The sequence below is a fragment of the Lethenteron reissneri genome, chromosome 15, assembly GCF_015708825.2.
Source record: "Lethenteron reissneri isolate LAM-NWPU_2019-01 chromosome 15, ASM1570882v1, whole genome shotgun sequence".
NCBI classification, from domain to species: domain Eukaryota; kingdom Metazoa; phylum Chordata; class Hyperoartia; order Petromyzontiformes; family Petromyzontidae; genus Lethenteron; species Lethenteron reissneri.
The window spans coordinates 9,725,913-9,857,977 of NC_083793.1; the positions used below are offsets into that span (position 1 = coordinate 9,725,913).

The 132,065-nt window shown below is 46.4% G+C and overlaps 4 protein-coding genes across 6 annotated transcripts; 3 read left to right on the forward strand and 1 right to left on the reverse strand.

Annotated features, from left to right (window-relative positions):
- Positions 1-8,870: 8,870 nt before the first annotated feature.
- On the forward strand, positions 8,871-33,567 carry LOC133342678 (5-aminolevulinate synthase, non-specific, mitochondrial-like). The gene is given in 12 exon segments (XM_061551998.1): positions 8,871-9,205; positions 12,443-12,645; positions 14,103-14,228; positions 15,592-15,756; positions 16,145-16,367; positions 19,051-19,235; positions 21,321-21,500; positions 22,677-22,828; positions 22,830-22,842; positions 25,448-25,716; positions 26,507-26,669; positions 28,003-33,567. Coding segments are annotated over 12 exon segments (1,923 nt in total). The 5' UTR covers positions 8,871-9,131; the 3' UTR covers positions 28,173-33,567.
- Positions 33,561-51,011, reverse strand: LOC133342679 (uncharacterized). 2 transcript variants are annotated; one of them, XM_061552000.1, is made up of 3 exons: positions 50,876-51,011; positions 47,567-47,931; positions 33,561-39,091 (listed from the first exon to the last, which is right to left on the reverse strand). In XM_061552000.1, exons 2-3 carry the CDS (start codon positions 47,925-47,927, stop codon positions 38,544-38,546), a joined length of 909 nt encoding a protein of 302 aa, XP_061407984.1. In that variant the 5' UTR covers positions 47,928-47,931; positions 50,876-51,011; the 3' UTR covers positions 33,561-38,543. The 2 variants fall into 2 exon arrangements, with proteins under 2 accessions (XP_061407984.1, XP_061407983.1); XM_061551999.1 differs by having other exon boundaries at positions 33,561-39,094.
- A 6,064-nt stretch (positions 51,012-57,075) lies between these two features.
- CCNQ (cyclin Q) lies at positions 57,076-63,573 on the forward strand. 2 transcript variants are annotated; one of them, XM_061552002.1, is made up of 5 exons: positions 57,076-57,261; positions 58,969-59,152; positions 60,091-60,223; positions 60,931-61,164; positions 62,258-63,573. In XM_061552002.1, the coding sequence occupies exons 2-5, from the start codon at positions 58,983-58,985 to the stop codon at positions 62,345-62,347; spliced, it is 627 nt and encodes a 208-aa protein (XP_061407986.1). In that variant the 5' UTR covers positions 57,076-57,261; positions 58,969-58,982; the 3' UTR covers positions 62,348-63,573. The 2 variants fall into 2 exon arrangements, with proteins under 2 accessions (XP_061407986.1, XP_061407985.1); XM_061552001.1 differs by having other exon boundaries at positions 57,080-57,399.
- Positions 63,574-66,014: 2,441 nt separating this feature from the next.
- APPL1 (adaptor protein, phosphotyrosine interacting with PH domain and leucine zipper 1) lies at positions 66,015-98,830 on the forward strand. The gene is made up of 22 exons (XM_061552003.1): positions 66,015-66,931; positions 73,200-73,298; positions 74,190-74,249; positions 74,787-74,858; positions 75,538-75,625; positions 75,897-75,938; positions 76,979-77,037; positions 77,555-77,701; positions 79,086-79,168; positions 79,921-80,079; positions 80,919-81,107; positions 84,091-84,133; positions 84,272-84,328; positions 85,819-85,910; positions 86,455-86,712; positions 90,523-90,575; positions 91,324-91,501; positions 92,794-92,830; positions 93,881-94,030; positions 94,799-94,849; positions 95,438-95,527; positions 96,020-98,830. The coding sequence occupies exons 1-22, from the start codon at positions 66,878-66,880 to the stop codon at positions 96,173-96,175; spliced, it is 2,217 nt and encodes a 738-aa protein (XP_061407987.1). The 5' UTR covers positions 66,015-66,877; the 3' UTR covers positions 96,176-98,830.
- Positions 98,831-132,065: the final 33,235 nt, after the last annotated feature.

Below are 132,065 nucleotides of genomic sequence, written 5' to 3' on the forward strand. Positions count from 1 at the left end.
GTGAGTCCTCTTTAAGATTAGTTCCAGATTTTAATGTATTAACGAGGATGTGTATGCATGTATAGATGAGTCCTCTTTAATTGGTTAATTGGGGAGCGGTAGTGTATTGGTTAGCGCCTCTACGCTACGAACCCGGCGAACCCGAGTTCAATTCCCGCTCACGGACACCGACACCAGTGACGAATATTTGATCCGGTCCTGGGCCTCCCCTAGATTTACTCAGCCTGAAATGAGTACCTGGTGCGGTGTGTAGTAAACTAAAAAAAACGCCACTGGGGAGACAAAGGCGGTCGGTCGTGGTGCTGGCCACCCTCACTCCCACTGTGTGCTGTGCCGGCCTCGCTCTCAGCACTTGCCCCCCCCTCCAACAGTCTATTAGAGGCTATACGTGGGACCTTTATCTTTGTAATCACCGTGGTGCAGTCCTCTTTAAGAGCCACGGGGTCCTTTATGCTAATGATGTCTATGACGTCGACGGCGTCTCGCGCACCCACGTCCCGCGCCGCGATTGGTCTCTGAGGCGCGGCGCGTCAAGTAACCGACGACGTCATCCGACGTCACGTGCCCCCTGACGTTATATAAAGCGGGGGGGAGGCAGCGAATCGGACACCTTTAGTTTGTTCGTCCTCAGTGAGGGACAACAAGGAGGCGAGAGCCCTTCACTCGCTGCATTCCTCTTTAAACAACAACAACAACTGCTACTACACCACCACAAACAACATCCCCGTCTCTTGCAAGATTCCACTGACGGGTAAGTAAAGCCCTGCTTTGATAATTACTTTCAGCTGGTGGTGGTGGTGGTGGAGGTGAAATGTAAGTTGACCTCCTTGACCATGCGAGCCCGGGCGGTCGGGCCTATTGATGATGATTCGGTGCTTGCCGGCGTCTAATTCAGTTCACGGGTGAAGCTCGCGAAGGGAGAGGAGATGGTGAGGAAATGGGCCCTCAGGAGAGAGAGCCACCGTTCGAATAGGAATGGGGCTTTTGTAAACTGTGGGCCACCTGAAGGTTGAGAGAGGGCTTTCAAATGTCACTGTCGGATCAAAGTCTGCAAGATGAGATCGATAACTCCCATCGGCGGTGCCTTTTTTTATTACATAAAGAAATTGTATTGGGTTTGACACATTTTGGCTAGACTGTCTGTATACGTGTACTGCATTGTCACATTTAAGACGATTTCATCAAAAGTTGTGCCATCACAAGGCCACCTTTAGCAGGTACGGGAAGTGTATACTATTATTGATAAACGTTTTGGTTAAAGCTGATTAACTAAACTCTGGTAAACGTGAATGGGGGTTGTTTGATGGTGGCTTGTGTAACCTGGGGTCACCTCGTCCTTTGTGAGCTGTGCGTTTCTTTCGATTTGCGCTCCCCTTTTTAAAAAATGTTCGCTATGAGTGGAAACACCCCCTTTTAAAAGGCTTTATTTTTAATCCTACAACGTTGATGTATACGTTTCGTCAATTTATCGTTTAAGGCACACTTTAACCCACTTTTTAACTGTTCAGCATTGAAGGTCATGCTCTTTATTTAGTATAAACATGTGAAGTCAAGAAACATGTACAGTCAGAATATTTATTGGAACTGGAGGAATCCGATGAGCTTTGAAGCGTTTTTTCAAAGATGTCCAGCAAGGGCGGGTCAGAACGTTTAAACAACAACACAAATACACTGGGCTGGTGGTAGGGGTACATTTACCACATTTAACCGCGCTGGTCAATGCAAGGCAATGCTATTGACTGGTGAATTTGTTTTGATTTCTATATTTGCATCACTGCCAACACTGTTGTGTTTCCTGATATATCATCGTTTAACGCATTTTATTAAATTGTGGTTTTAGTTTAACGTTTTTGTTCTATTTTTATACGTGAGAAGCATCTCAGAGAAACTTGTAAAAGTCAACTATGTAAGTGTAATAAAAAAAAATGACCGGTCTCTGGAAACACATATTTGAGGGCAAAACATGCATTCCTTTTTTGTGACTTTACGACCAAAAAACCAAATGTCCTGATGCTAGCGTGACAGCACTTAACGCCCAATAGCCCCAAGGCATTCGCTAGCTGGTCGTTGATGGTCGTCATTTATTCATAGTATGTTAGACTGATCATACAATCATATTTGCACATGTTTAGGTCTGTAACGTGTAAAGTAAAATTGTTAAATGTAAATGTATTTAATGTAAACGGTGAGTATATAAAAAAGGCGTGAGCATAACCACTTCACCACTGCAGTCGACATGCCTTCATCATCCATGGCTTGGCTTGATGGTAATAACCATGACTGTTTTGTGGGCCTCTCTCGTGTTTCGTGCAGTTTTTCGAACAATACGTAACACGCTCAGAGGCTAATGTCCGACAGTGCTGTAGGCCCTTCACAAAGCGACTGTAAAATGACCACCCCAGTCTGGGTCGTCTCACATTGTTAATGGAAACTTAAATGCTTTCTGCTGATATGGTGGCCATATTTAACAATGAACCCAGTGTTCTGCATGCTGCAACTATGTTTTGGATGACTGCGTTAAACTTGATCCTACTTTAAATACCGTCCAGTATTTTTTAAACACTGAATTTTCTAAAACCAACATTACAAGACGTGTTCCCCTTATTGCGAATGATGCAATTTCAATTATTTCTGTCCACACAAGCTATTATAATGCCTGTCCTTGTTTGACCTATCGGTGGGTCTACTTAAGTGCTTCTCAACATTCCAGGCAGTTAGGGCCGCACGTAATGCAAAGGTCATCATGAGTAGTGTTTAAACTGTTCCTGTTGACGCTGGTTGTAAGCAACACGGACAATGTTTATATTTCACCTCATCAGCCATGGTCGGGCCATTCATTACTGGATGAGGGCCTCTCCATGCTATGCAGGCAGTGGGAGTAATTTTACGATACTTAACTACACTGGACAGTGCGTATTTGCTGAAGATTTTTTTTCAGCTCTGCCCGCTGCTGACAGCATAGCACGCAATCGCCTGCAGCACCTATATATTTAAAAAATATTAAGTATTTTTCCATTACATAAATATGCAATTGCGCAACACTGATGGCTGGAAGGTGAACAATCGATGTATCCTTTAAGAGAATTAATCTGGTCACGATTCTTGTGCAGTTGTCTCCTATATTGCACCATATGTGACCTACACCAACTGTTGCAAAACTCGAAAGGCCAGGTGAATAATTGAGCAACGCCTGTAAATCTGTTCAACATTTTTTTCCAGGGAGTGACCAGGCATTTTTGGAACAAAAAAACCTCTAATGTGTGGCTTCATGCTGCTCTGGTGTCTGGATGCCTGCTATTCATTAGTGTTCCTGTGCCGCCACGCTCGCGCCAACTAGCAACCCACACTCTGTCTGCTCATTTGTATCGCTACTGTTGCCCCGATAACATTTCTTCTAGCTTTTCCTGATTGGCCACGGTAAGAATGGCCAAAACAAAAATGTGAATCTTGCGCTGACGATTCTCATTTCTAAGTGGAAGCCAAGAGAGTGCCGTTATAATTAATTAATTACCTTCATATTTTTTTTGGGTTTTACGCGAGACACTGACTGACCTTGTGTAGAAGGGACGTCCAAGACCAGTTCCGATATCAATCTCCACTGATAATAGCTGTGACCGGCAATTGAACTCAAGTGACTCGGCGTGATAAAATATGGTCAAACAACACCCCATGAGCTACTTGACTTGAGGAGTCTTTCATTCTGCGGTTGATCGACAAAGCACTATGAATAAAAGTGGGTGGCTTTCTTTGGATATGTTTAATTTTGTTCATGCAAGCCGCCCAGGTTTTTTCAGCAAATAAAATGTTATTAATTTTTGGGGTGAAAATAATTTATTTTCTATGTTAGTGCTTGGAAAATTTGTATTTTTCCAGTTATTTTTAACAAACTTTAATTTAATACTCTTACTTTGGCCGTATCATCAGCAACCTCTCAAAATTGAGACCTGAATTATATTTTTTTTGATTAAAAAAAACTTTCAACAGGTGTCACCTTTAATAATACCCCCTCCCCCCCATGCACGTACTTTGACCACTGATGCACACAGGTGTTGTGGATTACATTGCTCAACCTCTGTTGACCTCGGGCCAGGGACAAGTCGTTAAAGTAACATCTCTCCGTGCCATACGTTAGAGGGCGCTGCTGCCCATCGTAAATGGGCACCTCCGGGTCCACGGAGCAGGATTCCCGTTCGGGAGGGGAGCCAAGACAAATAGTTCGGCGAGACATATTTGCTCTTTTAAAAGCAGTTGTGTTGCCACTGAATTAGCGGCTGGGTTTTTGCAGTTGATGCAAAATGTTTGCATTTGTTTATTTTTTAAATAGGACCAACGTTTGGTGACACCTGAAGAAAAAAACCCGAAGTGGTATTTCAACATTTATGCTTGCGTTTCCCTGCAGGGCCCTGCGGCACATAATGTCCTGTATCCATGCAAATCATTTTATTTTTGGGTTGCTCGTTTAAATGTAACTGCACTGCCTTGCCGTTGTGATTGTTAGTAGCGGTGCTGTATGCAAATTATTTTTTTCTATTGCATTTCAAAGGAAGCAAGCAGCTATTTGAAACAGGTCCATGCAGCCATTGGGGTAGTTTTAATGAGCTTTTTAACAGCTTACAATTTGGATTGAAAGTGGTTATGCATTTTACAAAATAATGTCAGCTGATAGCGTGCTGCCCATTGTTCGTTTCGTCTCGTGGAGAGCGAACAACTCGAGGTACTCTATACAATATATTACACAATATACTAAGGTGTTGGTTCATTAATGAGAGCGTTTACATGTTAGAGCGGAGCATCCAGAAATAACTGAGGTGTGCTGTATCTTACCGGTGTAGTCCACAAATTGCTGTACTGCCTCCTCCTGATAAGCCAGGGTATGGCACCTTAACCCCCACTGGAAGGGAGTTTCACAACATCTGTGCAATCGACCAACCCTTCCTTGCTTAGGCATGCACCACCACCGCCTGGCTAAGATCTGCCTGCATGTTAATTTGCCTGTCCATATAAAACATGACAGTTCGTATACCTCTTGTAAAGATTACCCAATTTGAAGAAAATTTTCTTCTAAAGTTGTCTCGGCTATTAAGGATTTAATGTAAGGAACCCGGCAACATGTGTCATCAAAAGGATTGCGCAAAACCAGTGCTAAAAGTATTCCGCCCCGTCATTCACACGCGCCTCCCGTCCCCTCCTGATGCACGATGGCATCTCGCGAAAAGTCCACGTCATGTGCCATGTAGCACCACGTTTTTGTTCCTCTTGAAACGGTACGATCATTGTCACTAATTAAATTCCTTTGAGGACAATATAAATGTTGGAAAGCATTCCGGAATCCAGGCATGTGCATGCCTTTTCTTTATTGCACTATTTTCCACACTACAGCCATATACTTCACCTCACTCCCAACAAACTCAATTCTTTCCCAGTGTGGAGCCTGGGCAATGAGCAGCTTTGCCTGCTGAGACTTGCGTGCTTCTGGTGCATGGTATTTGTTTGCATGTGTCCCATGTGGGCCAATTAGAGGAAAATAAGCATGTGCGTTCTGTAGGGTCAGTTGGAGACATTGTGCCCTCGGGTGAAAATGTCATTTTAACCCACATGTTAGCAGTGCCACGTTGCATTAATTTCTGAATTTGTTTAAGAGAGTTCTTCACTGCTCTACAACCTGCTGGTCAGTCCGGGTTTGTGAATGCGTGATGCATAGACGTGGGAGTATCGCAGTAAAACACACTTTTCTGCAAGGTTATCTGCACGCCACCACATAGCACAGCCATCAATGACAACCTGTTGTGCAGAGTGATCACCCCTCGAAGCGCTGTCCAGGTTGAAACCTGCTTACCTTCTGAGACCTGCCATAATCGGGCACGTTCCAGGTGATAAGCATGTGCAGACTTGCATGCTTCTCTGCTTAATAGAACGATTGCCCTATTGATGATGCTGATGCACCTCGTGCATCACATTACACGCGAGAGCTGACAGTGCACTGACGTCAATCGTGCCTCCCATTGTGTGTGATTTTCTTCATCGACAAAAGGTAACCACCATCGTACGTAAGAGGGCAAGTGAGGCTACAATGCGCCAGCACCAGCTGGCATGGGATAGTTTGGCTGTGGCTGACAGGGTAGGGCAGATTCTGTCTTTTTGTGTGCCGGTTTGGCGAGCCGCGCTTATCTCATCCATCTTCCTGCTGCTCGTCTGTTATGTTTTGCATTTTTGACGCCGTTAGAGATTTAACAGAGGTCTGGCTCGCACGCATATATGGCCTTGTTGCGGCTCTGCAAGACAATATTGGGATGCTTTGAGAGTGAAAGGTTTATGAAGTGACTTGGGGATAAACATTTTGTGTAGAGTTGTAACTGAACCGGCCCTAACACTCCTCCCCCTCCATTGCCCCCCCCCCCCCTTTTGGCCTACATGGTGAAGTATGATATATATAACCCCCGCGACTGAAAAAGCATGCGGAGGTATTCACCCAGGCTTAAGCACAGGGTTTTAAAAATAAAAACAATACGTTCTGTATGAATCAAGTGACCCGGTTAGTGTACGAACTAGAGAGGAGCAAAACATGTGATGTCATGCTTACATGGCCATGGTTTTAAGTAAAGATCATGTTACAGGCCATGTAATACGTTTTCATCATGTTAGGGTGTGCAGCAGTTGAGATAAATACATTTGTAGGTCAGAGCCGGTCGGTACTTTGCTGACCAGCATGGTGAATTATGGTCAAATAACCCCCCTACGACACGCATGGCATGGGAAGATCCTCGCCCAGCACTGGATTGACAGCAGGGCTGTACATATACTATTCACATATGATTATGTGATCAGCTGATCCGAAGACAGTGAGCGGGCCAGATACCAGTCTTCACGAATCCACTGTTCAAATTTTAAGATAAATTATTCGATGTCTCCATTACGGACATTGGTACAAATCACCAAGGCAATGTTGTCCGCTTTATCAAGATGGCAACCGTTTAGTGTGTACACTCGCAAATGCAGTTCAGCTTGTCCATGGTTGACCGCTATTGACATCACGCTCTAAACCGTTTGTGATTTTTGCAAGTGCACTCTTAAGTGACTTAATGCTTTAAGTGATTGCCTCGAAAAATAAAGTCACAAGTACAAGTCGTGCGTCGATTAAGAAATTACCAGTGTGATGCGATTGCACAGATAATGTTGAAATTTGGAATTCTTGCTCTACGGTCAGCATTTTGCAACTGCACGCTTCCATTGGGCAATGAGTGATACTGGGAACTGACTGTGAATTATCTCGATCTATTCTACGCCCGTAAGAAAAATTTTGACTGCCGCCGTTGTCAAACACTACCGTGCGTAGTATAGCAGGAACCTATTTAAGAAATTAAGGTTGTGGGCGATGGTCTTGACGGCAACATTGAAGGGTTATAAAGTAATTCCATCAAGGGCAAATTCTTTAAATTCGTTTTTGTATGGGGTTTTTTGTATTTACTTGACATTTACAATAATAAAAGATGGCATCAGGTTATCTTAATAATCGTTTATCAAGCAGTCTCATGCTAAATTATAGGCTAATAAACTTTAAATAATAGTAACTATTAATGGCACTTACCGTTTCTCAGTCTTTGGCAATGATATAACTCCTAAATATCAAATACCATGGTATGCAGATGCTTTAATCCAGCAGTGGATAGACTATGGCTGTTGGAATATAAAAGGTGTGTCATTTCACTCCGTAATATTAATAGCACAAATGCTATTATTTAAAACCACTTGTCGTTATAATCTCTGGGTCACATTCTAAAAAATGTGTAAATATTGTGACCATTTTCTGGTCGCGGCAAAGGGCATTGAGATTTCCCGCGTCGATTGTTAATGTGAAAGCAGCCTTGAGGAAGCGGCCTCCGCCCCTCTGCTGCACATGATCAATCCCCAAGCGCGATTGTCCACCGCTCCCAGGTGCTGCCGTGCTCGGGTTGTGGAAATTCGCTCATGCAGCAGCGATGGCCCCCACACGGCAAACAGAAAGGGTGTGGCAGAAAAAGCGGGTGGATATATGGGGCATTTTAGGGCATCTGGAAATAGCTGGGATGCAATACACTGCCGTCACAAGCTCCGTGCCCCATCCACCATAGCGATTGATGCCTGGTTCTCATGAGTTCCGTGTTGCGGAGACTGATGTGTACAATGAGGGACAATCCTTGGGTTTGTCCTCAAGTCATACGTAGTTGCGTATGTCAGGCTCTTGCAAAACCTTTATCACGACCTTGGGTGCAGATTGTCAACAATTTTCCACAAATGTGGGGGTAAAACGTTGATCCAACAGGTTTCGAAAATTCACTCCCCCCCCCCCTGCCCCCCCTACCAAAAAAATACATTTGTGCCCACCAAGCCTGACCGACCAGCGCTGTGAAGTGTGATCAATGAACCCCCCCAACCTTAACGGTGTGGGGAGACCGTCATCTAGTTGGGTAGGTGCGGCGAGGGCCTCGTACAGGGTTGTACATGGGCATGCGGACATGAAAACCAATAGCCAACTGCTTGTTTTGAGTTCTACTTATGCGCAGTGTACTCTTCAGAAATGATTTTCAAAGTATCATACGTTTAGACTTCACTTCTATTACTGAGGTTGAACGCCAATGTTTGATCAGTGCACGTGACGACTACAACGATGGACAACGCTTTGTCTCGATGACGAAACGTGCGAGATTTTTGTGAAATTGTCCTCCGTTGCGCTGCTCCCTTCTGCCCACCAGTGTTGCAAGAGCTCCCTGGCTTTTGAAGGGGGGGGGGAGAGCGGTGGTGGGGGTTTCCATGGCCAAGAGAGAGGGACCGCTGGGAGGAGGGACAGGGCACAGCCGTAATGCTGGTTAATAGTAGGTGCTGTCTTTGACGAGCTGCTTTCTTCTTTGAGGACGCCCTGTCAGAAGCAGGCGTGCTCATCCCCGTGGCGCGTGGCTTTTTCCCGACTGCACAGTCCTCTGAGCTGAATGAGCCTTTGCTGTCCCATCGCAAGCACCCCCACCACACTCTGCTTTCACACTTCGACATTACATATTGTATAGAATTTTTTATTTTTTTATTTTTTTCGAATGGAACTAAATAGGTATATATCTAATTTATAGTTTAAAAAAACAAATCTCCCACACCCTTCAAAAATGCTGTCTGCTCTGTCGCGATGCACGTTCCTATTGGATCCGATCAAATGGAATCTGTTTCGTACCACTTCCAGGTAAGGGCGGATGCTTCCTGTTGGTTCGTGTACACATGCACACACACACGCGCCAATAACCACTGGCCCTGCATGCACACAACACACACTCGAATGTACACATTTACTGGTGCATACGCTTACAATCATCCACCTAGACGGACAGCCATGCCTACACACACACCTTTGCACTTGAACCCAAACCTGCGTGCCCATCAGTCGACGCAAACAACCCACTCGGCACACATTCTCGGCCAGATATACTCGCCTTTGCACATGGGCACGCGCATTCATGCGCAAACACATATACACACATACACACACACACCTTTAATCGACGATTGAATGTCAACCCGTGCATTCACATACCCTACCATCAGGGTTGATTCCAAAGAACACAGGATGAGATGTTACTATCCTTTGTGCAAGCACTTCCAAGAGTTCATGAACACCCAGCCACACACAGAGACCCTTCAACATGCACAGAGACAAAGATCCCCTATGTACCCTTTAACAGGCTGCTGCAATAGGTGGTGTTAGCAAGCACCTATTAAGGCTGGCACATGTAAATGAAGAAGTGGGTGGTCAGCACCATGCCTGCCCACATACATACACACATATACCTAACCATACCTGCACACACACAGATCCACACCTTGACACACGCTTATCCACATCAACAATATTTTCCACCCAAACCCACAACCATGCCCCCCCCCGTGTGTAAATATACGCATTCACACCTTCACACGCCTCCCCCTGCAAGCCAAGACGCAGCCTCCATATAATGTAAGGGTTCATCACATTGTCATATATCAGGAGCTCTGCTGTTGAGACAGGTGTTGAAATAGGAGTAGGATCCACGCAAGATGTCACCATGTCACCGTTGAGAGCCATGCAAGTACCTCTTCTGTGCGTTTTCACTTTGAATTTAAGTTGTTGACAATACAATGAAATGTGCTGATCATTATTGCCATAATTGGATTTTATTTTATTGTAGAGTTACATTGGTGGTATTTTTGTGTAAAACTTTTTTTTCTTTTCTCAATGTTAAGGATGTTTTCAGAAAGTAAAATTGTTAAATACATTTAGTGGACTGTATTTTAAAAATATATATGGACAATAAGTGAGTTCATGGTGACTGTAACATGGATTGAATATTAACTAAAATTTGAATAATCTGACTCATGACGTCAAATTGTATTGCATTGACAACGGTCAATCGATATTTTAAACATTTGAAAATATTGTTTTCCAAATTCAACGTCATATTTTCCGATTCACGATAATTTTTTATTATTTACATGCCATGAAGAAGAGCCTTTGCCAAAATGTTGCCAATTATCGAATTTTCATTTTAAGGCCACTTATTCACGATTGTGGAGCGTTTTTTTCTAATTGTTTCTTTGTTCTGATATTCGTTATCTGGTTCGTATCCTTTAAATTTTTTTATTATTTCTTTTATCCATTGTCGCGCAAATATAATTTATAGAAATACGTAAATAATCTATACCAACGCACACAATTTAACGTAAGTATTGCGAGTAAAAGAAAAAAATGTCGTCAGTGAACTACATACATTATTTGCCTATAAAGGAAAATGACACATTTCAAAATGAAGAACTATAGATACAAATTAACTTGTTATACATTTGAGTATATTGTTAGACACTAGAATTCAGCAGCATTAAGGCTTTCATTTTTATATTTTCCATGAATTGGCAGCACCTGGCCAAGACTTTTGTCACCTAAGCCAGGGTAATGTTGCTGCGGTTTATGCAGCAGTTAGATGTTGCATAACTTAAGAAAAAAGATTTTGTTAGTATCAATCCCTACGTGGCTTGAGGCAGATAATTCTTTGATTTGTGGTTATGGGATTTCTTGGAGTTGTTTACATGTGAACACTCATTCTTAGGCTGTTGGGTTGTTGCCAGTATTTTGGGGAGCGCGATACCACATTGCTTGGATCGTGGCTGCACCGAACTTTATTCGCGACTGAGTGTTTTGGCATCACATTTTGAAAACCATCTGCACAGCGCCCAAGTCATCGTGTGGATTCACTAACTGCTGTCGTGAAAAATACATGCACTGAAGTGTCATTATTGAAGATGTATCATGACATGTTTGCTGAGAAAAGACAAGAGATTCATCCAACAATTTGATTAGGAAAATAATGTTGGCCTGTGAGTCTCCGTGTGTGTGTGTGTATAACTAAGCGTGTAACTAAGCCTCAAATGAGTACCTGGTGCGATGTGTAAACATCACGACTAAGGAGACCAAGGCGCCAGGCATCATGCTTGCCACCCACCCCCTTGTGTGCCATGTCAATCTTCATTGGTGCTCACGAACAGCGCTTTTCCCAAAAGTTTGTCAAGGTTATACGGGGGATCTTTGTCTTTTTTGTGACTCGATGTGAGTGTACTGGTTGGTGCACTGTCCTACAAACCTTGCAATCTCAATTTTGATTCCTGGCCACGGCCAACAATTTTTAACGAGTAATATTTGATCCAGTCTTTGGCCTCCACGAGGTTGAGTTGACCTTAAATTAGTACCGAGTGTTGTGCGTAAACATCAGCACTGGGGCAACAAAGGTCGCTCAATGCGGTACAGTCCACTGCATTGTGTGCCAGTCATCATAGATGCTCGCTGACAAGCGTGGATTTTGGGGGGTTGCCCTGACTTCGGGAGGCAAGATGTCTGGGTAGATTTTTTAAGGGGCCTGGGTATTTAAGCATAACAAGTAGTTGAATAAAATGGTTTAGTTATTGAAGCCTAATCGACTAATCATCCTAACTTCAGATCTATATCTTTGTGTGTGTGTTTTGTTGTGGGAGCCCTGAGCTCACCCTTGGTGTGCGTGCATTTTAATTACCACTTTTCCACTGGCACATCAGATATGCTTTAGGGTGGAGCCCTCACGGTGCGGATGTTGGTCCACTAGCTAATTGCAGAGCCAAGCCATGAACCAAAGTGTGAAACTGTCACCTACAAGACATCCGAATCTGACTCGGGACCAAACAGGGCAGGGTTAATAGTTTTCATCACATGTTGCGTCATTACACCTGAACGCGTGGCGTAAGCATTATGGTGCAGGTTCTGCAGTGGAAAACAATCGGGGGGCGTCTTCTGACCTGCACCAGACTGGCTTGGAACGTTCTCGGTGTGTCTCTTGTACATTGGAAAAGAAGAAGTCATCATTTGTTGTGGCGGCTCTGAGCTCAACCGTGTGCACGCGTGTCTCGTTTGTTATGCCGGCAGATCCACAGTGAGGATGGCCACCATGATGCGACGCTGCCCGTTCCTGGCGAGGGTGCCGCAGGCATTCTTGCAGCGCGCCGGCATGTCCCTGCTGACCTACGCAGAGCGCTGCCCTGTCATGATGGAGGGTCTGGGCCCCGTGCGCACGCTGTCCACCTCTGCCAGCGTGCCCAGTGCTCAAGGCAAGCATCCCGGCAACGAAGGTGAGGGGTGGGAGGGAGTAGTTGGTGGTGGTAGGCGGCTAAGCAACCAATTAATGTCAGACTCGATGGAAACGCCAGCTAATGCACTATGTGAGAGGTGGATTATTCAAAAAGTCATTGGTAAATACACCAAGAAAGGTGAAAGTTTTTGTTTTTCAAAGGGCTATATCCCTAACTCGTGCATTCGAATCAAAAGCACGCTTTCAAAAGTGAGGCTTTTCAACAGATTATATTTTGTTACTCCCACCTATAATACCCCATCTGTCCAAGCCACTGCACATTTTCCCCACCACTATTCTAAGATTTATTTCTACGTTCTCAACCTTTCTCCCCTTTTTCTGCGTGTCCTTCTACCATGTTTTATGGAGTGGCTACTGTGGACAAAATGCTAAGTTAATTTACACACGCATTACACAACATGTAGGGTGATGATGCATACAAGATTTTGTTATCATCTGTCGCAATATTATTTGTTTGTAAAATTTCCATATCGTCATTAGAAGAGGAAATGGGTAAAGTAATGCGTGAGAAGTCAGATGCTGTCTTTTGGGGGATTTTTGCAGTTTTTTTTAGATGAACCACTCGGAGGATGTTGTCGCTCGACCGTACGTTTCACGCCTCGTGACGGCGTGGCCATCTCTTCCCAATGACACGGAGTAACGGAACATTTCGAAATTACACGAAGTCCAGTGAACGTTTTTCCCTCTGAGCGCTTTCTGTTTTCGTATTGACCATGAGGTACTTAAGAGGCATTCACCTAGCTGATCTTACTACGCAGAAATTATATGGGTTTTTATTGTATTTACCGCTCTGCTGAATCGTTTGGTTCAGCGCATGGTCAAGTGTTCACTTTGAAACTTATCCTCCATTTGTTTCCCTTTGTGTTATTGTAAAGCAAGGGGACTTCTACTCAATGAGCTCGTCATGCTGTTCGCTCTAAAAAAAAACAGCAATTTACAAAATCAACAAGTTTGTCTGGAGAGCGTCTGTTTATTCTAACCCCATTTCACCAAAGATAATTTTGCACAAGTCGTTTTTTGTCACAAATTAGCCATCATTTGGAAAAACAGATTAATTCTGCAACGTCATAGACCATGCTTTTATCATGTCAAATCGGCACCAAGTGAACATTAATTCAAGATATAGAGCATTAATTGGCGATATATACAAGGTGCACTGGAAAAGTATAAAAGAAATGTATTCAAATGTTTATGGGCATGTGGATGTGTTTGTGTGCATGTGGTTATAGGAATTGCCTTGTGGGTTGGCATGTAATGGTTCATGAATGTACATTCACAGTTACACATCGAGAAATAGAATTCGTTTACTTTACCGTTTATTTGTGTTGCTTCTTGATTTTTAAAAAATATATTGTACAGCTCAGATTGCAGCGTTAGCCTTCGTTTGCCTGCGGTTTTGCTAACATCTCCCGTCGTCATTGGTGTGTGAAAAACCAGAGCTGGCGACGTCATCCAAGTGCCCTTTCTTGGCGGGCGAGGTGAGCCGTGGCCCAGACGGTGTGGTGAAGCACGCCAGCTATGTTGTGCAGGAAGACGTTGCTGAGATGCAGGCTGTGCGCAAGGGTACGTGTGCACACGCGAGCACTCCCATTTCATTTCGATTGGTCAGTCGGCACGAGACGAAGTGTCTTTATAGAACTCGGAGAGTACTGCAAAGCCCCATGTATTAGAGTTTCGCTCGTTGATGCGGATTTGCTAGAACTACTTCTGAAGTAAAACTTGAAAAAATGTAACTATTTTTATTTTACCAGGTGTAAGGACCATTGAGCTATGTAGCTATTTTTCAGAAGTGACCTGGCCACAAATTATAGTCCAACAAAGTAGCTTATCGTGTGGAAATTTATAGCAGTCAAATACTCTAAACGCACGTTTCTAAATGTGGAGGGAAAAACCGGAGGACCCGGAGAAAAATCCACGCGACCACGGGGAGAGACATGCAAACTCTAAATATACAGGTGTCGGGGTCGGAATCGAACCCGCGATCTCCTGCATACAGTGCGAGCGAGTTAACATCTCGCCACCTACCCACATACTAGGGGGCATTACTTTCCCACATGCTGGCACTTCAACATGGGTGCGGGGGTGGCTCGATGAGCTGGTAACTGCTGAGAAACTGTTTGAATATGGGTTACAATTTGGGTTTCATTGCTCCGACCCCTAAGCCACTAGGCTACCCAGCACAACAACAACAACAACCGCCATTCGCCACTAAGTGGCGGTGACGTCACCACGACACTTGTGCCAGGCCATGTGCACCTTGAGGCCACGTTAAGTGTCGAACGCCCACTGGCAGGAGGTCACGGGGCAGGCCCAGGTGCCACATACACATTGAAGTTCCAGCATGGGAAAAAGTGCCCCCGAGTATGTGGCACTTTAAGGTATTCATACGTTTGACCAATGGTAGTCGAAACTATATTTATAATTCTTAAACTCACAAGATTAAGTAAAAGACCAGCATAAATATGCCACGTTTTTGAGAGTAATTACACTCCCATTACAATCACTGCACGTGACAATGTTTTAATCACAAATCCAGATTCAAATTAAGATTCTTAGCAGTGGCAGCTTATTACTCCCCCTATTACCTCACACGCACACGAATGCTCATGTCTTTTTATCTCAACTGAAAATGTTTTCGTACTGCACTATGAACCAGATGACCCGAGTTTGATTCGTAACATCAGTGTCCTGGGCTTGCCTCCTTCATAAATGCACATATACAAGTGTGAAAAAGCATGGTCAAACAACTCCCATGATTGACATGGCATGGGGAGGCTTTTGTCCAGAAGTGGATTTACAGAATGAGGCTTCATGCTGGTGTCAGACAGAGGGCATGTAATAATTTGTATGCACGTGAGTTTCACATGGTGGCAGTTCCTCCCGTTAACCCTGTGGTCTGTGCATGGATGTACGTGTGTGCGTACAGAAGTCGCTGAAGGCAAGACCCCCGTGAACCCCACCGTGATCAACATCCGCCGTGAAGACTTCCAGGCAGAACGTCCTGGTTTGGTGCAGGCCGTTCGTAGTGCCGGCCTGAGCCCCGGCAACAATACGCCAATGACCCACGGCATCTCTGACAACATGCCCAAGGGTAAGAGTTCCGTTGAGTGGGCACATGGGGGACATGTGGTGGAAAGGTATAATGCATGTCTAAAACCAAGGAGTTCTTGATAAGCCAGCCACTGGCGTGGCTGTTGAGTGTGCAGGCAGTCTTAGCTGCACCGGGGCCGACTGACCGGAGGGGAAAATTGGAAAGAGCAGGGCTCCATTTATAATGTCTTGCACCGGAGCCCATGCCAACCACGTTCTGCTACTGAAGCTAGCCTTTGGTTTTTGTAGCCATTTTAGTAAGCATGGAGAGACGTGCAAGCTTGAAATTGCAGTGAGAGATGGAACATCCGCTTTAGCTCCTACCTCCTACAAAAAAAAACTATGAGTTCGATTTTAAATCGTTGGCCGGTCGGTTTCTCCGCCGTCAGGCCTCTCGGTGTTCGACTACGACAAGTTCTTCACGGGCAAGATCGAGGTGAAGCTGCGCGACCACACCTACCGCATGTTCAAGACGGTGAACCGGCGCGCCGACAGCTTCCCCTACGCGCACGACTTCACCGATTCGCTGAGCGAGGCCAAGGAGGTGTCTGTGTGGTGCAGCAACGACTACCTGGGCATGAGCCGCCACCCCCGCGTCGTAGGCGGCATCATGTGAGAGCGCGCGCCCATTGGCCGCACACACGCACACACTCACGTTGTCGCCAGCCCGTACGCACCCGCTGGGTCGCTGTTTTACGAAAAATCCGATTGGATTCTCTGTTTCCTGAAGTGACACCAATAGCATAGTCGGTACAGGGGGGGAAGATTTTTTTTTTAAAACACATGACACTGATTTTTGAATGCTTTTCAACTAAGCTTGAAATTGTTGTTGTGTAAGCTCTGTCGATGCAGGTTTGGGAATGGGGAGCCTATGACTAGTTTTGGACCATGGCCGAGAATCAAACTCAGACTGCCATGTTCGCAGTGCCATGCGCGAACCACAGCACCACCGCTCAACCCAAACGATGGCTCATTACTTCACATTCATTGCACACTTAACAGCGTAGATGTATTGAATGGTGTCGCCTCCCACAGAATACACTACGCGATGAGCTGTACGAGTTTATAGGAAATCAACAAGTTACGGTTTTATCAAGCAAAGGGCCACGTGCACAGCCACATGACTGTACAACTTTCCCTATTGGTGCTTGACCAACACGGGATATGATGCAGACGCACTCGTTTCATTATCAGTTTTATTGTTTCCTGTATCGAGTTGTTGGGGTTTTCCCTTCATTCAACTACTGCAAGGCAAAGATTTTGGTGCGCCCGACGGATTATTACCAATTTAACAAAACCCTGCCTATGTAACTAACACGGCACTGTCAAAGTTGGCGTGTATTGATTTGTGTTATTTAAGTTTAGCATGATCACATCTTGATGGAGATTGGGGTTTTAGCCTTGTGTCTTTTGGCCATCGTTTTTACTTAACATTGTTCACACTATAGACGTAGTTGCGTTTCTTTGCTCCTTTTTAAAAGTTTTTAAAATGTCTCTTTGACATCATTGATGCACTCTTACACATGCGTTTTTGTCGCATTGTGTTGAGTCAATTGTCAAGCTGGAACTTTGCGAAAATGTTCTTGCGTGAATGAAAAAATGTTGCCGTATAATATGCAACATTCTTATTAATTTTAATAATACTTACATTTAAACAGCATTGTTTCTGGCGAATACTAGTCTAAAGGAAGGGGATTGGTGGTGCCGTGATTAGTGCGCTGAACTGTGAACCCGCCGACGTCAATAGCGAGACATTTCTGAACCAGTGCTGGACACCCCCGGCCCCCACCTCACCAACCTGCACTGACCAATCCTGGTGACACATGGTCAAGCAAACCCACAAGACAAAACAAGGTGCAGGGAGGCCTTCATCTAGCAGAAGTGGGAAAGGACAGTTGTTTCATAATGCTTCATTCCAATCTCCTTTATGAGTAATGTTAGATAAATTTATTTACGTAACACACTCTACCGCGGGCCACATTTGTTGATTAACTGATGCCGCCGATGCACTTGCCAATTCAGCTGCTGGTGACGGGATAATATTATAATAATTTACACTTATAAAGCTCGTTTTACCCAGAGGTCGCAAGACGAGTATTTCGCCACTAACAATACAAAAAGTATCCCACATAATTTAAAACGTACAAATTGTAGTGGTATAAATAAGCTGAACAGTAAAGATAAAAACTAGCAATACATCAAAGATTAAAGTTGAACGCCAGATTGACGAAGCAGCAGAGCAGAGGCAGCAAAGAGTCTTGCCAACATTCCCCACCCCCTCCACGGGATTGCTCGAGTCGTGTGCGTGAGCGTAAGCTGTCGTGCATTCAACAATCTTTACAAGTGACTGCATCAAACTCGAGCACTTGATCATCACCGCATGTCGTTTGTCACCTCTCCCCGGAGGGAAATATTTGTTACTGTCAGTCATATTCATACTCGAGACTTCAGAGTTTAGAGTGATTTTTGTTTCTTCAGCCGCATCTTTTTCACGTGATGTATAGTTGTGCCAATTGTGTAGCCATCGAGTGTGTAGGCAGTCCAACTGCAACGGCACTGAGGCTCACGGGAACTAATTGTGTCCAGACGCCGGGCTACGATGGCGGAGGTCCTGGAAATTGGACAGGAGGCCCCCATTTCTTTGCTTACATCAGACAGCCATTACCAACCATGCTATGCCGCCACTGTGTTGTACCCATATGAAAGCCAAGTCACAGCCACATCGGATGCTCGTTTAACTCTGCCAACTGTAACGCCCGAACTGCATGGTGCAAGTGCAGCAATGGCACTGCAGTGGAAGTGGCAGTGTGCCCGTGAACGAGCGTGCAGCATGACAAATCGAAACCCATGCTGCTGGTGGAAATGACGCTTCCCTGTGTTGTATAGTAGTTTGTTATAAAATCATGGTGGTGATCGGTTAACGCTTGTGTACCATATCTAACAACAGGGGCGTGGACGCAAGGAGCCTTGCGTCTGTCTTTGTGTGTGCTTCTGTAGCGTGGTTCACGTGGTGTCATGCAATTACGCACCTCCGATTAGCACGGTTGGCTACGTATGGCGTGAAAGAAGTTGTACATACAAACATTCGTGCCGTTTGTCTGATATAAATTTATCTGCCTATCTGTTTGTCCTCTGGATAGTTTTGTCCATCTGGCTGTAGTTTTCTCCCGATGTCTGCCTCTATCAGTGCCTTTCCGTCAACCTTTCAGCATCTTAGACCGTCGTTTTGCCTCTATCCCTCTCCGTATATATCTAACTGTCCTTACCGTCTGTGGCGTCCGCATGGCTGCGACAGGGAAACGCTGAAGATGCATGGCGCCGGCGCTGGAGGCACCCGTAACATCTCGGGCACGAGCCGCTTCCATGTCGAGTTGGAGAAGGAGCTGGCAAGCCTGCACGGCAAGGACGCCGCGCTCCTCTTCACCTCGTGCTTTGTTGCCAACGACTCCACCCTCTTCACCCTCGCCAAGATGCTACCTGGTCAGTGTAACCGGCGGCACGTGCGCGCACACGGGCACGCGTAGTACATTGCACGCGATCGCTGTGATCAATGATGTGAGACTGTCCCGAAATTGTGGGCTGCGAAGTTTGGCCACGTGTCAAGCAGATCTTCTCTCAAACTTTCGACGCGCAATGCTGCGGTCATCTCCAACTGCAAGCCTAGCACCACGACGCACCCATGGCACTTGCCACCACTTGGTGGCGGTTTGGTGGGCAGTCGTCGAGAATTAGAATGGGCGCCAAAGCCTTTGACGTTGCAGCAGGAAAGTTTTGGAACAACTTTGTTTCCTCCCTTAATGTAAATCTTCCTTTAAAAAATATCCTGACGCAGAAGATTAGTGCTGGATACAAGTACATTGGAAAATGTGATTTGTAACTTTGATCTTTACCCGTGTGTCAATTGTTACATTTTAACGTGCCTTGTCTTTCTGTGGTCTGGGACTGTTGTTGTTTTGCTGCCGTGCTCAAGCTTGCATTTATTGTTGAAAAATTGGCAAGAATTGATAAACTTTTGCAACATGTACTTGTATACTTTATTTATTTGTTTTGTTATTGTAACTTTCTGACCCGCGCCTACTGGAGATCTGTGAAACGGAGCTTCATAGCTTATTGGATTCCTCCTGCAGTATAAATACAAATTATGTTTCTGAGTCGCATGGGGGTTAAACGATTTGAATGATGATCTCACTACCTTGGCCATTAACAACACCTTGAGCAGTCGGTATTTTAACTTTGCCTGGGTCTCTTCTAAGTCATCCCAGCATGAAATGAAAACCAGGGTCACATTGTAGCCTCTTCCCCCTTTCAAGCAATTGTCAGCCTTTGTAGGTGCTTGCAAATAGTCCTTAGACCAACAAGTCTGGCAGGTCCTAATCATTGACTTTCGGTGTTTTAACACCGAAAAGCATAGCTGCATTTCCCCCCTCGGTAACAACAATCATACATCTTCAAGCGAATAAGCATTTGCTTTCATAATGTGAAGCTGGCTGGCAGGCAGTCAATAGTGATTTAAATAATCCACTCCTCCCACTGCACGGCAGCTACGCATTTGAGGAGTGGCAAATAAAACCACAAATTGCTTTCCCTCGAGCGACAATATTGTTCAAAGCTGTAAAATTAACACCCCTTCTCACACTTTTTGGCAGACTTGCTTGCACAAGCCTTTTCGAACACAAACCACAAGCGTTTGCCCAACAGGCACAGCTCGATAGATTTTTGGGAGCACGGTTTGCCAATTCTCATAAAATATTCAAGCACAGATCTGTGTTCTCTTCTTTATTAAGCACTTTGCAACTCACAATAAGATATGGGAGAGAAAAAAAGCAATCCTGATATTATACTGACGCTCACTTGGTAAATTAAGTGAAATTCACGCATTATTATTTTTGGATGATCGTCAATCCACAAGTTTCTGTAAATGAAGGCCTCCCCACGAAGTGTTGACGTTATGCCAAAGAGCACTCGCTATAACTCAAACACATGGGCTATAGGGGTAGGGAGTCGACGGTGCGCATTGCAAGGGGAGTTGCAGATATGGGACAGCAGAGCAAAACGAGTGATCATGCACAGAGCCAAGGTTAATTGGAGCGGGGAGTGCTTTAGAGAAGAGTAGAGTGAAATGAGAGGGGAGAGGTTTGTGGTGAGTGTATGAAGTGGGGAGATGGAAGGGCAGACGAGAGGTTGGCACGGGAGAGTCCATGAGTTTCATTAGCCCAGACCAGATATTTCACTTTTCAGTGGTTCTATTTTCTTTATTTGTCTAATAAGAATGAATTACGTGATAACCAGTTCAAAGGAGTAGGTTTTCAAACAATGAACTTTTATTAATCATGTAAAAACATCGGTACTCCGAAATAAAGTATTGTTACATTAAGTTGTTCCAATTTGAGCTATAGCCCATGGGCTAAGTGGAGTTATCTTGAAGATGGCGAGCGCGGTTTTGACATTGGTCTGGGCTTTTTTTGGTTGGTATTAGCGTGGGGTTGGGGGTTTTTTGAACCCTTAAAAATTTTAATTGTCGCTTTTATTTGTTGTGCTTTCTCTTTTTATTGCCGCACGTGAAAGGCTGCGAGATCTACTCGGACGCAGGGAACCACGCGTCCATGATCATGGGCATTCGCAACAGCCACGTGCCCAAGTTTGTCTTCCGCCACAACGACCCGGTGCACCTCGAGGAGGTGCTGAAGCGCTCTGACCCCTCCACGCCGAAGATCGTCGCCTTCGAGACCGTGCACTCCATGGACGGTAGGCGGCGCGCCCGACGCTCACTGTCGATCACCTCCGCTCACGAGAGCGCGGCTCCGAATCGCGGCTCGTCGCAAACGGCTACGGTTCATGATTCCTCTCTGAGTCATGCGAATTTGAACGACAAGGGCCTGTGGCCAAATTACCTGGAATGCGCCCTGATCCGACGAGACTCGATTATAATATACATTGGAATTATCATGCCTGACTAAAAAAAAACTTGGCAGGACCCTCCTGAAAAAAGAGTCATGATACTTGGTGAGGCTTTCCCGGATGAACAAGCGTAATCATAACAGGAAGACCGAGCGGGCTAAGCAGGACTAAAACCTGACATGTGCTTGGATGGGTTACCACTTTGCACAAAAACAGGTGTTGTCGGCATTGTGTATGTTTAACTTCTTTTGCACCAAACCTAGCCAACCGCGCTAATCGGAGGTGTTGGGGAAGCACAACAAACTAAACACAAAAAGCAGTTATAAGGAGAGGAGTTTTCAATCTAGGTTTAAAAGTGCATAGCTCCAGTGGCTTCCTAATATCGTAAAGAAGAGTGTTCCAGACAGACGCAGAAGCGCATCTGGAAGCGAGCAATGCGGTGACCGTCTTTGTTCGATGGCGCGTCAGGAAAATCCATTCACCAATCCGCACCGACCAGCCTTGTGAAGTATAGCCACATATCCCTCGCGGGCGACATGACTTCGGGAGGTCCTCAACCAACAGTAGCTTTACAAGCGTGCTGTATGTGTACATATCGATGAAGATGACAAAACTTTACAAACGAGACAAAACAATCGACAGACAATGCGAATGAGATTGTTAAAACGGCACATTCTTTTCAATTGAGTCGTGAACCCAAATCGTTGCAGTTCACCATTTTTTGATTACGCAACCTTCGCTTACCAGCGTGGTGATGTTTGGTAAAATAACTCCCACGCATTCCACGGCAAGAAAATATGGGCTAAAACGCAGAGAGATGGAACAGTGGGGGGAGTACAGTTGGTGCATCTCAGTCAGTCAACCCATGGCACCTGGGTCTGTTCCGTGACCTCCTGCCAGCGGGCCTTGGACACTTCACGTGGCCGCGAAGTGCACCAAGAATAGCATGCTTCGTGTTGAACGGCGGTTGTTGTTGAAATGTTGGTACATGGCTCATCGGTTCTCCCGCGATTTTCTCCGCAGGTGCCGTGTGCCCCCTGGAGGAGATGTGTGACATTGCTCACAAGTACGGCGCCATCACCTTCGTGGACGAAGTGCACGCCGTGGGGCTGTACGGCGCCAATGGCGGCGGCATCGGCGACCGCGACAACGTCATGCACAAGATGGACATCATCTACTGGCACCCTGGGTACGGCTCTTGGCGTCGCGACCACAGCCACGAATAACCCGGAGTGCAGGATGTGGCCAACGTTAAAGAGACCACTGCAAAAACACCGAGTCTGCCGCAAACCCAAAATTAAAACAGTCGCCACCATCCCAGCTATGCCACCCCCAACACAACCACCACTGCTGTGTGTGTAATGCTGCATTGTTTCATGTAATCACATCGCGTTAACTTTCTATTCGTTGCAGATTCTGCATTGAACGCACTGGCAAAAATAATAATTGTTTCTGGATTTGAATTGCCACTCCAAATAGCGATACTCCATTGAAGCTCAAGTTTCAACATGCGTTTCTATATACGACTTTATTTCCTCCGTCACCGCCACCACCACCACCGCAGATAGAACCACCACAATCATTACAACCTTCGCCTCAATCACAATCAATATTACCTCTCCTTCCGCAAACACCTTTAATTACCTCCTGCACGAAAAAAGTGTCCACCTATAACCTACGTAGACTGTTGTGGAAAGTGATGTTAGCGAGCATCTATTAAGACTGGCTTCGCACACAAGGATATGGTGTAACCACCACTCCTTTGATGATTGCACATCACAGTAGGTACTCATTTAATGCCGAGTCAAACTAGGGGAAGCCCAGGACTGATTCGGATCGTTTTATGTTGGCCGTGCCTGAGAATTGAACCCAAGGTAACTGGGCTAACCACGATAAAACTGCTCCATCCAAGGTCACCAGGACATTGCTGAATTCTTCCGTTGGGTTCTGTGATGCGAGCTGCTGGGGGTCCTTTGGCCGTTTCCTTCCCGCGACCTCTAAGCGACCCCTCCCCGTTGTGTGCTCGCTGCTGGACACCCTCCCTATATTGGGCACGTGACCGTGAATGTGTGTACGTGTCGGACGTGCAGGAGGCGGCATTCCACCTCCCTGCTTTTGCACGTCCCACACGTTGCAGCATAAACTTTCTCCTCGTTGGAAAGGGCGTATGCATTCGCACGCACAGGCTCTTTATTTATTTATTTTATTTGCTTGTAGTATTATTATCTCTCCCCCATGCGATTTTTTAGATTCTTTTTTGGCTTGCACTTTTAACAGCTTTTAACGTGCCTACGGCAGCACTTCTCAAGTAAACGAATCAAATCGTTGAAGCCCCCCCCCCCCCCCCCCCCCCCAAGTGTAACACTGCAGTACCCATTAATGAGAAGGATGAATGTATTACGATCATTAAAAGAGGCACCCCTGAGATCTTCCATGAGACTTAAAGTTTAAGCCCATTTTTGTCAGAGGGCTTTCTTGTTTAATTACCTCGTGATGATTTAACGAAGCCATCGGATAATTTAAGCATAGAGTGAGAACTCTCTGTGGACCGATGCTTTGTGTCAAGTGCGCTACACTGTCTTCCAGTGTGTGCCGACGCCTTGGGTTTCCAGCTCCTTAATACCTGTTAACAAAATAGCAATAGTTTCCTGTTGGGAGGAAGTCTGAATAACAAATTCACTCTTTGATTTTGATATATACAATGAGTTCGTTTTGTATATATGTAATATGTTGAACTTCTTTCGCATTGTACATGGCCAACCGTGATAATCGGAGGTGAGAGGAAAGGTTGACAAACCAAACACAAAAATCATGCATCGTCTTATACGATGCACGATGAGTGCAGTAGATTTGAAAGCAATTTACCGTTAATAAATGAAACCAAATGCTTTCTCCCTTGAAGACAGATGTGGGACAGATTATGACTTTATACAACTTCAAAAAAAACTTTCTAAAACCAGTGATGCCATCTAAAGTCTTTAAAGATACACAATGCAAAAGTGCATTGTGTCTGTCCCATGACCACCTGCCACTGAGACTCCTGACACTTCATCTGGCCTTAAAGTGCACCTAGTCTGGCATAAAAGTCGTGGTGCCATCACCGTCGTCTAGGGAGACTAATAGCAGCTGTTTACGTTGTCAACAAGGTAATCCGAGTTCTGCTCCACTTATGTCGGGGTGTGGGCCAGTGGTGTCTGTCAGTGCCGTGACTTGCTTGCCCAAGCTGCCCTGCCCTGTCACTCCACATTCGGAGCTGCACCCAGATTTTCCCAGCGTGATATGTGGTTGCAGGCAATCCGTACATATGTGTCAGAAACGTTACATGGTTATATGTGCCAGCAGTCTTAAACTTAACTTTGTGTCATCTATCCATATTAACTTAATATGTTATTCCTGGTTTACTTTAGTGTTTTCTCCTGTAGTGGAAAACTATACATTTTGGTAACACATAAATAAATATATAAATGCATTCGATATATTTTTCTCTATTATCTCCATCACCAAAGCCGCAAGTACCACAACCTTTTTATTTACGATGTCTCTGCATTTTACACTTCAGCGTGAATTATGCTGCCACTGCTCCCATCTGTCCATTTATTTTCCGGCTGCGTCTATGTATGTATGTTGCACCTGTTTCACACTGTACGTAGCCAACCGTGCTAATCGCATGTGCGGGAGAAAGGACGACAAATTTAACACGAAAAGCAGTTCTTGATAAATTAATTTTCAATCTAGACCCAATGTGACGTACGTGCGTTCCGTGTGCCCATGCATGTTTCGTTCTGCCCCGGCAGGCAAGGCCTTCGGCTGCGTGGGCGGCTACGTGGCAAGCACGGCGTCGCTCATCGACACCGTGCGCTCCTACGCCGCCGGCTTCATCTTCACTACGGCGCTGCCCCCGATGGTGCTGGCCGGCGCGTTGGAGAGCGTGCGCGTGCTACGCAGTGCCGAGGGGCAGGCGCTGCGCCGTACACACCAGCGCAACGTCAAGTACATGCGCCAGCTGCTCATGGACGCCGGGCTGCCCGTTATCCACTGCCCCAGCCACATCATTCCTGTGCTGGTGAGGCCATGCTGCCGGGATGGGCTTTTTTTGTAAATGTAAAATAAATATTTTTTTCCAGATTTGATTTAGAGAGTGCGATCGATATGGTCTCTCGTGAGACTAAGTATATCCATTCGGAATTCTTAGAGCAGTGCAAATATTTGTTGGAGAATTGCTCACAGAGGTGGGTATCACGGAGGTAGCTTGTGACATCCCTTCACGTTACCTCTGATCCACACAGGAGGGGGCAGCAGGGCTTTCTACTGTCTCAGCCACTGAGAAAATCGTTCGTAATATGGCAGTGAAAACCAATATTTTTTAATTTGAAGAGATGGGAATTAGCCAAATGAGGTGCAGAACCAAATTTAATATGGGCGCTGAACTCTTGAGGTCTGTAACTGCTACCATATAAAATTTGTAACAACTGTAGAATTCGATTGTGTGTTTTAGAATTTCTTTACACTTTGAAATCAAACTGAATAACATCACAAGCTATACATGGGATAAATTTGGTCCTTCTTGGAAATAACGGGGGTTTTGTTATAAATCCTGAGTTACCAGTGCATCCCACGCCTGAATCAGTCCGATATTTCGAGGACACACTGCCGGTGCAGATTCAGTCTCCTTCCATGTGCACAAGGCATTGTAACAAAAGCCTCAACGTCTATGCAGCGTTTCGCAGTTGTGCAGCATAGCTGTCCGATGTGTTTTCGGGGTTGGACCGCTTCACGGGCAAAAACACATGGGAGAGTTGAAGGCTAAACGGGTTTTTCCACATTAAACCACTGCCTCCTGCCGCTCCCTGCAGGTCGCCAACGCTGCTAAGAACACAGAGATCAGCAACGAGCTGATGGCCCAACACAACATCTACGTGCAGGCCATCAACTACCCGACGGTGCCTCGTGGCGAGGAGATGCTACGCATCGCGGTCACGCCCCACCACACACCGCGCATGATGCAGTTCTTCGTTGGTAAGAGCGCCGCTGCGTCGCCTCTCACCCCCGCGTGCGGTTCTGTTGGGCCTCTTCATAACGTCTCGCCAATCGGTCGTCCAAGTTTCATAAATGCTGGCCCTGTGTCCTGAAGCTTTTTTGAAAATCTGAATATTGGCCCCGATTTCGAATTTTCTGGCCTCATGCGTGGCTCGTGATGCATACAAAGGGCGGGGCTACCTTAATAGTGGGTGGGCTTGGCAGAAGAGTAGGCGGAACCACCATCAGAAACATCCAGAAGGCCACTCAATGCATATGTGCGGGGCTAGTGATTGAGTGGGTATAACGACGTTAACATGGGGGAGGGGCTGCCAACTCGCTGTTTGCCAGTTGAGCCTTACAGAAAACTTGGTAGAATTTACCTTAGACTTTGCCTTTTCCGGCGATGTCGCATCTGAACCTCCATGTGCCGCCGCTGGCTCGGGTGATGTGAATTGCTACTTGTTTCAAGGTGGCATCCAACAGTATGCCATGTCCTCCCTTCGAGCTGTGTGCATCTCGGTATGGATTTCAAAGAGCATCACTTGCAAGACTAGTAGGACGAGTAGCTTACCTGATGTGATGGTTGCTTGTGTTGCAATCGAAACGTCGAATTCTATTATTATTTTATTTTCTACGTGACTTTACCGAAAGACCCAAAGAGTAATTCCTGCAGTCACGAAAGCTTCGAATCTAGTTTGCAGTTAAGAAGTTCGTAAGTTTATTTCCCAAGTGAGGCGATTGAGCTGTCAAGGCCGACTCTGCCAGCAGACATTTTGCAAGTTATTCATGTTTAAATATATATTTTATTATTGTCTGTCGCATTCATATTTCCACAGTTATTGAGTAAATGAGGCATCGTAATTAAAGGCTAAACATCTACGTCCTGCAGTATCTCTGATAAACATTATTGAGTGCCCATCCCGACCCAAAGTCTGGGTGAAAGCAGCAGCTACGTAATGCGAGCCGCAGACTCGGAAGTTCTTTCAGAAATAAATGTGTGCATGTACAGCCACTATAGTCCACCCACTGCTGGTTAAGAGTCTCGTCCATCTCGTGTGGGTCAAGAGTGGGTTATTTTACCATACTTCACAACACTGATCAGTACGTGATGGTGAAGGCAGGGAGCATAGTGCAACAAAACAATTGATTTTGCTGTGCTGTCATCTGCTGGCATTTTTATCCCTGGATAAATCCATACCATTTTAATATTCTCAATTCGACGGGCGACTGCACCACTGTGGGGGGAACTGCCTTCGAACGGTCGCAATGCTGACATCGCACCTTCACCCGTCGTCCGCCCACTCTCCCACTTGCCCCTTCCCCGCCGCAGACAAGCTGGCCGCCGCATGGAAAAGCGTCGGCCTGGACCTGCGTCCTCACGCCTCGGCCGAGTGCAGCTACTGCAAGATGCCCATCCACTTCGAGCTGATGAGCGCTCGCGACAAGGTCTACTTCAACGGCATGAGCCGCGCTCCCAGCTCTGTGGGCGTCGCCGCCTAGAGGAGGCGGCTGCCGACCCGACCACCCCGCGGCAGCCCAACGCTCCCCTGGCTTCCCCCACTTAGGGCGAGCCTGGAGTGGCGGTGAATGGGCGTAGGGGGCGCTCCAGTTTGAATCGAGGCACAAGCGGTCACAGGAGAGAAATATTTAGGTCCGAGAATACTAATATGGGCAAACGGTGATTTCGAGATGACACAATTGTGACTTCAGGGTCAGAACTCCCATTATGCCTTGCTTGTTACATGACGCTCTATCTTATTCTGTGTGTACTAACGCACACAGCCTTGTTTTAAACCACCAACTCAAAAATCACCTTTTGCGTGTAACATTTGTTTTCGGCCTGCGTACTTCTGTGTTGTTTCTCATCAGGGATAGAAAAAATGTCAGGATCGGTTTATCTGTGCATCTGTTTCCATCCAGTTTTTTTTTATTACCGCACTGTCGGGTTAAATTTGTGTGCACTGTCGAGAAGTGAGTTTGGCAAGTGTATGCGCTCACTTGTTGTTTGAGATCAGATACGCACATTTTGATCCGAACAATTGTGCCAGTCACTATTGAAATCACCATTGGAGATTGCTTCGCATTGCTTTTGTGATCAGCATCGGGAACTTATGTCGATCCATTATATTTTACAGAGGTGGATCATTCGGGATGGGTGCAGATCACAAATACAGTCGGGATTAGCATGCAAAAAGGAAATATCTATCAAAAAGTGGCTTTTTCTGATTCGACCGTTTTTTTGTGAATTCATAATGTGGATGGAAACAGCCATTTAATAGTGCACTATTTAAATAAAAATCCAGTAAATTTCATAAGTCACTGTATTATGTGATTATCACATAAATAACTACGTGTATCGGTTATCTTGTACAAGTAACTTTATATCCATCCTGCTTGGAAACTGACTTAAGTTACAATGTGATGCCCATATAAACCTTATGTGGCCCTGCTGGTAACATCAACTAAAACAAGGATTGCAGTGGAATTGTTACATTATGTTACAATTACACATGTAATCTTAACAGTGCTCCTTTTTGCACAGCGTGGAGTTTTGACTCTGCATCGTTGGGATGCATTTTTTTTTAAATAGTGCACTTTGTAAATGATCTACAAAAATCGCTTGTGCCTCGATTTCATTTGTTAGTCAAGGAGTGCTTTAGGTTCACTGTGGGGTGGAACTCGTATAGATGGGGAAAAGAAAAAAAAGAAAAAAAATTGTAAAATGCAAACATAAATAAGACGGACCTGCAGTGAAAGGGCATGTCGTCCCTGAGAGCAGTGAAGACCAGGCGGTGGTGTACACACGTACACGTACAGACATGCCGGCAAGGCATTATGGGAATCTCTCATGATGCATTGCAGCTGAAACACCCTCACCCAATTATTGTCTGTAGTGCATCCTTGAAATATCGTGGGTGGACTCCTAAAAATATGGAAGAAAATGGAAACATTTTGTCTCGCTTTCCCAAAACTCAAAAAATTGAAAGAGCACACAAAGCAATGCTGCCTCGTCAGCTGCATCTCCACGCCACGCATAAACCTTACATGCCAAGCCGGTCACAGCGTAGCACTGTACTTTACAGTGACTACTTTAGTGCATACCATTATACATTGCAGAATTGTCTTGTGGTGTATTTTTTATTTTTTTTAGATTGTTTCATCCAAAAACGCAATATAAATAGCATTGCATGCTATAATTGGGGACATATTTGGTCTCTATGGAAATAAGAGGGATTTTTATTAAGAAAACAGAAAAACTGGCACACTCCACCTCAGAATTGGCCCAATATGTCAAGGACACACCGTTATTATTCGATGAGAGGTGCACTGCCTCATGGGCCAGACGTACCACTTCACTGCAGCCGTTTTTCAATCAAGCGAGCTCGGGTTTATGCCACCGCGTGGCCATGCGAGGGCAGGAGAAGGGTCGGAGGGGGGAGGCAGGAAAGTTTTATGGTTCCCAGTCCCATTCCGTGAGTTTAAAAAAAAAAACGCTCACCGCCACGGGTGCGAGAGGTCCGTATCAAAGTTGTGTGCGGTTATGGCGGGCACATGCCACCAGCCGGTGTTTATTGTAGCAGCCAATAAAATGCCGATGGACTGATGGTGCTGCCCGTTGTTAGACTGAGCCAAGGCCAGCCGTTCACTTGTTGGTACCACCTGAGTTGGCATCACAGCCATGGTTAGAATGTATTTATGTGGCCAATAATATTGAATTATGGAATAACCATTTGATATGAGTGGTGTTATCAAGTAATTCACCCTCATTTGCCATATAAATATTTTGGTACCTTCGATGTTAACTCTGACTACATCTGAAAATATCAGGCTCTTTAAGATGAAAAACTTACATGACATCTACTCTGCCTCTGACTTCTCGATTCTGTTGGTGGTCCTTGAGGCCTGAAGTGCAATTTTTAATCAAAGGTAAAATTTGTACTTTGCCAACTCTTTTGTGCAGTTGTTGTCGTCACTTTGGTTTGTAATGAAATGAGGTGCTTTTACAGTTGTACGTGTGCAGCCTTAAAACCGTACTTGGTGCAGAAATTGTTAGGCAATAAACACAGACTGCATTGTGCTGTGAATAATCAGGGTACCTGATAATATCTCGGTAAAAGGGCCTTTATGCCACTCAGACCTTACTTTTTTAATACCCAAGCCACTACAAACATGGGAATACTTTTTCACAGCACATTTTAAAATTGGCTAAAATCTAGCAGAAATATTTTAATTGGCATTGTGTTCTCCCCTTTGTTGTTTTATAAAAACCTATGACCAGACAAATGGGATACTTTTTTCTCTTAAACTTTTATACGTTTTTGTTGACGTAAATAGTTTGAACGGTAGCTGTTGACCAACAGGCATTGAAAAATAAGACCATCGCTGAGAATGCTACTTTATTTTTTACTTAAACCCGTTTGCAACCTTCACGTAACATTTATATCCTCACCCTCATGTAATATTGTCCGCCTTGTGCTGCGTGTTGTCCAGTACATACCTGAACACATCGGCGAGCCATACGCCGCACCACTGCAAAAACCTACGCAGTTGTACAACATGTAGATTAACCACTAAAATACCCATCAAAACAAGCTTGGTCTATTTTCACTCTTGTCCTGATCCAGAACTACTTTTTAAGAACACTTTGGATACCAGCCCAGTAGGGCAAAAACATTACCCATTGAGCCGAGAGGGGAAAAAAACCTGAGGTGAGGGTACTTGTCAGGTCACTCCCAACAAGGAGATGCCATCCCAGACATTACAAAACAATACACAGCTCGAATTACACACCAGTTTTCCATTTGTTGCCAGACAATTATTGCATTAATGCAGGGGTGAGCAATCTTTAAGGTCTGCAGGCTGGATAGGCCTCGTGCGGCCCACAGCCACACGAGGCCTTCCAACATCTGAGCCGCGCTAATTGAGTACTAGAGGGCGTAAAATTTTAAATCTGGTAACACGATTTCTAATTTTATCATGCTCAATTACATGTTGCCTTTTAAAGTATATCTGAGCACACATGCAATGAATCCCGACCTAACGTGATCGCTTTTTTCGTGCGATCCGATGAAGGTATTTGAAAGTCCTATTCGGCGCTTGATGAGGACGAGATTTTCCCCACCCCTGTGTTAGCCACGCGGCTCGTTTCGGTGTTTATATTGGGTCCCCCCTGCACCCACATGCAGCGATACTAGCAGACCGGCGGCTCTGTGAACTGACCAAGAGTCGCAGGATCTCGCATCGAGCTTTCCGAACTTTGCACGTTCAGATAATCTGTGTGACCAAATAGATTTTATACTCTGGATTGATAGGTGCTTCCTGTTATATACAATTACACATATATAAAGCTAAATGATTACAGGTATGTTTTAAACCACACTTTGTACTTTATGGCTGGGCAATCAATACTCGTTTTGTTGTACGATGCTTGTATGGATCAATGCTTGTCCAACTGCGCTTACATGCACAACGTTAAACAGTAAACTTGTGTCTCTGGACATTGCTGCAATTGAGCCGAGTTCCCATCTATCTGGCTCCCAATCTGTGATAGTGGTGCCATGAGACTTGGGTGTCATACAACACAGCACTTTGTGATAATTGCCCTGCTCTAATTGTACACTGTGTTAGATAAGCCAAGCCAGTTTTAAGCTACTGCGTTGGCTGATTTTTGGAGTGGTGTGTGTTCTGTTGGCGCTTAAGTTTTAAATAGACATTCAAATTGGCCTGAAAAAAAAGGATGACTTCACTCAACAGATGAACTTGCCTCTGGAGTCCCATAGCCACACGGAGCATATGATCAGGCCTGTGAGCACGTGGTCACACCTGTGAGCACGTGGTCACACCTGTGAGCACGTGGTCACGTGTGTGAACATGAACAAAACCACAATCGAACAACGCACATGCATGGCTCATATCGCTCCTATTACAATTTTATTCATTGCATTGCCATCTCCGAGTACATTACGAAGAAGTGCGTGCGCGTCAAACGATCAACTTCAGCATCTTATACCAACGCTGCATCAAAATCACTTTGTCCTGCCGATGACGCCAGCTTTAACATGATACCCCTGTGGCATTAATCCGCTGTTCGTTGGTTCATCCATCGCCCGTTCTTTTTTTGTTGCCGTTGTTGAGGAATGCCCCACACAAGTCTGTCTGCCTATGCATTGCCCCCGTGCATGACTGGGCATTCTGAAGATGTCATCACGCCTGAACGCCGCCCCCGGTTTTGAGGGTGCATCTTATTAACTTAGAGCATTGCCAATTTGTACGGACATCCCAATGTGGCCGCCTGCAACAGGGATATTGGTTCCACGCGCCCTGTTGTCTTTTGCCAGTGTAACAGTCGTTTAATGAAAACGACGATAATAATTGCATTTTGTGGCAGAAATATGATAGTATTATCTGTAGCATTACAGCATGTTACAACAAAGTAACAATTGCTGTTTAAGAAATATACCAAATCTATTTACTAGAGGTGTAACGATTGCACTTTCTCATCAATGTTGTATCGTAAGCTCACGATATATGCGTTCAATTGCCTCTGTAATAGACGTTTTTAAATGTGCTGTATTAATGGGTTCGTGTGACTCCTGCAGCCACTAGTAGCCGCTACATGGACCACGACGTTGAAAACAATGTTTTAAGAAAGTCATTCTCGAGTCGTATCATGGAATTGCGTCAAAATCGCCGTTGCTGGTGAATCGTTACACTTCTGCCAATTACGACGATGAATGTGAACATTATGCCGGAATCATTACAGCTGTCGCTGGCGAGACGGCCGATATCGTGAGCAGTCGAGTTGTGACGTGTGGACTGATGGAGGTGGTGTCGGAGCAGTGGCTGCCCCCCCACTCGGCCACCAGGGATCTCAAACCCGACGCCCTGCAGCAGACTGACGTGTTTGCCTCTCTGTCACATCACACAAGCAACAAGTCCCCCCCGCGTTTGGATGCAGCATTAGGTTCGGGGGAGGGGGGGGGTAACTTTTACCTTGCCGAGGGACGAGATGTTATTTACCTCGCATGGAATACAGGTGGTCGGTTCGATCCCGACCTTGAAGCCTGCCATATATTTGGAGTTTGAATGTCTCTCTCCTCGTGGTAATGTGGATTTTTCTCCGGGTTTTCCAGTTTTTCGCTCTACATTTAGAAAGTATTTGGCTGCTTTCAAAGTCCACATGATAGGCCACTTCGTTGAGCTTTCATTTGTGGCCTGGTCGCTTCTGAAAAAGAGCTATATAGCTCCGTGGGCCTTACCTGGTAAAATAAAAATAGAATTGGGACTTTCATTTTATACCTTTGGCCAGCAACCAAAACAAAGATTCCCCATATTGCCTTGGACGGACACGTGCTGTTAGCGAGCATTTAGCAAACAAGGGTGGCCAACACCACTCCTGGCCACCTTTTGCCTTCCTAGTGCTTATGTTTACACACCACAAAAGATACTAATTTAAGGCTGAGTCGACCTAGGGGACGCCCAGGACCGGTTCAAACATACGCCACTAATTGGTCAAGAGTTGGAATCGAATTCGGGTCGCTAGGTTTATAGCGCAGTGGGCGTATCACCGCACTTAATCCCCCGTATAACTTTAGACTTTTGGGACAAGTGCTCTTAGCAAGCGCCTGTAAAGGCTGGCGTGGCACTTGAGGGGTTGGGTGGCCAGCACCATGCCCAGACGCCTTAGTCTCCCGAGTGGCGATGTTTACACACTACACCAGGTGCTCATTTGAGGCTTAGTCGACCTAGGGGAGGCCCAGAACGAGTTCAGATAATCGTCACACTGGTGTTGGTCGTGAACGTGAATCGAACCTGGGACGCCGGGTTCCGTAGTGCAGCGTAGCGCGAACCACTTGCACTACACCGCTCCCCTCTGCGAGCAACCACATTCAGACGCGCGCGCGCCACAATCACCTCTCGCATGCGAGGACCTCTTGAAGTGACACAAGTGACCGAGCACGCAAGACCTCTCCTCTCGTACCCGAGTCGTGCTGCTAAGATCCTTTGCAGGGACGGATACACATCGTTTTACTGGCCGTGTCTTAAGTGATAGGCCCCTCGTGGTCACGGGCCGTGAGTTCACTCATTTTTTTCTATTCCATTGCACGGTCTCGCTTTGTCCGTCAGCGACCGGTTACATGAACCCACCCCCCTTGTATGTTTTGCTTCTTTCAACACCCGCGAGTGTTATTGAAAACTGCTTTGGGTTACAGACAATGTGGCACTTGGCTGGCCCCAGGGTTTCTCAAATTATGTCCCTGCTTACCAGTGTGTTACCCTCTCTACGGCTTGTTAAGAATTAGCCGAATGTTTATGCGACCCGTACTTTTTTAAATATAAATATATACTTGCGTTTTGTCTAAAAGCTTTTAAAAACCGTTATTCGTGTAAAGTATTTACAAAACTATTCCCCGTGTTGTAGGAAGTGCTAGAAGGCCCTCGTCACCATCGGCAGTCCTCAGCCAGTGGTGGGTATTCTTGCCTCTGGTATGACCCAGTGCCATCTCCCTCGTCTGGTATGCAGGAGGTCGTGGGTTCAATCCCAACCCTGACGCTGGGGTCCGCGTCTCTCTCTCTTTCCCCAGGGGCGCGTGGATTTTACTCCAGGTCCGGTTTTTCCCTTCACAATTTAGAATCAACATACTTTGAGCATTTGGCCGCTTACATTTCCACACAAGCCACTTAGAGACACATTGTGAGAGATACAGAGAAAGACAAAGGCATCAATGGACATAAACCGTTCAGAGTGTTTTGGGGACCCCTAAATAATCAGAGCCCCTGTGCACATGTTAAAACTAAACTATATTTTTTTCCAGGTAAGGCCCACTGAGCTACGTAGCTCTTTTTCAGAAACAACCTGTCCAAAATGAACCCGTAAAAACTAAGTTTTTCACTATAAATCCTTTATATGCGTGGCATCGGGGCGGCTAGAGTCCTCTCGTCCTCTGGCTTGAGATGGCTGCCACCTATGGGTCAGATGATTGTCTGCCACCATTAAGCAATTGGTAATTAAATATTTATTTATTTTTCCCTAAACAGTGTAAAATTTTGGAGAAAAAAAATTCACGAAAATTAATTGTCACGCACAACGAGTCTGTGTGCAAAATGTCAGCTCCATTGGATCACGGGAAGTGGGTTAAAAAACGACCGAAAGATTTGCACGGTCGTAAGCAAGCAAGCACGCAAGCAAGCAAGTGAACTTAATATAAAGGATTTAAAAAATGACAGCTCAACGAAGTGGCTCGCCAAGTATAAATTTATAGCAGCCAAATTAACGAATTGGCGGTACACCGGTTTGTGGTAAAACAATAAAACGCAATCATTATTTATTTTCCCGCGATTAGCAACCCTGGTAAAAAAAATCTTGCGGGTTGGTGGTGCGTCAAAATCGGTTCTTGTGATGTCGAAGCAGTGAGAAGACGAACATCGGTTCAAATTTAGATTTTAGACGCTGTTTATGAGGACCGGTGTGTTATGCTGCACTGATGTACCGCAGATAGTCCAAATACTCGAATCGCACGTTGATTCTAAATGTAGAAGGTTAAAAACCGGAGGACCCGAATATAAATCCACGGGACCACGGGGAGAGAGAACATGCAAACTCCAAATATACAGCAGTCGTGAGGGTCTGGATGGAACCCACAATCTCCTGTATACCAGGCGAGGTAGTTAACATCTCGCCATCGCGGTTTTACCAAAAAGCTTTCGGTTCTGGAACAGATAGTTAGTTCATGGAGAGGAGTTGAGCAAGATGAGAGTGCCGACATGCAGGCGCAAGTTCATGTAGCATTTTAAAGACGTTGGGAGCAATCTTTAAATTGATGTGGCATTGATTGGGAACCAGTAGAGAGATAACAGCATTGGGCTGACGTGGTCTCATCTATTGGTGCGGGTGAGGAGTTTTGGCATCGTTATTTTGGATCGTCTGCAAGTTTGGAGGGTTAGGGTATCGGGAAGGCTGTCGAGTATGCTGAAGAGACACTTGCAAATGTCGAGTCGGATTTATTCCGTTGAGTATTGGCGCCCTCTGTTGCCCACAATGCGTGGTATGGTGCGAGACAGCCGAGTGTAAACGCTCACCATCATCATCATTAAATAAGAGCCCTTGCATCACAACAACAACAACAACGATTACACCAAGCATCGCTTGCAGCTGTGCTTGGCTAGTGCACGTTCATGTTTAATTCCATTTCAAAAAGTCGAGGCGAGCCATCGACGGGGAAGACGTGCAACTCTTCCGCTGCGGGCGTGCTTGTTTTGCGTACGACCGCATTTGAGCATTGATAGCGCTACGCAACTTCTGCGGTTGCTCACCGGGGTCACACGGTGAGCTGGAAGCCATCCCCTCCATCAGCCACGATCGCTCAACCACCGGCCCGTCGCCGTGCTGCGCTCTGGCGTACACAAGCCCCTCGCCTTGGACGGATGAGGTTATGATCGGGCTGCAGTGGGGTCATCACGTGGTGGGCAGCAGATGGCAGTGTGGCAAAATTCCTCTGCTGTACTGTACTTCTATGCTCCCACATCTATCCATCACCCACCTTCACCAACCGAGCGTGCGGTAAATAGTCAGAGCAGCCTCGCACGACTCGCGCATGTGTGGGGAGGCCCCTCATCCAGCAGTAGACTGACACAAAACATGGGCTGTCCACGCATATACATGGCTGCTATCCATCTTCACCCGCATTCCTGGCCACCTGCTTCTCATTATCATTGTTGTCGTCCTCCTCCTCCTCCTCGAAGAGGCTCCGGACTATGAGCGAGCGACGCCACAGCGCATCGTCGATGCTCCCCTGTAGGTTTATCGGCGACGGCGGTCGGATGAAGTCGTCCCACGAGGGAGCGCTGGCCGCCAAGATGAAATCGCCAGCTCGGAAGGCGCCGCTCGGCACATCATAGTCGCCACCGCCGCCACCACCACCGGCGAAATTGCCGTACCTCGGCCTCTGCGTAAACTCGCGAAGGCTGCTCTGGTTGTCCTCTTCGCTCCCGATCGCCGCAGCCAGACTCGCGTCGCGCCAGCTGTACCCTCGGCTCGCGCTGCTGCCACTGGCGCCGCCGCTGCTGCACTCCACCTCGTCGTCCACTTCTTCCTCCCCGTTGCCCTGGAGGAGCTGAACTCGCTCGTCCCCGACGCTGAACCTCACGGTCGACCCCATCGTGGCGCCGTCCGCCACGCACCGGGGGCTCGGAGGATCCGACGCTGGCTCCCGGATCTCTCCCGCCAGCACCGGTCTCACGCTGTCATAGGAGGCGCCCTTGACGTCCGCGTGCTTCAACAGGTGCCGAATGTCTTCCGTTCCGCTTCGCGCGTCGCTTTCGCGCCTCGTCCGTCATCTCCGCCTCATCCTGCTGCTGCCACCGCCGCGACGAAGAGGCGGCGGCGGCGGCGGTGAACCCTGCGCGGGGTCCGCGACGCAGCCACAGCGACGACGCGGCGCATAGGGCCAGCGCGGCGCACAGCTCGCACACGAGACGGGCGGCGAGCAGGGGCGGCCCCACCCCGGTCCCCGCGCCGACCCCCAGCACCGTGAAGACGGCCTCGGCGCCGTGCAGGCAGCACGCGAGCATCAGCAGGCACGACGAGCCGGCGAAGCACGCTCTGATCGCCGTCGACGCCTGCCGGCGGTCGCTCCGGCCAGTGCCGCCCACGGGCCCGCAGGCCGCCGTGGCCAGGCAAACGCCGGCGAGCGCGAGGCCCCAGACGACGAGGAATCCCCGCGGCACGGCGAGGAGGAAGACGGCCTTCGCCGGCCGCATCGCGAAGGCGAGGCACGCCAGCGCGGCAACGCACAGGTGCTGTCGAGAAGACGACGGCGAGCAGGGCGCCGCGGGCGCGGCCGCTCGCCGGCGACGGAAGGGACGACGAAATCAGCGACAGGGAAGAGGAGGACGACGGCGACGACGGCAGGGGGCAGGGCTTGCGGGCAGGCAGCGGCAGGTGGGACGAAGTGCAGGAGCAGCGCCGCGAACGCCGTGGCCAGGCAGGGCAGCGCCAGCTCGTGGAGGCTCACCGCCGCCACCAGCACGGCGAAGCCCGCGGCGGAGAAGCCGCCGCTCTCCTCCGCGGAGCTGCGGCGGCAGGGAGCTGGCGATCAGCCCCTGCAGCTCGGCCGACCAGAGCACGAGCGCCGTGAGGGCGACGCGGAGGCCCGCGAACGCGAGCAGGAGCGCGTTGGCGGTGGCGGCGAAGCAGCGCAGACGGTCGGCGGCGGCGGCGGGGGCGACCACCCCACGCCGCGCGAAGATGGCACAGTTGAAGAGCCCCCAGAGGAGCAGGAACGTGAAGGCGGGCAGCGCGGAGCAGGCAAGGGACCTTGTCCATGAGCTGCCCTCCTCGCTGCTGCCATCTCTACTGCTGTTTCGGTTAGCATCGGTGTCATTGCCTGGGTTGAAGTGCGGAGGAGGCGTGCGGTCACCTGCTGGGGAAAAACAAAACAAAAACACGCGGGATTGGTGGAGGAATAGGAGGAGCGTGAGAGGGTGAGAGTCGGCGATCCGAACACAAATTGTCGCTAAATACATAAACATCACAACTCGTGAGGCCAGAGCACTGAGATCCTGGGTTTGAACCCAGGATCTCAGCTGCCTGTGATGCAACCGAGTTCTCGAGTGGAGTGGACTACCAATGACTACACACCAAAAAAAACGTAAAAATTTTATTTCATTCTTCACTTCACTCAAAATTCAAATCCTCCTGTATTGTCCACATAAATACATCGGCGATGAGCGGTGTCACAGTGGTTAGCACACTCGACTCCAAAGCAGGCGAAATGAGTTTGATTCTCAGTCACAGTTAACATAAGCGGCGAGCCATATCTGAACCAGTTTTGGGGTGCCGCCTTAACCAACCCGCACTGACCGGCAAGGTGAAGTATGGTCAAACAGCCCCCATAACTGCCACGGCACGGGGAGGCCTTGCCACTGCACTCGGGTGACAATGGGCTGTATAAAAGTAAAAATTCATATTTTGTTCTCCGTGTTTCCGTTGTACCGCGTGCTGTTCGATAGGTGTTCGTCATTTCGCTCAACGTGGAGGCATCTGGAACTTTCCTGGATCGGTTTCTGAACAAGCTCCCAGTTCGAGGAGTGAAACGTTGGACATCAACTCGAAAACGACCTCGAAAACCTACGTGGTCTCGTTGGTTCGGGGTTACCAAACCTCTGCGGGTTTGACCCAGTGCAGCCCTTCGGGTGGCAGGAATTGATTTGTAGCCGAGATCTGGTGGTGGACAATCTGTGACAAAAGAGTTGCGTAGCTCATCGGATATTTATCCAGGATAAACAAAGATTCTGATTCTGTTATCGCAGTAAACTGCGCAGTTCTGATAGACCTCGTGCCGACTGAGAAACAGGTCCCGGTTCGGTATACAGTGGAAAAAGTGTCAGCGTACGGTGCGAAAGCAACATGCATACATGCAACCCTAAGTACCGCTATGATTGTTGTTGTTATAAACACTGCTACCATTAACGTTCACCCTCCCCACGTGGCGCACGACTCGTGAGATATCTGATTGGGCCGCCTCCGTCTCCGTGCTAGGAAGCCGCTGTGCATTGATCCGTAACCCTGCACGCAACGCGAGGAATGCGTGTGTACACGGTGCCGCAAATGGGGCTTGGCTCGTCCCCGGTCTCAGTGTTGTTGTTATGCTTTAGCGGGAATTTCATAACAGAGTGGGGGTCCCTTCTCAGCCCCCCCCCCCCCCCCCCCCGCTGCACAATCAACTTAAAAAGCGCAGTGAACTCAAATAGTGGTGCACGATGCAATCACAAGGGCACCGGTGATATGGGCCACTGTGTAAAGACTGTAGTGATAATAAGTAAAATTCCAGCGTTTTGTCAATCCACGGCTGGATGAAGGCATCTGCCCCACTCCCCCCGTCCAATCCATTGTCAGTCACGGGAGTTGTTTAACCATACATCACCATGCTGTCTTCTTGGTTCTTTCGGTAAAGTCACGTAGAAGGGAAGTAATAAAATAATAAAAATAAAACATAAAATAAAATATTTTTTTTTGTTATTTTATTACTTCCCTTCTACGTGACGTTACCGAAAGAACCAAGAAGATGAATCCCTGCAGTCACGAAAGCTTTAAATCGAAATCACCATGCTGGTTTAGTGCAGGTTGGAGCAACAGAGGTGGACCCAGGATCGGTGTATTAACTACCCACTGTCGATGTTCGGCCGTGGCTAGGGGTTTAACTTTGGCTGCCGATGATATACGTAGGCTATATGAACCTTATGGCGGGACCCCGGGGTCCCGAATAAACGGAAGTCAAAATCGTAATGAATCTATTTATTGTTGGCGACTCCGTCCCACTGCGCACACAAACGCCGCGACCCGCCTGGCGCAGATCATTCTGTTGTCATGTCACGTCCAAGCGCAGCAGCGAGGACGAATGCGCAGAAGAAGAAAAACTTTGAAACTTTGATTAGCGCATCGTGTAGAGCTCGTGGAAAGGAATAGATTGCCGTATCGTTCGCCTTCAACAGACATATAATGACGTCGCAATGCAGTTTATGCGAGAGCCGGGGGCTTACGGGACCCCGGGGTCACGCCAAAATGTTCAAATGTCGCAATGCGTTCGCCACTGCGCCGATTGCTGCCCTGTTGCAGGAGCGAGTTGGCAGAGTCTGGTTCGTGCCATCTCTCGTAACAATGATTTCCGCAAGAAAGCCTCACTGAGTCTCAATAGGGGGGTGTTTTTTTTTCAGGAGAGGCTTGCATTCGGATATTTGGCCGATTCCGTTCATGAGTGGCTTCGTGTGGCAAAAATGCGTTCCGCGAGGGGGTGACACAGCACTGCCATCTCCTGGCATCCCGACAACACCTCACCATAGCTCGGAATCGAGGAGCAACGCACACGACCATCATCGAGCAGCGGATTGACAAAAGTTTTCACACCTGATGATGATGATTGCTTGTGTTGCATTCGAAAAGTCGTGAGAATTGTATTGTTTTATATTTGTATTATTATATTGCTTCCCTTCTACGTGACTTTACCGAAAGAACCAAGAATATGAATCCCTGCATCCACGAAAGCTTTAAATCAAAATGTATTATTATTTATTAAACAAAAGCACAGTATATGATTGACGTTCGATTTACTCTTTGCAGCAATGTGAGACTTTCACATAATTATAGGAGTTCGTGGTCATGATTCTGATGATGATCATTATGAAATGACTTGATGGTGAAGTGGCTAGCATTCGTGATCATGAAGATCACGATCATTTTAGTGGTCGCAGTCGTTCTGATCATGATTGCGACGAGTAATTCCTAACCTTGGGCCCCGCTTGTACCATTACACACAGAGCGAGCATCCTGCCATCTGCGTCGGGCAGTTTTACCGAGGGGAAAGGAAAAAAAAACATCGCAAAACAAGAACCCGGCCGCTGGCCACTCATGGGGGGGTTGGCCCGGCGTTTGGGTAAACACGGGGAAAATGGCAGGAACGGCCCCGTGGGCGACTCGCTCGCTTCCCGTCCCAGCGGCGCTAATTGAGGTCCCCAATGCGACGATCATTATCCGCCCCAGTTACCCGCGCGGGCGCTGTGAGCGAGCGTGGAGGTGCGTCCGCGAAGCGAGAGTCGCCGTTCGCGTGCTTTGCGATTCTGAGCCGCGTTTCACAAGTAGCCGAAATGAACGCGATTTTTTTCCTGCTCAAAATGAGCATTGACGACTGCTGAGATTATCTCCGGTTTGCAGCCCTGAACCTCAGTGGTGGACATTCCACACTGCTGTGGCAGGAGTAGAAAAAACACTCACAAAGTGGTAGAAATTGTATCTACCACTGAAGGAATGATGGTGCTGATTCAACCCACTCTCCAACCAAGCTTTGAACTCGCAACCTTACGATGGCGAACAGCTCGCTCTACCGCTCAGCCACGTGGCTGGTGTTTATCAACATTGTGCCATTAAATATGAGTTGAGATATGAATTCTCAATAAACCGGCGAGTTGACTAGGAGCGAGCCAGCCTGCGGGATTACAGAGAGAGAGAGAAAAACACACCAACAAATGTAAGTACGAGTAGCCCATTCCGTGCGGCTATTTACTGGGAAGGCGGATTATCGGGGCTAAATCTCAAATTGAAATGAATTCCACCGGCTCAGTCTAAATATGGGGCGACCGAGCGGTGTTTCCCGTGGTGAGCCTGCGTTCCTGAGTGAGCGTAAACAATCCACTCATGGCAGGCGGCGAATTCATAGATGAATCGACCTCTAATGACTAAATAACTAGATAGGCTACATTTTGTAAATAGCCAACTAAAATACGCTTCAGTGACCCATTGGCTAAAAATAATCGTGAGTGCCAAATTACTGTGATAATTAATCATCACGGTGCTGTATTGGCGCCGCCTCACCACTGTAGCTGCTGGTTCTCGAGTTAAATGTGGAATTAAAAATGTTTAAATAATTTACCAGTTACATGATGAAAACTAAAACAAATTAAGTTGATCAAAAGTGGTACGATCGATGATGACAATGATGGCAAAGTCTTTTTTAAAAACATCAATAGTCCTGCACAAGGCCGTAATTATAATATATATTGGGGGGGACACATCTCCCCCAATATTCAAATATGCTCAAAATGTCCCCCCCAAAATATTGCTATAAAATAGATTTCTGTTTATATGATTGTGGTTATGGTTGTACTTTATTAATCCCTCATCTCTGCCATTACATACAATGAAACAAGAAAAGGTAAAAAAGAAAAAACTGAAATGTAATACAATACACTATTGGACATTATTGTAGAAAATAAATAAAAAGTCCATCCTATGTGTTAGTGAAATTTTTTTTTATTTTAGACAGGAAGTTCGTTTTCAAATTTAGATTTTTTTTTCTGGGGGGGGACCCCCAGACCCCCTGGAAGATTTGCCCCCCCCACCAATGTTGACTCCATGGCTACGGCCTTGGTCCTGCACCTGAATGAAATAATTCACACATCCATCAATAAGTTCCTCCATTGGCAAATAACAAATCGACCAATATCACCGCCATGTAATGTGTTTGTCCGCTCTCCAGGTCAGGCCATGCACTTTTCATGAAGACTAAACTATTTTTTTATTTTACCAGGTAAGACCCACTGAGCGAAATAGCTCTTTTTCAGAAGCGACCTGGCCACAAATGATAGCTCAATGAAGTGGCTTATCATGTGGAAAATGATTCCAGCCAAATACTCTAAACGTATGTTTCTAAATGTAGAGGTAAAAATTGGTGGACTCGGAGAAAGCTCCACCTGACCATGGGGAGCACATGCAATTCGAAATATACAGGCATCAGGGTCAGGATCGAACCCACGACCTCCTGTATACCAGGCGAGGAAGATGACATCTTGCCAATCTGGAAAGGGTGAACTGTTGCTGATGGTTGGTGTGTTTTTCAACCTTGGACCACTTTTAATACCCGATTTAAAATTATTGCGCACCCAATTTACTAACCCGCAGAGTGAATTATGTTTAATGACCCCATGACTGACACGTTGTGGAGAGGCTTGAATCCAGCAGTGGATTGATTATGGCTGACAATGCTGATGATGATACATTTACGAGGATAAAAAATATCTGTGCCTGTGAATCTGATTCACCACATCCTGAATGAGGTGTCTTGGAACAGCATAGCCTTCTATTACGAAGCTCATATATGGTACCTGTGCAAATGTTAAAAATATATACTTTTTGGTTAGGCCACAAAGATTTGGCCAAATATATCAGAATCTTTATTTAGACTAGAGGAATCCGATAAGCTATGAAGCTATTTTTCACAGGTGTCCAGTAGGGGTGGGTCATCAACAACAACAAAAATAAATAAATATAAGTACAAGGTAAGAGAGAAGGTAAGCAAGTTGCTCAAATAAATACAAATAAAGAGTAGAAGTACAATTTTGTTGTTTCACCTGATGATTGCTTGTGTTGCGCTCGAAACGCCGTGATATTTTTGTATTATTTTTCAATCTACGTGGCTTTACCGAAAGTCTCAAAGAATATAGTAGTACAACTTGCACAAGTTCGCTGAGAGCCAAACAATTTGTATTCGTCTCGTGTCCAAGCGTTGAACGAGGCGCCAATTATTCTTGATTCAGCCCACTCACAGATGAGTCCAAGAACAATTCTCACGCCCAGATTGAGCGTTTACTGCAGATGCAGCGTTTAGTGGTGGAAAGGTTTAACGACACGGATCTGGTCGAAGCCAAAAATTAACGATGAGACTTAACAAGCCACCCCACCCCTTCCCCCTCGTGTTATATGAAGCGTATGAGCAATAACAATAGGTTAAACCCTCTCTGGGGGCAATAATAACACCGGAGGTGTTAAGATGTTCAAACAACAAATATAAACCTTTTGCAAGGAATAAAGTCTGCATTAACCACACGGACCTGTGGTGAACATATATACAAACAAACATGCTTTGATCGTATTCAAAGACAATGCATATATAATTATAATTAAATATGCATTGTCTTTGAAACTGATCGGTCTACACCAGAGACAAGCAGCCTTATGTATGGCCTCGTCCCACCAGTGTCAGAGCAGAGAACGTCAAAACATAGACAATGCACTACCAGAGCATGTATCGCTCGGGGGTGAGCAGCTATATCATGGGGCCTTATTATACAAAACGTGTCGACGACGTCAGGAAGGTGAGATAAACGTGTAATGCCGCCTAATTTGTACTAATATGGATATACACGCACACAGTAATAGAAGACTCCGGCAATAGTGCACGTTTGAACCCAAATGGGTAAAAAATTTAACTAAATATACTGTTCCACGCTTGGAACAACCGCGTGTCTACTTCCACTGTGACACTTCTATATTTATGATATTATTATTATGCAACTTGATGTTACAGCTCACACAACCCAGCCTCTTCTTCTGCAGGCCTAACTGCCTCTTAGCCATCCTTCCACCCCCTTCTATCTGCCCTTCAACTTCCTTCACTGCCCTTCCACCCCCTTCACTGCCCTCAACTGACAGCCTCGTGGTTGTCCGCCTATCGCACCCCACGTCACATCCACGAGCTTGTAGGACCCCGGGGCTCTGTCCACTCGGTGGTGCTGTGTTGGCATTCATAATTCAGCACCGAAAGTCGGGGAGCCTCATCCCTGTAGCTCCCCATTGTGGTGCCGCATCCTTTGCCGTACAATAGGCACAGTGCCTTACTAGGACCTACGAAAACTAAAGGGCCTACGAAAACAAAATGTGACCACGTGTTTTTTTGTTTGTGTGATAACAAAAACTGTAACCAAGATATCTTCTTAAATAAATACATGTATATAGCAAGGATAGCCACAGTTTATGTACAAAGAGGCAGAATCATGTCAATGTCAATCGTTGTTTTCATTAGGTGAGAGAAATTAACACCGGAGATGAACTTTTGGGAGATTTTTTTTCATTGCTAAATTAGCAAATAACATCTTAAAATGGTGTTTTTCGCACAATCTCATTCTCAATATAAAGTCGTTGTTATCCTATGGTTGATCAGCTATAGCGAGTGACAGTGGCGGTAGTATCACGGGGCAGCAGCACCAACTGTACAGAGGTATCAGTGAAGGCCTACAAAACGGAAGGGCCTAGGGCCTACATGAACCTTAATCCGGACCTGCGTACAACCCCCTCAATGCCTTCATACACGAGGCAATCTAAATATAGACTTTCATCTGTACGTCTCAAAAACCTCGAGGGTACTTCCTGACAAGGTAGAACGCTGAAATTTGGTACATATGTAGCTTTTAGGACACAAACAACAGGAACAATCTGAAAATCCGAGATTTTTTATTTTAAGGACCCCAAATCTCGCCTTTAAGTGCCCCATAAACGTGCATGTCATTCAGAAACCATTCAGAATATAAGATTGCTTTTTTTTTTCATTTGATAGAGCGTTAAACATCAAATAAAATTTAGCGAGAACCATTGTTCTATCTTTAATTGTTTTGAGATATTTCGGATTCAAGGGGATTTGAACGAAAAAAATAAGCATTTTATTACGTTCAAATCTGAATAATTCAAAACAGTCAAAGATAGGAGCTTCCCCTCATAAAATATTAAGTTCATGAAGTTTTGTTCTGTCTAATAAAAAAATAACGGAATATTTAAATTGAGCAGTTTCCGATGGGTATATCTTTAAATATAAGAAGTTCCATCAAGTCGTCAATAACTTTTTTTTTGTGGTCATGGTCAATAATGTTGCTTTTTCCAGGGCTACACAGTCGGGCAATGTAAAAGTCAAAGTAATGAATGGAGCACATCAAGGACAGCTCATAAAAACATCTAAATATTTTTACAAGGAATGTCGTTTATAGGGAAATATTGAGACCTCTTAGTGTTCCACAATAAACATTGTAAAAAATCATGTGTTTAATTATTATATTTATTGAAAACGTTTGCCTGGCTTTATAAACTAGTATTTGCATAAGGATCGTGTTCCACTACAAAGAACAGGTAAATGGTGAGATTCTTGCAGTTGTTTTCTCACATCACTGCTGGCAGAATGGGTGCCCACTAGGGGCAGCTCTAGAGCACTGCTTTAGAGAGTATTCGGCCTACTCTTCAACAGGATGATCCAGAAGCCTTGTGACCCCTATTTGATTCTCAAAAACTTCACTTATTTAAAGTAAGATTTATTTATAACAGAAATGAATATGCAAAGGAAAAAATGTTTAGGGGGTACAATTAATTTGGGGGTTGCAATACACCTGTACAACGCTGTACACTGCCAATATGCTTTAAAAGAGGTGAAAGCACCCACACTTGACTTCACCGCACACGACCTTGCCCATTCTGTACTTCATCTGGAACCGGCGACCTCTGGATCGCAAGCCCAACTGTGCCGACCGCTCCACCAGGGCAGCGTCTCTCAAGGGAGGCGCGAGATAACATTTATCCTCACCTGACTCGGTTGCCCGACTAAATAATGGGGTGGTGGGTCGAAGGGGGTGACCGGGGTCCAGCGTGGTGGCGGCTGAGCTCCCGCCCACGGCCTCACCGCCTCCCCCATCCACCGGCTCGTTATTCCCGCTGCTCTGTCCCTCCTCGCCGGGCGCCGGGCTCCCCTCGTCCAGCGTGACCCGTGGTCCTCCTTGCGCCGTGAACAAAGCCGGGGGCTGCTGTGAGGTCACCGCCCTCGGTCGTCGGTGCTGCTGCCGCCACCTGTCCAGGTGCGGTGTGGTGGTGAGGCCCGGTGAGTAGAGGCTGCAGCAGTGGGCGCTCAGAGCCAGGAGGAGCAGCGCCGAGGGCAAGAGGCTCGGCATGGCGCTGTCACAGGGAAGGAGCAATACAACATGGGCGACGGTGGTCATCATTAGTCTGTAAGACGATGGTGGATGAGTTAGGTGACATCAGTTCGTTTTGGTCTTTTTCCCCCAATTTTGTCCCGATGGTGTCATGTAATGAGACAAAAAATACACTCGGGTATTTCTCAGAGCAGTACCACCACCCTTCGTATTTTAGAATAGCCCACGGAATTGGATATCATGGAACTGCCTCTGAGATCCCTTCACGTGATCTCTGTTGGACACAGTTGGGGGCAGCACTTTCCCAGCCGCCCTGCCACAAAGAGTAATGTTCGTCGCTTGGCAGTCAAACTGATATTTTTTTCGTCTCAGATCTGGAATTTTGCCAAATTATGAACAGAACCAAATTTAATGATAGATTTTTTTGTGCAGCTATTGGTGACTGGACTTATATCATCAACTCACCACCGTTGGGAACCTGGTTTAATCACGAGCAACTGCCTAGATTCAAACTCGGATCTGTACTTAGATTTCTGAGCCACCCAACGTTCTTACCCGTAGCCCCTACTGGACATCTGTGAAAAAGAGCTTTATAGCTCATCGGATTTCTCCAGTATAAATCAATATTCTGATTCTGATTGACCTCCAGCTAATGCCCATTCAAATTATGTACTCTAAGGGGCTAGAGAAGCGGAAATTTTGTACAAATATAGTCAAGACGATGTTAATAACCACACAATGTTCAGAAAATGACAATTTCTCTCCTTTGGGCTCCAGAAAAGTGTGACCCTCCAACTTGTTTTAGCCTTTTTGTTTACCTAGGCCTATGCTCGTGCATTGGTGCCCACATCATAGATCCACAGCCTATGATGACAACCTCTTCCTTGCATGGTGGTCACCCATCCTTGCACACTATCCAGGTTGAGCCCCGCCGCGAGATTTGTACTCGGCAGAAATGGCTAAGGCTCAGACAGCTCAAGTAAGGCACGGTTGGGGGAGGCCATGCGCGAGCGTGCGTCATCCTTAGTCCCTTGACCTTCTCGCTCGCTGTCTCTGGGAGCAGGACGCATGCGGCTTCTGCTTGGAGCGACCAGGGGGGCGCCAGACGCGCGTGGACTTTGCCGCTCTCGTGGTTCTTGCGTAACGAGAGCGAGGAGTGGAAGGGAGAAAGAAGGGCGAGACGTGGAGTCCACGACTGCCTCCTTGGCGGTTTGCGCGACTGCGTGGACTAATGGGAGAACGGTGCGCATTGATACGCTGGACAAACGCGGTTGACGTATGAATGCGTTATTATAGTGGTCTGATGTACTGGATATGTGAGTGAATGCCCAGTAAATATGCCAAAATTGTGGTTAGGAACCGTTGGACCAACGTCGAATGTTTACTGGGTATACACAGCACTGATGTAGCTCTCCGATGTAGTTTTGGGTTGTGCCGCCCCGCGCGTTGTCCGGCACGACGTCCGACGTTTCCCTCCTCGTCCTGGGAGCTTCTTCGGGAACTCAATTGAGCCGCCCGCTCTCTCCCTCGAGTGTGTAGGTACAGCGTTGTCAGCCGCTGCCGATGTTGCCGGTTCTTGATTGGGCTCAGCTCGCTGATGTCTGCCTGCCCAAGTTGTTTCACGTCGTCTGGGTGAAAGCCAGAGTGGCCACGGACAGCTCATCGCCGTGCATACAAGGGCAGACGAGAAGGCGCATCACTCGGGCATACAAGGGGATATGGCACTCTCTCAAAGTCCGCTCAGCAGAGTGGTTTCGTAAAACCACGTCTGCGCCTTCAACTTTTAGGCGAACATGATGGATGCATGAATATTATAACGGACGAATGGATGTTAGATATGAATTACTTTGTACCACCGTGGTGACTGCCTTCACAAACTCATGCCGAAGATGTTAGTTTTTGTTTACCATCAAGCAAACTCCCACTACCCGCACAGCGTGGGGTGGCCCTCATCCAGCAGTGGATTGACAAAGGGCTGTCCATGTCAGTGGGGTGAGTCGATGAGTGGGGTGAGTGCGTAGGGAAGTGAACGGGTAAATAGGTGAATGTTTGGATGAGTGAGGTGGACCGAGTGAAGGAATAGTTGAGAAAGTGGACGAATACGTGAGTATAGTGGGTGTGCGAGTTGGTGATTCCATAAGTGAGTGAGAAAAAGAGGAAGTGGATACACAAGTGAGTGAGAGAATATGCAAGTGAGTTCGTGAGTGAATTAATGAGTGGGTGAGTATATGGGTAGGTAAGTAAGTTGGTGAGCCAGGTGAGTGAGCTTTTAAATGGAGGAGCACGCGTTTGATTGGGTGAGTGAGTCAGTGATTGAGAGAGTTGGTGAATGAGCAGATGAGTCGGTGAGTAGTCCAGGGAGTGATAGAGTGGATGAGTCAGTAGATGACGGAATGAGAGTGTGAGTGCGTGACAACATAAGTGAGTGAGCAGGTAATCGAGTTATAAAATAGAGCGGGTGAGTTATTCGGTAATTAAGTTAGTGAGTAGGTGAATAATGTATTAACGAGTGAGCAGCTGAGTGAGTGTATGAGCAGATAAATAACTGCATACAGTACTTGAGTTATTAAATGAAGGGACAGGTGAGCGAGTGGGTTTGTAGGTCAGTGAGCGAATGAGTAAACGTGTCACGAAATTAACGTGTGCAGGTAAGCTAGAAATGAGCTGTTGAATAAGTGATCCAACGAGTGAGAAGGTGAGTGACCACGTCGGTGAGTGAGTAGGTGAGTGACCATTTTGGTGAGTGAGTAAGTGAGTGACCATTTTGGTGAGTGAGTAGGTGAGTAACCACGTCGGTGAGTGAGTAGGTGAGTGACCATTTTGGTGAGTGAGTAGGTGAGTAACCACGTCGGTGAGTGAGTAGGTGAGTGACCACGTCGGTGAGTGAGTAGGTGAGTGACCATTTTGGTGAGTGAGTAGGTGAGTAACCACGTCGGTGAGTGAGTAGATGAGTATAGTTCACTCACCTATACAGAGGTCACCCTCTGCTCCGAGCAACAGACGCCCTTCCAAGCGCGCTTGCCGAGTGATGCCCTCCCTCTCACGCACCGCTCCTCCTGTATTCCACAGGAGGAGCAACGAGTGGTGAGAGTACACCCCAAAGTAGCACCGCCCAGAACCCCAAAACCACTACCCCTACCACCAACCCCCCCACCACCACTCCTCCTCCAGCCCGGCTTTCAGTCCCACTGAGCGTTCGGGCAAAGCCATAAACGAACGGGAACACGCAGCATCGTAAATGAAAGCAACACAATGGCTGTTGTGTTCCACAAGTTATCGTGGTTATCGTCATCGGCCACGATCTAGCTACTGCTGGACGAACGCCTCCCTCCTCCAGCCAGCCAGCAACCCGCGCGCGAGCTGAATTCACCGCTCCGTCTCCGCACTAGGACGTCCTCTCTCTCTCTGTGTGTGGCTCGTCATGTTCCCTTCTTTGGCTGTCGCTCCGTTGTTAGTCGACCACCGTCCCGTCGTCCTTTTCCAGCGACAAGTCCCCTTGCCCCAAGCCGGCTTTACTTATTTTGTTTTAGCCATAAATGCGACGTCTCCAAAACGTTGCGGACATTCTCCGATCCATGAGCTTCGCTCTCTCTCGGTCTATCTATCGGTGTAAGTCCGATCCTTACCATCGTCATATAAATTATTTTTATGGCGGTACCCCGGTGTACCAAATAATACTAAATAGCCGAGGCAATTAAATATTTTATTTCTGGGACGCAATTTTTTTCCAGGGGTGTACTTCACTCCGTGACTGGGGTACCAATCAATCCGACATCAGTGCCACTCAGCGATGTCGAAACGCCAAACATGAGCATACAAAAATCCATTATTGAAAAATTCTACTTTGAATAGTTCATCGTGTACAGCTCGTCGAGATGAGTCGATTGCCGCATCGCCGACCATCAACAGACTAAAAATGACTGCATCGCGAGAGCCGGGGTCCTATGGCACCCCTGAGTACCCCCATAGGTTCCTATATAGAATGCTGTGTATATTTGTAGGTTCCTATATAAAATACTGTGTATATTTGTAGAGTATGGGCGGCAGTGTGGCTTTGCGTCATGTTGTTGGGCAAACGAACACTGTAAAACCAACGTCCTGGGTAACTTCTCATCAGTCACACAGTCCAAGGTCTCATTTTGTGAGTGAAAGGGGGCTTGTTTCCCTAGTGTGTGCTCACCTACCCATAAATTCGAGCCGTATTGTTATACAGTAATTATATATGTGTGTGTGTGGTTACAGCCACATTCAGTATCTCCATCCTCGTCATCGTCTAACAATCTAAAGCAGATCATTCTCAACATGTCATGGGCAAGTTAGAGTGAAAAGGCAATGGAGGGAACACAGCCCAAATGATAGTGTGCGCACAAATACCATTTATTCATAATCAACGTTTTTGGGTTTAGATCGCGTTATTTAGAAATTTGTCGTAACCCTCCACCACCCGACACGGCCAATCAGCAAAAAAGTGTCACGTTGACAAAAGACAATTAGTTCATTGCTTTAGCCCACCGGTGTGTTGAAGCGTGGAACCACAACATTTACAATTTGAGTACTACAATTTGAGTACGACGTTTCGCTGGTAATTGCATCCAGCATCATCGGGCAATTCGCCAGAATGGTGAGGCTCTGCTGCGTCTCCCGTTCTTATATAGAGCAGCAGCAGGGTGACGTCATCATTAACTCATGTTAAATACCATTTAATTATTCTCCTGGCAAGTGGATAAGTTACGTGATTGCTCAGTGGCCTCTTACATAGCATATTATATTTACAAGTTTAGTAATAGTAATGTTATTTATTTCACTCATTCTGCTCTGTTTACCATGGGATATAGAGGTAAAAATTTTTAAAGATGTCAACCCTGTCATCGGCATGTTTAGAGAAGTAGAGCAGACGTGTTTTAATCACGGTTTCGGAGCACAACAGGCCAAAACGGCCAGCCACAAACAGCACTACGGAAGGTGTGATAGATAAAAGTTGATACATTTCTTGAATGGAGGAAGATTGTTAGGACTTGTGAAAAGGAGATGATGGCAGGGAATACGAGGAACAGTCAGTGCGAGGGAGGAATCGGAGAGCAGTTTAACACGTAGGCTTCCACGACCAATATTAGCAATAATAGGGATTACCGTTTTAATACACGCAATGGACAGGAAGGACAAGATCAATGGACTCGCATAATGAGCATGCATCATGTGCGTTGACTCAAGAGCATAGAAGTGTGGTCACCACATCTACGCCTCTATATAAGGAACGAAACAGGTAGACTTCTCCACAAATTTGGCTGTCACCTGATGAAGCTAGTTGTAATTACTGGCGAAACGTCGAACTCAGATTGTAAATGTTGTGGCTTGGCTCTCAAACACACCGGTGTGCTGTACTAGTGACGAATTGGCCACGTTCTGTTTACGTGACAACCCTTACTAGCTGGCTGTGTCAGGTGGGGGACGGGTTTAACGACACATTTATATATTTACGCGATCTAACCCAAAAAACCTCATTAAATCGGATAGTGGTGTAAAGAGCGTGGGGTGCAAGGGGTGGCCATAGCTACGAGTTTGGGGCCCCCTTGACACCCACCATGAGCGACAAATCAAATATTGGGGGCCCCGACCTGACCGACTGGGGCACCCTCTGAGCTGATAATGTAGTTAGCTACTTTTCCCACCGTCGGAGAGAGATAAGTGTTTTTCTTTACCTGCCAGTACCGGTGATGGTTGAAGACGGTGCCATGGACTGATGGATGAGATGGTAACAGCCAGTTTGCTCGACCGAAGTCCCCAGCAATGGGTTGGCTGGGATTAGCGAGGATTGATTTTTTTTTGCAAGAGGTGCCAACAAAAAAAAAGGCACCGTAAATGGCAGAGGCCGTTGGCAGTTTCACTTACAATTACTCGCGGGGTCGTTGAGTGTTTGTCGAGGTCCGACAAACCTTCCTGTTTAATTGAGGCTGTGTGGCACCGCGCCCTCGCACTCCGATTGTGTGCTTATTGACGGGACGGGAAAAGGTAGCCTTGTTTTCCTTGCCTTTGTTTTCTTTCCCCTCGTTTTGTTATGACTTTAAACGCGTCGGTGTGGTTTTTTTTCTCTTTTCCGCAACATTTTTGTTGTTGTTTTTGGTTAATGCTCTTAAAAAGAACATTTTGGAAATAACAGCTCTAAAGTCAAAAGCCTGGCAGAATAATATTGTTACGATTGGAAGGACGATTTTTAAAAAATGGATTATGCTTCGAGTTTAAATTGATCTCACTCTTATCCCTTCCCCCAATTGAGTTTGCGTACGCTTGTGTGATTAAGGCAGGGCCAGTTACACACTCAGGCCCTGTCCACATGGATTTGGCACCATGTGAGTGAGTTATCATGGAGAAGGGGCAACTTGAGAAGTTGCTCTCCGAAACCTCTCGGCCTACGCCGAGACCGCATTGTTGGAATACTCGCGAGGAGAGGGGCTTATTCTGAAGATGATGATGATGGCACTAAAGCAAGTGTGATGAGGCCAATACAAGTTTTAAGCTGAAGATTTCCAGGACGGCTGATTCATCGCTGGCAGCCGCTAGTGTACTTCGGCTGTCTCCCAGAAATGTGGAAGATTTATGAAAGGACAAAGGAACGTATATTCTTGGTTCTTTTGGTAAAGTCACGTAGAATGGAAATAATAAAATAATACAAATATAAAACAATACAATTCTCACGACGTTTCGATTGCAGTCGAAACGTTTCGATTGCAGTCGAAACGTCGTGAGAATTGTATTGTTTAATATTTTTTATTATTTTATTATTTCCCTTCTACGTTACTTTACCGAAAGAACCAAGAATATGAATCCCTGCAGTCACGAAAGCTTTAAATCAAGACCAAGGAACGGTTAAATAATGATTATCACTCAGCACCGATGTTAGGTGGATGGGTTCATAACGCATTGCGTAAACACTGGGCCACCTCTCCACCAAATATTAGCATGTCTGAATGTATATACAGTATGTTTTGGAATATAAACTCATAGGCTTTCGCGACCAATATCCATAATAGAGAGTTTTTGGGTTACGCGATCTAACCCAAAAAAACCTCTATTATAAATAATATCACATGTTTATTCATAAAAGTCTCAAAATCCCGTGACACTTTCCCCATGAGTCACGCTTGGAATCGCTGGCCAAGCATGTGGCGTTTATTTGCTTTAGCGATGCCCATAGACGTAACACCTGAATAAAATCGAATTTTAAAACCAAAATGATATGTTTCGAACACAATTTTGCTCTGGATCGTAATTATCGACCTAGGTATACAGTATGTCAATAGACTACTTTATAACACAGGCGTGTTAATTGCATATATGCCACCAATGGGAATTAACAAGGAACGCGTGTGCTGTGCTTATGCCCCCCCCCAACCATCCACAATGCCCCCATCTCATCAAATATCAGAAGCTAAGCAGATTTCAGCCTGTGTTTATGAACTTCTTTCGCACTGTACATAGCTAACCGTGTTCGTCGGAGGTGCGATTGACAGGTACTGCAAACCTGTCCATCTATACGGTTTACCCGTATTCTTGTACAGGGAAATTGAGTTTTCAGGTCCATACGGCGTACAGCCGTTTAAATATATGGGCAAAGAAAAAAAGAATGCCCGTTTGTGTTTCTCGCTTGTAATTGGACTTTGTAGGATGAACTTTGAGATGTATAAGGTCTGAATTGGTCTGTAATAAGATAGGCACTGATAAGGGGTTGGGGGCCGTCCATAAATGACGTTACGAAATTTTGGCAGATTTTTGACCCCCCCCCCCCCTCGTCACACGGCGTCACAAAAAGTCAGACCCCTCCCCTCAAATATGACGTCACAAAGCTCTGCCCCCCCCCCCCAAAACCATATTTCCATTTTGAAAATAAAACATGCTTCAAATCGCTTTAAACTATTGTCATTTTCTTGGTTATTTCCGTAAAGTCACGTAGAAGGGAAGTAATAAAATAATAATAATAAAACATAATAAAATAGAGAATTATTTTATTATGTTTTATTTTTATTATTTTATTACTTCCCTTCTACGTGATTTTACCGAAAGAACCAAGAAGATGAATCCCTGCAGTCACGAAAGCTTTAAATCACTATTGTCATTGTATTGTGCGTATTTAATGTGGCTTTGCACTCGGTTGTTATAACAATTAGTGTTGCTATAACAATTATATATTTCGATTTAAAGCTTTGAAAAAAGTGGCGTTTTTTTTCTTGCTGTGGTTTTCACACCTGATGATGATTGCTTGTGTTGCAATCGAAACGTCGTGATGTTATTGTTTTATTTTTATTATTTTCCTTCTACGTGACTTTACCGAAAAAAACAAGAATATGATTTCTATATTTATTTAAAGTTGCGCATTTTGATGTGACATCACATTTCTCACCCCCCCCGTCACACATCGTCACAAATGTCTGACCCCCCTCCCCACCTCGGTGCGTGACGTCATTTATGGACGGCCCCTAACAGGTTGTTATCGGCCGTTGTGTGACTACGTGATCAGTAGGGGATCGTGCATCAGCAAAACACAGTTACCGTAGAAACGTTGGAGCAAATAGGACCTGAACTAACGCACACTGACACCAGCGCTGGTGAAGTATGGTCGAATAACCCCCACGGATCTGCGACCTCGTGGGGAGGCACTCATCCAGCAGTAGAGTGGCTGGACATGTTTGTGCATCGTGTTGTGAACGTGTATAGCTGTGGATTTTTTTTTACATATTTGAGAAATTTGACTTGCTTATATTAGCGTGCAGCTAATGGCAAAGAAATGTAAACTGGCGGTGCAATCTGTTTGTCGTTGTAAACTTAGAAAACAAATGAGTACAGACAGGATAAACAAACATTGGCTAAAACGCCTCTTGAAATAAACAACAACGCCGTCAAATTGCCACGGCCCCTGGCACGTCCATTCTCAACCAATTCAGGCGATTCCATTTAGTTGTAGGGGTGTTGCTTGTTAATAACGAATTTATATTCACATAAAACAACATTACAAGCCGCTGAATATACACAACTTGGGATATTAATTAACTACATGTATATAAAGTTGATTGTATAAGTCAGGTTAAATTATTACATATTAAAAAAAAATACAATTGGATGTTTTCCCCCCTCATTTCTCATTCCCGAATGGATGCTCCCATCATCTGGGAAGCGCGGGTCCACGTGTCCTCGTACAGTGCGGCTTGCTGGGGTCACCCCCATCGTGCCAGGCTGGGCTCCTAGGAGCTCTGAGGTTCAGTCTCGTGGGTCCACGGCCGAGAACTCTCATCTCAAGCCCTGGGACCAAGTTTAGGGCTTTTAATCCGTCGATCAGAGACCGGGTTCCAGGTTCTGCAAGGTGGGTGGTGGTGGGGGGGGGGTCGTTGATATCCCGTGGCCGCAATGGAACTCGCCGACCGAGGCGTCCCCGCCTTCGAGGAGCCGAGCAAAGAGGCCAAGACCCACTTCAAGCTCTGCCGCTTCATCATGGAAGCAGGTGCTGTATCGTACTCTCGAGCGGGCATGGCCCACCAATGTGTTGGCGATACAAAGACACAGACCCCCATGATAACTTCTAGATTTGAAGCTTTCGTGACTGCAAGGATTCATATTCTTAGGTTTTTTTCGGTAAAGTCACGTAGGTAAAACATCAAAATTAATTAAAATAAAATAAAGATCCGAAACGTCGTGATCTTTATTTTATTTTTTATTAATTTTGATGTTTTACCTACGTGACTTTACCGAAAAAACCTAAGAATATGAACCCCATGATAACTCACTCACATGGTGCCAAACCCATGTGGACAGGGCCTGCGTGTGTAACTGGCCCTGCCTAAATCACACAAGCGTACGCAAACTCAATTGGGGGAAGGGATACGAGTGAGATACATTTAAACTCGAAGCACAATCCATTTTTTTAAAAATCGTCCTTCCAATCGTAACAATATTATTCTGCCAGGCTTTTGACTTTGGAGCTGTTATTTCCAAAGTATTATTTTTAAAAGACTGTCCGGGTAAGTGATATTAACGAGTAGCGCCTATGAAGGCCAACACCACGCCCGGTCGCCTTTGTCTCCCCAGTGGCGATGGTTTATACACCACACCGGGTACACGTGCTCATTTGAGGCTGCGTCGACTTAGGGGAGGCCCGTGACCGGTTCAGACAATCGTCACTGGTGTTGGCCGTGAGCGGGAATCGAACTCGTGTCGTCGGGGTTTCGTAGTTGCTAACCTTTGCACTACATCGGAAGCGAAGCTAATCAGGTGTGGGCCTGTCACCGCGAGAGAGCAACCCCCTCGTAGTGACAGATGCGGTTGAGCGCACTAACAATTTTGACGCAAAGCAGCGCTGCTAGGTCGGAAATGCACCCCTGCAGTGCCCGATGAGTGCTACTAAACACATTCCTGCGGAGGAGGGAGCTGGTAGGAACGTTGGGTTGCTCGGTCAATGGCCAGGGTCAACGGCGGCGTGGTGTATTCCGAAAATATTCTTTGGTTCTTTCGGTAAAGTCACGTATAAAGAAAAAATAATAAATTAAATAATAACATACGACGTTTCCATTGCAACACAAGCAATCATCATCAGGTATAATGAAATAGCGACATAAAATCTAACCAGAAAAAATTATAGACAGACATATAAGCAGACAGATATCACCGAAAATATGTCCGACTGTGAGGGCGGGCACAAGCCGGCGTGGGTAGGTTAAACGTTGAGTTTTAATAGGGCACCACGGGGTGACCAGCCCCTCCCCACCCAGCCCCACCCCTCCCACCCCCCACCCAGCCCACCTGCAGTGTTCGTGGTGGTTGAACACTTATGGATGTTATAAAACAGCCGGGCTGGTAGGGATTCACAAACTTGACTTCTTTTGCAAGGGGTGCAAAAGTCACCGCAATGGCACAGCGACCATGCGGCAGTTTCACTTAAAATTGTGTTGATGAGCGGTGTGCTCTGCACGTTACGTTCGGCTCAGAACTTGTAGTGCATTGCCTCGAATGTCACTCGGCTTCAATTGAGCACTTTGCCCCCAGCTGACCTTACAACCAACCGCTCTGCTCGCAGGCGTGAAGCTGGGCATGCGCTCGGTGCCCCTGGCCACGGCGTGCACCCTCTACCACGCCTTCTTCTCCGAGGTCAGCCTGGACGACTACGACCCGCACCTGGTGGCCTCCTCCTGCCTCTACCTGGCGGGCAAGGCTGAGGAGCAGCATGTGCGCCTCCGCGACATCATCAACGTGGTGCACAGGTGGCGAGAGCGGCCCTCGTTCACCCGCGCCACGGCGGTTGCCTTCCAGCTTCATTCGTTCTTCTCGCGTCCCCATCGCACCAACTTAGTCGCACCTCCGATTAGCACGGCTGGCTACGTTCAACACACATACACGCGTACATAGTCGCACCTCCTGGCTTTGACGTTCCTCCTCGAAGACACTGGTGTGACCGTTCGCCGCGTCGGAATAACTACGGGCTGATGCTGCAGCGCGTCTTTATTAATGCAAAGTTAAACGCACAAGCCACAGTAGTTGCAATTGTGACCACGCAACACAAACTATGGACCTTATATAGTAAACCACCGTACTGCAGACCACGCTGCTTCAACGGAGGAATAACCAAACTACACGAGTTCTCTCCTGAAGGCCTCTCGTCGTGGCTAGCAGGCCTCACGACATTGGCATTTAGCTGCTGAACGTATTGCCTCCCCACCCCCCTGTGCACGGTCAGCCTTCCAGCTGTTCCACTGAGTCTTCCTCAATGGGTTTTTGGTGATTTAAAAACATATATCGTTTGTCAGTGGAGGGTGACGAAGGGCCATTTCCTGAAATGTGACTGTCATGTGTTTTTTTCTTCTTTTAAGGGCACAGTTTTATTGATTAATGTTTTTTGTTATTAATTGTGCTGGTGCACTGCTGCCAATGCAGCATCGCCAAATAAATTATTTAATGTTGTGATTTCGGACAATTTGCTGGCCCTTTGCTTTCTAACCTTACCCCACACTTCCAATGCACTAACCATTACTATGCTAGTTTGTGGATTATGTAAAGTGGTGACATTTTAATAGATTTACACCTCTGCATTTCAATCTGTTGCTTTTTAATTAGTATAAAATCTGACCGGATTTGTTGTTACATTTTCCATTATTGCTGATTGGTTGGTGCTGAATATATGCACGTGTCTTTGCACTGACAGGCATCTGAACCCTGACAAAGAGCTGCTGCAGTTGTCAAAGGAGTTCTGGGAGCTGAGGGACAGCCTGGTGCAGTGCGAGCTCCTCATCCTACGAGTGCTCAAATTTCAGATCTCCTTCACACATCCGCACAAGGTAAATTGTCACCTTCACTGTAGTCATGATCTATCCTATGATAAATGAAGGCGTCCCCAAGAAAGGCATCACCATCTATTGGGTCTTACGATATAACACTAGCTCCCGCACGTGAGCTTGTTTTATCGCTTCATTTCCGTGGCGGACGTGTTCTTGGGTATAAGGATGTTTACCACAGGCATTATCTTTGGTTCTTTCGGTAAAGTCACGTAGGTATAAAATAAATCACGACGTTTCGGGTGCAACACAAGCATCCGTCATCAGGTGGGAAAACGTGGTCTGCTGCTGAGGCAGACTGACTTTACCGAAAGAACCAAAGAGTATGAATTCCTGCAGTCACGAAAGCTTCAAATCAAGATACCACAGGCATCTTACCTTCTAGTGACAAATCCAGTGCATTGTGAAAGCTATCACATTTCTAGGATGCTCAACCAGGCAGGACACATGGTGAGATGATAGCCCCTCCCTCCATGAGCACCACAGAGCAAATGTCCAGGATACTGCTCATATGGCCCACCCACTCTTTAAACCATGCCCACTACTCATTTAGCCCAAACGAATACAAAACATCGCAAATGCTTTGGTGGGATACCAGGATAACGTTTCGGAACTGGGAAACATCCCTGTCAAACAACCAGGGATGTTTGGTAGATGTATACGCACCACCCCACACCAGTAGAGCTAGTTTTCACAACTTCCCACCGCAGTACTTGCTGTACTACCTGACATCGCTGCGCAACTGGATGGGCACGTGGGCGTGGGAGCGGGCGGGCCCCCTTGCCGAGACGGCCTGGGCCCTGCTGAGCGACAGCTACCTCCGCGGCGGAGCCATCCTGCGGCACCGAGCGCAGCACGTCGCCGCCGCTGCCCTCTACCTGGCGCTTGAGTGCCGTGGAACAGAGGTTCCGGGCAACCGCGAAGCGCGCACCTCCTGGTGGCAGGTGTGTACCTCCCGATTAGTGCGGTTGGTTACGTACGGTGCGAAAGAAGTTCTACACACAGTCTGTTATCTTATAATGCGGTAGTTGTGTTCCTGAAGAACACCGCATTATGGAAAAATCGGGTTGGAATAAATAATGTATAATATAGGGAAAAAGCACAGCCACGATAACACGTGAGATGCGTACGCAGGCGTGTGGGTAGCATCTAGAAGGATCCAGCAGCATCCCACCTTGTATGATGCTATGCCGAGGCAGCGGTGCAACCGCTTATTCTTTCTCACACGACTTGGCTCTGTTCACCCAATCGCGTTATATCCGATTCACATCCGGTTTATAAAAAAAAATTATTCCCTAATACGTGCATCGCATTGTATCCAGTTTGCATTATGAAAACATGCGTTATTGAACAGACTGTAGATACTACTGCATCATCATCTTGTGACGTGTGTTGGGGTAATGTGTGGGTATGGCCCACCTCTTTCTTCCATGACATCTGGACAACATGGACGAGTAGGCTCAAATACCGCGTAGATGGGCTTTAAAGGTCTCCCTCTTGTGGCATCCCCATTCCCGCCAGTAGTGGTTTCGAGCAAGCAATGGCAATTGCAAGACTGCACCATTGCATTTTTTTAGTTTTACCATAATCATCCATGATCTGGCCACTGGCTGTATAAGCGCCTCCCCAAACCGTCGCTGTCTTGCATGGTCTTGAGATGCAGCGATCCGTCGAGCGAATTTAATCCATTCATCTCCGTGATGGATGTCCTCTTGAGCTTGTTCCCACGTTTGGCTCTCACTGTGTCGTTAGTCTCAGCCATTGGCTGTCGTCCGTACTCGTAATATATCTTTCCCAAGCCCACTTGACTTCACAGTCAATAAATATGATCTCATGCGTTGGTTGGTGCATCGTAGTACAGTACAATAATGGACTTTGCTGCCCTGCTGTTCGCTGGCTACCACACAGCCCCCCCCCCCCCCCCCCCCCGCACACTACATTATTAGCGCAGGAGAATGATAATGTAAGAACATCAGTATCAGGCAGTGCACCGGGTGACTTTGCATCATGTTGCTCTGAACGCTTGTCTGTGGACAGGCGCTGTGCGAAGAAGACCTTTCCTATGAGGTCTTGAACGCGATCGTGTGCGAACTCATCTCCACCTACGACCTGGACGGCCGCGTGTGACTGCCATGAAATGTGCGATGGAAGAGAAGAAAACTGTCGCTTAAATGACATGGCAATATCGGGACAGTCAATTTGTCGACACAAGGGATTATCCATGCAGTTGATGATTTATAAACTGGAAAAGGTGTGATTGTGACCATGAGTCTTCCTATTATGCCTTGCATGTCAAGTGACATCACAGTACTTCTTGCATCTAACTTGCGCAGAGCAACTGTTTGTGCCATGCCCATTTTCAAAGATGTCACCAATCATGGCCTTACATTTAGTTCTGTCCATAATATTACTCAAGAACATTGAATTAAACTAGATTCGAAGCTTTTGTGACTGCAGGAATTACTCTTTAGTTCTTTCGGTAAAGTCACGTAGAAAAAAAAAAATTTTGGAAGAACGTAATCAACCAGGTGGGGTGTTGACTGTTTTGTTGGCCGACTGTGTTGTATTGCATTATATTTCCAAGTTTACTATGTTTTCTCATTTGTATCTGATGATGGTTGCTTGTGTTGCAATTGAAACGTCATTTTCTTATATTAATTAATTTAGCTTATTTCTACGTGACTTTACCAAAAGAATCAAAGAAGAACATTGAATTAGTTACTCCCAGTTGCATCAAATTTATTTAGCCCTTAATTCGCTGTCTTCCCTGGTTTTTGTGGTACCTATAAATTTCACATTTATATTAGGTCTCTTTTCTCATGACGTCCAAGAAATCTATGACTTTCCTCTCTATATCCATGTTATTCGTGTACCTGCTAACCGTGATACATTTGCTACTCATCTTGTCTGTGTGTGACGTTTTGAACAACCGTAACGTTTATAGTAGATATGTGTTTTTATTTACAGATTAAAACTTTTTCACAAGTGATACTCATTTTACATTCACGAGTCTCTGTAATCTGAGCCAGGGATTAAAAACTGTGCCCTGTCCGCTCAGCTACAACGTCTTGTGACACCTCTGGCCTGACCATATTCCCCACAACTCTGCTCCCTTATGCCGCCCACCTGGCATAGGGTTTGGGCCCCCTAACTCGTAAAATGGCAGCGCTGTTTATTCAAGAGTGCTTTCGTTTTCTTGGAGTTAACTTTAGTGGAGTGATGTTCCACACTTTGTACATATTTCTTCGACGACTTACGTTGGTGGACTCTCAACGAGTATTTTTATAATGTTTTGTCCAATGTTGTAAACTTAATACTGTATCTGTATCAGATGCAATAAAGCTTGCACTCTGGAGCACTGAAGTATTTAATTCATTTGTTTTCAGTATTCTGACTGCAGAATACTGAAAGCAATATTTGTGCTTCAGGTATTTTTTTAAAGTAACTTACAGGCTTGTATCAACCTGCTGCTGGATGAAGGCGTCGTCACGCTCTGCCTGCAATGGACATGTCCGACTAATTGTCAGTGCGGGTTGGTGGAGAGAATAGGGCGTGGGCAGCATTGCGAGGAATCGAACTCGGGTCTCCAGGTTCATAGTGCGGTGTTCATCTTTGTGCCAGCGTTCCATCCCTGCCTCGGTAGGTTTTAGATGGAGAATTTTGCATGTATAGAAGAGTATTTAGCTACTGTACATTTTTTTAAATCCGTTTCCACCTATTACAACCTAATGTTTGATAAATTGCATTGAGCACACCATTCCGAGGTTTGACAGGCTCACCACGCCTGCCAGCTACAATACGGAAGTATGGTATCCAGGATGTCAGCGGTGGTATTCAGACCACAAGAAATGACACTAAGCATGAACAATTATCAATAAAGACACCAATGCCAGATAAACAATGCATCGATGAGAGTTGCATACCCTGGTTTAATTTCAACATGATGGCATGAACATTCTGATTCTATCCAGCTACGACAAGAATTGAATACTGTACCAATGTGAAATTGCCCATTTCGCCTTTGCGGTTTTCATCGCCCACATGTCACCACCACCAACTAACAAGGCTTGCCAGCTAATTCAGTCTGAGCCCACTACAGTACAGCATTGGGTAGCAGGGTGTCTGCCCACATGCCACTGCTACCCAGCGCTGTCAGCTGATCGTCTGAAAATATAACCAACTGTAGCATAACATGAACCAATATAAATGAATTTAAAACAAATTGGTGATGCTACTGCATTGGCAGTTGTACACAATTGACAATAACACATTCACCAACAATGCCTTGGAGTAAAGACGAATAAATAACAATACAAATGTATAAAGCTTAGGTTCAAGCAAAACGTCACATTCAATATTTTTGTATTTTAAGGCCAATGTTATTGTATTATTTAAGTTGACCTATTGCACCGTAAGTAGCCAACTTTGCTGATCGGAGGTGACACATTTATTGAGTTATTTTTTGCGAGTTGTGATTATGCACCATTACCAACACGGCAACATTACCAAATCAATTTGTCAAATTATAGTACTGGACATATTTTCAATTATTGGCATTGCATTATGTATTGAGGATGTTGCTGTCCACGTGCCAACTTTAACGTTGATCGGAATCAGGAGGAATCCGATGAGCTATAAAGCGCTTTTTCACAGGTGTTGGAGCGAAATTCCGTTTAATAAAATATTAAAAAATATATAAAACACGTTTTAATGAAATGTACTGTCCGAGCTGCCCTGCCCCCTTCCCCCATCGCCCCTCCCCTCCTTCCACACCCCCCGCCCCTGGGCGTGGCTCCCCGAGGCTTTCCGTGACGTAAGGGACCGTGGTGATTTACAGGCAACGTCAGTTGAGCGTGGACAATTAGAGCCGTTAAAAAGATTGTTTAAAAATATATATATTATTTTCAATGATAGAATATAGTATTGTCATCAGTATGACAGAGCTATGCGAAGTTTGCGGTCGATACGACATTGGGAATACGGTTGAAATTGAGTTACAAGATTTTTGGATACGACAACACATACAGTAAGTTAAATAAAAACGTGTAAAAAGTTGTAAAATATGTTTTGGATTTTTTTATGATCGAATATCGTGTTGTCATTAGTATGACATACGAAGTTTTCAGTCGATAGCACATTAGGAAGTAAGTTCAAGTTAATTTATTAGGTATAGCCCTGTGAGCCATTCGACTCTTGAATCGGGTGCAACCGCAAAAAACAAAAACATGAACAAGAAAACATCTTAAAGTGAATAAGTGACTAAGTGCAAACAGAAAATCCAAGAATAGACAGCAAAATATTGCAGAAAAAGCACCGTACACCAACGCTATGTGCAAAAATCCCAGTGGGATGCAAGTCAAATAACAACAACCACAAGACAACTTAGTTTAAGGCCATCAGTCTAACTGTACTACAACAAACAAACATGGCCAAACCAAAAAACGTTTCGAAAATCACCAAAACAAAGCCATAGAAGCAATGAAACAGTGACCATAAGAACTGTGACCGAATTTTCACAATAAACGACGTTAACAACATGTACCACCAAACTCTGCAGTGTAAAAATTGAGTAACAAGATTTCTTTCTTAAGGATACAACAGACGAAGTGAGTTAAATAAAAGCGTGAAGTAATAATAATAAAAAAACACCCCAGCTGGCTGGTTTGAGCTCCCACTAACCCAGCCCGATGATGATGACACCTGCGCATGCGCGATGGGGGGCGGGCGAGACAGCCTCTAAATCCGTACACTGGATAAGCGCGGCGCGGGCCCACGTGACCCGCGTCCCAACGTCGGAGCGCAGTGCGGAATGTGAGGCGTGGGGCCTGATGGAGTAGACGCCCTGTGCCCCTGTGTCCACATCAGCTCCCGTGTCCGCTGTCTTTCCGTGTCTCCTGTCTCTCTACCGTGTCTCCTGTCTCTCTACCGTGTCTCCATCAGCTCCCGTGTCCACTGTCCGTCTCCCCGTGTCTCAAGCTCCCGTGTCCGCTGTTTCCCCGTGTCTCCTGTCTCTACCGTGTCTCCTGTCTCTCTACCGTGTCTCCATCAGCTCTCCTGTCCACTGTCTCCCCGTGTCTCCTGTCTCTCTACCGTGTCTCCATCAACTCCTGTGTCCGCTGTCTCCCGTGTCTCCTGTCTCTCTACCGTGTCTCCATCAGCTCCCGTGTCCACTGTCCGTCTCCCCGTGTCTCAAGCTCCCGTGTCCGCTGTCTTCCCGTGTCTCCTGTCTCTCTACCGTGTCTCCATCAACTCCCGTGTCCCCTGTCTGTCTCTCCGTGTCTCCAGCTCCCGTGTCCGCTGTCTCCCCGTGTCTCCTGTCTCTCTACCGTGTCTCCATCAACTCCCGTGTCCCCTGTCTGTCTCTCCGTGTCTCCAGCTCCCGTGTCCGCTGTCTCCCCGTGTCTCCTGTCTCTCTACCGTGTCTCCATCAACTCGCGTGTCCGCTGTCTGTCTCCCCGTGTCTCTCTCGTCTCCCGAGTGGTGTCTCCTGTGCCCCAGTCCTGTCTCCATCACCACACCGTGTCTCCCTATCTGCCCTATCTCGGTTGTTTCTCTCTCCCGTGCGTCTCCATAAGTTTCCCTGTCTTCACATCGCCTTCTAATCCCTCTGCCCCTAGTCCGTCCCCCCCCCCCGTGTCTCGCCGTGTCCCCCTCGACATGCCAGGCATGGACAAGCTACCACTGGAGGACGCGCTGGAAGACAGCCCACAGGTGCGCGGACATTGCACATTCCCATGCCGGGGACTTGTACGTCCGTGACACCGCTGCTATTGACCTGTGAACTTACAGAGTTGAACTCGATTGTATCGACCGCCGAATTGATGGCTGCGAGACAAAGTCTCAGAGCCTCTGCGCCACTTTGGTTGGGTTGGAAATCCAGGTCTGGGTTCCACTCAAGACGATCACCATCATTGGCTTATTGGCATCATCGTTGGGCGTAGCTCCGAGGGTCGATACAATACGTACCGGAACCAATTTGTGGAAATTCAAGCGTGGTAATTTAGACCGCGGGGCCAGTTATGAATACAATTAGACGCAACTTTGTTGGCTGAAATTACAATGACATACGTTCCGATTACAATTATTTACAATTACACTATTACAGTATTATTGCCCCCCCCCCCGCCAGGCCTGGAGGTAATTCTATGGATAGACTTGTCCTTTCCATGGGAATGTGGATTGGCCATCATTGAACTTATCCCTCAGTGGTAGCAGAAAGCCCCCCGGAGGTAGGCAACAACCCCTTTGGACCAATGGCAATACAAGAATAGCAATCCACAAATATATTCTAAATACAATACAGTGATATAGTAAAGATCTCTGGGTGTATACTCTTTGAGTGAACATACATATATGTTCATTGCAGCTCCTTTTATAAACATACATCTTTCTGGACGACGGCCCTTTCTCCGCCTTGTGATTAGTGGGGGTTATTGTGGCCATACTTCACCACGCTGGTCAGTGTGGGTTTGTGAAGACGTGGTAGCTTTGAAATGCAGTGCAGTCATGCATTTTGCTTCACTGCCCTCGGCTGGCCCACCACGTATCCCACAGAAGAGCCTGTTACAACCGGTTGTGCATAGTGGTCCGCCCATTCATTAAGGGCTATCTATCCAGGCTCAACTCGGCTTTGCTTCCAAGCTGTGGGTGACACATCTGTGAATGCTATGCAACGTGTTTGCACACCTCGTGTTGTTAAGTTTCTCTCGACTTTTTTTGACAGCGGCATAATGTAAATGGCTAAATAATAACATAGCCACTGTTGTTGCTTGTGGCCCTTTTCTTGCGACGGTCAAGTCAAATTCGTTTTGCCAGGACCATTTTTAAATGCCCTCCACCATACATGTGCGAGTTGGAGTGAGCGAATTGTTCATGAATGTATCGCCAGCGTGCTATTTACGCCGGTCAGCGTTATGCGGTGGCTGAGTGAGTTATTGATTTTGTTGTTTTAATGGGTTGTAACTGTGTAACATGTGTACTTGTAACACATTCCTCCTACGGAGGGAGCTGGTAGGAACGTTGGGTTGCTCGGTCAATGGCCTGCAGGGTCAACGGCGGCGTGGTGTATTCCGTAAATATGCCCGACTGTGAGGGCGGGCACAAGCCGGCGTGAGTAGGTTAAACGTTGAGTTTTATAAGGGCACCACCCGGTGACCAGCCCCTCCCCACCCAGCCCCACCCCTCCCACCCAGCCCCACCCAGCCCCTCCCCACCCTCTCCTCTCCACCCAGCCCCACCCCTCCCATTTTTGGATGCAGGACGGACGGACACAATAATCCCCTATGGGCTGGTGTAACCAGGAGGTTCCTACCAGTATATTGCCCTCCTGTGTCTTGGTGTGCCAGTCAGATTGTTGAGGGTTCGCAAAAAAGGTTGTGAACTTAAAGCCAGTGGCTCGTGAGACAAAAACCACTCACTGCAAGTGAAAAAAAATGCACCTTGGCTTTGGTATTTCAAGCGGCACACGTTAAAGGGAAAAACAGTGAGCCACTCTGAGTGTTCACACAGATTACCATGTACATTTGGAATGAGTTTTGGATTTAAAAATATATGTTTAAAGAATAATTTGAGATATCTTTCGAATCATTTCCATTATGTACCCACGTTAAATGCCTTCGTGCCAACAATAGTGATCACACCCGATGCCAGGGAACGATCAGAAGTGACGTGTGATGTTGCCGATATCAATCTGAGTTTTCGGATCGGCCCGAAATTGAATGTATCGACCTGATTTTTCGGATTAATCAGACATTCGTGAGCACGACTCTAATGTACTGTACATGTACAAATGCACAGCACTTGTGCCGCATGTACACATCTACATGTCCAGTACAATAGAGACGTGTTCAAGCAAGCTCACTGGTCCAGAAAGCACTGGACCAGTGTGCTTACTTGAACAGATGCTGCTGGATAATATTGTTCTGGAAAAACAATGGACAACGTTTAGTTTGAATGTTGAGATGCAGAATGAATATCAGACTTGTTACGTTCTTACCCCTAATTCTCCGCAATAACGCCGCAACGCCTTTGTATCCATCGTTACGAATACATGTACAGTAATTTTATCCTGCAGTCTCAATGAGTGATTCGCTGTCGGGTGGCTATTGGGTTCAATCTAATGCGCTTGTTGAGGTGCAGTGGCAATTTGCGGGGTTATCGATAACCAGGACGCCCCGCCACTCGCGCATTAGCCTGGCTCTCGTTCAAGTTCTGAGTGTCTCTCAATTCCGTGAGCCTCGTCTCAAGCCCGTGGGCTGTGCAAGACACATCTATTCAGACGTGTCCTTCCCATTAAAAATGTGAAAGTTTCAAATAGAAACTGTTTCTTTACTTATCATTTATTTGTAGTTACTAACTTACCTTTTTATATTTTCGATTTAAAGCTTTCGTGATTGCAGGGATTCATATTATTGGTTCTTTCGGTAAAGTCACGTATAACGGATATAATAAAATAATAAACATTAAACAATAATATTTTCACGACGTTTCGATTGCAACAAAAGCAATCATCATCAGGTGTGAAAACCACGGCAAGAAAATTTGAAAAAACGCCACTTTTTTCAAAAGTTCTTGCTGTTGTTTTCACACCTTATGATGATTGCTTGTGTTGCAATCGAAACGTCGTGATAATTTGATTGTTTTCTTTTTATTATTTTATTATTTCCCTTATACGTGACTTTACCGAAGGAACCAAGAATACCTTACTTTTCTGATGCTATTCGTTGGCCGCAGTTGCACTTTGTTTTGCACAAGGTTGCAATTTACTTTGCTCAGTCGGTGTTGGCCGCTGAGGTCGGGATGGATTTCTTAATTCCTGTTGCTGTATGCCCCCTGTACCCGACCCTGTTCCCTTGCAATGTGCACTGATGCCTACTTTATTGAGGGCGATACTGGCACTTATAATAAAGCATGATTGATTGCCGCGCTTACACGTGACGATCCCGTGGCCACGTGGGGTCAGAGTCGTGTAAAACTGTAGACCCTTGCGTGCGTTATACAACCCAGTGCTGTGTGTCCTGTCAATGAGTCAAGGCCTTTATTTCCCCACCGACGTGTGATTTTGAGCCAGCCAGTTGTGGCTCGTGTGACCTGTCAGGTTTGCATGTCTTTGCAGGACACGTGCCTTAAGAGGTTGTTAGTGTTTTTTATTGCCGAAAGGGACAGCTGTGCAAAGTTGGTGCAGTGACAATTCATGGCTCTGTAGCTCTCCATTGTGCTTTTAGGTTCTACAGTACTGCGTGTTGTTCAGCACAATGAATTCGGTTCCTGGAGAAGCACCTGACACGTTGGAGAGAAATGTCCAATGGCATGCCGTACAACGTGGAGTAATAAACCCCCGATACAACGTGGTGTAAAACCTTGATACAACGTGGAGTTAAGCCTAAGAACACAGCGAAGAGCAACGCTTCACAACCGTGATGACTTGCGCGGTAACATTCTGGCTTCCCCCCTGCCGCCAACACTGTTATAGAGGCTGTAATAAAAGTGTATTTTCTTAGCTGGGGATTTGGTATTCAGAAAACTATAAATAGTTTGTTTTGCCTGGTGGCAGAGTGCAGATTGCAAGCCTTCCTGCTTCGAGGTATAGTGTTGTGTGGGAGTTTTTATTTTTTATAATCATGATTTATATATGGAGTGAAGTGGTGGCGCAGTGGTTAGTGCACTTCGCTATAAACCTGGTGACCTGAGTTTGATGTTTGGCCACAGCTAACGTCATTAGCAAGTGATATCTGAACTGGTTCTGGTCCCCCACCCCCACTTTACTAATCCACATTGACGAGCATGGTGGAGTGCGGTCAAACAAACTCCACAGTCTACTCAGCAGAGGAGGAAGCCTTAATGCACCAGTGAATTGACAAGGACTGTAAATTATTAAAATAATATATATATTTTATATTATTACACACAGTGAAGGGCGTGACTTTTGGAATAACCTTCAGTTGGTGATTGTAAAGCACAATTGAATCCAGCAGTACATCAAAATGAATGGATTTAAACTTGAGCTGTCTCTGTTTCGGACACAACACTTACTCTGCCTACAAGTTGAGCTTATGTATGCCCTGGGGCATATGAGATTGCCTTTTTACGTGGGTTCAGTCATCCATAAAAGGGACGTTTTAGGGCATGTAGGGTTTTAAAAACGAATATCTTAAATGTCTTAAATGTTTGCTGCAACCCTCACCACACACCGACTGGGTCTGGTGTCAAATGTGCATTTTCGTCATAATCTCTTGCAAAAGGGTTCTTTTTCAATCTGCTCTCTTGTCTGGTTAGATAAAAGGATTTCGAATTTGCTCTCGGCACTTGGTGTTGCACTCACACCAGTGTGAGCGTAGCTTGTGCAGCCAAGTATTGTGTTCTGCTGAAGTTATTGCCTCCGACTAAAGCATTTAAATCTCAAAAGCTTAGCATGTTTGGGTGTGGACTGTGTCTGGATGGGTTACCACCATGCAGGTTTTTTTTTGACCTGTACGGCATCGGTAGGCCATCATCCAGCAGTGGATCGTATGTGTGTTGTGCTAACAGTGAGACTGGGGCTTCGGGGGGCTGTTGCATTTCTCCGAGGTTGTTGACACAAACTGGTCATGGAAACCAACATCAAACGGAAATCTGTGGTCGCTTGAGTTAACTTCCACCTCCTTGCCCAGTGCCGCAGCAGTGTGCCCTTGACTGCATAGCGCACACATAACCATTTCTTCTGCGCTGGAACCACACTGATCTGGAGGGAACTGGGAGATATCGGAGTGCGCTGATGTATTAACATAGCAGAGCTCGTACACACATCGAAAAAAACCTGCTGCAATGTTATAATGACATGCAGCATTTGCAACTGTGTTGTTGTTGTTTTATCTAAATGTCCTGTACAACTTTCCAGATTGAGCTATGAACTATGTTATTTGCAAAATAAATTGGCCATCATGGCTAACATCGGTGACGGTAAATATTTGAACCAGTCCTGGGCCATTCCCTGTATCAGCCCACACTGACCAGCATAGTTAACTATAGTCAAACAAGTCCCACAACCGGTAACATCTTATGGAGGCCTTCATCCAGCAGTGGCTTAAGAGGGTTATACATTATTATTATTATTGATACAAGTGACTTTTCACAAAATGATCATGAAGCTTTTGGTCCATAAAGAATGTCACTGAACACCCTTCTCGAGCACCCGTTGATGCCCTAAATCTTTTCGCACACCCCACTGTCTCTGCTACTGCAATTGAGTAAATTTCATGGCATTCACGTTCAAAATTACCTTGAGCTCAGATGAACGAATCTGAACATAGCCTTGTAAATAGAGCTGAGTTATCTGATTATTTAAGGAATCTCTTAACTCTAACAATTATCAGATCAATTACTCGACTAAATCGGATAACAGCAACAAAAACATCTGACCTTTTTTCCCATGTGTACCACCGGACGGGAGGTGATGGGTGAAACTTGATGACATCAGTGGTATCATCATTTGCTTCACTGCTGGACTTGGCTTGTAGGGGTTTCCCGCCTTCGAGAGGCAGGGTGTGAGGGTGGCCACCATTTTAAAATCTGGACATCTGTGAAAAAGAGCTGCATAGCTCATCGGATTCCTCCAGCATATATAAATATTCTGATAAATAGGACACAAAGCAGTTGATTTTGATTTGTGTGTATTTATCGACTAATTGTCCCAGCTCTACTGATATTTTATTCTTCTTTCAGCCAAAATCCGTAAGTGACAAGAACAGCCCTTCATAACAAAAAATAGTGCAAGCTAGAAAACGATGAGTTTCAAAACAACTCGCTTGAAACATGTAAAAAGCACTCTGTGTGTTATGCAAAAAAGCATCATTATTGTCTGATATTCGTCATCCCAGACAGGAGGACCACAATGCAATTCTTACAGAAATGTTGATTGTTTTTGCATCGCGCACAATTCAGCCACACACTAGAACATGACTGCCTCCTCTCACTTGTCTTTTCCACTGCACACTCCCAACAGACTCGCTCGCTGATGAGCGTGTTCGAGGAGGACGCCGTGATGTTTGCGGAGTTCGCCAACCGCCTCTCGGGCGCCATGCAGAGGGTCCACCAGGCACAGGTGTTGCCCGTCGTTGTCCAGCATCAGCGCACACATCCCGCATCCGCATGCATTTGTAATATACTCGGGATTTCAGCGGTGCCGGCTCAGCACTGACCCCTGAGCAGCCCAGCCACCTCTCAACTCATTACAACGGTGAACCAGGTTTAATCTTGGCCAACTGCCTGGATTTTAACCCAGCGTCTTGGCAGTGTACTGTTAGTCTTAGCAGTATTGTATTACTTGCACAGTTTGATGCATTTATCCTGAACTTGCCCAAATCCAGATCATCCGGAATGCACCCGATCTTGTTGGATCTTGAAAGCTAAGCAGCATTTAGATGTGATAGTGTTTGGATGGGTGACTACCATGCACAAACATGTCATAGGCTGTGGGGCAAAGTGGTTGACAGCAGAGACTATTGCAGCAAAATCTGTGTTGCTTTGCTCCCACATCTGTGCTCCCCGCCTTCACCAACCTGCACTGTCCAGTGTGGTGAAATATGGTCAAACAGCCCCCACAACTCACACAGGCTGTACAGATGCCTGCCACTTTACCCCACAGCCTATAACATATATAAATATATGTACATCCAGCTTAAGTCTTGACTTAAATATATGGTGACTGCAGAAATTCATATTCTTTGGGTCTTTCGGTAAAGTCGCGTAGATAGGTTGAAAGAAAATAACAAAAAACTACGACTTTTCGATCGCAACAGAAGCGATCGTCATCAACTTATCTACGTGACTTTACCGAAAGACCCAACAAATATACATCCAGCTTATCAGTATGAGAGTTGGCCACACTTGACAGACGTACAAATCAAGTCCTGTCATTCCGAAATGCTGCAGTTCCGCGCCCCGTGCACTCGAACCGCGATGTGATTCTCTGCCGCATGTGTTGTCGTTGCAGAATGAGCTCTCTCTGGCGACACAAATGCTCTCGCAGCAGCTGCTTGGCTATGGCAAACAGGTGACGAATTTATTTTTTGACACAATGCATTGGTGCACATACATCTCGTCTTGCAGCCTTGTCAAATTTCAAGAAGTGTGGGAAGTCATTTGCTTTCTCCATCTGATTTGTTGGTTTCCATCAACTTCTTGCACTGATGTGAGGTCTGGCTACCTTCCTGGTCCTCTTTCTCCACTCATTCCTGTCAGGGGGGGGGGCATCATCACATCTACTCCACAGTTCTTCATATCCTGGTGCACCACTTGAAGACCCCTCTTTCTGTTCCTGCTTCTCAGTCTCCACGCTGGGGCTTCTATGCTCATTTCCTTTTCGATGTGGTTTCCTCTTTTCTTAGGACATGTCCTAGCCATCAAAATCGACTTTCTTTTGGCTTGTCCTCATCTCTTAATTTCTGACCCGATCAATTCTTGTGATCCGAGATCCACCTCATCATCCTCATTTCTATGGTGCACAACATCTGCTCATCCTTGATTTTTAGAGTTGGTTAGATCCATTCGCTGTCTTAATCCATTTCGTTTTCTTGTTGTTTGTTCACAGCGTTTCCCATTGGCTGGCGACGATGAGGTCATGACGTCGACCCTGCAGCAGTTTGCCAAGGTCATCGATGAGGTTGGTTGTTGCAATCTCAAGCTTTAGCATTGCAGCGCCTGCATTGCTGATGATCTATCATCGTTCCTACTTATTTTAATGCAGAGAAAACTTAAAGTGCATCTCATTTAGGTGGCTGGGTGGCTCAGAAGTTAGAGCACTGAGTTGACACTGCTAAGATCCGAGGTTTTAATCCAGAAAGCCGCCTGTGATGGAAACAAGGTTTTCAGTGTAACTAGTTGATGATTCCAGCCTGGTTACCAGTAGCTGCACTGTGCAAAAAAACACATTTCTGAAATGTATTCGGCCCGATTCCATATCTGAGAATTTAAAAGTTTAGTTTGACTGTCACAATGCGATGAATATTAGCCTCGGCGGCAGAGCACATGAGAAAGTGTTGCCTCCTCTCTTATCCAGAGGTCACTTGAATGGTCATATCTCCTTCCATGGCAAGTTCCTGAACACTGATCTGTGAGCGTTCCGAATGAATTATTCGTATTTGATTACCACAATCGGGGTATAACTGAGTGAAAAGACGTGTTCTTTTCACATGCATTTGTCATTTCTGAGTGTGCATTTGAGTATTAAAAATGCATTTATAACGTATACGCATCGGATCGCTTAATCTTGCCACCTCACCTTCCTCTTTTTCTCTCTCTCGTTCTTTTCTTCTGATCTTTTGATCATTGTTTCCCCACAGCTGAGCTCCCAGCATGCCGTGCTCACCACACAGATGGCCGACGCCATGATATTTCCCATGAAGCAGTTCAGGGACAAGAATCTTGCCGGTATGAAGTAACGATTTTGAATGAAAACCCAAAGACAAAAATCACCTGTATAGCTTTAACAGACTGTTGGGGTAAGTGCTGTTACGAGCAACTATGAAGGCCGGCATGGCATACGAAGGGGTGGGTGGCCAGCACCACGCCCGGCCACCTTTATCTCGCACACATACATACATGAATGTGCAATACATAAATGTGTATGACCTATAGAACAATCATGTCTTAATGCAATGTTTCTTTTGTGTTTGCGTCTTTTCTGTGTTGTGTGTTACAGAACTCCTCAGCCTCAGGCAGATGATGCAGATTTCCACCAGTGGTAAATGTCACTATAGACAGAGAGACTTCCTGTGCATAAGGAGTTGAACATATAATATCCACACATATGTACGTATATGTACATTCAGCCGTATTGCCCATCCACTGCTGGATCAGGGCCTTCCCATGCCACGGAAGTTACTTGACCATTATTCACATGCTGGTCAGTGCGTTTTCGTGGAGGTGGAGAGGATAGATGTGTAGGAGTATAGAAGTACAGTGCAGCAATGGATTTTTTGCACTGCCCTTTGCTGCCCACCATTTAACTTCACAGCCTATAACACCTGCTATGCATGGCGGTCACCAATTCAAGCATAATTTATCTAGGCTCGAACCTGTTTAGTGTCTGAGTGCTGATGACATGTGCATTGTGGGTGGTTTAGTCAAATCTATATAGATAAACAACCGCCATTCACCACTAGGTGGCGGTGATGTCACCACGACGCTTGTGCCAGGCCATGTGCACCTTAAAGGCACGTGAAGTGTCGAACGCCCGCTGGCAAGAGGTCACGGGGCAGACTCAGGTGCCATAATATTTCAGTCGTGGTTTAGTGCTAATTTATTGAAGGTGGAAGGGTTACCAGCCCCTCGCACCCATCCAGAGCTACATAGATGCACACCCACACACTCGCACTGTACGCCTAGATTGACCTTAGTAACTAAACATCTTACCACGCACATTTACTCAGTGCACAAGAAAACCTTTGCAATTCAAGATGTTCATCGAATATGTCTGCAGTCGTAAAAATAAATACAAAAACATGGTCAGCAATAGATTAAGTACAATGCCTAATCGATGACCAAGGCAGAGAACACGCCCGAGCGTAGGTGTGCCGTGGAGATGGAGCGATGAAATCGGCTTGTGCGCTGGTGCTCGGTGGATTGTGAGAGATGGTGATGGCATTGGGAGGCATTAATTCAGCAGTGGATTAATCATGCCTTTTCATGACGATGATGATGATAACGATCGTAATGCATTTTTAATTGTGTGCGTCCATGATTCTGACTTTCAAATGTTGGCCCCGAACTTGATTTTCTCAGAGCACGAAACTGCCGTGACAAAATACAGCCGCCTCTCCAAGCGGCGGGAGAGCGAGAAGGTGGGTGGCACAATGACAACCAAGACACTGGTACAGATGCACACACTGGTACACAAAAGACAAAGATCCCCCCTAGAGCCTTAGCAGAGTGTTGGGGCAGGTGCTATTTGCGAGCACTCATAAAGGCCAGCAGGGCACACGAGGAGGTGGGTGGCCAGAACGACACCCTTTGTCTCTCATTTGAGGCTGAGCCAACCTAGGGGAGGCCCAGGACCGATTCAAATCAATTTCACTGGTTTTGGCCGTGAGCGGGAATTGAACTCAGGTAACCGGGTTTGATGCGCAGCACGCTCGCCACTTCACTACCACTCCACACACACACTGGTACACACACACACTCTGGTACACACACACACTGGTACACACTGGTACACACACACTGGTACACACACACTGGTACACACTGATACACACACCAACTGGTACACACACACACTGGTACACACACACACACTGGTACACTCTGGTACACAATCACTCGCTCGCACACATGGGTGTGTTTCATTGTCGCGCACAGGCGAGGCACGACGCAGCCGAGGAGGTGTACGCCTTCCGACGCAAGCAGCACCAGACGAGCCTGCAATACTGCGCCACCCTCAACGCTATGCAGTACCGCAAGAAGGTTGTCACTCTGGAGCCCCTGCTCGGCTACCTGCAGGCACAGGTGTGTCGCCGCACTGCCACCGCCGTCGCCCACGTAAATCGGCGGTGCCCACGCTACCGCGGTCGCGATGTTCTCCTCTGTCCGTGGTCGATGTCGGTGTTTTTGTTGTAACGGCATTGGTTATCTGTCAATGTGTCTGGGAGGAATGTAACAACTGCTTGATTCATCGATTTACAAATTGATTTGTACGTTCATCATTATGATTACTACTCTTTGGTTCTTTCGGTAAAGTCACGTAGGTGAAAAAATATTATAATAAAGTAATAAAATGATAAAAATAAAATAAAAATGAAAATAACTAAATTAAATCACGACGTTTCGGAAGCAACACAAGCCTACGTCATCAGGTAGGACAGCTACAGCAAGAAATTATTTCTTACCTGATGACGGAGGCTTGTGTTGCTTCCAAAACGTCGTGATTGAATAAAGTTATTTTGATTAAATTTTTATAATTATTTTATTATTATTATTTTCACCTACATGACTTTACCGAAAGAACCAAAGAGTATGGATCCTTGCAGTCACGAAAACTTCAAATCTAGAATATAATTACTGCACATAATTAGCGATTATGTTCGATTAGTGCTGGCATCGGCTATGATCTATCCACGGCTGAGTGAAGGCTTCCCCAAGTCATCACAATCTCAGTCCTGCAAAGCAATAAATAGAAATATGAGCAAAAGCAAAAGTCACTTACAACAAGCATGCTAAGCAACATAAGTTATATGTCGGAGGAACAGAACTGGAAACACGAATACCTAGCATCGTACAAGATGCAAGAATCGAAAACCTTGATTCTTACACGCACGATTTCACATATGTGTTGTGAGCATAAGAATCGGTTTTAATCGATTAATTGATTAATTAACATGAGATGTGTCAAGACATAGCAGACTTAAGTGTCCCTCCATGAATATGTGAATTTCATCTTGTGACTTGGAACTATTTCCAACGACTGTAATGTTCAAAACGTTTGTGTATTATAGCTCTGTCAGTCCGTCCATAACGAGGGTGGTGGGGTGGGGGCTAAAAACTCTCGTAAAGATGGTCCGGTTTGAACTAAACTGGCGTAAAACGTTCTGTTGCTATTAGGGACTTACTCTTTTGAAATCCTGCCAAATTGTTCAAAGGTTGTGTCCAATACTTGGAGTAACAATCCAGAGCAAAACGGACTATTAGAAGATATGCAAATGCATTTTATCTTTACAGCTTCCCAGCAGCTATAGTACTGCCAATTAAATAATTCCAAGGATACGTGCATGTTGGTACGTGCGAAAATATAATCCGAAGTTAAGTGATTTTTCGACAATTTGTTTACACCAGGCATGTTGTAAGTACCACCTGTTTAACGGTGTTGTTTTTAATGTCATTTGGCCGTGTTCAGTTTGGATTCTTCCGCATGGGGTCCGAGAGTCTCTCCCAGCAGCTGGAGGAATTCATCGGCAACATCTGCGCCAGCGTCCAGAGGTAGGGCTCTCAATAAAGCGTGTACATACTTATACATGCAATTCCAGACCCTTGCAACATTCAGTACATTAGGTGTTTGTATTTGACTCGATACAGAATCAGAATTATTTATTTATACTGGAGGAATCCGATGAGCTCTGAAGCTCTTTTTCACAGATGCCCAATAGGGGCTGGTCAGGAAGTTACAACAACAAACAATACAAAAACACGATAGGAGTGAAAAGTATAGGAAAGTTAAGCAAATAAAAAAATACGAATAAAACTAAACAATTTTTACTTCACAAGTTCAGGCCCACTGAGCTATTAGCTTATTTTTCAGAAGCCACCTGGCCACAAATGATAGCTCAACGAATTGGCTTAGCATGTGAAAATTTTTAGCAGCCAAATCTAAATGTGGAGGGAAAAACCGGAGGACCCGGAGAAAATATCCACGCGATCACGAGGAGAACATGCAAACTTCAAATACACAGGCATTAGTCTCGGGATCAAATCCTGTCCTCTAAACCAGGCAAGGAAGATAATATCACGCCACCCTGGCGCCCCTCATTACATGGCCTGTGAACAAATTAGAAATAGAATGTGCCTGATCTCATCAGATTTGAGAAGTTAAGCAGGTTTGAGCTTGGATATTTTTGTCCCAGTTCGACTATGAAGTAACCTCTCCTCTCTCACGCCTGCCCCCCCATCCCATGTCCCTCCTCCCCCCCACCCCTCACCCCCTACCACGTGCTCGCCACATCCTCGGAGTCCAGCGTGCGCAAGGAGCTGGACACGGAGCAGGAGAGCTCGGACCTCAGGGTGAAGGAGCTGCTGGAGGCGTGCGAGCATCTGTACTCGCCCGAGCCCCCGCCCGGCGGCGCCATGCCAGACTGCACGCTCACGCGCAAAGCCGGCTACCTTAACCTGCGGCAGTACGAGGCGCCCACAGCGTCCGCTCCACGCACCGGCACACGGCCCGCTTCCACCACATGGCCTGCTTCCACCACATGGCCTGCTTCCACCACACGGCGCTTGGCCGATAATAATTAATCAAAAACACGATTGCGATGCCGCATTGCCAGTGGCGCGCAAGCACGAATAATTAAAACTCAACACGTTAGTCAATGACACTTCCCTAAAGAGGAAAAACACGCGATATCGTATGTAATAGGCGACGTTCCGGGCAACTGCCCTTCTTCACAGCAGTGAGAGTTCTGCTATGAGAGATCTCTCGGCTGCAAAGAAGGGCAATTGCCTTCAGGACAGTGTTGTTGACAAATCTGTTGAGTTTTTTTTTTTACAATAATAACAAGTTAGGAAAACATGTTTCATATGCATTGTTTTGTAGTGCTTTCCAACAGCAGTATTGAAGCCGGAACTGGTAGCAGTCAAAGCAAAATAAATTAGCATATTTCCTGTTGTTTGTGTCTTCAAATTTTTGGGCAGCCCTTTGATCACCTTGGCCAGTCATCAACAGTCAGCTGCTAATAAGCAATACAATTGAATTAATATTGGGTCATGTATATCACAGTGTCCCCCCCCCCCCCGTGTCCAACTGACAGACAGAGCTATTGACGCTGGACACACGTTTGGGGCTGCGTCTTACTTTCCAGAAGGTCTTAACAACCCGTGGAATAACAGTGTTAAAGAAAGACTTTGCGTGTCAGCCACCTTGACCGAGTTGGCACCGTTGCTGTGCGTCCCCGTAAGTTTCTATGTTATGCCGTGCGCGTCTGTGTGTGTGTTTGCCGTACCGATTGACGCCATGCAGTAAGACAGGGTTGGTGTCATCGGCATGGGAGCGGCTCTACTTCTTCACTCAGGGAGGGAATCTCATGAGCCAGGCACGTGACGCCGTAGCCGGCGGGCTCGTCATGGACCTTGACAACTGCTCCGTCATGGCGGTGGACTGCGAGGATCGCCGCTTCTGCTTCCAGATTTCCGCCTTCGACGGGAAAAAGTATGCGCATGACGCCGACCGGGGCTGCGGGCCGTAGTAACACGGGAAGCTGGGCTCTCCAAGCCCTTTACGACTCACTTCTGACACTCGATTGAGCCCTAATTCTTGCCCTTCGCTGACCTTGACTGCTTTTTTAAAAAATTATTCCTATGTAACTTACATTCTGGGTGTAAGATTCGATTGTCGGAGGCGGTCAGATGGCTAAGGGGATTAGTTTATTTACCCATTCCCATTCTGAGACAGTCTGCAAGGTTGCAGCGTGGGTCCCACTCACCTCTGAATCTCGCCACGTACAAGTGGCTCGGCGTTCATGTTAGTTAGAGGCATAGCGCCGTTGTTTTTAAAGACATTGTACTCACCGCAGGGAACTGTAGCGACACGACTGCACTCCATGATAGCTGGCGCCAAACTGTGCCACATGCCTCCCTCCCACATGGCCTTGTGGGAGCCTCGGTACCGACAACGTTATTTTATTTTAGTTTTTCTTCCAGTTTTGTTTTGATGATGTACATGTACATCATCGGAACAGAATCGTAATAAAAACTGGTGACGTACACGAACGTCATCGGAAATGGAAAGGGTTAATATTACAGCAGCCTTGCACCGCTGAGATGACAGGTTTGGAACCGGGTAGTTACCCTACATTAAACCAGGTTCTCAAGTTTGTAGCAAGTTAAGATGTGGCTGGGTAGATCATAGGTAAGAGATGCTGAGTTGGCACTACTGAGAATCCTAGGTTGTAAGCAACCATTTGTGGACACATAAAGATCATCACGTTACATTTAGTTCTGCACTTCATTTGGTTTCAATTTCAGCGCTGGAGGAAATATCGGTTTATCTTGCAACATATATTACACTATCGTGGGGGGCAGCACTTTCCAATCAACTTTCCTCCAAAATCCCTTCCAGCCACCTCTGTTCAGAAGGGATCTCAGAGGTAGCTCTGTGTTAATCCACTTCTCTGGGCCATTCTCTAACACGAAGGTTTGCATTGCTCTGTGAGCGTTCCTCTCGTCACAGAGGTAGTTCTTTGACCCCTTCCTCGAGGGTCCGTTATCGGACACTTGGTGTTGTCGTACCATTCGCTGTGAGAGTTGTGCATGGAAATTCCTTTGTCTCATTACATGATGCTGATGGCACATGAAGAAAGTGGTTCGTGGAAAAAATGTTTCAAGAATAATTTGAGAGCATACTTTTTTGAAAATGTGTACAGTTCTAGCTCACATTATGGCTGTTGTTGGGCGGTTTGGGAAATTAGGCTCCTAACTCAACTGACCCCTCACTTCTGAATGACCTCTGGGCCATAACTCTAGCCCATGGCTGACCCTTAATGAATGTTTCCCTACCCCTGATTGTAGAGATGTAATGATTCATCATTGAAATTGATTCTCATCGTGTGATAGGTACATCAAACTGTGTGTACGAATCAATTCCTTTCTCATGGATTTATTTTGTCTAAAACATGTTACCCGTGGGACGCCACTGGAAAGGGGAGTTGAGTCAGACAAAGAGATGAGCAGCAGTGATAAAGGAGCAGCACTGGGCAGGAAGGGTAGGAGGGGGGAGAAGGAATGACTGGGCCAAGATATTGAGGCTGAGAGGGTGATGATGATGATGATGAGAGGGGAGGGAAGAGAGGGAGAAGACAAGGAAGGAGCAAGCAGGAGTGAGCTGCATGGAGGAGTAGCATCTGAGTGGGAGTAACCATACAAATCACGTGATTTATGGGAGTCTTTAGCTGAATGATATAGAAGTGATTGGTGCATGGAAACATCATAGCAAATACAATGGCAACAAAATAGTGAAACAATGATTGCTTTTGTGAACAAGCATCATGACATGTGATCGAATCGTGATTAGAGCGAAATGTGCATTGCTACCAAATTGAACCCTCTCTTTGTAAAGGCAGATTACTTGGCACATAGTAAAAACACAACAAAAACACTGATACCACAGTTTCCCCAGTCATCAATGCTGTCGACATCTTGCCCCCATTCAAGTCTAGGCTCAAGACCACCCTGTTTTATCCTGGCTCATGACTGACTGCCTCTATTAAATAAGTAATATGTAAAAAGCCGTTTTTTAAACACGCTTTTATGAAATGTACTAGTAATGGAAGAACTCCAGGAAGTGGCCCCGAAGCTTGCCATAATGTAAGGGACCGTGGGCAATTAAAGCCAACGTCAGTTTACCGTGGATAATTAGACCCAAGCCGAAACATAACATATAAAAAATAATGTTAAAAATATACTTTATTTTTTATGATAGAATATAGTATTGTCATCAGTATGACATAAGTATACCAAGTTTGCAGTCGATACCACATTGGGAATTGGGTTAAAATTGAGTTACAATATTTGAGGATACAACAACAACGACAACAACAACAGACAGAGTGAGTTAAATGAAAGCGTGTAAAAACACACTCGGTCGTCGATATGAAATCCAAATTGCATTATGATTTCTCTTTACTTTTCCAGAATAACAGTACAATCAATTTAGTTTAGATTACATGTCTGTATTAAATTTCGATTTAAAGCTTTCGTGACTGCAGGGATTCATATTCTTGGTTCTTTCGGTAAAGTCACGTAGAAAGGAAATAATAAAATAATACAAATAAAACACAATAAAATAAAATTCTCACGACGTTTCGGCCACAACGCAAGGAGCCGTCCTCAGGTGAAAAAACAGAGCTGTCGGAAAGACAGCGTCCTAATGAACACTGCTAAGCTTGGCAGCGTATTTAAGCTGGGTGGGAGGAGGAGAAGAGTGCCTTGACAAAGGAGTTTACATATCAACAGAGGAATTTAGCATATTGATGACATGCAAAATATGGGTTTAGTCACTCCTTGTGGAATGTGTAGGCGGTGGGAGGTCTCAAAGTCATATTATGCTAGTGTATTATGTAGGATTAGTAGTAATGTCTGTACTCCATGTGTTTTGATCGAAGGGGTCATGCTTTGTGTCAACTTTGCTTTGTCAGGGTGGTGATATTACAGGCCGAGAGCAAAAAGGAATGTGAAGAGGTGAGCTCTCACAGTCACATGGCACAGTTTCGTCATGCCAAATCATTTACATTCATCCATCTAATAACTATTCTTGAGATACAATAACGTGAAATAAGAGCAAGGGTGTGCGTGTGTGTTTTTTTCTTTATTCCCCAGTGGATTGTCACGATCAGCAACATCTCCCGTCAGATCTACCTTACGGACAACCCACAGGTGCGATGCGGGGTTTTGGTGCAGCGGTAGCTAAGACAAAGACACCCCATATAGCCTTAATAGACTGTTGGGACAAGTGCTGTGAGCGAGCATCTGTGAAGGCCGGCACGGTACACGAGAGGGTGGGTGGCCAGCACCATGCCGGGATGCCTTTGTCTCCCTAGTGGTAATGTTTACACATCACACTAGGTACTCGTTTGAGGCGGAGTCCACCTAGGGGACAACCCACAGGTGCGATGCGGGGTTTTCGTGCAGCGGTAGCTAAGACAAAGACACCCCATATAGCCTTAATAGACTGTTGGGACAAGTGCTGTGAGCGAGCACCTGTGAAGGCCGGCACGGTACACGAGAGGGTGGGTGGCCAGCCCCATGCCGGGATGCCTTTGTCTCCCTAGTGGTAATGTTTACACATCACACTAGGTACTCGTTTGAGGCGGAGTCCACCTAGGGGACAACCCACAGGTGCGATGCGGGGTTTTCGTGCAGCGGTAGCTAAGACATAGACACCCCATATAGCCTTAACAGACTGTTGGGACAAGTGCTGTGAGCGAGCACCTGTGAAGGCCAGCACGGTACACGAGAGGGGGGGTGGCCAGCACCACGCCCGATTGCCTTTGTCTCCCTAGTGGTAATGTTTACACATCGCACTAGGTACTCGTTTGAGGCTGAGTCCACCTAGGGGAGGCCCAGAACCGGTTCAGATAATCGTCACCAGTGTTGGCCATGAGCAGGAATTGAACTCGGGTAGCTGGGTTCGTAGCACAGCACGCTAACTGTAATACGTCACATGATATCTTAATATTACAGTGTCACATGTATATATGTCAATGCCGTCTCCATGGCATTGTGACATCCTATCTTCTGTACATGTGACCGCTGTTGTCTCCAGCTCTCGCCACTCTTTGTATCTCTTTCATGGCCTATTCGTGCCATATGCATGTTGGTGTTGTGTTTCCACGTTATGTACATGACTGTGTACATGTTTGTCTCGGAGAGCGGTAGTGTTGTGGATAGCACCCTATGCTACGAACTTGTCAAACCAAGTTCAATTCTCGCTCACAACCAATAAGTGGTGAATAGTTGAGCTGGTTTTGGATCTCCCTTGGATAGACTCGGCACAACCTCCAACCCTCTCGTAGGTTGTGCCACCCTTCATGGGTGCTAGCTAACAGCACTTGCCCCAATAGTCTGTTGAAGGCTATATGGGGGAACTTCGTGTTGCGTGTTGTCATGTTGTGTGCTTGTATGCGTTGAGTATGTTGTACAGGTGAGACAGTTGCTTGCTTTCTGCATGTCATGTGTACGCTGTATGCGGGTGTGTGTGTGTTGTTTGCATGTCACGTGTGTGTCACGCCAGTTGGGTTTCACACACGTGTGTGCATTTCATGTGTGTGTGTGTCATTTGCATGTGGGTGTCAGATGTCTGTGTGTTCGTTTTGCATGCTGGTTGTAATATTTTTGCTTGTGCGTGTGTCTTGTGCGTGTACTAGGAGGTGGCGGCACGCGTGCACCAGTCGGCCATGCAGTCCGTGACGCCCACATCCTCCTTCCAGGAGAGACACCGAAGTCTGCGACCACGCACGTCAGTATAGACGCACAGAGACATGAAGATGAACATCCCCTGTAGAGCCATTCAGACTTTTTGGTCAACTGTTGTGAGTGAGGATCTATGAAGGCCGACAGGGTGCACAAGAGTTATGTACGGTCAGCACCATGTCCAGCCACTTTTCCACTGCTGTGTGTTTACACACCGCACTAGGTACTCATTTCAAACTGAATCCTCAGGAGAGATCAGGACTGGTTCATATATTCTCTACTGATGATAGTCATGGTTTGGAATTGAATTCATAATACGGTACATTAACCACTGGATTAAATACTATGTATGTATGTATGTTGAACTTCTTTAGCACCATACGTAGCCGACACGTGCTAATCGGAGATACTCACAGACACATATCCAGCAGTGGATTGATCAAAAGGCTGTACATGTACACATACATGTACATTGATGCACCATCACATGGCGCCGTGTGACTTTGTTTAACCGGAAAGTCGCCTGTAGTTACATTTAGAGGCTGGCATTGACACCTCACGAGATTCCACTTCTGCCATGGCCCCCACAGCTCCACCTCGAGTCCCCGCTCCTCGGTGAGCGATGACGCAGCACAGGCGGCGACTGGCGGCAGTGGCGGCGGCTCGTCGGCAAACACCCCCGCGTCGACGCCGGCCAAGACCGCCGTGGCGGCCCAGGCCTCCCCCCACCGTGCCACCACCCTGCAGCTCGTGGTGCCGGGCACGCCGATCCAGTTCGACATCATCTCGCCGGCAACGGAGGAGCAGGAGGGACGTGGAGGCACGGGGGCTGGGGGCACCGGAGGAAGGTGAGCAGGCGCGTGTCTGTGTAGTTCGAGAGGTTCGATAAGCCTCCCATTGCTGTACCAGTGGTACAGATACAATGGAAGGCTGATCGATGCCAGGGTGCAGTCAAGGGATGGCTCCCTCCTCATCAACCATGGTATGTATGTTGATGATCTGGTGGTTGCTGCTCACTATTGAGATGGAGTTGGAGGTTCTGCTGCTGAATCTGAAGAGTACCACTACGAGGTGGCGCCTTACCTGATATCAGCCGCACAAACACTAAGCACCTGGCCTGGGTATTTTGTATCATCTAATACACCACCACCTCAATTTCCCATGAGTGTTGGGGCAGTTGTGGAGAGTGGAGAAGCTTCCGTACCTAGATAGTGTGCTTATACTGGTAGGAACGAAGTGGACCAGACCACCAATAGATTAATGTGTCCGTCCGTCCGTCCGTGTATCAACATCGCCCCCTACTGCAAACACTTGGCATGACCCTGTCCGACAAGATGGCCGCCCGCTCCCCCTGCGATGTGAGTTAAACAAGATGGCCGTCGCTTCCGGTGCATCACGGCAAAACTTTAAACTTCGCTTCAAAATTACTTTACTGAAACGCAGCACGTTTTTAAAAAAAATAACTTTACTGAAACGCAGCACGTTTTTTAACACAGAGACAAGAAACATTTATTAACACAGAGACGAGATACATTTAATCGCCTTATTTGTGCACAAAAAGCACGGCGCGAGGCCTAGTGCGGCAGGCTTCGCGAGGCCTAGTGCCGCAGGCTTATTGACACAGAGATTAAACGCAGCACGTTTATTAAAAAAAAATTACTTTACTGAAACGCAGCACGTTTTTTTAACACAGAGACAAGAAACATTTATTAACACAGAGACGAGATACATTTAATCGCCTTATTTGTGCACGAAAAGCACGGCGCGAGGCCTAGTGCGGCAGGCTTCGCGAGGCCTAGTGCCGCAGGCTTATTGACACAGAGATGAAACGCAGCACGTTTATTAAAAAAAAATTACTTTACTGAAACGCAGCACGTTTTTTTAACACAGAGACAAGAAACATTTATTAACACAGAGACGAGATACATTTAATCGCCTTATTTGTGCACGAAAAGCATGGCGCGAGGCCTAGTGCGGCAGGCTTCGCAAGGCCTAGTGCGGCAGGCTTCGCGAGGCCTAGTGCAGAAGGTGGTGGTGGGGGGTGGTGGTGGGGGGTGGTGGTGGGGGCTGGTGGTGGGGGGTGGTGGTGAGGGCTGGTGGTGGGGGCTGGTGGTGAGGGCTGGTGGTGGGGGGTGGTGGTGAGGGCTGGTGGTGAGGGCTGGTGGTGGGGGGGTGGTGGTGGGGGCTGGTGGTGAGGGCTGGTGGTGGGGGGTGGTGAGGGCTGGTGGTGAGGGCTGGTGGTGGGGGCTGGTGGTGGGGGGTGGTGGTGGGGGCTGGTGGTGGGGGGTGGTGGTGAGGGCTGGTGGTGGGGGGTGGTGGTGGGGGCTGGTGGTGGGGGCTGGTGGTTGGGGGTGGTGGTGAGGGCTGGTGGTGGGGGGTGGTGGTGGGGGGTTGTGGTGAGGGCTGGTGGTGGGGGCTGGTGGTGGGGGCTGGTGGTGGGGGGTGGTGGTGGGGGCTGGTGGTGAGGGCTGGTGGTGAGGGGTCTTTAAATCTCACAGCGTTTCTTGTCAAAACAAACACTTTTAATTAACGTTACACTAGAATACATTAATTTTGTCTTTAACTCCTCTATACCCGGTCGATATCCCTGTACCGGTACTAAGTATTATTCCTACCAGCCCACCCCGCAGGGTCCTGTTAACCAACTACGGTTTGGCAGCAGAGGTATCTGAATCAGCAGAGGCATTATCTTTTCGTCAGCTGCGTAACACGGGAAACTCTCTGATCTGTTGCTCCACATGAAGCTCCGGGTCTTCTCAGCCACAGTCATGCTCTTCCTTCTCTTTGCTTGTGAAACGTGGACCCCTCAAATAGACCATCTGCACAGGTTTGAAACTTTCAGGCTGGTCTCCCTATGTTCCATCCTAGGTTTAACCAGGCTGGATTGTGTAAAGAACTGACAAATCCTTGAAAGATCTGGAAACATTCTCATCATTGAACTCCTCCGGTACACTAGACGGGATTGGCTGGGTAATGTATCCCGCATGCCCAGCCACCACATGCCCAATTAGCTTCTGTTTGGCCGGATAGAGGGGACTAATTGGGCACAGCACAGGCTGGAGAAGAAATGGACTGATGCGGTACAGGAGGATGTGGAGCTGAGTGGACTAGCCGAAGACTGATACTAGAAGTGTCAATATCGGCCTCTATGGAGGAGGCTCGTGAAGGATGCTACTGGGCAGTTGGAGGCAGTTGCCCTCCAACATCAATGGAGGGCAGAGGAGCGACGCTCACAACAATGAGTGGCGTGCCGGGCGGCTGAAATGCAGCAAGTTGGCACAGGAGAGGGCATCGGTGGTACATCTGCCAGTCATCTCAGTCAGTCAACCCATGGCACCTGGGTCTGTCCTGTGACCTTCCTATCAGTGAGCCTTCGAAAATTCACGTTGCCTTGGAGTGCACCTTGCCTGGCACAACCGCCTTGGTGACGTCACCGCCACTTAGTGGATAATGTGTGTTGTTGTTTGAGCGCTAACACATGCAGCTGGGCGGGTGATGGCCACCCACCCCCTCGTCTGCCATTCGGACCTTCATTGGTGCTCGCTAGCAGAATTTACCCCAACATTCTGTTCAGGCTATACCAGGGGTCGGCAACCAAAATAACAAGAAGAGCCATTTCTTTCCAATTCGGTACAAAATTCAGTATTTCAAGAGCCGCAATGCATCTGAGTACATACGTACTCATCGTCAAGAAGTAGCCCGTAAAGAGCCGCATGCGGCTCCGGAGCCGTAGGTTGCCGACCCCTGGGCTATACAGAGGATCTTTGTTTGGACTGGGAAACGAAGGCAGCCATGAATGGTGCTGACCACGCCCATCCCCGCATGTCCCATGCCAGCGTTCATAGTTTCTGACTAACAGCACATTCCCCAACAGTCTGTATGCCTGTAGGGGGATCCTTGACATTGTAAAATACCTCACTCTGTCACGTGACCTACCAACTAGCCTCCGACACTTAATGTCGCCTCAAAGTGCACCTCGCATGGAACGAAAGCTACGGTGACATAACCATCACTTCCTTGCAAATGGTGGTTGTTGCTGTTTTATGTGGGTGGGAGTGGTGATTAGCGCACTGTGCTACAACCCCAGGAACCTGGGCTCGATTCTCCGTCACGGCTAACATCAGTGACAAGTGTTATCTGAGCCCTTCCTGGGCCTCAAGTTAATTCGGCATTAAATGAGTACGTGGCACAGCAAGAGGGAAAAAGATGTCAGCTGGCGGTTGTGATGTGGTCACACCACCCCTCTCATGTGCTGTGCTAGCCTTCATAGGTACTCACAGCACTTACCCCAGGCGCTATGGGGAAGGATGTTTGTCTTTCCGTATGGGCGTGTGTGGGCGTGTATGTGTGCATGCATGTGAGTGTATATGCACCACTTTATCATTCGTTGTGTTAGCTTTAATGGGCTCCCTAACAACAATTGGTCGGTCAGCCTGCAAGAGATTTCATCTCAAGTTTTTACATGCGCCTGGGTGGAGTGTTTGCAAGCACGGACAACATCCCACGTTGACCTCTGCAATTACAAACATGACTCGTAAGGATCATGCTGCCTTCAGATCAACATTGAGTGGAATGCTTTACATCTTACATTGCTTGGCCATGATTGACGTTGAATGCGAGTGCAAGCACTGATATTGACCTTGTCGTTAATTTTCCAGGCGGCAGAATCCGTTCGGGGAGGAGGGAGAGGAGGATCAACCAGGCTCTGAAGGTTTGTTTGCTCCAAACACACAAGTCATTTCGATAAATAAGCCACGCCAGGTCTCAACCACATCCTTAATTACATCGGTGGGTATTGCCGATAGTGCCGAGAATGTATTATCGGGGCAAATAACACTGGTGTGTGCATAATACAAGCATACATAGCCATTAAGTCTGTATGCCCATGTGTTAGGTTCATTATCAGTTGCAATTGTTTCCTCTGTAGCACCTCGAAGTCAGGTTTAAGGTATCAGTACCACGAAATAGTTTTGTGTACATATGAGGCACATTGATGATTGGACCCCCCGTGCGAATTGTCACGATGTAATGTGTATCTGTTTCTTAAGTCTCGTTAATGTAACTAACTGCAAGATAACAGCATAACAGCAGCATTTAATTTGCATATTTTCAGTCAGTTCTTACACGCACGTATTCATACCTGAATTGTATTTTAATCGTTAAATCAATTCATTGTGAAATTCTTAGTGAACATAGGCGAAAAAAACCCACTCTTCAAATATTTGAGTGGGCATTAAGTATTTATTTACTGTGCTTTCCTTTGTGCCCACTACAATGTGGGCATCTGCAAGAATTTAAGGAAAGATGCCCTCGGTAGTGTGTGGAAGACCACACTTGTGCCCCAACTCATCGCCACGAATGTATGATAACCACCTGGCGACCCCACGTCCTGTTGTATTGTAACACGCCGCGTCCCCTCCGTCCACTTTCACCCGCTCGCCCATCCTCCCGACACCCAGAGTCTCAGCTGCTGCAGCAGCTTTACGTGGTTCGCTTCCTGGGCTGCATGGAGGTGGGCGCCGACCCAGGGCCCGACGTGATCTACGAGACCATGCGGCACGTGCTGGCCTCACGTGCCATCCACAGCATCTTCCGCATGACCGAGTCGCATCTGCTCGTCACCTGCTCGCAGCTCAGGTAGCAACACGGCGCCAGGGCCTCTCACTTTCGTATGGATACGGGTTGAGTAGCAACCATAATCCTTAATGGGTTAGATCGCGTAAATGTAAATTTGTCGTTAAACCCGCCACCACCCGACACAGACAATTTAGTAAGGTTAATTAGTTACTACTTCAGCACAACCGTGTGTTGTATCGTAAACCGACAACATTTACAATTCCAGCACCACACAGCTATCGCTCGTGTTGGTTTTGATATTTTCACACGTTTGATTCACACCGTGGTTTCGCACGGTCCCCCGAAATTCTTATCCTCTTCGGTCAGGGGTTTTATTTAATTTTGCTTTTGTCGTTTTGGTGACCCAGGTCACTTGCAAATGATTTTATATCCCTGTTGTCTTGAGGTGTCACCTGGCTAAACTAATGGAGAGCCTTATCCTTCTTGAGTACCGAATTTTACTTGAAAATTCCTCTGATGGGGGGGTGGGGGGCTCATGTAAACGTATCTCAATAACGTCTGCAAGAGGCTATTGTATGTATGTTTAACTTCTTTCACACCGTACGTAGCCAACCGTGCAGTGACATAAGTGGCTGAACGTGCCAGATTTTTAAAAAATTGTTGCTCAAAAATATTATAATCTGATACCCGGTTCAGGGCACCTAACATACTCACAATGATTCGGCCAGTAATGCCATTTGTGGGCCGTTTCAAGGTAGTAGGCCTCATGCTGAAATAAAGTTGTGGACTTCGTTTGACCCACTGGCCGTGGGATGCCCATGCCAGCTATACATCCTCTTTCCTGTTACATCACGACTAAGAGGCAACAGACACTCGTGCTTGGATTTTCATTTGCTGTCTGTAGCTGAGAGATATGGAACATAGTGGTCATCAATATTTTGGAATATGTTAATATACAGCCCTTTTGCCAATACACTGATGGATCAAGGCCTTTCCACGCCATAGTGGGTTGTGGGGGTTATTTGGCCATACTTCACTCTGGTCAGCGCGCAGGAGCGAGATGGACTGTCGTATCCTGGGATCATGAGCAATGGTGCTGACATGTCGAGTTCTTCATCCGGGAATGGATAAATCATGGTTCATACTGAATATAATGTTTCCCTTTATACCTTATTCTGCTGTTTTAATAAATACGTTCATATACATTTAACATAACTATCAAATGGTGTCATTGCTATTGCCTGCAAAAAACATCAGTCGGTTGAATTGCTAACAAGAGTTAAAATTGTTTACATGCATGTGTACAGCTATGGGCTTTCTAAAAAAAAAAAATCTCGCTCTCTCTTTTCCAGGCTGATAGATCCTCAGTCGCAAGTCACTAGGATTGGTGTAAGTAAACTATTGCTCTGACCTCCTACACCCACCCATGTTGTCCACAGGCATACATACGTACATACGTACATGCGTGGAAACGTACACGATTGGCCCCACTTCAATAGTCACGAAAAAATACATCTCGTGTGGCATTACCAGTGTCTTGATATCTTGTTACATTTAAACTTCGTTGGAGACTTTATTGAGACAGGTAAGGCCCAATGAGCTTAAGCAGCTGCAGTTCAAGGGTTACCTGTAATACACTCTAAATTAAAATAGTTCTGTGCCGCGCAGACTCGATGGGGGGGTGATGTTAGAGTTGCGAGTAGATGTGTAAATGCGTATTGTGATTATATAAACTGCCACAATTTGGGGTTGTGATTTTAGATTAGTTATTTTTTTTATATTTTGGTAAATTTATTACCTCAAGTGCCTTGAGTTTTTGTGAACCATTTACATAAAACATACATAAATAATAATCAATTCTCACACGCACAAATTTCATCCATGTTTAAGGGATCTGCGAGCCACCCACACGCACCATGCAAACACGACATCTCCGCTCTCACGACAACACGTACCAATCACACGTGCGGGAATGCGCGGGACGGGGGTCAGGGGTCAAAGGGCAGTGACGTCACTAGACGCGGATGTGTATTGGGAGCGAAGATTGAAGGATTGAAAGGGGCTGTGGGACGTGTGTTCAGGGATTGGTCTTGGAACGAGTATTGCTGTGCATTGGTAAAATAAAGAAGTGCTTTAACCATTCTACGACTCCTCTTCACATATATCTCAAGCAAAACAATACAATGTAAAAGAGAATCTATGCATCGTTATATCCCGAGTAGTTCTTGCACCACTCTGCCACTTTGCTCACCAGGGTTTGAGTCCAGGTTGTTCGCAAAACAACAACTTTGGGGAAGCCAAATCATCCAGACATTTCGCTGGCCTCGACTCCACCCTCGTGTTTCGCGTCAGCCTTAATAGGCGCTTCGCGAACATCTCTTGAGCCCAGCATGTCGAGCTAACCGGGAGCGATCTTCGCCGCTGTGCGCATGTTCGCAGTTCCCGCTGCGCCAGGTGGGAAGCTGCGCACCGCACTCGGAGAACCCGCGTCTCTTCGGCTTTGTGCTGCACACACCCACGGCTGTGGGGCCCGAGGGGAGGACTTCGCTGTCCTGCTACGTCTTCGAGTCCAACAACGAGGGCGAGAAGGTAAGGGCACAGGAGGTTCGCGTCGCGTGCATGTGATCTAGCCACCCAGGGCTTTTTTTCCTGTTATTTATGAGGATAATATGGGCGTGTGTATGTTTTAGGTATGTGTGTATGTACGTCTGTGGGGAGCGGTAGTGCAGTGGTTAACGCGCTGCGCTATTAATTCGGCGACCCGGGTTCGATTCCCGCTCAGTCAACACCAGCGACGATTATCTGAACTGGTCCTGGGCCTCCCCTAGGTCCACTCAGCCTCATATAAGTCCCTAATGCGGTGTGTAAACATCGCCACTTGGGAAACAAAGGCGGCAGGGTGTGGTGTTGGCCACCCACCCCCTTCATGTGCCGTGCCGGCCTTCATAGGTGCTTGCTAACAGCACTTGCTCTTACAGTCTGTTAAGGCTACACGGGGGACCCTTGTATGGGGAAAAGCTAGATTGCTCCACAATTTTAAATCAATGAGGTGTGATTTTAAATCTTATGATATGTGGTCATGTGAACGAGGTTAAAATTACCAAGAAATCACATTTGACCTGATAAGTTGTTTTATGGCCCCTGGCTCTGCTTATCTACGACAGCCCCTGTGTGTGGCACAAACCCAGTTTACAAAATTGTTCAGTCTGTTGAAGGATCTAAGAGTCCGTTGGAAAGACACGAGAGGGAAAGTGCTGTGGATGGACTCCAGTGGACACCAAGGAGACGGCGAGTGAGTGACAAAGATAATTTTCCGAAACGAGGCCGTCATGTTAGAACTCACCGTTTGCTTTGCAGATCTGCGACTCGATCGGACTGGGAAAGCAAATCTCGCTTCACAACACGCTGGTGAGTAGAAGCACAGCCCGGCCAAAGCAATATCACGTGCACAACAAACATTCTGGGTCTCCGTCTAGCACTGCTCAGGCGATTCATTTGGCCGCTCAAACCTTTGCACTCTGTGTTTTTACTGCCTTGTTATTTCAAGGCCCTGTGGTTGTGAAGTGTGATGTGCCGCCTACGTTATTATGCATGTGCTCCTGTGCACGAGTGTGTGTATATATGTATCGGTGACAAATATCTGAACCGCTCCTGGGCCTTCTCTAGGTTGACTCAGCTTTAAATGAGTTTCTGTTGCGGTGTGTAAACATTAGCACTGGGGAGACAAAGGCGGTTGGGCATGTATGGCTATACGGTGGATCTTCGTGTTTGTATGCATTTATCAATGACGAATATCTAAAATCGCCCTGGGCCTTAGCTGGGTCAACTCAGCCTTAAATGAGTAAACTGTTGCAGTGTGTAAACATCAGCACTGGGGAGACAAAGGGGGCCGGGCGTGACAGGCAAACCCCACCCTCTTGTCTGTCGTGCTGATATTAACACTTACTGTGTTAAATATGGGATTGTGGTCTCATTTGTGTGTGTGTGTGTGTATAGGAGCGCCGTGCGGCAGAGTGCGAGCAGGAGTTACAGGCTCAGCGTGAGCGACAGGAGCTGGAACTGAACAAGCAGAAGGCCATTGAACAGGTACGTGTCAGGAGGCTTTCCTGGGAGGGCAGGCAAGAAATGCATCGTGTTGTGATTGCGGTTGATTAGTTGTGCGTGATGGCTCTCTACAGACACCTGACGACAGATAGCTGAATTTTTTTAAAATAATCCTATTGCCATTTAAAGATGCTTGTTATCGTCATCAACATACTACTGTTGATGTATTGAAAGATGTTTGGTTTTCTGCTTGTAACACCAGAACCAAAAGTAGTACAAGGATGAGACCCTGATTACACAGTAATCTTTCTGTGTACATTTCCACAGTGGTGTTACCAAAAGCTAGTCGTAATAATAATAAAGTTAATTACTTTAAGATAAGACTCGAGAATGGGGAAGGTATTGTAACGAATTAGGAGAGAGCTTATGTGAAAATGTCACTTCATACCAAATAGCTATATTACGGATTACGAGTGTGTCATCAAATGTCATTCTTCCTGACCGCCTGCTGTGGACCTTCTACCCCGACCACAGGACTTGGAAGAGCAAAGCCGCCTTATTGCCGCATCGGCCAAACCGTCCAATGAGCATGCATCTTCGGGTGATGGACAGACGCTGCGGCTGAGTGATAACCAATCAGCGATGGACAAGGGGGTGGAGCCTGGAAAGGGGACAGAGTCGGAGGCTTGAGCTGATCAGTGAAGGGCCTCTTGTGTTTTTTCACGTACTCAACGGGCGGAATATCTTTGCGCACTTTCTTGTCTTTCTATGGAGATGTTATGCATCACTGCAGTTTCTAGGGCTGAGACCGACCAACTGAACAAAATCATCCTTATGGCGATACCCCGGGGTACCAAATAATACTAAATGGCTGAGGCAATTAAATATTGTATTTCTGGGACACTTTTTTCCAGGGGTGTACTTAACTCCGCGACTAGGGTCCCAATCAATCTGAAATCAGTGCTAGTCCGTGATGTCGAAACGCAGCGAGGACGATTGCGCTGAAACCCTGAACGCTCGTACGCACCATAGTGGTGCATCGTGTACAGCTCGTCGAGATGAGTCTATCGCCGCATCACCGACCATCAACCGACTCAAAATGACATTATGCGAGAGCCGGGGTACTATGGCACCCCGGTGTACCGCCATAAGGTTCAAATGTCATTTGTAAATACAACGGCGTCATTCTTAAATAATAAGCTAGAACAAAACACAATGTAACTGAAACACATTATACAAAAACTTACTATTGGGGAAGTGGTAATAAAATATATTAATATGGGTGGAATGAGTATGACCTTACTTGCATCACGTTTATTGGTGGCACTGGTGAAGGCAGGTGTTAAGATATTTTAATGCGTGGAGTATAATCATGTGTTGGCAAGTAACGGGTAAAGATAGCTGTGATTTGACAGCTAAATATTTCCACAAGCAGTCTTTTCACGAACACATAATTTTGACCCTTTGGCTGTAAGTCTGCCTGTAGTGACTACTAATTAATTGAGAAAATTTGATAGTTTGTACTTGCACTTTGCGTACAAAATATAAAAAGGGCAGAAGGGTCAATAAAAAATAATAAATTGAGTTGCATCACTTTCAACTCCATATGAGATCTTTTTTTTACGATTTTTATGTAAAAACAATAGTGGTTACAATTGCTGTGGTTTGCATTTTAAGTTTAATCAAACTGTTTTTCCCTAAGATGACGGCAACTGCTCTTAGCGGGATTTTGGCGATGCCGCGTGGGTGACTTGGGAAGCGGATTTCCTTGACCGACTGAGGCTCTTGTTCCCCCGTGTCCTACACCCAGGGGTGAACTTTTGAGTTAGCCCGTCGTAAATTGCAGCAGAGGTTGAGATCGCTGAAGAGCTTCAGTAAGGTGCAACTCCCTATGTCTCAATAATTACACTTTGGAGTAACAAGGGCAGTGTCGCCGTTACATTGATCGATAAAAAAGTTTAGTTTTGATAAAATGTTGCTTTCGCAAAGGTGCAGTGATGACGACGACGAACGTTAACTGTAAATATGTACTTGATCTTAAGGGAAGTTTGAGGATGCAATTAGCACGGTGCGTGAGGCTTTTGTTTATTTGGTGTGCACTTGCATGGGTTTATAAAGTCTTTTATGCCACAACGGCCGTAACTTTGTGCGGCGAGACATTTTTACATCTTAATTGATTCCGAGTGAGAGTTAGAGCTGTGTGGCTGACGTTTCCAAAGTTTATCTCCGCGTTAACCTTGCTGAAACAAAATTTAAAAACGTCACTACTGCTGTCATTGTTTAACCATATGTCCAGGAAAGCCTCGCCAAGTCTCAGAACTTTCAAGAGGAGCCTGCTACATTGGCATTTGCCAATTTAATTAATGAGCACTACTGTCCAGGTTTTCGTGATTAAGCTGTGCATAGCTCTCCAAAGTAATTACCACCAGGGATATATTGACCTATACTTGCCTGGATGTGTTCCCGGTTGCACCCACGTGTTGTTCTGCACGATGTCCGATATTTCGCTCCACGTGCCAGAAGCTGCTGCAGCAACCGAATTTAAACATAGTGTTGTGCGTGTGCTTAACAGCACACGGAACATAAAGTCTGGATGTTCATGCAAAACAAACAACGTGCAGTACATTCCAGAAACACCATCGGAGAGCTATCAGATGCGTGCCAGGCATTTGGGAAGCTGAAAAGCCAAACTAATTAACTTCACCCCTTTCCCCTGCCTTGCAAATCATGGAGTGTACCAGTGTAATAACCAACTTTTGTATATGACCTATATTTGGTTGTAAAACTTTTTCACAAGCACCATGAAAACATTACGGTATTTTACGTGTACTGTATAATTGAAGTGTCTTGAATGCACTTTCGTTGGCCCTTTTCTGTAACGTCATATGCATCTTCGTCCAAAACGTTTACGGTCTTTTTCAACGGTTTTACTTAACTTGACTCGTCGTGGTCAAATCTTGTAGTCAAAATTTTGTCTACTTCCTGTTGTCCAATCAATTCCAAATTTTGCACACTTACTCAGATCCGGTGACAATGCCTGCCTGTATCAAAATCGGCATAAGTTAATCAATTCGCTACTTTAAAGCAATTTACATTGTGTATGGACGCCTTATTATTTATATATATTTGTGTAGGCGAAAAACACCGCGGTCCCTAAACTCTGGAATCGCCTCGCCCAAGAAGCAGCCGCCACGTGTCTCAGGCGCGCCTGCTCCGTGTCGTCTACGAGTTAAGAAAGTAATTAATTCAAGTCAGCGTTGATGTGGGAGCAGGCGCTGCATCATTGACGTACTTCTCGACCGTGAGTTAAACGAAGTTCATAAAACCCTTGGTTTTTTAAACTTTTTTTAAAGAGTTTATTAAATTCCTTCCTCTCCCCCCCAATGCAATTTAAATTGTCTTCATATACTGTATTTTTTGCGTTTGGTATAGTTCCATTTTGTTACCGCCAGATGGCAACACTAGTATATCAACGGACGCATGATTATAATGCCGAACATACACTTCCGAAGTATAGGGGATAATTGAGATCAACGCACGCAACGAATACAAAGAATTGAAATCGATATATTTATATTCGAATGTTGACGGCAGATCCCATTTGTCGATCCACTGCTGGATGAGGGCCTTCCCCCGCCGTGTGTGGGTCATAGAGGATGTTTGACCAAACGGGACTTCAATACGCTGGTCAGTGTAGGTTGGCGAAGGTGGGCAGAATATTTAGTGCAGTACAGCAAGAGACGTGTCTGTACTCGAGTATTATCAAGGCTTCTGAGTTCGGGCGCATTCCGGTGTGATGTCATATAGACTCCTCTATATACAAATTGCATGCGATGTAGTGAGGTGGGCCACGTTACAATAAATAAATATATCGATTTTTGAATCGATCGTGGAGGAAGTGGGTAGTGTGAATCGTGACATCCCTATTTGGTGTGGCAAGTATGGATGTTAAGCTGAAATGGAATTTCGCGTATGGGTTTAAATAAATAGTTGTTTCTGGAACTGTTTCGTGGTGGTCCCTGCTGTTTGATATCGTAAGCCCAACCACAGAAGTGTGATATTCCTTGGGTCTTTCGGTAAAGTCACGTAGATAATAGGTTCAAAGAAAAGAACAAAAAACTACGACGTTTCGAGGTGAATTTAATCAACTAATTGCATTATGTCAGCAAGGTTCTCAACATCAACGGGTATGAAGGGGTGAGCGATGTTGCGTGGTGTGTGTGTGTATTAAACAAGTGGTGTGAAGAATGAGTGATGTCAATATTTTGTTTGAGACAGATGAGAGGTGTGTGGGAGTGGTGAACAATCGTGGTGTTAGTGGTATGTGTGGTGACAGTGGTGTTTGTGAGAGAGGTGATGAGGAACCTCATGTGAATGCTACAATGACTCCGGCAACATCGTTGCTCTAACCAGCCTCGACATATCTACCCCCTTCGGCACTCTAAACCATGAGATTTTAATTGAGCGTTTAGAATTCGATTTCTCCACGAGAGGCATAGCTTTAGAGAGTTGCTGACATCTCCAATGAAAGGTCCTAACGTCATACGTGGCAAGTCTTAAACCCACGTCCACCCACGACATCAACTGCTGGCATCCTTCAGGGGATCCGTCCTGGGTCATTTGTTCGGTTTACATTTTTCCCAATTGGTCACCTCATCAAACAGTCACGGCATAAACATTCATGTGGCTAGATTTGAAGCTTTCGTGACTGCAAGGATTCATACTCTTAGGTTTTTTTCCGGTAAAGTCACGTAGGTAAAAAAATAATAACGACATCAAAAAACCTAAGAGTATTCATGTGGCTCCAGCTTCATTGTCAGATGAAGAGGCAGTTGATCCTACCCCATCGTCTGCATAACTCCACCACTGCTCACCCAAGAGGTATCGATCAGCATGCTCTTAATCGTATGCAGTGCGTATGTATTTTCTACACTTCATGATATTTAGTCATATTTTTTTTTCTTCCATAAATGTCAGCTCGGAACGCAACCACTGATTTTAACATTGTCTGCGGGAAATTAGAGTTTTCTTTAAGTAATTTCGAGTTAAGTAGTATTTCCCAGGAACGCAACCCTTATGCATAATGGGGGATTCATGCACCCATCGCCGGCTCCACCATCGGTCTCAAATCACTTGGAAATCCTCGGTAATGCCTCTGGACTCTGCGTTTTTACTCAACAACCGCCGTCTAAGGCAATGGTCAACATTTACTGCAGCCTTGCACAAGTGCCGGATTAAGCTAGTGCGGAGCCCGTAGCATATACTACTTTTGATACGAAGATAATCCGGCACTGCCTTGCAACCCCTTTGGTTCTCAGTCGTTAAAAAATGTCTAATGTTAATAGACACATAGGTTTGATGAAACAAAGTAGTTGCACTTACGTGCCGTGCTTAATTTGTGTTTTCGATTATTTACCTTTTAAAAAGAATCTGGCCATGTCTCGCACCCCCAGAAAGAGCATCTCGCACCCTCAGGTTAAGAACCAATGTTCTACAACTTGGATTGGTGCAGAGGCTCCAGTTAGTGCCAAATGCAGCTGCCCGGATGATCAAGGTGGGTAAGCCGTTTTGAACACATCACAACCTACCCTCCTTAGCTTGCAATGGCTTACCAGTCCACGTCTGCATCCAATTCAAGGTTGCTCTTCTAACCTATAAAAAGTCCCTATGTACCTGAAAAACTGCTTCTCCCTCCAATCCTCAGGCACATACAACACACTCCGTTCCCCGAGACCAACAAGACTTTCCCAGCCCAGGATAGTTCACCAGACGCTGGGGTGGGGGGGGGGGAGGAGCCTTCTCGAACACAGCCCCAAGTATCTGAAACACCACACCTACCTGCAACCGGACATCCGAAACAAGCCAAGTCTTTCTCAATTACGTGATTTTGTGCAAGACACATCTCTATACTTTGGCTAGCCATGGTCTGTGCAAGACAACATCTCTATACTTTGGCTAGCCATGGTCTGTGCAAGACAGCTCTATACTTTGGCTAGCCATGGTCTGTGCAAGACAACATCTCTATACTTTGGCTAGCCATTGAACGAAGACGGTCACCGCATCACACGCTTTCAGATACGCTTTTGTGGCTGTCCGGAACGCTCTTCCTTCCAATATTAGGAAGCTTCTGCGAAATATGCACTTTTAATCATCTAGAATGCAAACTCATTTCTTTAGAACAGTTTTTTGTGTTTAGTTTGTAGTCCTTCCTCCGATTAGCACGGTTGGCTACGTATGGTGCGAAATAATGTTATGCCTTCCCATAACATCTAAAAAGACCAGCTTCTTTACTTACTTAATTTATTTATTTGTATTTACTACGTACATTTCTTATGCTATTCGTTGTTGCACGACGATTGCACTTTATATTGCGTGCGGTTGCAATTTACTTTGCTCAGCCGGCGTTAGCCGCTGAAATCTACACGGAATTATTTTCTCATTCTTGTTGCTCCTTAACCTCCCCTCTCCCCATACCTTTCCCGTTCCGTTGTAATGTGCACCAATTGCCTCCTTTATTGAGGGCGATTATTGGCACACAAAATACAGATTGACTGATTATGGCACATCCATCCGCCCAATGTTACCCGCAGCCGCAGCAAACACTCTGGATTGTATGTGCGCATTATCGGCACTCGTCTCGATCGCTGCAACGGCATCCTTATTCAGACCTCAATAAACTACAGCGTCTCCAAAAACAACTTGTCAAGCCGCCCAAGGCATCAGCCGCGGCCACTTGACTTCCATGGTTTCGTTAAAAGCCCTGCAATGGTGGCCCCCATCAAATCAAGGCAAAAGTACACAATCGCAATCATATGTCACATGAGATCTCTAAAGGTCCACCCCTTCTCCATCATACTCTCTCCATCCTCACTCAACTGACCACAGCAAATAACCGCATCCGAAAGAGCACGTCTAAATCATCACGTCCAACGATCTGCCTCTTCGTACCCAGAACCAGGACCTAACTGGATGAATGACGTTTCTCCATCATTGCACCAGCAGCTATTGGGAACTCTCTCCCCAGCATCTAAGCAATATCCACCTTCGAGCAACAGCTCAAGGCCCGCTTGTTTTATGCGCACCTGTTCAGGCTTATTTGTTCGCCTTTCTGGCAGTAGCGTAACTCGCGTGGGGACATGGTGCCTTGGCACTCCCTGGTGGCCAAAGCTACGAGTTGGGGCCCCCTTGATCAACAACCATGAGATGTGTTTTCAAACGTAATTCGGCCCCAATTGACAGATTGCCGCACCCCTTGAGCTGATAATGTCATTACTACGGACACTGGGTTCAGCTCTTCACGGTAAGCTGTTCTGGCTCCCCTGTTCAGGTTCAAGTGTTTAGGTTCACTTGTTCAGGCTCATGCTGTTTTGGGGTTCAACTTATCAGACAACGGATCAGGCTTACATTTTCAGGTTCAATGTTCCAGGCTCACCTGTGAGCTGGATCCCGCGCAGATGCACGGGAGGAAGGAGATGGAGGTTTGAGGAAGAGACGTAGAGGCGTGGGCAGAGAGTGCAAGGGCGTGAAACGGAGAGAGCAAAGAGGAGAGTGAGGGAAAGCTACAAGCAATGGAAGGGAGGATTGGGGAGAGGCAAGAGAGATTGACGCAGGAAAGGGATAGGTGGGAATAAGGAGAGTGAGGGTGAGAGAAACAGAGAGGTGAGGTGGAGAGAGATAACAGTGGAGGGAGGAGAGGAATATAGAGGCAGAGTTAGAAGAGGGGACAGGGCTAGAGAAACAGAAACAAAGAAATAAATTGAGATTAATTGTGATATACATCGTACAGAAGAGAGTAAGCAAGATATATGCGGGGAGAGGCAGGATTAAAGATTGAAAGTTTGGCTGGCTGGGAGGGAGGGTCACGTCCAAAGGCCGTGGGGGTTGCTCGTGGGTTAAAAAAAGGCCATGACACCAAAGTGCCCATATTAAAATAAACTATAGGTATCGTCAATTGGCATATGGGGCCTTCTGGGCCCAGGTTTAATGGTAAGCAGATTGTTCATGCAGGCAAGCTCTGGACCAGTCGAATCCGGGGTTGCAATAAAGCACACTCCGTGACTGATTGTGGCGCGCGTATTGCACGCAGCAAATGTGCCAACGTTAATTCACGTGGCATCTGGTTTGGTTTGGAGGCGTGGCAGGCCACTGTACAATCTCGTTCCAAAAAACTGGCCACTCTGGTCATCAACCAGATGGCGGAAACCCCCAGCTACGCCTCAAACATTCCTCCCTCTCGATAGGCAGCCGTATAGTACAGCCCACTCGCTAAAAATAGCCTCTTCAGGCAGTTGGGGCTCGTGTGATTGTGTGTTGGACTGTGATTCAGCTGTCAGCAGTGGCCACGCTTTGGCTTTCCCAGCTTCCTGTTGCGCTCCTTCGTCGAGACTTTGGCTTATTACTACCCAGCGAACTTGAGTGTCGAACAAAACATCTGGGGGACACGACTGCAGTTTTTTTATTCGATTTTAGAGAACAAATGTGGAGATTTTAAAATGCAATTCTGCGTAAGGACGGCATGAATGGATAATGTACAGTGTACACCATAAAATCCACAGAAGGCGGCAACGTAAGAGTGACTGATGCCGAGGTTGTTTATGGGAAGTCGTTGTGACCAGAGCTTCTATCCTGCAACTCTTACACATCAAAATGGGCTTCAACAGTCACAAACCATTTTCACCTGAATGACCCCAAACGAGGCTTTGAACTGCAGCCTCAGTACATGCGCTCTTCTGAACTGGTTTTGCACTGGAAAAGGGCATTGTATGGCCAAAGTGGTCAAATGGGGTATTTGAGATGCCGTGAGTTGTCATTTTTGACAGGTGTAGATTATGATTAATTTAGCGGTGGAGGATTATCCTCTGACCAGACTGAGAAAACATGAACACTCAAAACGATGATGCTGTGGTTGTTTTGCCAAGTACGCATGAGCTTGAGAGGAATTACATCCCTCACCACTCCATTCAAATCTCAAGGCCTTGGCCTTCCACCTGGAATGTGAGAATAATTCATGCAGTTCGAACTGGCTTCAACAGATAGGCACTCTGCTCGTGATACGAGAGCTCTTGGTTATTCTATTTGTAAGGCTCAAAGCCTGAACATGAAATCATACAGCGCGCTCTATTTCTCTGATCAATGGCAAGGCCTTTGATTGGGTGGAATGGAAGGTTATCTCTGCTGGTATGCATTGCATGGGTTTGGAAATAAACACTTTATACACATGTTGAGAAGTGGCTCCTAATTAATTATACTCTCCCTACCACACCCCCAGCGGGTCTTTGAACACAGAGTGGAGAGCCTCCCATTAGCTTGGCGGTGTGCCGGGTTGTGTAGAGCAGCCAATTGAAGTGGATGGTTGGAACGGCCAGCGGCCCTCTGATTAGCTGCCTGTTAGAAATAAATGTGGGCCTGAGAAATTCCAAGGGGGCACAGTCAGGTGGGGACAAGGGGCCGGGAAATATAAGGGAACGTGCGCGCCAGTTACTTGGGTCTCCCTACATGGTGTGTCAGTCAAGAAACCTATAAGAATGAGCCGCGTGTCGGCTACCTCAAAACTTGTGTCAACTTCTGTCTTCGTACACATCTGTAATATGTGCTTACAGTTTCTTTTCCCCTCGCTTGAGTCTACCCTGGGCACTAGACCTTTAACCCCTTGCTATTACAATCTGAGATGCGGTAAATGGCCAGAGGTCATTGCGAATGACGTACTGTTGAACATCTCTGAGCCATATACATTGAACCCTGTGCCCTTGGGTTAAATGTGGCAAGACATTACAGTACACGACTGCCTTGGAGTTTACACTTTACGCCACTAAGTTTAGTCCCGGACTGGCTAAAAGGCAAATGCCCAGTGGGCCGGTCCATTCCGAGGGCCGGTAGGTCGGTCTGTGTGGGGAAATTTCAAATAGTATTAAAATGTGTTATTTCCTCTAATATGTACGCTTCATTGCATATTGGCGCTCTCATTTGGCAATAAGTCTCCATATTCGGCAGCCCCAAACATGCTTCATCACCGACCCATTTGTTTGTTGTACCCAGCCCCAGATGGGCCAATGAGATCGCATAGCAAAATTACGCAAATATGTCACATTGCAAATCTACAAGTATAAAGTTCGTCTCATAACTCATTTAAACAAAAATGTCCATAGCCCAATATTTGGGTTTGTGTTTTTACAAATGTCTGGGCCAATTTTTAGTCGCAGTCCATCACTGACTAAGTCTATGTTGCTATTGATTCCACACCCCATAATTGACAACTTTTTGTCTAGTTACAGTGATACCTCGGTTCACGAACTTAATTCGTGAACTGACTCTGGTCGTGAACCGAATTGGTCGTGAACCGAGGCACATTTTCCCATAGGGTTCAATGTAAATCCGGTTAATCCGTGCTGACCTTTTTTTTTGGTTTTTGAAGCACAAAAATATGAAACAAATGACAATACACATTACTGTAGTACTGTACAGTATAGTAATGTATAAAGAGAGAACACTAACCTTGCTTGAGATGACTTCTGGCATGGAGGAAGGCAGGTGGGAGGCGGGTGGGAGGCGGTTATTGTTTGGAGGGACAATACAGTAAGTACAGTATTGTACAGTACAGTAGTACAGTACAGTATTGCAGTACAGTAGCACAGTACAGTAGTACAGTACAGTAGTGCAGTACAGTAGTACAGTACTGTATGTGCTAAAAAGCACACCAAAAAGCAAAAAGTCACTGAAAGTGTCTTCACAGTACTCACAGTACTTCTTTCTGTGTCTCTGCTTCTCTCCACGATCTTCCTACAGGAAGTCACGACCATGTGACAGCCTGGAATTAGCATAAAAATGGCCGCGGCTCCTGTTCGTGAACCAAAGCGGAGTTCGTGAACCGGAGCATATTTTTATGAAATGTTCTGTTCGTGAACCGAGTTGTTCGTGAACCGAAGCGTTCGTGAACCGAGGTATCACTGTATTTGGAAATCAGAGGCTATTGAGTATTTAGGAGATACGTAACTAATACTAGTGCTTGGTTGTACAGTACACGAATAACTTTAATCATACTGTGACACGAGGAACACAATAGCATTGGGACTCTCGCACTCCCACCTATCAATCGAGTAAACCTGACAAAGAAGATTTTTCAAAAAATATTCTACTTCCTCATTCTGCTCTCCATCAAGTCTCAGATTCATTTTTCAATGGTTGAACGTGTTTATACCAAATTCCCCACAGTAACATCTGTCTTCTGATCAATCCCAAAAGCTTCAGGGCCTTGGGACTCTCAGAAGTTAATACATATCTTGCATCCAATCTAGATTTGAAGCTTTCGACAACAAGGATATATTGCATCCAGTGCACACAATTTGAACTCATGGCTGGATAATCCAGTAACCAGATTTAGAAAACAGTCTGAAGTCGCAAAATGCCGGGTCTCTTGCGGCCTTGTGTTTCGCCGACTCCTGGTTGTCCGTAAATTATTGAGCTTTTCTGAAATTTTCCACATTGGGAGGCTGAGTGGAAATCTGGAAGCTCACGGCATCAGTGCCACCCCCTCGTTAGGTATCTTTGTACGTTTGATGACCTCACGATTGGGGGCTTTTATCAGGAACTCTGCTCACTCTCCTTCCAATGGTTGAGAAACGAATGTGGCAATCCAAACCCACATTTATTTCGCTATTTAAAAATGGAGCTTGGTGAATTCGTAAATTACAATTATTAATCGGCTAAAATGTTCATAATAAAGGTTTTGGGGTAAGAGCGCATAAGTATAAATGTGTTGTTAACCCGGCACCACCCAGCAAAGCCAAATTAGTAAGGTTTGTCACTTAAACAAAACGTGTCAATTAATTATTACTTCAACCCATTGGTGTGTTGGAGAGTAAATCCACAACATTTACAATTTGAGAATGATGTTTCGCTGGTAATTACATCCAGCATCATCTGGTGATTTTGCTATAATTGTGAAGAAATCTACCTGCTTTCGGTCTTAAATAGTTGTGGATTTACTCTCCAGGACACCAGTGGGCTGAAATAGGAATTTATTGGCATTTTTTATTTACGTGACAAACCTTATTAAAATGGCTGTGTCGTGTGGTGGCGGATTATCAACACACTTATACTTATGTGATCTAACCCAAAACAAATCATTATTATGAATAATATTGGTCGTGAAAGCCTACGTGTCAAACCGACTAAAATGTAAAATCGACCACTATTCTTTTCATCGACGATTTACTCAGGGTCCCTATAAAATGGCAGTGGCTGCATCCTGAAGGTGGGAAACTCATGAAAGACATGCCCACTGACACGTATGAAATCGCCAAACCCCCCTCATCCCCACAAATCCAACGGCACATGGGAACACACGTGGCTTCCCCAAAATCCCCCATTTTCTTGTTATCGGAGGAGTAGAGGAATTGAACCGATAATTTGTGAAGTCATTGATTACTCAACTTAAATCAACTATATAGTCCAGCTTTCACCATTGCACAATGAACCAGTAGGGTAAAATAACACTACCGGCAGAAGGTGGTGTGTGTAACCTTATGCTTCCAATGAACAGATGCGCATCTGAAACCAAAGTAACCTGATGTCACTCTAGTTAGTACTGCAGACCCACACTTGCAAATATATAGTATATCCAAGGGTGCTTTTGAGCTGGGGTTGTCTGGGTCACTGACCCGCAAACTATGTAAACCCAGAACAACACATCCAATTTGCCACTTGCTATGGCTGCGGCCACTCGTCACGTGCTACATCCTGACCTACCCCAGTCTATGAGCAACCTGGAAAATATTCAGTGAGGAATTTATCCCCAAATATAGCCGATATAATTGGGTATTCAAGCTCCCGACAGTAAACCCTCATGAGTAACTGCCAGTAAGCACAATGTATGATTTAGTAAGCACAATTAGTTTGGTGAGGTTTTGTCACATAACCCCCATGACCCCACAGCCTAAGGCAGCCCTCATCCAGCAATGGGTTGGCAAAATCGTGTTTACATTTAAGCACGATGGTAGTAAGAACATAATGTCAGAAATGTTAATAGCATTAAGCACGTTGAACACGTAAGCTTTCGCGACCAATATCATCCATAATAGAGGGTTTTTTTTGGTTAGATCACGTAAACAGTTGGCAGAATCGGGTGGTGGCGGGTTCTAACGACACATATATTTACGCGATCTAACCCCCCCCCCCCCCCCCGAAAAAACCTCTAATATGGAGCATTAAGCACGCTAACAGTTTATTCACCGCCACCTGGTTTAGGTTATGGTTCCCTTGGTGGCCGACCTCTGGGTGCCTTTGCCATGCCAGGCCTCGGTAGCCTGTCCTTAATCGTGCACACTTTCCATATGCATCATAACCTCCTCTCCCTAATTACATCTACAACAAATTCCTGACACGTTTGCCAAACTTCTAAGTTGTTTACCCTCTCCCAATCATCTGCTTCTGGACGGTTGAAATATTCACCATTTTCTGTCGTGTGCCAATAACACCGAATTATCCAGGTGGCACACCGCCTGCTTGACTTGCAGCACAACAGTAACCTCCAAAATTGAGTGCCACAGGGGGTCCTTGGATAGAGCAACACTGCACATCGGTTGGTGTTTGCATTGAACTAATTTATTTCGCAGTATAAACCGGTTCAATTCCTCAACACGTGCCGGGATAAGTTACTTGGAACAAGGTGTATCCACACTGAAATTACTTTCCCAGGGGCAGTATTGAGTTTGCTCAAGAGCTTTCTAAGTGACAGATGCTGGAACATGGTGCTATTTGCAAAACGCATGTTATTTTGGTTGTGGATGAGGGACATCCATTCTGTCTGATGCATCGGCACATGCATGTGAAGAGGAGTCTACACGAGACGTGTCTGGGGTAACGCACTTTATTCTTGCCCGAATCACACACACACACATTCCCAGGACGCTTCACTGATAAAGGCCTCGTGCTCTCGCCATGCCCTATTTTTATGCTCCCCACCCCCCATTACTACGCGAACCTTCCAGGTGTTCTGTTTGCTCCTCCTTTTCTCTGCCAATCACATTTTCTCTTCCTCAACTGCCCCTAACCATGCTTCACTTCGTCGTCCTGTTTTCCTGCCTTTTTACAAATTGAACCTCTTGGCTAATTCCATGTTCCACTTCCCGGCAACTGTCCCACCCTACCCCAATACTTAGCTACTAATAATTTATTTTAAAAATATTCCAACTATTTTTTTTATAATATCAGGTAACGTCCATTGAGCTATATAGCTCTTTTTCAGAGCAACCTGGCCATACATGATAGCTCAACGCAGTGGCTTATCACGTGGATATTTATAGCATCCAAATACTGTACTGTGTGGAGAGAAAACCCAGAGGACCTGGAGAAACAAATCCACGCTACCACGGGGGTGGAGAGACATGCAAACTCCAAATATACAGCAGGCGTCAAGGTCAGGATCGAACCCACGACCTCCTTTATACCAGTCGAGTTAGTTAACATATCACCACCTTGTTTAAGGCATCCTCCTTTGACCCTCCCATGTGTATTTCTCCACTGTACAGGTTGATCTTGCTTAGCGCGACCTCAGAATGCTGATTCGTTATAGTGCTCTTTGTCCTGGAGAATATTTTCACTTAAAATATTTAAATAAAAATATCTACAAAGCAACAATGCTGGCCAAGGAAACGTACACATCAATCGCTCAGCCAATGAGAGCTACGTACGCTGAGCCAACCAGACCCCACCCCGCACAATTCGATTATCACAATTTGTGGTCACGATGACATTTTACACGTTTTTTTTTATTACAGGAGTCACCTAAAAGAAACCTCACAACAGAAATTGAAATTGAGAGTTGGGAGTGCAGCAGCTCCAACATACATACAATGAGGGAAAAAAACTATTTGATCCCCTGCTGATGTACGTTTGCCCACTGACAAAGAAATGATCAGTCTATAATTTTAATGGTAGGTGTATTTGAACAGTGAGAGACAGAATAACAACAACAAAAATCCAGAAAAACGCATGTCAAAAATGTTATACATTGATTTGCATTTTAATGAGGAAAATAAGTATTTGACCCCTCTGCAAAACATGACTTAGTACTTGGTGGCAAAACCCTTGTTGGCAATCACAGAGGTCAGACGTTTCTTGTAGTTGGCCACCAGGTTTGCACACATCTCAGGAGGGATTTTGTCCCACTCTGCTTTGCAGATCTTCTCCAAGTCATTAATGTTTCGAGGCTGACGTTTGGCAACTCGAACCTTCAGCTCCCTCCACAGATTTTCTATGGGATTAAGGTCTGGAGACTGGCTAGGCCACTCCAGGACATTAATGTGCTTCTTCTTGAGCCACTCCTTTGTTGCCTTGGCCGTGTGTTTTGGGTCATTGTCATGCTGGAATACCCATCCACGACCCATTTTCAATGCCCTGGCTGAGGGAAGGAGGTTCTCACCCAAGATTTGACGGTACATGGCCCCGTCCATCGTCTCTTTGATGCGGTGAAGTTGTCCTGTCCCCTTAGCAGAAAAACACCCCCAAAGCATAATGTTTCCACCTCCATGTTTGACGGTGGGGATGGTGTTCTTGGGGTCATAGGCAGCATTCCTCCTCCTGCAAACACGGCGAGTTGAGTTGATGCCAAAGAGCTCCATTTCGGTTTCATCTGACCACAAGACTTTCACCCAGTTGTCCTCTGAATCATTCAGATGTTCATTGGAAAACTTCAGACGGGCATGTATATGTGCTTTCTTGAGCAGGGGGACCTTGCGGGCACTGCAGCATTTCAGTCCTTCGCGGCGTAGTGTGTTACCAACTCTTTTCTTTCTGACTATGGTCCCAGCTGCCTTGAGATCATTGACAAGATCCTCCAGTGTAGTCCTGGGCTGATTCCTCACCGTTCTCATGATCATTGCAACTCCACGAGGTGAGATCTTGCATGGAGCCCCAGGCCGAGGGAGATTGACAGGTCTTTTGTGTTTCTTCCATTTGAGAATAATTGCACCAACTGTTGTCACCTTCTCACCAAGCTGCTTGGCGATGGTTTTGTAGCCCATTCCAGCCTTGTGTAGTTCTGCAATCTTGTCCCTGACACCCTTGGAGAGCTCTTTGGTCTTGACCATGGTGGAGAGTTTGGAATCTGATTGATTGATGGCTTCTGTGAACAGGTGTCTTTTATATAGGTAACAAAGCACTCCCTTTAAGAGTGTGCTCCTAATCTTAGCTCGTTACCTGTATAAAAGACACCTGGGAGCCAGAAATCTTTCTGATTGAGAGGGGGTCAAATACTTATTTCCCTCATTAAAATGCAAATCAATTTATAACATATTTGACATGCGTTTTTCTGGATTTTTTGTTGTTATTCTGTCTCTCACTGTTCAAATAAACCTACCATTAAAATTAGACTGAGAATTTCTTTGTCAGTGGGCAAACGTACAAAATCAGCAGGGGATCATATACTTTTTTCCCTCACTGTACCTGTCAACCCCTTATCAGATCAATTCAGAGCTCATTGGTCACCCCATGCCCTTATAAATATCAACGTCCATCCTACAAAGCCCACCTTAAAACGGCTGGACCTGAAAACTAAATTTCCCTGTACAAGATTACGGGGTAAACCGTATGGGTTGACAGATATGCTCCAACCTGGTCTCTCACCGCTGCCTTGTAGGAGTACAGTAGAATGCACTCGTGAGCACAATATATAATGCTAATGTTACAATAATTTTTGTAATGAAATTATATTTACCATCTGTATTATTATGAGTGTTATTTATGATGTCCCAATGAAGCCCTTATATATTGTTCATACGAAAGAAATAACGCTGTCGGGAACACATTCCCATATATAGAATGGTATAATGACTAATTTTAGCGCTGATTTGATTAGCGCTCACTTCTCCGGGAATGCATCTTGAGCGCTAAGCAAGGTCTGCCTGTAAAATTTTCAAGGCCCTTACACGTGTAATTGTACACTATAATTCAAAGTGTTCTGGTGTATTGTTAGGGGCCGTCCATAAATGACGTCACGCGATTTTGGACGATTAACCCCCCTCCCCCTTCGTCACACGGCGTCACAAAAAGTCAGACCTCCCCTCAAATATGACGTCACAAAGCTCTGCCCCCCCCCCCCAAATCAAACATGCTTCAAATACGCACTACTATTGTCATTGTAGTGCGTATTTAATGTGGCGCTGCACTCTGATGTTGTAGGATCTTTTTTTTTATTGAAAAGTCTATTTAATTAAGTATTTAAAGTTGCGCATTTTGATGTGACGTCACATTTCTAAACCACCCCTCCTCGTCACACATCGTCACAAATGTTTGACCCCCGCCCCAGGTGCGGGACGTCATTTATGGATGCCCCCTTACGAATACATTACTTGTGTAGTGAGTCCAACTGAGTCGCAGACGTTATTCTTTAGAGGCAACACTTTTATTATAAAACGTATATACAGATACAGCCTGGGGTGGTGACCACCCAGCTAACTACACTAAACGTAGGAGTTACAGCTACGAAGGATCGGACCCTCACTCGGATCTCCGGCCACGTGTTGATGCCTCGTAGGACGTAGAGCTTCCAGCTTGTAGACGTAGAGCTTCCAGCTTGTAGAACGAAGACCCCGGTCCCTCTCAGGGACCCACCTATTATCCTCCCGGGTCGTGGCCGCTCCACCCTCGGCCCCGTCCGCCTTCTCGAGCGTTCTAGCTCCCTCTCGATCCCTCTCGAGAGCTCTCCCTGGACACGTGATCACCCTCTAGCCCCCTCACCTGGGGCCTTCTCTGTGGACACTCCAGATCACGTGACTACGGGGTCAACCAGAGTGCCATGGCCCGGGGCAACCCTGCCCCTTGGCTGACACTCTCCTACTCCCCTGTGGGAGCCCCCCACCACACGCTATGCGTGGTGCCCGCGCTATCCCAGCGTACACCAAGCCCCGCTCGGGCTGGTACTACACCCACACGGTGCTGTCCGTGACGTAAGTACATCGCACGCCACGGCCCTCCCGGGCCAGCACCATACAGTGACATCCTCGATGTCACTACACTTGTGTTACAAATACATTAAGATGTGGGGCGGTGGTGAGGGGGTGGCAACCTGCGACCTGTCTCCCATGTAACTGCCAGGCCACACATTTTTAAACCCACCCCACTCAGGTGGACTTCAAATGTTTAATATGGGCATGTTGGTTTGTGTGAGTAGGGAATTGATATTTTAATTGGGGATGAAGTGAAAGTGGTGGGGAAATGGAGCAGCACATTACAGTTATCATCTTACCGATAAAAAAAGGCATTTTTTGTCTGTCTGTGTGTCCGTCTGTCTGTCTGTCCGTCTGTCTGTGGACGCAACTTGCGAAGGATTTGGCGTTTAAGAAAAGTAGCATCGCTCTTGAATTTTCCCATCTGTCAAATTTAAAGTAGTTAAATTAACAATTTAGTGCTATTCATTATTTATTGATTTCCTTACGCCGCTGCACGCATTTGCACACGCGCGTCAAAGCTGTCCAGGAGTTGCCCCTGGCAACGCACACGCCTTCGTTGGGAGGGGGGAATTTTCTTGACTTAAATCTTTCGTGACTGCAGGAATTCATATTCTTTTGGTCTTTCGGTAAAGTCACGTCGATAGAACAATAAAATAATAAAAATGAAAATAAAGTGAATAAAAAATCATAATGAAAATTAATAAAAATATCACGACGTTTCGATTGCAGCACAAGCAATCGTCATCAGGTGATGTCAATTGCTTGTATTGCGATCGAAACGTCGTGATATTTTTTATTATTCTTAATTATTCACTTTATTTTTATTATTTTATTGTTCTATCTACGTGACTTTATGGAAAGACCCAAAGAATATGGGAAATTTTCTCTTTGGCGTTAAAAATGCACAAAAAAACCACAACCCTGACGTAAAGTATTCAAAGTGTCATGTGTTCTTCTCCCCCCCCCCACCCAAATGTGTGCACTTATTACTATAGGGTCGGTAGATATTAATATTATAGCGCTTCGATACTATTATTCTGGAGTGGGCGGGGGGATGGTGGGGGGGGGATAGCGGCCCAGCCTGCCAAGGCGAGGACGGGGGCTCTAGATGGAACTAGGCCTCACGAAGGCACTGTCAGGTTAGTAGCTTGTGCTATCGAGTCAATAAATACTGCTATAGAGTCAGCATGTACTACTATAGTGATAGCAGGTACCACCACAGTCAGTATGCACTGCTGTAATCATAGCAGGTACCACCACAGTCGGTATGCACTGCTGTAGTGAAAGAAGTTACCACCACAGTCAGAATGCATTGCTGTAGTGAAAATTGGCACGTCACGTGGTCGCGGTCACTGTGGGATCCTCGGCAATACCTGGTTCCATTCAGGGCGTAGATGTCCGCGTCTTAGTTGACACGGGGGCTTCCGCTACGATCATTTCGGACGTGATCTTTCAATTGTTATCGATTCCTGTCTCACGTGTTCGTCCGGCCTTTGCCGCTTGTGTAGCTGCTAATGGGGGTAGCATGGGCATCGTCGGTCAGGTGGACGCTCATAACGCGATCAGGGAGGTCGCCGTGTCGGGGCCGGTTCTGAACTCCAGGTCCTTGGCCGTGCCGTGCTTGTTGGGTACTGATTTCCTTGCGAAAATGCCTATAAAGATATTGGTGGACCAGGGCTGCTTGGAAATGCTGTCAGGTCGCAATGTGTTCCTTCTGCCCTCGTCGCTGGGTTGCTCACCTTGGGGTTGCTGACGTATAGGGGCTTGTCGATGTCACGGTTGAGATCCTGCCGGGTTCCCAAATGTTGGTGCCGCTGCGCTATCGCAAAGGGGGGGGGGGGCTGCAATAATTCGGCGGCTGGGGTGCTCCTGACCCCATCTAATGCTGCGACTCGTGGTCGGCGCTCAGACGATCGTTCGCTCCGAATGGGCACCGTTTGTGCAGGTTCTCAACGGGGGTCCGGATGAGGTTGTCGTTCCCGCCGGCACTGTTTTGGCCTATGCCACCACTGCCTTTACGGCATGCTCCAAGGTGGAGCTGCACCGATTGGTGGGGGCGACTCATACTTCTCCTGTTTTGGACGATAGATGGATTGCAGAGTTGTGTCGCCCGAACAACCGAATGGGTTGTGCACGCTTTTGCGTGATTTTTCTGACGCCTTTAGTAAGGACGATTTCGACTTGGGGCGCACATCCCTTTTGCCTCACCACATTGACACGGGCGGGGCCAGCCCTATTTGCCAAAACTCACACCGGTTGAGCCCAGGGGAGAAGGAGTGCGTCCAGAGCGCTGTCAGTGACATGCTGGCCACGGATATCATTTCACCATCTAATAGTCCTTGGGGTGCGCCAGTTGTGTTGGTAAAGAAGGACGGGAACCTCAAGTTCGTGTGGATTTTCGTTAATTAAGTAAGGTTTCGGTGGCCGATTCGTATCCACTGCTGCGTATGGATGACTCTCTTGATGGGCTGTCTGGGGCATGGTACTTTTCCACTCTCGATTTGTCGTCCGGGTTTTGGCAATTGCCACTGGACGACTCGTCGAAGCCAAAAACCGCTTTCCGCACGCCTCAGGGACTCTTTCAGTTTAACTGCCTTCCTATGGGCTTGAATTCAGCTCCGGCTACCTTCCAACGTTTGATGGAGCTCGTGTTGGCTGGCTTGCAGTGGAATACGTGCCTTATTTATTTAGACGATGTGATTGTGTTTAGTCGTACGTTCGACGAACACCTTCTATGCCTGCGCTCCGTTTTTGAGAGAATGCGCTCTGCCAACCTCAAGTTTAAACGTAAAAAGTGTCGTCTGCTGCAGAATTCAGTGCGCTATTTGGGTCACGCGGCGTTGCCATGGATTCGACGAAAACTGCTTGTGTCCGTTAAGGGCCTACCACCACTTGTGTGGGTGATGTTCACAGTTTAGTTGGCTTCGCGTCGTATTACCGTCAATTTGTGCCGAATTTCGCTACGGTCTTGCACGCGCTGACTGCCAAAAATCAGAGATTCAAATAGCGTCCTGAGGAGGAAGCGGCGTTCATGGCACTTCGCGCTTGCTTGTCCGATGCGCCGACGCTCCAATATCCCGATTTTTCGTTGCCGTTTATCATCGACACCGATGCCAGCGATACGGGCATAGGCGCCATTTTATCTCAGTCGAAAAACGGGGTAGAGAATGTAGTCGCATACGGCAGCCATGTTCTTTCCCTCGCGGAAAGTCGCTATTTTGTCATCAGGAGGCCATTGTCTATTTTGTGCACCTGTATAGGCCTTATCTTTATGGCAGAAGTTCATTGTCCGCACTGATCATGCGGCTCTCCAATACTCGTTGAAGGTTGAGCAGCCAGACGGCCAGCTCTCTCGTTGGCTTGAGATATTACAGGAGTTCTCGTTCAACGTCATTTATCGTAAGGGTTCCCGGTATTGTAATGCCGATGCACTGTCTCGACTGCCGCCGGTGACTCATTGCGCGTGTTCATCAGGGACAAGTCGTTGCTCGCCTGTCGCTTCACTGCCGTGAACTGTCATGTCCGCGGTGAACGAGTCTCCCTTGCATGGGGCAGATGTGCCGGCCGACGATGTTTTTCAGTTGCCTCGCTCCGTATGGATGCGCGAGCAGCTGTTGGATGACTCCTTACGGGCTCTGCGGCGTCAGGCGGAACAGACACGTGAGGGTTCTGTGTCAGTGGAAGGTGGTCGATTGGCTTTTCAGGTGGGCCTTTTGTTGTGGAGGGATGATATCGTGGATCGTTGGCGCATTGTAGTTCCCATTGCTCTCCATGACGGATTGGTTCGAGTGTTGCACGGTGAAAGTTGTTGCACCTTGGTGTTCAAAAGTCCTTGCTAACGTTGCAACAGGATTATTATTGGCTCAGTATGACAGCCGACGTCTCTAAACTTATTTGCTCTTGTCATGAATGCGCCTAGCGGAAGCCACCGCGCCTGTAGTGCCATCCGCCACTGCAATCTATTTCTGTTACGCGCATCAATGAGTTGGTGGCTCTCGATGTCCTTGGGCCCGTTCCGATCACTCCCAGGGGTAACAAATACCTTTTAGTGGGTGTGGAATATTTTTTCCGGTGGCCGATGGCTTGGCCCTTACCTGACCAATCCGCATCCTCCATCGCTGATGCATTTTTGAATGGCTATATCATGGACAAAGGCGCCCCGGAGCAATTGCTTCTAAATTGCTACGCGACATTTGCGATGCTTTGGGCACCAAAGAGATTAGGACATCGCCATATCACCCTCAGACTAATGGGATGGTCGAGCGTCTAAATCGGACTTTGACAGCCATGCTCTGCCAGACTGTGGATGCCAAACAGGCTGATTGGGCTTTGCACGTGACTAGTGGGGTTTTCTCCATGTTTTCTCATGTATGGAAGGGAAAATGTGCCACCTATTGAGATCACCTGTTGGGGGTGCTAAATTGACCCTGCCTGACTATGTGCGAGACTCCCTGCACCGGATTTCTGAGGCACGGGAGGCGGCTCGGGTTAACACCGCTAAAACGAAGGCACGCAATGAGCGCTGTGCGCGCAGGTTTGGCCACGACTTGTCATGGTCCGTCGGCGACCGGGCCTGGCTGCATTGCCCTCAGGTGCCTGTTGGCACCTCTTCCAAACTGCACAAGCCGTGGCATGGGCCGGTTGAAGTGGTTGAGGTTAGGCACCCACAGTGTGTAGTATTCCGGGGTCTGGCGTGTCCGATGAGCCGAAGGGGGTGCGGTTGTACGTTGATCCTCTGAAAATTTCTGTTTTGCCGTCCACAGCATCTGAACCCCTGACTGCCATCGCGAATGATGGCCTTGCTGAGTCCAGCCCTGTTACATCGGACCCCTCCGCTCTTCTGCCGACCGCTAAACTTCTAGCCGCACCAATCGACGCGGAATGGGATGTGGCTACCATGGAGGGCCCAGCGTCGCGGACCCTTGATGTTTTAGCTGATGTTCCGGTTTTATTTTCACTTTGGTTATTCACCTTTGTCTGTTACACACCCTTGTCGTTGCCGTGAGGTCTTTAATTGCGTCTCTTCATTACTCGTCCAATTTCATTCTTAGCCGGGACGGCTAGTTTTTTTCATCACGGGGGGGGGGCGGGGGGGGGGGAGGTGATGTGATGAGAGAGCGCCACCTGGGGGATTACAGGGGACATCTGCATAGCCACCACTGGGTAACCGGCATCCAATCTGGAGTAGGGATTCGAACTAGGCCAAAGGTAACGGGCGGAGCTACGGGGAATATACGGGAACCATACAGAAGATTCCACAAGGGGGCGTGACGGTAGGCCAAGCTTAGCTCTGTCGAGGGGCATATAAGCGGAGGCAGGAGAGCACTCGAGGTCGGTGTGGGAAGCCTCGGGTCCGGGCTGCATCGCCGCTCTACCTCTCCTCGCCAGCGACCACGTGGCGAACCTCCAGCGAAGCCACCTCTCCTCCAGGCACGCCGCCAGCCAGCGGCGTGAACGGAGAGAGAGAGAGGGAGACGTACCGCAACAGCGGACGGGGAAGCGAGAGAACTACCCAGAGAGAGAGAACGCGGAGCTGTGCAGACCTTCTGTTAAATAAAAGACACCAGTCCAGAGTCGTCGTGGAAGTCGTTTATTACACCGGCATTGGTGCGGTGTTATCCCAAGTTGTAAATGGCGTGGAGCATGTGGTCGCGTATGGCAGCAAGGTGCTGTCTCTAGCCGAGCAGCGGTACTGTGTAACGCACTGGGAGCTATTGGCCATTGTGTTTTTTGTGCAACAATATCGGCCGTACTTGTATGGGCGGCATTTCGAGGTGCGAAATGGTCAGTTGTCACGCTGGCTCGAAATCCTGCAGGATTTTTCGTTCAATGTCACGTATCGTAAGGGTTCCCGCCATACAAACGCCGACGCCCTATCGCGATTGCCAGCGGGCGAAGAGTGTGCTGTTTTTTGGGTTCCGGTCATTGTCGACCGGCTGGCTTGACCTCCCCCTCCCCTCTCGTTGCGTCCGCCGCGGACACGATGGGAGGGACGGCGACGTCCCTGCTGCACGGGATGCGATTTTGTGGTTGGATTACGAGGCATGGCTCTGCGAGGTGTCACCTCGTTTGTCCTGTGGGGCGGGCTGCTCATGTACTGGGACGGAGGATTACGCCGTTATGCTATTGTTGTCCCTACCACTCTGCGTGGCGAGGTTGTATGGGCTGTGCATAAACGGTTGTTGCATCTCGGAGTGCAAAAGACGCTGGCCGCTCTTAAATTGGATTTTTATTGGCTGGCCATGGCCTCCGATGTCGAGGATCTGCTTGAGAATCTGCTTAAGGGCTGCGTGCAATGTGCCCGGCGGAAGCCGTCAGCAAGATCCTGTTTCCCTCCGCTGCAATCCATCCAGGTGTCACGTGTAAATTGAATTGTTGCCCTCGATATTCTCGGGCCATTTCCTACTTCCGCGTGTGGAAATACAGTGATACCTCGGTTCACGAACTTAATTCGTGAAATGACTCTGGTCGTGAACCGAATTGGTCGTGAACCGAGGCACATTTTCCCATAGGGTTCAATGTAAATCCGGTTAATCCGTTCTGACCTTTTTTTTTGGTTTTTGAAGCACAAAAATATGAAACAAATGACAATACACATTACTGTAGTACTGTACAGTATAGTAATGTATAAAGAGAGAACACTAACCTTGCTTGAGATGACTTCTGGCATGGAGGAAGGCAGGTGGGAGGTGGGTGGGAGGCGGTTATTGTTTGGAGGGAGAGTCCCCCTCCATAAGGACATCAGGGGGATCTCCTTCAGGGGTTTCCTCTCTCCTTTGTCTCCTAGCTGCAGGCTCAGTTTTGCTGAAAAATCTGTCCAATGTCACTTGTCTCTTCCTGCGCTGCATAACCCTCCGGAAATGAGAGACCACATTATCATTCATGAGATTTAACACTCTGTTCGTGACAGCTATGTTGGGGTGGTGCTTTTCAAAAAAGTCATGGCACTCTTTCTATTTTTGCATAATGGATTTTATGGCATCACTGCTAACCTCCTCCCTTTCTTCCTCTTCCTCAGTGGAATGCTCCTCAAGAAGTGCCTTCTGTTGCTCACTGTGGAGTTCAGAAAGTTCTTTCGTGGTCAGCTCCTGCCTATGTTCCTCAACAAGCTCTTCCACATCAGCACAATCAACGTCCAGACCCATACTCTTGCCCATGGACACAATTTCCTCCACTACCTCTGCATCAGACCCTTCTAAGTCATGTTCACGTTCAGTGACACATTCTGGCCACAGTTTCCTCCAGGCTGAATTTAGGGTTCGGGGAGTGACCTCTTCCCAGGCTTTGTCAATGAGGTTAATGCAGTGGACAACATTGAAATGTTTCTTCCAGAAGTCTTTCAAAGTCGAGGACGTCTCTTCAGTGACATTAAAACACCTAGTGAAGAGCGCCTTTGTGTACAGCTTCTTGAAGTTGCAGATGACTTGCTGGTCCATGGGCTGCAGAAGTGGTGTTGTGTTGGGGGGGAGGAACTTTACCTTGACGAAGTCATACTCAGCATCCATATCATCCACCAAGGCTGGAGGGTGTGCCGGGGCATTGTCCATCAGAAGAAGGCACCTTTTAGGCAGCTGGTTATCAGAAAGATAATTTCTGACGGTGGGTGCGAACACCTCGTGCAGCCATTCCATAAACAATTGCCTTGGCTCTCCACATGACGGGCAGTCTGGCCTTGTTCACATTTTGTTCCCTAAATGCACGAGGGGTCTGAGAATGGTACACCAGTAGTGGTTTAATTTTCAGATCGGCGCTTGCGTTGGCATAAAAATGGGCGCGGCTCCTGTTCGTGAACCGAAGCGGAGTTCGTGAACCGAAGCATATTTTTATGAAATTTTCTGGTCGTGAACCGAGTTGTTCGTGAACCGAAGCGTTCGTGAACTGAGGTATCACTGTAGGTACTTGCTCATGGGCGTTGAGTATTTCTCACGTTGGTCTATGGCCTGGCCGCTCCCGAATCAATCGGCGGTGACTATTACCAAGGCATTCCTCAATGGCTATGCTCTTGATAAGGGTGCCCCTGAGCGCCTCTTGACGGATCAAGGCAAAAAATGTTTGTCCAAGCTGCTGTGTGAGGTTTGCGATTTGCTGGGGATGAAAAAGGTATGCACGTTGCCGTACCACCCGCAAATGGATGGCATGGTCGGACTCTGACCTCCATGTTGAGTCACTTGGTCAGCGAGTCACAGGTCGATTGGGATTTGTATATTCCTGTGGTTCTCGACGCTTATAGGGCGTCTACCGGCTACTCTCCCTTCTTTTTGATGTATGGGAGGGAGTATGATCCTCCTATCGATGTGCAGTTACAAGCCGCGCCTGCCCCGAAGGTGTCCAAAATTTTCCGAGGCGCCGAAAGCTGCCAGACAGTTGGCCAACGAGCGGCTCAAAGGTCTCCGGGGGATAGGGCCTGGTTGCATTGTCCGCAGGTGCTGGTGGGCACATCTCCCAAGTTGCTGCAACCATGGAGAGGGCCGGTTGATGTGGTTCGAGTCGTGCGGCTGCAATTTGTCCAGATTCGGTTTGGTAAGCGGAGCTGGTTTGTACACCCCTCTCCTCTTAAGCCGTTTATCGCGCCATGCAAGTTTGTTTCATCTCCATATCGCAGGGGCCGAGTGTCGGGTGTGCCTGACAAGCTGGGACGTGCGTCTGCCGACGCTGGTCCTCTGGAGAGTGTTTCTGTTCCGCCCCCAGGTGCCACGCGATTGATGCCTCGCACGCGGCCGCTCGTGTCGGCCTCGCGTGCTCTGGACGTGAAGGACCCGACGACCCGGCCTACTGCTCTTCATGAGGAGCCGGCTTTATCAGGTCGATTTCTTGTTCTCCCCGGCCCTTCCAGGGCGGACGGGCCCAAGCCCTTGGAGGGCCGGCATCGCGGACTCGTTCAAAGACTCGATTCGCGTGATCCCCACGCATTGCACACTCCCACACCGTCATGGGTTGTCCCGCTCGCATGAGTCGTGGCTAGTATTTGGCTGATCCTGCTCGCCATAGAGCTCACGGGCGTTGTTACACGTTGTGGGTGGGAGATGTCGGTTGTGGAGATCTTGTACGATGCGTTTGTTGGGTTGTTCATTTTTATTATTTTTTCCTGGTGTTTATTGTACAGTTGGGTTTGGGTAATTCATTGCCTGTTCTGTTATTGTAGGAGCACACTTGTTTGTTGTTCTGTTTCATTGTACGTCGGTTGCTTACTTGCGGGGGAGTTGGCAGCCGGGATGGCTGGAAGCTATGGAGGTGAGGGTGATGTCGTGACTGTGAATGTCACTGTGGTAGATACAATAATATCTCGGTATACGACCGCTTTGGAATACGTCTAATTTGGTTTACGTCGTGTTTTGACGAGAAAAAAGTCTTGGGATACGACGTCTTGCTTGGGATACGACGCGCTTGCTAGAACTTGTATGGGTCGGGATAAGTCACCGCGTACAGTACCCGCATACACAATAGAGTATTGTGTGGAATAACCAGACAATGTCACACTTAAGGAACATTCTTAGAAGAAGGCAAAAACAAACTTAAATGGACAGGTTTTTATTAAAACTCAATCCTGGTGAGCCTCAACCTGTTGAGGAGCCTTTCAAAACCATCACCTTACCCTACATTGCTGGGGTCACAAAAAAGATCTCCAAAATCCTGATTAAACACAAGATCCAGGTCTGATTCAACACAGTACATAAAATCCGTGATCTGGTCCCGTCTGTAAAAGATGTGGTTCCAGACATACAGTACCCTGGCGTCTACAAACTAAGTTGCCTCTGTGGTAGCAGTTACATTGGAGAAACCAAACGACATGTCTCGAACCGCATCCGTGAACATAAAGCAGACCTGAAACACGGTAGGACAAACACCTCATCCGTGGCAGATCACTGTTACAATTGTAATGCGAGCAAGGACAGGGTGGGCGCTGCCTCCGCACCACTCACACGGGCCGGTGTATTGGAGAGGCGGAGCCTGGTCGTCGGGGTGAGTGGGGGCGGAGACAGGGGCAGGATGAGAAGATGGAGTTTGGTTCACGTGAGAGAGGGGATATAAGGGAGAACGGAGGAGGAGCTGGAGGGGAAGAGAGTGAACGACAGAGGGGAGTCACGCTGGCGGTGAGGGGAGAAGTGGCACCATTGCCACGTGGTTGGGCCCGATAGGCGGACTGGGGTGAAGTGTGCGCGGGCAGCGGAGCGAGCGGGTGCGCACGAGAGAGAGAGAGCCAGAGCGGGTGTGGGGGACCCGAAGGGCGGTGTGGCCCGAGCGGGTGAGGAAGAGCACACGGAGGGGCCGGAGGTGACGGCGTGGCGAGAGCTACACGGAGCGTGCGCGGGGCGTACGGCGACGGAGAGAGAGAGCCACACGGAGCGTGCGCGGGGCGCATGGCGAGGGTCGGTGGAGGAAGAGCGAGTGAAAGGAAAACAACCCAATAAAGGGCCAACGGAGAGCGACAACGTGTGAAGAAGTCCTTTATTACACAATTCAGTGGGCTCACATGACATTGACTTCTTCAAGACAGAGGTTCTCTGCAAGCCATCTGGCTACCATGAGAGATTCGTTCATGAGGCGATCCACATATACAAACACAGAGACAATTTCAACCGAGAAGATGGATTCTGGCTCAGCAATCATTGGAAGGATGTAATAAACTATTTCGGATCTTAACTGATTGTGTTCACGTTTACGGTGACTTTCAGACCGCAGTCCACTTACTGGCATGACTATATATCTTGTATTCTCCGCAGGGAATGGATTCTTTGCTCCGCTGCAAGTCTCCTACTACCACTCTCCCATTGACATATTTCGTTGCTTCTTCTTAGTATCTTTCACTCGATGGTCAATGGTATAGTGTATAGCAGATTGTATAATAATAAATAGTATAATATTGTAATGTTTAATACAATGTATAAGGCAATATATAGTATCGTAATTGTACAGTGAATATACAGTAGGGTGGATAGAATAATACATAGTGTAATATTACAGTATGTATTATTCTAAGGTATAGGGTGGTATATAGTAATGCAGTATGTAATTTAATGTTGGGTTTGTCTATGGCAGTATATAGTACGGGGTAGACCCATGTGATGTAAGAGAATAAAGTTTAGCTGGAAGCATATTATATTTTATGCGACATAGAATTGTAATGTATTACTTACTGTTAGTAGCTCGACTTATTGGAGAGTATATTTAGTATACTGATAATTTACACTATGAGATCTCTTTTACCAGTGGCAAAATACAGTAGTAGGTTTTTCTCCTTTTAAACTGGTACAAAACTGACACCTTTATACAAGGCATCATGTTTGCAATAACCACAACACAAGTAGTCAAAAATGCAAACAAAAAGAAGCAACTCTGATAATGATAATAATATACACTGTCCTTGAAGTTGATTGGTCCACACCCGAGACGGCTTTCTTTAGAGCCTAGTCCCCATTGGTGTTGGACCAGATGACACCAGAAGGCGTACAACTCAAATACAGTGCAATATCAGAGTATTGAGAGCTCGGGGTAAGCATTTACACTATGAGATCTCTTTTACCAGTGGCAAAATATAGTAGTAGGTTTTTACCCTTTTAAACTGGTACAAAACTGACACCTTTATACAAGGCATCATTTTTGCAATAACCACAACACAAGTAGTCAAAAATGCAAACAAAAAGAAGCAACTCTGATAATGATAATAATATGCACTGTCCTTGAAGTTGATTGGTCCACACCCGAGACGGCTTTCTTTAGAGCCTAGTCCCCATTGGTGTTGGACCATCTGGTCCAACACCATTGAGAGCTCGGGGTAAGCACCATCTGGCTGCTTGTGTTGTGGCTGAAACGTCGTGAAAATAATTTTATTTTTATTATTTTATTATTTCCCTTCTATGTGACTTTACCGAAAGAACCAAGAAGATATAAAAATTATGTTTAAAAACATATTTTTTTGATAGAATATAATGTCATTAGTTTGACAGAAGTATACCAAGTTTTCAGTCGATACCACATTGGGAAGTGGGTTAAAATTGAATTACAAGATTTGAGGATACGACAACAACGACAGAGTGAGTTCAAAGAAAGCGTGTAAAATTGGAATCGAGAGTATTCTATATGTATAAAGCGCTCTACCTAGCATTTACCGTTATAAACCTTTTTCATGTGTAGTAATCGGGTAATTTGTATGGGGTAAGGGTAAAAGGTAGGGTAAAGGTAGGCTCGTTGCTTTTTACCTTTTACCTTACCTGCTAAAGGGTAAAAGGTAGGGTAGAGTGATTGTATTGTGGTAAGGTAAAAGGTAAGCTTGTTTTTTTACATTTTAACTTTTACCTTACCTTGCCGAGGCCTATTTAGAGACTCATTTCTGAATAAAGGATGCACTCTTATTTTTACAAACCAGTCTGAGAACACAATGCATGATTTGAATATCTCTGTTTCGCGCGAGAATCTCATGAATGTCAAATAGGCTCCGAAGAGATTTTCAGATATGGCGCAAACGTCTCCATCTTCATTCGCCAGGCTTGGAACCTCGAATCCAGAGATCAAAATCCAATGCCCCAGAATCGTGCCCCACACGCATCCACAACGCAGCGAGCTTCTGTGGCTGGAATAAACTCTGCATTACAATGCTGTGTTGTGCATTTTCTTGGTGACTCGGCGTGGTAGTGAGGTGAGGTTGTATTTTGTTATGCTGAGTGGTGGTACAGTTGAGGAGAGGGGCTTAAATCCCATGGATGACACTGAACTGAGGATTTATTGGCATACTAATACCTCGTTATGCAAATGTCACTAAGACCCGTTGTCATTTAATGCATTGTTCTTCCATTGCACTTTTTAACATGAAAATGGTTGGGAGAACAATGGGCGGTGATTTACATATCTTTGAACAAATTTGCATTTCCCTTAACTCCTAAAGGATTGATGAATATGGGTTGTTCCCATGGGTTGCTCGCAGCACGATAAACCCGCTTGACCAGTTGGTACTGACCAGCGTGAAGAATCTTGGTCAAACTGACCCCTGTGAATAAAACACAGGGTGGTGATGGTGGGGTTAGAATAATTATCGTCATTCATTATTTAACCCAGAGTGACACCGTCCGTTTCGTTTTACTTGTTTTCGATTCGAAGTCAGTCGGGTTTGTGCGAAGGCTCGGAGCTAGGTGCAGTACAAACATTCGTTTTGCAATTTCAACATAACCACAAGAGGCGTGTTAAAGGGTGGTAGGTGTGCGTATAGCACACTCGTGCCTTGTGTATGTGGGTCTGCGAAGTAAACGTGGCACGGTTTACTCTACTGTAGTTCGTCGATCCCTTAAGAAAGAACACCAGTGAATTGTTACGACTTGGTCAAAGTGCATCTTTAGACGGGACAATGCAGACCCAAGCACGAACGCGTGTAACGAATAGGCGGTTTGGTAATCCACTGCTGGATGAGGGTGACACCTGTGGGTTGTTTGGGAGGGGGGGGGGGGGTTATATGACTGTCCATACTTCACCACACTGGTCAGTCCAGATTTTTTAAGGCGGGCAGCATAGTACAGTACAATTCATAATACGGGGTTTTTTGTGGGTTAGATCGCGTAAATGTGCCGTTAAATCCGTCACCACCCGACACAGCCAATTAGTAAGGTTTGTCACGTAAAACAGGTGGTGCCAATTCGTGACGAGTACAGCACAAAATAACAATTGTTTGTTATTTTTGCACTGCCGCCTATGTACTGTACTCCAAATGCATATTAAGACGGACTTAATGTTATTATTGAAGGTTGGCTGAGCGTGGCATAAACCAACGAGTTGCAGGGCTTCACTTCCACGTCTCTGAAAATTCCCGTTTCCATGGCAACGGCCGCTGCCATTTTGTTTGCCCAGCTGGAATCGATTTCGATTCACAAAATGGCTGCGCCCGCGCCCCCCCCTTCCCCCACACTGTGCAAGACGGGGCTCGCTGATTGGCCAGAATGAAATTCGCTTCGCTTGACCCCTCCCACCTCTCCTACAATGTGTGGGACGGGGTTCGCTGATTGGCTTGAATTTAATTCGGTTCATAGTCTTGGTTCTTTCGGTAAAATCACGTAGAAGTGAAATAATATTGTTTTATATGTTTAATATTTTATTATTTCCCTTCTACGTGAATTTACCGAAAGAACCAATAATATCAATCCCTGCAGTCACGAAAGCTTTAAATACAAATTTTATTCGGTTCGTTTAAACCCCCCCTCCCCCGCACTGTGTGAGACGGGGCTCGCTGATTGGCCAAACTGAAATTGCCCCTCCCCCGCACTGTGAGAGGGGGCTCGCTGATTGACCAAAATTAAATTCGCCCCCTCCCCCACACTGTGTGAGACGGGACTCGCTGATTGGCCAAACTGAAATTGCCCCTCCCCCACACTGTGTGAGACGGGGCTCACTGATTGGTCAGAAATGAAATTCGTCTCCCCTCCCCCGCATTGTGTGAGACGGGGCTCGCTGATTGGTCAGATTTTTGGCAGCCGGCCTTGTTTAAAAATCAGACCGTTGAAAAAAACGTTCCCGCACGGTGACCCTTTGTTAACAGCACGTTACGTTATAGGAAACAAACGTTTCGTGAATTATAAATTAGATTTATTCACAAGAAAGCACATTCGGTTTTCCCTCCCTTACGGAGAGAGACGGATCTAGATCAGAATATGTATTTATACCGGAGGAATCCGATGAGCTATAAAGCTCTTTTTCACAAATGTCCAGTCGAACCGCTATGCACTGCCTTGCCCCAAGCGTGATAAATCGGACTTATATAATTAATTGGTTTCTTATTTATTTATATTTCGTAACCAGCTTACCCTTTTCTCTATTTTGCACTCCTATCATGTTTTTTTATTGTTTGATGTCATTTTGCTGAACCGTTCATACTGGATAAATGTAAAAAATGCTTCATAGCTCATCAGATTCTTCCAGTATAAATTAAGATTATAATTACCCAATTGGAGGCTCGGGGGTGGGCGTCCGTTTCCAAAATATTAACATTTTAAAGGGATTTTTTTACCGGCAGGCCGGTAACCAGTTTTGACCGGTTTTATGCTGTTTCTGATTACAGTATGTAAAAGCACTTCCCCGCAGCAGGAAATACAACACGTGGAGAGTATCTTTGAACAAAAAGAGCTTCATAACTCATCGAATTCTTCCAGTTTAAATATTCTGATTCTGGCATTGCAACACATTGCACTACCCCACACCACGTAACTCCACCGCACGCAGCCTGTAACATGTGCATGCATGTTAGTCGCCCTATCCAGCTCCAACTTTACATAACTTTTTAAGATGCGAGACCATCGGACACATTCCTGGTGATCTGGCCATAGATCCGCCTGGGCACTGTGATTCCAGATTGTTATGGGCACATGACTGACCAGAACAATAGCTGCCGGTGGAACAATGAACACCATCGATGATGGCTCCTCGTTGTATGCTTTTTTTGTTCCAGGACAATGATGGGTGCTTACATTGTAACATCGCAGAAGGCGATATAATATCTCAGAAGGCCATGCCATTGGTCAGTGCAGTCTCTCTAGACGAGTTCAATACGTGTGCTCTCTGCAGCTGTTTGTCTCGTTATATATCCCTCTTTTGTGGCTGCTTGGAATCATTTGTCTCTCTTTGCATCAGTTTCACGTCCAGAGCACAATTGTTTTAAAATGTCGATTGACACACAACTAATTACACGAACCGTGTACTGTGTATGTCTTTCTGTCAGTCCATTGCTGGCTGAAGGGGATGCAGGACCGGTTCACATCAATCGCCACTGATGTTAGCCGTGGCCCGGTGGTGCTAACCACAGGGTAACTATTTTCCACGGGACAAACCTTACTAATTGGCTATCACGTGGTGGTCGGTTAACGACACATTTATATTTACGGTGATTTAACCCAAAAACCTTTATTATGAATATTATGTAGTGGAAACAATTGCCACGCATCTGTTTCCCATATCTTGGCACCACAAACGTGGGTGGCACCTCTCTTTTCAGCAGCATTTAGGTAGGAAGGCAATCTCTGGAACGATTTTGAGTTTATGACCATCAGCAGGGTTGTGGCCGTGTTAAAACAAACGCTTCTGGGTTTCCCAGTGACAAAAGATGAGAGTTTGCCATCTATAAACAAAGGCTGCTAAAAAAACATCGTTCCAAAAGCGCATATCATGATGGTCTGAAATGTTATTTACGTGGACGGTCATGTTATTGAACATAATCCTCAACAGTGGCACACACTGAGTTTTTGTATCGTTACACAACAGCCGTGTATGTTGTGCCGTCACAAAGTATTTGCAGTAGAGACACGCATACCACATGCTGACTCGCACAATGCAGTACACACTGTACACGCCATAACACTAGACTCGCGAATGAACAACATATTTTTGTATGCATGCATCGTTGCGGATAAAGCATTGTTCGTGGTTTGGTGCTTGGGTTAATTATTTGGTTGGTTTGGAGTGAGGTTTTTTTTGGTTTGTGTGGGTGAGGGGTAGGCCATGGAGTCGGTTAAGCTTATTTTGTTTGGGGTGCTTAGGATTGTGAGGATTTGGCTGATGGTTTGGGTGACTGGCGCTTGCCTAGGTTGGGAGTGACCTGCTGTTTCGGAGTTGGGTTGGGTTGGGTTTTCTGGGTCCTTAGACCGGTGTTTGGGTGAGTGGCTTCTGCTTTCGGTGATGGTCGTTTTGTGGTGGTGAGGCAAGTGGGAGGGTTTCTTGACTGGGTGGTTTGGGACTCATTTCTGGGCGTGGTGTGGATGAGTGATAGATTCTTGTGTGGGTGAGGGGTGGTTTAGGGAGTAACACATGCTCATTTGTGGTGTGGGTGAGGGGTAGATGATGAGACGGGTGAGTTGTGGATTTTAGTGTAGTGAAGTGGAGGTTTGGGTTATGGTAGTTTTTGACATAGTCGGTTATGGTATGGGTGAGGGGTGGTTTAAGATGTAATTTAAATAGTAACATGTGTGAGTTGTGGTGGGGATAAGGTAGTTGTCAGATTTCTGACTTAGGGTGTGTGTGGGTTGTGGTTTTGGCTGAGTACGGGTGGGTGGTGGATTGGGGGTGTGGTGTGGGTGGGCCATGAGTCCTGCGCATGAGTCATGAGTGTTGTGTGTGACCAGTTCATGGGAATGTTCTGGTAAGGCATAATGAGCGATTACTGGGGCGAGTGGGTTTTGTTATTCTTGCGTCATGGTGTAATTACCCATGGGTGGTATTTATACTCTTTGGTTCTTTCGGTAAAGTCACGTAGGTATAAAATAAAATAAATCACGACGTTTCGGGCGCAACACAAGCGTCCGTCATCAGGTGGGAAAGCATGGTCTGCTGCTGAGGCAGACTGTTTTAAAAGGTTTGAAATGGGTGTAGCCCAAGGGTCATAAAGAAGTGGCCGGGGCTAGTGATGTTAATGTGAGAGATTAGCATGTAACTGTAGAAAAGGAGAGCTGCCTCCTCGACGAGGGCACGGAAGTGGCTATGTTAATTGTGAGAGATTAGCATGAAATAACAGCTGACATAGGCAGGTAAGATGGAAACATCACAGTCAAATTTCGATTTAAAGCTTTCGTGACTGCAGGGATTCATCTTCTTGGTTCTTTCAGTAAAGTCACGTGACTTTACCGAAAGAACCAAGAAGACATCACAGTCAGTTAATACTTTACCTGGTTAATAGCGTCCTTCCAATGATTGCTCAGTTTGTACCCATCCTCTTGGTTGAAGTTGTGTCTGTGTTTATATATCTGGTGGTTTTGGTGGATAACGTGTGGATAGTGTTCACTACATAAAGTCATTATGTGAATAATGGATAGGTACTATTTCAAGGCATGCTGTGATGTGTCAGTGATGTGATTGGTGTTTCCACCAGTCATGATGGGTAGCTCTTTGCAATGTATAATGGGTAATCACAGCTTCAAAACTATGTAACAATTTTTTATTTTACTAGGTAAGGTCCATGGAGTTATATAGCTCTTTTTCATAAGCTACCTGGCCAGGAATGATAGCTCATGTAAGTGGCTTATCATCATGTGGACATTTATTGCAGCTATTCGATTCAGCCATATCTGCTGGGTCCGCGACCCGATATTATCGTACACCGCATCCATTATACTTCTTGCTAGAACTGTGGTTACTAGTCACCTACTGCAATATATTAGTAACCTGACTTTTTTTTTTAAATCAAGCCCTGGTAATGAGTTCATGGTAATTTCATTATGAATGTCACACAATGCCCGTAGATTGCAACTTTATGACACCACTCAACCAACATCGTAATGTTGAGAGATATTGCTTAAGTGTGCTAATGTATTGACCAAATTCTAACCAATGAAGCTTGACACTGGTGGTTTTAGAATTTTCATGACGGAATTTAACATGAACATACGATATTTCACTCAAACTGCTTGAGCCCTATGCGGTTTGAGCGAATCATATGTTGATGTTAAATTCAGTCACGAAATTTTTTAAGTCTCACCAGTGAGGAGCTTTAATGGTCAAAATTTGATCGGTACACTGACATGTGTCAATAATGTGTCAACGGCGACAATTGTGTTAGGTAGTGGAAGGTTAGTGACATCAATTTTGGTATAAAACTACATGGCCGAACCCCAAACAAATATGGTTCCTTGTATTGGCTACGGAAGCCTATGTTTTAGTTGATAATGTTGCAA

Excerpts from the sequence above, each read along its gene's own strand:
- LOC133342679 (XM_061551999.1), bottom strand. The coding sequence starts at position 47,927 with ATGCCGAGCCTCTTGCCCTCGGCGCTGCTCCTCCTGGCTCTGAGCGCC. Across the intron at positions 39,095-47,566 it reads TAGTCGGGCAACCGAGTCAG|CAGGTGACCGCACGCCTCCT; the intron begins GTGAGGATAAAT and ends GTTTTTCCCCAG.
- CCNQ (XM_061552001.1), top strand. The coding sequence starts at position 57,306 with ATGGAACTCGCCGACCGAGGCGTCCCCGCCTTCGAGGAGCCGAGCAAA. Across the intron at positions 59,153-60,090 it reads ATCATCAACGTGGTGCACAG|GCATCTGAACCCTGACAAAG; the intron begins GTGGCGAGAGCG and ends TTGCACTGACAG. Across the intron at positions 60,224-60,930 it reads CCTTCACACATCCGCACAAG|TACTTGCTGTACTACCTGAC; the intron begins GTAAATTGTCAC and ends TTCCCACCGCAG.
- APPL1 (XM_061552003.1), top strand. The coding sequence starts at position 66,878 with ATGCCAGGCATGGACAAGCTACCACTGGAGGACGCGCTGGAAGACAGC. Across the intron at positions 74,250-74,786 it reads TGCTTGGCTATGGCAAACAG|CGTTTCCCATTGGCTGGCGA; the intron begins GTGACGAATTTA and ends GTTTGTTCACAG. Across the intron at positions 90,576-91,323 it reads GGATCAACCAGGCTCTGAAG|AGTCTCAGCTGCTGCAGCAG; the intron begins GTTTGTTTGCTC and ends CCCGACACCCAG.